Consider the following 144,179-nt stretch of genomic DNA (forward strand, 5'->3'; position numbering starts at 1 on the left):
CTTAACGAACAAAAAAGAATTCGAATATATATAGTAACCAGTACTAGAGAAACGAGTCTTCTTACTGAAAGCGAAAAATGGATTGTCGTATAGTACAATAGGGATGTTGTGTCCAAATAGACCATTTAACCAAGAAGTTTGTTTTTTTTTGGTGTCACACAGAAGTTCAGTGTTTCCTGCTTACTGGGCATCGACATGAGTCTGCGTGAGGTCACCGAAAAAGTGATATCAGCCTTGAAGTTCTTCTTTTGCTGATACTCACTAGCCGCGATGACTCCGACCCAGGGGCGGACTGACCATTTGGAAAGTCGGGCACTGCCCGAGGGCCCGGGGTCAGTAGAGGGCCCCATGAGATGCCCCTGGTACCTTTTTCATAGGCTTTTTTGAGTTTGGGCAAGGACACAGGGGCCCCATGATCCCCTATTGCCCGGGGGCCCCATGAGTTGTAAGTCCACCCCTGCTCCGACCCCTCTCTGATTATTAATGTACCCAAGCATGAGCACCTCTGCCATTCAAGCCTCTGACGGGTTATTATTATTATTATTATTATTATTATTATACAGTATTTATAAAGCGCCAATAGTTCGCTCAGCGCTGTACATTACAGAGGGGGACAGAACATGTGACAGAACAATACCAATACAATGCAAAACATGAGGGGATCGAGGGCCCTGCTCTTTCGAGCTTACAATCTAGGAGGGAGGGGATGGTGGTACAGGAGGAGATAGCTGTGGGGATGGAGTGGTAGGAAGAGTGGAGGAGGTCGGCAGGATAGCAGGGGGTGGGGTAGGCTTCCCTGAAGAGATGGGTTTTCAGGGTGCGCCTAAAGGAGAGGAGAGTAGGTGATAATGTGATGGGTTGGGGCAGGGAGTTCCAGAGGATGGGTGACACCCTGGAGAAGTCCTGGAGGTGGGCATGGGAGGAGGAGACCAGGGAACTAGAGAGAAGGAGGTCTTGTGAGGAGCGGAGTGTTCGTGATGGGCAGTACTTGGATATTAGGTCAGTGATGTAGTTCGGGGCAGTATGGTGGACGGCTTTGTACATCAGTGTTAGGATTTTGAATTTGATCCGTTGCGCAATCGGAAGCCAGTGGAGGGATTGGCAGAGGGGGGTGGCGGAGATGGAGCAGTTGGAAAGGTGAATGAGTCTGGCAGCCGTATTCAGGATGGACGGGTTCTTTGCTACCATTAACATAAACATCCGTCTTTGCATTTGGTTTTCCGTGGACAAAGAACTGGTAATCCTAGGACTGTTAAGCAGTGGCTACTATTCCTTCACCTGGGCTGGTCCAGCCACTGTATATGTGGATGTGCAGGGCAATCCTTCTCATCATGGAGAATGAACTTTGGTCTCTTCACCTTGGACGTCCAAGGATCATGTCTCATCAGCGCTCTTCTGTGACTACTATTCTATCCATAGCAGTTTATTATTATTATTAAATTTATTAATTGCATTTTTTTTTTATTATTAATATTATTATATTAATTAATTAAATAATTTCTTTGCAGACCATCAAGGATTCGAATGCTAAAATTTTGCCCTTTAAGCACGGAAGCACCAGACACGCCTAAGAGTTTCTACTTAATGTCCTCTGATAGATCTGGTTCATTGAACTGCACTGTCCGCGGCACTAAGGCTTTTATCCATGTCATTGCTGTGAGCTGGCTGAATGGAAGCTGACCTTGGTGCCGAAACACTGAAATCTCTGTGATTTGCATTGAAAATGACTAATTTCCAGCAGGGACAGAAGCTACTCACAGTTCTGATTAAAAATAAATAGATAAAAAAAAGTTATGCCAGTTTTCACAAAGTCACTGACTTCTCTCTAAAGCCCGATTGAACTTTCGGGTTGGATCAAATAAATATATTCGAGATGCATCAAAACAAAGGTAAAGCCCTAAGGATTGCTCATACCAGTCCCATTGGGCTATGTTGGGTGGCATTGGACAGCATAGTCCAAAATAGGCAAAGCTCAAAGAGAAGGCAACTTGTCTTATGTCCTATTGCTTTGGTTCCCCCCGCACGCTGTATTGGTGTGGCCTGACAATCATGACAAACTTGGCTGTTTTCTGCAGCTTTAGAGAATGTAGCTTCCCTACATGTTTCGCCCAACCTAGGCTTCCTCAGGGGAAGGAATTACTTATCCACAGTATAGTCTACAGTTATATCAAAAATATAGAGTCAAACATACATCCAACAAATACCAATCATTGTTATACATAAAGCTTTTTTAACTGTTCAGAAAAATGTGTATGGGCCCCCAGCTTACCATCAAAATCATGCTGCCGAAACCATTCAAAAACACCCAGATGCATCTACATTAGCATTATGGCCCAGGCATCTGTGCAGTTGCAGAGGATATAAAGAAGATCAAATGTCCACCTCAGGGGTGGACTGACAACTCATGGGGCCCCCAGGCAATAGGAAATCATGGGGCCCCTGTGTCCTTGCCCACGCTCAAACCACACCCAAAAAGCTTATGAAAGGTACCAGGGGTATCTCATGGGGCCTCCTACTGACCCCGGGCCCTCGGGCCTAAATGCTCAGTCCGCCCCTGGTCCACCTAAACATAAATGTATGTCTACCAACAACAGCACAAAAAAAAAATGTTTGATGGACATACATTTATGTTTAGGTGGACATTTGATCTTCTTTATATCCTCTGCAATTTCACGGACGTCTGGACCATAATGTTAATGTAGATGCATCTGTGTGTTTTTGAATGATTTCGGTAGCATGATTTTGATTTTTCTGAACAGTTAAAAAAGCTTTATGTATAACAATGACTGGTATTTGTTGGATGTATGTTTGACTGATTTTTTATATAACTGTAGACTATACTGTGGATAAGTCATTCCTTCCCCTGAGGAAGCCCAGGTTGGGGCGAAACATGTAGGGAAGGTACTTTGTCTAAAGCCGCAGAAAACAGCCAAGTTTGTCATGATTGTCAAGAACCACTGTACCTACTGTACTTACAATTGTAAAATTTCTTTGTAATAAAATGGAGAAACATTTCTTTGAACAACAATATTATTTGTTCATTCTTTTTGCACCTTTAGAATCCCATAATTCTATAGTTCCAGATTTTATCTATTTAGGGATGTAGTGTATTGTGTTTTTTCTTTTTGTCATTTACTCCTCTTCTTCTCATTCCCTATTTTTATGGGATGACCTGCAGGGGGGCGATAGATCTCAGGAATGTGGTGAGAAAACTTGACCAGCAACATTAACCCCTTTCTCTTAGACTCAGGAAATAGAGCATACATCAACATTGTAACAGTTTCAGTGGAAAGACAGCAGACTGGACCCAGGTAACTGAAGATCATATGTCCGCACCAGGGGTGGACTGACCATTTGAGCATTCTGGCACTGCCCGAGGGCCCGGGGTCAGTAGGGGGCCCCATGAGATGCCCCTGGTACCTTTCTTTGTCTTTTTCATAGGCTTTTTTGGGTGTGGGCGAGGACACAGGGGCCCCATGATCCCCTATTGCCCGGGGCCCCATGAGTTGTCAGTCCGCCCCTGGTCAGCACACCAAAAAAACATTAACCCCTTGGAAGCACCTGCCTACAAGTAGGCATCGGGGTGGCTGGGATTTATCTTACAGAAGGTAAGTGGTCGTAGGGATTGGGGCTGGGAATTTTTAGTTGATGGCACGGTTGTAGTGCCGAACAGTAAAACTCTAGCTCTGGGTTGCATGATGACCAGGGGCAGACTGACAACTCATGGAGCCCCGGGCAATAGGGGATCATGGGGCCCCTGTGTCCTTGCCCAAACTCAGAAAAGCCTATGAAAAAGGTACCAGGGGCATCTCATGGGGCCCTCTACTGACCCCGGGCCCACGGGCAGTGCCCGAGTTTCCAAATGGACAGTCCGCCCCTGATGATGACACACCTCCAGGGGCAGATCCATGCTAGCCTTGGAATGGAGGAAGTGGGCTGAATGAAGGAGGCCATCATTCAACCTGAAAGACCAAGGACATCTAGTGGCAGAACAGAATTGCTGCAGGACACAGATCTACAATAGCAGGTGGGTGCAGTATACTAGTGTAGCACTACCCCCTTAGGAGTTACAGAAGTTTTTGGTTCTCCTATAGTCCTGCACAGTCAGGCAACATGCATTTCCCACAGACTTCTATCCAGGGGGTCAGTAGCCAGTCCTTGAGCTTAGGTTTTTTTGTGGTTTTATTAGGGGAATTTCAACTTGTATGGGGTAGGGGGTGTATGGGATGCCCAATAGAACCAAGAAACTGAGGACAACTTCAAGGAACTATTTACACATCTCTGTAGCAAACAGTCTATTTTGGAAAGCTAGCAAGCCTCTCCTGCAGTACCACCCCAAACCCCAGATAAATCTTCTTCTTCACCCAGCTGTCTGGAGGAATCTCTGAGCAGGGGAACCAGAGCCTGTCAAGAAATAAGACAGTCCCAGTAGGCGGCTTCTTCCACTATCTGGCCTAGGGGGTGAAGGCTTACTCACTCAGTCCTTCTCCTGTGCAGCTGGTGGGTTGGTGGCTCCTACCAGGCCTTCTAGCTGGACCACTCCTTACCTGCTGCACAGGTGGTCCTCACTCTAGGGGCCAGTGAGGGTCTGAGTTTTCTTCCCTGCAAGCTCCACTGCCTGTAGGTGAGACCCTCTCCATCTGGGCCACCTCCTAGGCTCCTGCCTTCAGCCTTACAACCTCTCTATCTTCCACCCGAACTCTCAAGTTGCTGAGCATGCTCGCTCACATTTAAGGCCTATCCTGGCCCCTTGCCATACCTCCTGCTGGGGATTGGCCAGAATCCCTCAAAAGGCCAGTTCAACCACTCCACAAATCCACCTACTGCTTCTAGACCTTTCTCCAAAGTTCTAGAGCAGGGGGAAATTCCAGAGGGCTGGTCTGCAAAGCTCTGACTATAGTTTGACCCCTGATAGCTATCACACCCAGGCTACTACTCAGCCCTCATAGCTAACAATTGAGGTCTAGCTCCCCCTAGGTGACTAGGAGGGTGCTACACTAGGATAGTAGATATTGCAGCCAAAGTTGTTTTTTGAATTATTTTTACTATAACTGGGTTATCATTTTTTTATTTATTTTATTAACTGGAATTCAGCTTTAAGCTTTTTTTTTTTTTTTTTTTCAAACCTGTCAGCAAAACATCAATCAGTATGATTTAATCATCTCCTTGCATTGATCTTACTGTTAATACGACCACCTAAGTGAATAGGGAACCATTTGTGTGATGAGCAGCTCATTAGTCCTGTGCTCAGCTGGATAACACAATGGATTTTCTGTCACTTTTCATCTGCACACAAAACTATATTCTCTATTGGATGCTGAAAGTAAATAAAATGCTAATTTCCAGCAGGACAGAATGAAGTCAAGCATCAAAGGAGGAATAAACCTTGAATGCAATTTTAAAGAATCAAAAAGATACTCATGTAGTGCTACCCCCACAGGTTTTGTTGGTTTCTCCTACCATTCCCAGTGATGACCTGTCCTGGGCCGTGGATAAGGGGGTATCACAAGACCTCCTGTACTGGGCCCAAGCCAGCAGGGGGGGGCCCAGGTAGCTGGGTGAATCGGATGTGGGCAGGGAGGGTGATCGACACAGTGGGGGGTAATTACTGGAACCAATCCCCCGTATGGCTCTCTCTGAAGCAGATGAAAGCTGGCTTTTTCTCCTCTCCTGGGGCGGACTGACAACTCATGGGGCCCCCAGGCAAAAGGGGATCATGGGGCCCCTGTGTCCTTGCCCAAACTCAAAAAAGCCTATGAAAAAGGTACCAGGGGCATCTCATGGGGCCCCCTACTGACCCCGGCCCTCGGGCAATGCCCGAGTTTCCAAATGGTCAGTCCGCCCCTGCTCCTCTCCCTCCGTTTGCAAATGATATACCCAGGGGCGGACTGACAACTCATGGTGCCCCCCGGGCAATAGGGGATCATGGGGCCCCTGTGTCCTCGCCCACACTCAAACCACACCCACAAAAGCCTATGAAAGGTACCAGAGGCATCTCATGGGGCCCCCTACTGACCCCGGGCCCTCGGGCAGTGCCCGAGTGCTCAAATGGTCAGTCCGCCCCTGGGTATACCCTATTTGCTATTGTTTTATATATTTGTTGTTTTATGAATGTTTCCATTTCCCTTTCTCTGGTTGCTGCATTCACTCACCGACCTCTTTATTAGGTCTGCCTGTTCAATTGCTCGGTAACATAAATTGCTAGTCAGCCAATCACATGGCAGCAACTCAATGCATTTAGGCATCTAGACGTGGTGAAGACAACTTGCTGAAGTTCAACCCGAGCATCAGAATGGGGAAGAAAGGGAATTTAAGTGATATTGAACGTGGCATGGTTGTTAGTGCCAGACGGGCTGGTAAATAACTGCTGATCTACTGGAATTTTCACACACAACCATCTCTAGGGTTTACAGAGAATGGCTCTCCCCAGACCCCGCATTCACTATATCCGCTCTCCCCGGACCCTGCATTCACTATATCTGGTCTCCCCAGACCCTGCATTCACTATATCTGGTCTCCCCGGACCCTGCATTCACTATATCCGCTCTCCCCGGACCCTGCATTCACTATATCCGCTCTCCCCGGACCCCGCATTCACTATATCCGCTCTCCCTGGACCCTGCATTCACTATATCCGCTCTCCCTGGACCCTGCATTCACTATATCTGCTCTCCCTGGACCCTGCATTCACTATATCCGCTCACCCCGGACCCTGCATTCACTATGTCCGCTCTCCCCGGACCCCGCATTCACTATATCCGCTCTCCCTGGACCCTGCATTCACTATATCCGCTCTCCCTGGACCCTGCATTCACTATATCTCCTCTCCCCGGACCCGGCATTCACTATATCCGATCTCCCACAGTACACAGAACATGGAAATGCAATTATTTTAGTAAATATAAACTGCTAAATCCCTTTTCTCATCAGCTGTATATAGCAGTCCTGTGACTTCTATCAGCGTCCAGATGGACACTGGTTAAAGCTTGCAGGAGAAATTTTCATTCTCCCATGATTGTCCTATGAGGCTGCATGACCCCTGACCCTGTGTCTGGACAGCTCTGATAGGCCCTGTGCTTATCACATGCACTCTTCCAAAAAAAAAAAAAAATTCTCTAGCAATACACACCAAACTGAGCATGTGCAGATTGCCCCCAAGGCTCTATTCGGGAAATGGATTGGGGACTGTGAAAGAAGGGGAGGATCAGAGAAGACAGGATCAAACATCCTTTTTTACATAACGCAGAGGATTAACCCCTTAGGCTCCACAGTGAGTATAACAAGCATGTTTTACTGCATATGCAGACATATTTTTGTGGGTTTAGTATCACTTTCATTTTTCAGTTCCATGCTTTAGGCTAGGTTCACACCTATGCAGGTTGCATTTAAGCTGTTTCTGCATTGCGTTTTGCGTTTGGCACGTGCGTTTTTTACGTGTTTTTTCCACGTTTTTTATGCGTTTTCATTTTTTTCATTCTCCCATGATTTTCCTATGAGGCTGCATGACCCCTGACCCTATGTCTGGAGAGCTCTGATTGGCCCTGTGCTTATCACATGCTATCACCTACTATCTCTAGCAATACATACCAAACTGAGCATGTTCAGCTTGCCCCCAAGGCTCTGTTTGGGAAATGGATTGGGGACTGTGAAAGAAGGGGAGGATCAGAGAAGACAGGATCAAACAGCCTTTTTCACACACTGCAGAGGATTAACCCCTTAGGCTCCACAGTGAGTACAAGCATGCTTTACTGCATCTACAGACTGATTGTACTGTTGTGGGTTTAGTAACACTTTAATTTTTCAGCTCCATCCAGCTTCCCAGTGGCCTCCAGCCAGAATCCACACAGCTAATGCATTTAAATCCTTTTAATCAATGAACAGTGGGGTATAATGCTCAGTAAACTGGCTCGCCAAAATGCAGAATCTGTTCTCTTTCTAGGCCAGGTTCTGCTGCTCAGTATCAGCCATTGGCTTCCATCCACCAGGAAAATAATGACAGGGCTGCGAGCTTTATGAACGGCATTAAAGTGGAACTATTGGTATTAATTTAAAGTAGGTTGCCATCTGTTTATCTCTGGAAATCCCCTTCAATTTCCATCTCTCCAGCCGCCCAAGGTTCACCGAGCAGCTTCATTCCATCATCTGCATCGCAAACTCCTATTTACCGATGTTCACAGCGAACTTTCAATTCAATGTTTCCACCGAGCAAGTTCCCGACGATTGGAGGGTGATATCTGTGATGGGATCTTAATGGAAAGAAGATTTTTTTTGTGTCCAGATTTCTCTCCACTCAAAACGTAATTCGGCTGTAAAAAAAGAAAAAAGTTATAAAAGGTTATTTATTGGGCACAAATTATCTGGGATCTAAACCGACCCAAATCTGTAGGAAACGTCATTAACATAAGGTGGAGAGTTCTCCAGGCGGCTGCTTGTAACGACGAGGACAATCTCAGATAACAAGCAAAGCCGTTCAATTCCCCCGCGAAGGATTCGAGGATTGCAACAAGAAACAGGAAATGTGCTCTCAATGTATCTATTTTATATAGTCTATAGACAGTATATATATTGAGGATACTCTGTTAGTAATAGCCCTGGTGTCACTGGGACAGGAAGTGAGATCCCCCCCACAGGGACGGAGAACAATACAAAATGCAGCAGAGATTCTAACCAGTTCCCTTCTAAAAGGTTTTGGAAAGAATTCCATTTTCCATTCAAACGTTTCATGTTTTTCTGTACAAGAAAATGTGTACTTTTCTCTATTCCCTATATCCGCTGTCCCTGGACCCTGCATTCACTATATCCGCTGTCCCTGGACCCTGCATTCACTATATCTGCTCTCCCTGGACCCCGCATTCACTATATCTGCTCTCCCTGGACCCTGCATTCACTATATCTGCTCTCTCCGGACCCGGCATTCACTATATCCGCTCTCCCCGGACCCTGCATTCACTATATCTGCTCTCTCCGGACCCGGCATTCACTATATCTGCTCTCCCCGGACCCTGCATTCACTATATCCGCTCTCCCCGGACCCTGCATTCACTATATCCGCTCTCCCCGGACCCTGCATTCACTATATCCGCTCTCTCAGGACCCGGCATTCACTATATCTGCTCTCCCCGGACCCTGCATTCACTATATCCGCTCTCTCCAGACCCTGCATTCACTATATTCGATCTCCCCAGACCCTGCATTCACTATATTCGATCTCCCCAGACCCTGCATTCACTATATCCGCTCTCCCCGGACCCCGCATTCACTATATCTGCTCTCCCCGGACCCCGCATTCACTATATCCGCTCTCCCCAGGCCCTGCATTCACTATATCCGCTCTCCCCGGACCCCGCATTCACTATATCCGCTCTCCCCGGACCCTGAATTCACTATATCCGCTCTCCCGGGACCCCGCATTCACTATATCCGCTCTCCCCGGACCCTGCATTCACTATATCCGCTCTCCCCGGACCCCGCATTCACTATATCTGCTCTCAGATGAAAAGCAAAGCCATTCAATTCCCCTGCAAAGCATTTGAGTATTGCAAAAAAAAACAAAAAATGTGCTCTAAATGTATCTATTTTATATAGTCTATAGACAGTATATATCTTCAGGATACTCTGTTAGTAATAGCCCTGGTGTCACTGGGACAGGAAGTGAGAAACCCCCCACAGGGACGGAGAACAATAAAAAATGCAGCAGAGATTCTAACCAGTCCCCTTCTAAAACGTTTTGGAAAGAATTCCATTTTCCATTCAAACGTTTCATGTTTTTCTGAACAAGAAAATGTGTACTTTTCTCTATTCAGCCCCCAGGAGCCTATTGTAATGACAACCCCCCGAGCCTTCACCATCTGATTGGTTCTCAGCACTGCAGCTCATGTCTCTGTGCTGCACGCCTGCCCTAATCAGGGAGGTTCAAGTAGACTGCTGCATACTCAGGCTGTGTCTGATTGTAAGGTAAGTTGGATGCATAGAGTTAAAAAAAACTGTGGACATAGGGGTTGATTTACTAAAGGCAAATAGACGGCGCACTTTGCCAGTGCAGTTGCTCCAGAGCTTAGTAAATGAGCAGAAGCTCTGCTGACTTCCATCATCTAGTCATTGACAAGCAAAAATGCTGTTTATTTATTTTCCTTGCACGTGATTGGGTATTCTTGGGAAAGTGAAGCTGGACCTTATTTACTAAACTCTGGAGCAACTGCACTTGATGAGTGCAATTGCACTTTGCAAAGTTCACAGTCTACTAAATCAATCCCTTAAACTCATGTGCCTGTGTATAGTAATGCGAGAGGAGACCCCTTCAGTCTCCTCCTCACCTCGCCCCTTCAGTCTCCTCCTCACCTTGCCCCTTCAGTCTCCTCCTCACCTCGCCCCTTCAGTCTCCTCCTCACCTCGCCCCTTCAGTCTCCTCCTCACCTCGCCCCTTCAGTCTCCTCCTCACCTCACCCCTTCAGTCTCCTCCTCAACTCACCCCTTCAGTCTCCTCTCACATTACTAACCTACTAAGTGACATAACGGCATGGATGTCACTCCACTTCCTCAAACTAAATATTTCCAAAACTGAGCTCATAGTTTTCCCCCCAGCCCGTGCCCCCCCCCGACTTCACCATCAAAATCAGTAATACAACCATCATTCCCTCCCCTCATGCCAGGGTACGAGGTGTAATCCTAGACTCCCATCTGTCCTTCCAGCCCCAAATCCAATCGCTGTCCAAATCTTGTAGACTTCACCTCCACAACATCTCCAAGATACGACCGTTCCTGACCTCAGAAACAACTAAGCAACTTATTCACTCCCTGGTTATCTCTCGCCTTGACTATTGTAACTCCCTCCTCATTGGCCGACCTCATCGCAGGCTATCCCCTCTTCAGTCTATCATGAATGCTGCTGCCAGACTCATCCACCTTACTAACTGTTCTGTATCTGCCAATCCCTCCACTGGCCTCCACTCAGTGTCCTCCACCCCTCTCTGCCAATCCCTCCACTGGCCTCCACTTAGTGTCCTCCACCCCTCTCTGCCAATCCTTCCACTGGCCTTCACTCAGTGTCCTCCATCCCTCTCTGCCAATCCCTCCACTGACCTCCACTCAGTGTCCTCCACAGCTCTCTGACAATTCCTCCACTGGCCTCCACTCAGTGTCCTCCACCCCTCTCTGCCAATCCCTCCACTGGCCTCCACTCAGTGTCCTCCATCCCTCTCTGCCAATCCCTCCACTGGCCTTCACTCAGTGTCCTCCATCCCTCTCTGCCAATCCCTCCACTGACCTCCACTCAGTGTCCTCCACACCTCTCTGACAATTCCTCCACTGGCCTCCACTCAGTGTCCTCCACCCCTCTCTGCCAATCCCTCCACTGGCCTCCACTCAGTGTCCTCCATCCCTCTCTGCCAATACCTCCACTGACCTCCATCACTCTCTGCCAATCCCTCCACTAGCCTCCATCCCTCTCTGCCAATCCCTCCACTGGCCTCCATCCCTCTCTGCCACTCCCTCCGCTAGCCTCCATCCCTCTCTGCCAATCCCTCCACTGGCCTCCACTCAGTGTCCTCCATCCCTCTCTGCCAATCCCTCCACTGGCCTCCACTCAGTGTCCTGCATCCCTCTCTACCAATCCCTCCACTGGCCTCCATCCCTCTCTGCCAATCCCTCCACTGGCTTCCCATTGCCCACTTAATAAAATTCAAAACATTAATAATAACATATAAAGCCATTTATAACTCCGTCCCAAATTACATCACCAATCTTGTCTCCAAATATCACCCAAACCATCCTCTCTGCTCCTTACACGACCTCCTGCTCTCTAGCTCTCTTGTCTCCTCCTCCCATTCTCATCTCCAGGACTTCTCCAGAGCCTCCCCCATCCTCTGGAACTCTCTACCCCAATCTATCAGACTATCGCCTACTCTGCCCACTTTTAGGCGATCTCGGAAAACCTATCTCTTCAGGGAAGCCTATCCTGCCCTCAGCTAAAAAGGAATCTTCTACTCCTCCTACCAGTCCATCCCCCACAGTTATTACCTTTTGTACCACTAGCCCCTCCCTCCTAGATTGTAAGCTCCCAGGATCAGGGCCCTCCTATCCCTCTTGTATTGAACTGTATTGTTGCTGTATTGTCTCCCGTTATATTGTAAAGCGCTGAGCAAACTGTTGGCGCCATAAATCCTGTATAATAATAATACCAGCACTGCAGTATCACTTGGTGACGTGGTGAGTCCCATAAGTGCAGTACAAGCTGGTGCGTTGGCGAGCACAAGTATTGTCCCGCAACCACCAAGTATTCGCACACAGGCCCATAGAGCATCCTTCCGGATGTGCTTGCAAATCCCGATTGGTAGCCCACAAATTCGCATATAAATCCTGTATATTAATAGTAAAGGAGCAGAGGCTCTGCTGACTTCCGTCATCCAATCATGTGCAAGCAAAAATGCTTTTTTTTTTTTCATTTTCCCTGCATGTGATTGGGTATTCTTGGCAAAGGGAAGCTTCACGTCATTTACTAAGCTCTGGAGCAAATGCATTTGCAAAGTGCACAGTCTAATTGTCTTTAGTAAATCAACCCCTTGGTGTCAGGTCGCCGTACACGCATGCGCACGTGCACAGAGTTATTGGCATGCACACTTGGTGCTCAGTGCCCTATTGAAACTGATGTGTCACTGAAAGAAGCTGTTAAATGATCTTCAGCTTGTTCCCATGTTCTCTGAGACCTGATCTCTTACATTCATCCGTGTGTGACCTTCACTGAGTATATTTAAGGGTTTACAACCACTTTAAATGATTCCCAGCGTCATTCAACTCTGAAGACTGAGTGCATTCAGAGAGTGTGGGATGTCATGGACCTTCCCCCTGGGCTGCTGTCATGGTGCCCTTCATTCACTGAAATGGTGCAAAGAGAGCTGGCCTTTACATCATCAAGGAGAGCATGCCACCTGAGAAGGTCAGAAGAAGAAGAGGACTGTGACATTCAAGTGACCAGACTAAAGACTTCTGGGAAGCAAGTATAAAAAAAAGCATAATTTAGGGATTAAGGGGGGATATGATCTCCATGTATAATACATAAGGGGGGATATGATCTCCATGTATAATACATAAGGGGGGGATATGATCTCCATGTATAATACATAAGGGGGGATATGATCTCCATGTATAATACATAAGGGGGGATATGATCTCCATGTATAATACATAAGGGGGGATATGATCTCCATGTATAATACATAAGGGGGGATATGATCTCCATGTATAATACACAAGGGGGGATATGATCTCCATGTATAATACATAAGGGAGGATATGATCACCGTGTATAATACATAAGGGGGGATATGATCACCATGTATAATACATAAGGGGGGGATATGATCTCCATGTATAATACATAAGGGGGGATATTATCTCCATGTATAATACATAAGGGGGGATATGATCTCCATGTATAATACATAAGGGGGGATATGATCTCCATGTATAATACATAAGGGGGATATGATCTCCATGTATAATACATAAGGGGGGTATGATCTCCATGTATAATACATAAGGGGGATATGATCTCCATGTATAATACATAAGGGGGGGATATGATCACCATGTATAATACACAAGGGGGGATATGATCTCCATGTATAATACATAAGGGAGGATATGATCACCGTGTATAATACATAAGGGGGGATATGATCACCATGTATAATACATAAGGGGGGATATTATCTCCATGTATAATACATAAGGGGGGATATGATCTCCATGTATAATACATAAGGGGGGATATTATCTCCATGTATAATACATAAGGGGGTATATGATCACCATGTATAATACATAAGGGGGGATATGATCTCCATGTATAATACATAAGGGGGGATATGATCTCCATGTATAATACATAAGGGGGGATATGATCTCCATGTATAATACATAAGGGAGGATATGATCTCCATGTATAATACATAAGGGGGATATGATCTCCATGTATAATACATAAGGGGGGATATGATCTCCATGTATAATACATAAGGGGGATATGATCTCCATGTATAATACATAAGGGGGGGGGATATGATCTCCATGTATAATACATAAGGGGGATATGATCTCCATGTATAATACATAAGGGGGATATGATCTCCATGTATAATACATAAGGGGGGGATATGATCACCATGTATAATACACAAGGGGGGATATGATCTCCATGTATAATACATAAGGGAGGATATGATCACCATGTATAATACATAAGGGGGATATGATCTCCATGTATAATACATAAGGGGGGATATGATCTCCATGTATAATACATAAGGAGGATATGATCTCCATGTATAATACATAAGGGGGGATATGATCTCCATGTATAATACATAAGGGGGGATATTATCTCCATGTATAATACATAAGGGGGGATATGATCACCATGTATAATACATAAGGGGGGATATGATCTCCATGTATAATACATAAGGGGGGATATGATCTCCATGTATAATACATAAGGGGGGATATGATCTCCATGTATAATACATAAGGGGGGATATGATCACCATGTATAATATATAAGGGGGGATATGATCTCCATGTATAATACATAAGGGGGGATATGATCTCCATGTATAATACATAAGGGGGGATATGATCTCCATGTATAATACATAAGGGGGGATATGATCTCCATGTATAATACATAAGGGGGGATATGATCTCCATGTATAATACATAAGGGGGGGTATGATCTCCATGTATAATACATAAGGGGGGATATATGATCTCCATGTATAAATACATCAGTGGTTCATATAGTGAACTCAGTGTAGTTATTCCCCCTTAAGTCATCACAGAGGACAAGGGGGCGCTCTTTACTTCTGGAGGAAAAGAAATGTAATCTCCAAACACGGAAAGGTTTCTTCACAGTAAGAGCTGTGATAATGTGGAATAGACTCCCTCCAGAGTTGGTTGTGGCCAGCTCAGTGGATTGCTGTAGGAAAGTCCTGGATTCTTTCTTGGATACACAGAATATAACTGGATATAACATTTATAGGGAAAGTTGATCCAGGGAATATCCGATCGCCTCTCGGGGGATCAGGAAGCAATTTTTTTCCCAGCAGGAGCAAATTGGATCGTGCTTTGCTGTATTTTTTTGCCTTCCTCTTGATCAACTGTGGGTGTAGGATTATAACTTTTTTTTTCTATGGTTGAACTGGATGGACTTTTGTCTTTCTTCAGCCAGACTAACTATGTAACTATGACTTCATAATATACCGCCTGCTGGGTCTTCAGGCAAGGTGGGAGTACTGAGGGCGATGGAATGGGGATGGGTTAGAGAGTCTGGAGTTGGGATATAATTTCCAATTTTTTTTTTTGTTAATTAGTTTTGTGTTGCAAAACTGGCACCATATTATCATTTTTTCCACTCAACTCACCCTACTTATAATGACTGTAAAGACAGAAGGTTTTCTACCTTCATGCATTCTATGCATGAGAATAAAAATAACCATCTGCATATACATCCCCCCAGAGCCCCCCAATACGTACCTGAGCCCATTCTTGATCCAACTATGTGTGCTAGAGCTGAAGCTCCCTCGGCTCTTTCCTTCCTTATTGGCTCAGACACAGCAGTGGGAGCCATTGGCTCCTACTGTTATAAATTTTAGCCAGTAAGGAGGGAGCAGGGGGTGGGGCCAGACTACACTCTATCTCTCTCATAGACACACAGAGCTAGCTCAGTAGCAAGCACAAACAACTGTCCCCATCAGGGACCATTTGGAAACTCGGGCACTGCCCGAGGGCCCGGGGTCAGTAGGGGGCCCCATGAGATGCCCCTGGTACCTTTTTCATAGGCTTTTTTGAGTTTGGGTAAGGACACAGGGGCCCCATGATCCCCTATTGCCCGGGGGCCCCGTGAGTTGTCAGTCCGCCCCTGGTCCCCATAGCAAGTGGCTTACTATAGTCACTATAGTCACAGGGGTGGCTAACCTGTGGCTCTCCAGCTGTTGTGGAACTACATTTCCCATGAGGCATTGCAAAGATGGGAAGTTACTGACTTGCAGAGGCATGATGGAACTTGTAGTCCTGCAGCAGCTGGAGAGCCGCAGGTTGGCCACCCCTGCTAGTGGCACTCAGCAGGGAGGGAGGAACCAAGATTGTCAGGGGGGGCCCTTGGAAGAAGGGGAGCTGGGCTGCTATGTGCAAAACTTACTACACAGAGCAGGTAAGTATAACATGTTTGTTATTTTTAAAATTTTTTAAAAAAGTGCCTTTACAATCACTTTAATCGACAACTTTCTCCAAAAGAAAGAAAAGAATCCTGTCATTGAGTTGTATCATGAAAACATTGCAGAGAACTTCGATGTCCTTGACTGACTTCCCTTCATTTGCGAGCAGTAATAATTTAGTAAATAATCACACAAAGTACACAGGCCAATTTATCTGATATATATTCAAGACGAATGAATTTACTGCGGGAGAGGCCTCTGGGATTTGCCTTCAGGTGCTTGTTATATCTTGAAGAGCGCCCGTTAAATACAAAGCATAATATTGTTACTAACGGAGTAAGAATGTCGATAATGAGCCTCATTATCTCCTGAAATGAAGATAGTCAGTGAAGAGCTTGATGACCTTTTTATGGCCTTCAGGGATGATCGGAGAAGCTCATATTATGAGTCGATAGTTTATTAATACAGTGGGAGAATTGCGGGCTTCATAAAATTACCAATTCATGGATAAATAATGATACTTGCCTCTGGCAAAGCCATAACTACCTGCAGTGTTCAAACCACTTATTTATCACAGAGTTTAACTCTGGATTTGCAAAACAGAGTTGGAACCAGGGGCGGACTGACAACTCATGGGGCCCCCGGGCAATAGGGGATCATGGGGCCCCTGTGTCCTTGCCCAAACTCAAAAAAGCCTATGAAAAACGTACCAGGGGCATCTCATAGGGCCCCCTACTGACCCCGGGCCCTCGGGCAGTGCCCGAGTTTCCAAATGGTCAGTCCGCCCCTGGTTGGAATTGTTCAGAGCTGACTTCTGAAAGGGATTTAGAGGAAGAGGTAAGAAAAGGAGCACCACACCAGAACGATGAAGTCCAAAAATGTTTATTAGACAAATATTATTAGAAAAGTCCAGTGTGTGCTAGAATGAGAAGACCATTGCATGGTTCTGAGCCTAGGCTCGCTGTAAGATACAGTATGTATTAGTGTAGCTGGCCAGCTAAGACCAGTCCTAGGTTGTTAATATGGTTCACATATATGTGTATACCAAACCTGCCAATAACCTCAGTACAGTGTATATGTGCATATGTTAAAGCCAAAAGCAGAATCATTGCTGTGATTTATGTCTTTGATTGTTATATGACATTTCTATATTCATTGTGTTAGCAGAAGCAGAAAAGGAAAATATGCCTTTAAGAGTTAGTATAAGGTGAGCCAATCACAGACAGCCTCACACTGTACAGAGCCTTAACCAATCCCAGCCAGTTTCAAATTTATGCCTGTGTAAAACTCCCTGCTAGGATTTTCTAGAGACACATGCTCACCAGACAGAAGAGGAAACAGACAAAGTTCCAATCAGAGAAGCTTTATGGAAGCAGAGAAGGCCAAATAGATATTTGGTGCACTTGTGTGTTCCTCTATTGTTTAACAGTGCAGGTAGATCTGTGTCTAAAAACTGTTGTGTGTGTTTACTTGTAGTTCCACCGAACTTACGAATCAAGTCACTGTAGAGTAATCTAACGAATTTATAAATCCAAGTGAATTTATCAATCTATCGAAATATACAGAACGAATTTATCAAATCTATTGAACCTATCGAGATAAGCTATCGAATCAACCCAATGTAATACGAATAAAACCATTGTAATATGAAAGAAATAAGCCATTGTAAGCAGTTATATGAAGAAGATTGAAGTTATTAAAGAAGTTAACTAAAGTATTCGGTGTGCTCTTTAAACCTACTGCATCCATAGAGCGGCATTGGAGGAATTACAGAGTAAAGTCAGTCTAATCAAACAAAGAAACAGCAATTGCATAATTTTTCTAATGCCACAGCGCACCAGGCACCAAAGGGTGCTGCGCCTGCCACAGTTAGCACACTAAGAAATGTAAGTGCACATGCAGGCATGTGGGCTACGTGCACAGTGGTGTGGTGGCAGTAATGACACTGAGTCCCAGATGCAGAAAAGAATGTATTGAAGAACTTGCAAAACGCAAAAACCCAGTGGGGGGAACACCCATCCAGGAACTCACTGTCAGTGCAGTGGAGACTAGTGGTAGTAGGCCGAGGTGAAGACAGCACCTGGCGTAGACAGCCCGAACCAAGTGGGAGCTTGTGGTTGTGTAGACGTAGGCCCTATGCTTTCCCTGCTCCTCTGGAACCTCTCCCCATCACTAGTGCTGTCCCTGACAGATGGGATACCTCTCCCTACACTAGTCACTTTGCACCAAAACCTGGGAGCAGGCACTTAAAAAGGCTCTGCTTGACCCAAGATGGCCACCAGGGTCAACTGAATGCAGCGTTGCCAACTAGAACGGTTCTCTAGGGGACTGAGGAAACCATAGAGAAACCAAGTTTCTCTTGGCTTCCTCTCCAGCTACAGTAACACTGTACCAGTCCTGGAGAAAGCAGACTGCACCGGCCTACATGCTTGGCACTGGTATTTATGCCAAACAGTTTATTTAAGCTAGATTGTGACATGGACAGATTACTGAGTGGTCTAAGCCAGTGTTTTTCAACTTTGTTTCAGTCAAGGCACCCTTTAAAATTATGGACAGTGCCAAGACACCCTTTAAAATTATGGGCAGTGGAGGCACCCCATTCTAAAGTGGGGTGCCTCAAGACTGTCCATAATTTTAAAAGGGAACCCCATTCTAAATTGTGAAAAATGTGATTCTAATAGTTTTATATAATGTAGCAACATCCACACATGTAGGACACCCAACATTAGAGGTGATTTATTCTTCCAAAGCAAATACATTTTTGCACACTGGTACTGAGTAGTATTCCAATGATTCTCTTCTCTGAGCTAATGTGACCCCAGCACTTATGGAGGGGGCAGGGGAGGGTCAAACTAGGATTTTGTGCAGGCAGCTGACATCTTCTTTATCAACTGATGATGTCACTGGTTGTCAGGATGCTGGCAGCTAGAAGGTCATAGTGGTGCACAATGAAAAACTGTGACTTTGTGTAACTAAAAGGCAGACTTGTTCCGCCCACTGGCTTGTATACAAGTTTTGGGCAATTTTTTTAAATTTTGCCAAGGCACCCCTGAAGAAACCTCAAGGCACCCCCGGGGGCCTGGGCACCCTGGTTGAGAAAGGCTGGTCTAACCTACCTGCTAAGTTTGCCTTCCTGTGGATGACTTGGCTTGCCTTTGACCTGACTTTGGATTCTGTTCTATCTCTTTTGACTGCGTTTGGAATCCTTATCCTGCTTCCAGGTTAGGTACCTCACTGCCTGACTGTGAACTGACCTTGGCTCGTATATCGACTCTTATCCTGTCTTGTACCTCGCTATCTGGCTGTTGAAGACCCCTTGGCATGTGTCCTGATTTCACTCCTGTCCTCTACTCAAGTGTCACCATGTTTCTGCCTCAGGTCCTTATCTGGTGGTCAATAATCATCCACGTCTTATGTAGCTCCCTGCCCTAGACTGGATAAACTTAGTTTTTGGCTCTGTTGTACTCAGTTGAGCAGTAATTTATTTGTTCAGGTCTGGTCAGGTCTATCCCTGAGCCTGGTGGTTGATTGTTCCCACCTGCTTCTGGAGCCATTGGCTCCCACTGCTGTCAATCACAGCCAGTGAGCCAATGAGAAGAGAGGGGAAGTGGGGCCGAGCCATGGATCTGTGTGTGAATGGACACACAGAGCAGCAGGTGCCCCCATAGCAAGCTGCTTGCTGTGGGGGCACCCCACAGGAGGGAGCGGCCAGGAGAGCCTGGGGGGGACCTGAGAAGAGGAGGATCCAGGCTGCTCTGTGCAAAACCACCTGCACACAGCAGGTAAGTATAGACATGTTGGTTATTTTTTCTTAAAAAAAATAATGCCTTTAGAATCGCTTTAACCTCCTTGGCGGTATGATTCTTTCCGATTTTTGGTGCTGAAAGCGGTACCATTTTTTTGGCATGGAAATATGTAGTTTTTTTATTGTAGGCTGTAATTTTTAGGAATAACTCACTGAAATCTGTCCGAACAAGAGTCTAGTAAACATCCCGGGGATGATAAAATTTGAAACACGTAATCATAAATTATAATATAATAAATAATCATAAAAAATAATAATATAATAATAATACATTTAATTCAATAATATAATCAAACCAAAAACACTGAAATGTGAGATATAGCGCCAAGTTCGCACATCGCTGAGCAAAGTCGCAGAATCGTTTTCAGTGTCTGATGAGGAATTTCCCCCACGAATCATTATCACTCAATTCTGCAAGTGGTTCTGATTTACTATCGCTGTTCTCTAGCCGCTCTAAAACCGCGTCTGACCTAAAGGGACACTTTTTGGACTCCATGGACATTTCTCAGTTTCCAGGCAGAAAGAACAGTAAAAATGCAGGCAGGGCGCCGGACAAAGCACTCGGGACAAAATGTATGTGAAATGGTTTGATACAGGAATGTTATACTATGTGATTTTAGTGTATTGAGGGAATGTCACAATATGTCATTTTCAAATCTGCCGTTCCATCCCCCGTACTTCCCGGCGCTCGCAGGGGACGGAACCCAGATGACAGATGCCGGCATCCGCCAGAGTACATTACAGGGGACACTGCAGGAGGGACATCGCGGGAGCGCAGGACAAGGTAAGTGACCGAGGGATCCCGGAGCAACGCTGCAGTGTATTCCCGAGTGTAGCTCGGGGGGGTTACCGCTTGTGGTGCTGAAACTTTACCCCGAACTACACTCGGGAATACCGCCAGGGGGGTTAAGGAAGCTTGATGGAGGAAACCTGCCTGTGGAAGCTCAACTAGAGAGGTGGGTACCTTTCGCCTGAAGCTCCAGGTACAGAATTTTGCTTAAAAATCTGTCCTCCTATACTTGCTTATGTTTTGGAGTATCCTGCACCCTCATCCCTCTACCAACCTGTGTCCAAGTACTGCAAAAATTCTTCGAAAGAAACCCCTAGACTAAGCCTGAAGTTTGTTGGTGTGCTCTGGAACTGGTACCTGGTACAGGTAAAGGAGACCTGAGTCATTTCCAGAAACCCTTTAGGGCAGGGGTGTCAAACTGGCGGCCCTCCAGCTGTTGCAAAACTACAAGTCCCATTATGCCTCTGCCTTTGGGAGTCATGCTTGTAACTTGTAACGGTAGGGTAACAGTTATCCAACACACCCAAAAGTGTGTCTGGTGCAAAGATTCTTCCAATGGCTGCAGCTCTTCAAGAGAGTGAAGATTGTGGAACAAGTCAGGAAAAAAACAAATTCTATTTCAGGGAAGGCGACAGACAAGATTCTTAAAGAGGATCTTTACCCTACCTAACCCCAAGGTCTTGCAGAGACATATGTAGCCCTACCTGCTTAGGAGTCGCTAGAGATTTGGGTCCCCCTATAGTTCTGTACAGCCAGGCAACACACATTTCCTTCAGACTTTGCACACAGGAGACAGTAAACAGTCCTTGAACTTGTTTTTTGGATTATATTAGGGGATGATATCTTAGATGGGGATGAGGGGTACATGGGAAGCCCAAGGAACTGTAAAACTGAGAACAACTTCCTTGAACTATGTACAAGTAGTGAGAAAGGGTTTTGTCTCTTCTCTTCTTGGAGAGCTAGCCAGCTTCTCCCTGTGTAGCTCCTCAGATGCCAGATGAAATCACCTCTTCACCCAGCTGCCCGAAGGAATCCCTGGCCAAGAGGGCCCAGAAGCTGCCACTATAAATGAAAGCAGTCCCAGATGGAGGTTAGTCAGGTTTCCCACCCAAATCCCCCCTCCCCTTATCCAGCCCAGGGGGTGTGGGGTTACTCACTCAGTCTCTCCTGCAAGCATGTGGGTTGGTGGTTGCCTTCAGACCTTTTGCTAGGCTGGCTCCTTCCCTGATTACCAGGTTGTCCTCTATCAGGGGACTCTGAGGCTGAGAGATCCTCCCTTCCAGCTCCTCTGCCTGTAGGTAGGCCTCTCCCCTGGACCCCCTCAACACCCCATCCTGCTCACTCCATCATTCACCCAAACTCTCTTGCTACTAAGCAGGCTTGGTCACTCTTAAGTGCTGTCCTGACCCCATGCCAATCCTCCCACTTGGGGTTTGGCCAGGATCCCTTAAGAGTGCAGACTAGCCACTCCTCACCCCCTCCCACTGAATTCTAGTGACTCCTCCAAGTCTCTAGATCAGGAGGGATTTTCAGAGAACTAGTCTGCAGAGCCTCTCAGCCCTGACCCAAATTCGACCGCCTCTGACTATTTCGCCAGGCTGCTATTCAGCCTCTAAAAAACAATCAACTAGCTACCTAGGAGGGTGCTAAACATGTAACAGGTAGACCCCATAGACGTTGCAGGGAATCACATTATGTCTGTTCATGCACCAGATGTCTTTTAAAGATGGCAATGAGATTGAGGCCATAGGCCCCCTCAAATGAACACACCTGCCAAAGGTCTTTGCTAGTCCTCTGGCAGACTACCTGTGGTCTATGTTCGCATACATGAGATCTAACAAACTGCCACCTGAGATGGAAATATAGACATTCCAGAAGGCAGTTTGCTTGATCTCATACATGGACACACAAGCCACACTACCAAGGGAACTTCTGGCAATTTTTTTTTTTGTGGAGTCCCTTAACTACTTGCCGACTGCAGATAGCCGAATGACGGCTACACTGTGGCCGGCCAGTTCTGGGTGGGCGTCATACGACGTCCTCCCAGAACGCGCTCTCCTGCGTGCCCCCCGGTGATCTCCATGATCGTTGTGTCCTACGGACACAGCTGATCACGTGATGTGGTAAACGGCCAATCACAGCGGCCTTTTACCATGTGATCAGCCGTGTCCAATGACACACTGATCACCGGGAAATGCAATTGCCGGTTCTCGGCTGCACTTTCCTCACACTGTCAGATCGTGAGGAAAGTACTGCTGAGAACCTGCAGTTGTTAGTGCGGGGATCGGCACCGATCATCAGGGCACTGCTGATCAGTGCCCTGATGATCGGTGCCCAGCAGTGCCACCCACAAGTTCCACCTACCTGTGCCCAGCAGTGCGCCAACTAGCTCCACCCACCTGCGCCCAGCAGTGCACCCACCTGTGCCCAGTAGTGCCACCTACCTGTGCCCAGCAGTGTCACACACCTGTGCCCAGAAATGCCACCTACCTGTGCCCAGCAGTGCCACCCACCTGTGCCCACCCACCTGTGCCCACCAGTGCCACCCACCTGTGCCCACCAGTGCCACCCACCAGTGCCCATCAGTGCAGCCCAGCAGTGCTGCCAGTCAGTGCCACCAGTCAGTGCCCAGAGGTTGTGCCAGTCAGTGCCCAGCAATGCTGCCAGTCAGTGACCAGCAGTGATGCCAGTCAGTGCCAACTATCAGTGCTATCAGTACCCATCATCAGTGTCGCCTATCAGTACCACCTATCAGTGCCGCCTATCCGTGACACCTCATTAGTGCTGCCTATCAGTGCCGCCTATCCGTGACACCTCATTAGTGCTGCCTATCAGTACCCATCAGTGCTGCCTCATCAACGCACATCAGTGAAGGAGAAAAATTACCTGTTTGAAAAATCTTATAATAGAAACAAAGAAACTTTATTTTTTTTTTATTTTTTTTAATTTTTTTGTTTATAGCGCAAAAAGTAAAGCACCCAGCAGCGACTAAATACCACCAAAAGAAAGCTCTATTTGTGAGAAAAAAATGATAAAAATTTCATATGGGTACAATGTTGCATGACCGCGCAATTGTCAATCAAAGTGCGACAGCGCTGAAAGCTGAAAATTGGCCTGGTAAGGAAGGGGGTATAAGTGCCCGGTAGGCGAGGGGTTAAAATCCCTTCCAGACCTGAGTGGACTAGTATTGGACTTCCTGCTCACAATTTTTTTTTTTTTAGCGTGCTCCATTAGTTTGTACTGAACTGAATTTGTTGTTGGGGAGAAATCAGACATAAAAGGCGCAGATGCTCGGGAAAAAAAAACCTTTTTATTGTATTGGTAGTCAGTTCTTCACTAGGAAATCAGGCATCCAACTGACAGATTGCTGTCCCTTTATCTGCAAGCTGTCACCAGGAGGCAGAATTCTGTCAGCTGTAATCAGTAGGCCTCCTGTCCGCCCACCTTTCTTCTAGCTTGAAGAAGCTTTATTGAGAGTGATGTCACTTTGTGAGTTGACAAATGATTATGAGTGATGTATTCAGTGCTATATAGAGTACAATATAAAATGTGAAGAGCTTCTGTGTTAAAGGAAACATCTTCCTTTACTGAAATTTATTAAAGTGGTTCTAAAGCTAAAACATCATTTACCTTAATGCATTTGCTACATTCAGGTAAAAAAATGCTTTGCCACTTGCTGTGCCTCCCCCAACACTTACCTAAGTCTTCTATAAATTCAGCTCTGTGCTGGTCTGCAGCTCTCACAGGATGATCAGGCAGCAGGGGGAGCCATTGGCTCCTGCTGCTGTCAATCTAATTCTGTGAGCAAAGGGGGGGAAGGCAAAACGAGCTGCATCTCCAGCCTGGGAGTGAGCCTGCATGTGTGACCCCATAGCAAGCAACTTGCTATGGAGGCAGACACAGAAAAGGAGGAGACAAGATTGCCAAAAGAGGGACCCAAAAAAGGAGGTTCAGGGCTGCTCTGTGCAATACCATTGCACAGAGCAAATGAGTGTAACATGTTTATTATTATAATTTTAAAAATGCCTTTAGAAACTCTTTAAGTTTTCCAAGGTACAAATACAATGAGTGTATGTTTAGATTGCATATCTCTTAGATTGTAAGCTCCAAGGATCAGGGCCTTCCTAACCCTCTTGTATTGAACTGTATTGTTGCTGTATTCTCTCCCGTTATATTGTAAAGCGCTGAGCAAACTGTTGGCGCCATAAATCCTGTATAATAATAATAATAATAATAACTAGAAAATCTACAATTTCTGGGGAAATTGTGTAAAGTGTCCTTGCCGCAACCTTTACCAAATGATTGATGAAATGTAAGCAGGGCACATTGCAAGCCTGATAGTGAGAAATGCATTTCAGCTTGTATTTTGAAGCTCACAGTCCAGCCTGGTGAGTCATCTGCCTCTTGAGTGACCTTTGGTTGCTGCACCTGGAGAGGGCGGAGTAGGCTCACTGTGCTGAGACAGCTGGGTTGCTATGACAACTCAATCTGAGAGGAATGTCAACATGTCTGTTCTAAACAGGCTTTTTAAACTTGCCAAGTTCACTGGCGATTGCCATCTTCAAACGCTTGTAGTTTTAAAAGTATAAATGCTACCGTGAAAAGGTGACAATCACAAGAAACAGACCTAAATTTTGATATATAGTATGTCTCTGCAATATTAAAAATGAAGGCATAGTCGCAGTTTAAAAACGTCCCTTAAAATGTCAGGTGTCTAGAGTGGAGTTTCAATGAAAGTCAATGGGAAGGGTTAGGTGCAAACAAATGGTCATATTGTGAAAACTATCAGGAGTATGTCCTAGCCGTGAACATTTTTATAAAAAGTTGGATAGTTACTTGTGAGCCACTAGGAGTTTTCTTTCTATATATAAACTCTATTGTTAATTGATATCACACATAAAAAATTATAAAAAAATATATGTGAAAAATATATAAATAATAAAATATTACAAATTAATTACGAATTAATTAATTAATTGTGTGCTAAAATTAATATTAATTAAATATTAAAGAAAAGAAACATAGTGTCTTATCCGGGATATCAATTATTTATTTTTAATTTTATTTTCATTTTCATTTTTATTTTTATTTTTATTATTTTTATTTTCTTTTCATTTTAATTTTATTTTTATTTTATTTTTATTTTATGTTTATTTTATGTTTATTTTATGTTTATTTTAATTTTAATTTTTATTTTAATTTTAATTTTATTTTTATTTTTATTTAATTTTAATTTTATTTTAATTTTAATTTTAATTTTATTTTTATTTTTATGTTTATGTTTTTTTTTATTTTTATTTTAATTTTAATTTTATTTTAATTTTAATTTTATTTTAATTTTTTTTTAATTTTACTTTTTATTTTTATTTTATTTTTATTTTCTTTTTTATTTTCATTTTAATTTTTTTTTATTTTTATTTTTACTTTTATTTTTATTTTACTTTTATTTTTATGTTTATTTTTATTTTAATTTTATTATTTTTATTTTATTTTTATTTTATTTTTATTTTTATCCAGACTGAATAATAACACCATCTCATTTATACAGAAGGAACTGTCATTCCCACTGCAAATATTTTTTATTTTTTATTTATATTTTTCATTCATAGTTTTTGTTTTTTCACATTGATAAATTAATTTATTTTATATATTTACACAAATCATATATTTAAGTATAATTAATTGATGTAATTATTTGATTATCGGTGGTACACTTATGAATTCATTATATCACATAAGGTAGAATATATTGGAGCGCGGTACACTACTGGCATTCGTGAACATTTTTAGTGACAGCAGGGTTAGCTGAACGTTTTGATATAAGATATGTGTAGGTGGGCTTGAAAATGACATAGTTATGGCAGTTTACAAATCATGTTCTGATTTTTCCTTCCACACTGTAGCTTTCTCACTTCTCACTCTAATGTGACTCAGCTGCCCCCTGAGTGACCTTTGGTTGCACCTGTTACCTCAGTCAGTCACAGGTGTGTGAGAATATATTTGTGAGATAACAATAAGTGTTCCTTGCTATGCAAGAACACTTAATAAATAAATAAATAAGTGATCACTCAACATAAGTGAAAGATAATCTCTCTTCCACCAAATAAATCTTGTAATTCCCCAAGATTGTAATTACAAGATTTGTTTGGTGGAACAGATATTATTTTTCACTTATTAAGTGTTCTTGCATAGCAAGGAACACTTAGGCTGGCCATACATTATACAATTATCTGCAGATTTTTGGTTTAGATTTACCAAAAATCATATAATAGAAGGACAAACCTAAACAACACTTTCAGTTGTATCCAATTAGGCAGGCCCTTGCTCTACATAGTTGAAGGTAAATCTAAAGGAAATTGGGCAGAAAATCTGCAGATAATTAAGTGTTCTTGCATAGCAAGGAACACTTATTGTTATCTCACAAGTATATTCTTATTAAGTGTTCTTGCATAGCAAGGAACACTTATTGTTATCTCACAAATATATTCTTATTCTTATTTTTATTAAGTGTTCTTGCATAGCAAGGAACACTTATTGTTATCTCACATATATATTCTTATTCTTATTCTTATTATAGCCATATTTGCCACGCTAACTCCTCCCACAGTTTTTACACTACAAAGACAAGTAATATATCAAAACGTGCGCATTGATCCCGATCGGATTGCTATTACTTTGTGGAACGTTTCGCCAAATCGTTCAAGAAATATCGCGGTTTTTGCGGCGAAATTTTCCCATAGGAATGCATTGAGCAGCACAGCACAGCTAGAGTGTGCAAAGGAAAAATCAGAAAAATCAGAACATGATTTGTAAACTGCCATCACTCTGCCATTTTCAAGCCCACCTACACATATCTTATATCAAAACGTTCAGCTAACCCTGCTATCACTAAAAATGTTCACGGCTAGGACATACTCCTGATAGTTTTCAGAATATGACCATTTGTTTGCACATCACCCCTCCCATTGACTTTCATTGAAACTCCACTCTAGACACCAGACATTTTAAGGGACGTTTTTAAACTGCGACTGTGCCTTCATTTTTAATATTGCAGAGACATACTATACATCAAAATTTAGGTCTTTTTCTTGTGATTGTCGCAATATAAACCTTTTCACGGTAGCATTTATACTTTTAAAACTACAAGCGTTTGAAGATGGCAATCGCCAGTGAATTTGGCAAGTTTAAATAGCCTGTTTAGAGCACAGCTTCTCAAACACCTGTGACTGACTGAGGTAACAGGTGCAAGCAAAGGTCACTCAGGGGGCAGCTGAGTCACATTAGAGTGAGAAAGCTGCAGTGTGAAAGGAAAAATCAGAACATGATTTGTAAACTGCCATAACTATGTCATTATCAAGCCCACCTACACATATCTTATATCAAAACGTTCAGCTAACCCTGCTGTCACTAAAAATGTTCACGGCTAGGACATACTCCTGATAGTTTTCAGAATATGACCATTTGTTTGCACCTCACTCCTCCCATTGACTTTCATTGAAACTCCACTTTAGACACAAGAAATTTTAAGGGACGTTTTTAAACTGCGACTGTGCCTTCATTTTTAATATTGCAGAGACATACTATATATCAAAATTTAGGTCTGTTTCTTGTGATTGTCACAATATAAGCCTTTTCACGGTACCATTTATACTTTTAAAACTACAACCGTTTGAAGATGGCAATCGCCAGTGATGTCAGCAACTTGGAGCAGTTTGTTTATAACCATGACTCTGCCCTTGGTGTGGAGGGAGTTGCCATAGGAACCCAGCTGTGTGAGCAGGAAGCAGAGAGACAAAAGCTAACCTGCCCACTCCAGTTGTGTGGAGGCCAGAACACCACACAATTTCCACAGAAATTGTGAAGACGCCAGTGAAGTAAGCAATTTGAAGCAGTTTGTTTTTAACCGCTCTTCTCTGCCATATTTGAAATCTAATTCTTTTTCTTATTATAGCCATATTTGCCACGCTAACTCCTCCCACAGTTTTTACACTACAAAGACAAGTAATATATCAAAACGTGCGCATTGATCCCGATCGGATTGCTATTACTTTGTAGAACGTTTCGCCGAATCGTTCAAGAAATATCGCGGTTTTTGCGGCGAAATTTTCCCATAGGAATGCATTGAGCAGCACAGCACAGCTAGAGTGTGCAAAGGAAAAATCAGAAAAATCAGAAAATGATTTGTAAACTGCCATCACTCTGCCATTTTCAAGCCCACCTACACATATCTTATATCAAAACGTTCAGCTAACCCTGCTGTCACTAAAAATGTTCACGAATACCAGTAGTGTACCGCGCTCCAATATATTCTACCTTATGTGATATAATGAATTCATAAGTGTACCACCGATAATCAAATAATTACATCAATTAATTATACTTAAATATATGATTTGTGTAAATATATAAAATAAATTAATTTATCAATGTGAAAAAACAAAAACTATGAATGAAAAATATAAATAAAAATAAAAAATATTTGCAGTGGGAATGACAGTTCCTTCTGTATAAATGAGATGGTGTTATTATTCAGTCTGGATAAAAATAAAATAAAATTAAAATTAAAATAAAAAAATAAAATAAAATTAAAATAAAAATAAAATTAAAAATTAAAATTAAAACAAAAATAAAATGAAAAATAAAATAAAAATTAAATTAAAATTAAAATTAAAATAAATAAAAAATATTTGCAGTGGGAATGACAGTTCCTTCTGTATAAATGAGATGGTATTATTATTCAGTCTGGATAAAAATAAAAATAAAATAAAAATTAAATTAAAATAAAATTAAAATAAAATAAAAATAAAAATTAAAAAATAAAATAAAATTAAAATTAAAAAAAAAATTAAATAAAAATAAAATTAACATAAAATTAAAATAACATAAAATAAAAATAACATAAAATAAAAATAAAATTAAAAATAAAATAAAATTAAAATAAAATAAAAATAAAATTAAAATTAACATAAAATTAAAATTAACATAAAATTAAAATAAAAATAAAATTAAAATAAAAATAAAATTAAAATTAACATAAAATTTAAATTAAATTAAAATAAAAATAAAATTAAAAATAAAATAAAAATTAACATAAAATTAAAATAAAAATAAAATTAAAATAAAAATAAAATTAAAATTAACATAAAATTAAAATTAAATTAAAATAAAAATAAAATTAAAAATAAAATAAAATAAAAATTAAAATTAAAATAAAAAAAAATAAAAATAAAAATAAATAATTGATATCCCGGATAAGACACTATGTTTCTTTTCTTTAATATTTAATTAATACTAATTTTAGCACGCAATTGAACTTGGCAAGTTTAAAAAGCCTGTTTAGAACAGTCATGCTGACATTCCTCTCAGAGTGAGTTGTCATAGCAACCCAGCTGTCTCAGCACAGTGAGCCTACTCCGCCCTCTCCAGGTGCAGCAACCAAAGGTCACTCAAGAGGCAGATGACTCACGAGGCTGGACTGTGAGCTTCAAAATACAAGCTGAAATGCATTTCTCACTATCAGGCTTGCAATGTGCCCTGCTTACATTTCATCAATCATTTGGTAAAGGTTGCGGCAAGAACACTTTACACAATTTCCCCAGAAATTGTAGATTGTCTAGTTCTTATTCTTATTATTATAGCCAAATTTGCCACGCTAACTCCTCCCACAGTTTTTACACTACAAAGACAAGTAATATATCAAAACGTGCGGATTGTTCCCGATCGGATTGCTATTACTTTGTGGAACGTTTCGCCGAATCGTTCAAGAAATATCGCGGTTTTTGCGGCAAAATTTCCCCATAGGAATGAATGGTGCATCTAGAGTGGCAGCAGAGCACAGCTAGAGTGTGCAAAGGAAAAATCAGAACATGATTTGTAAACTGCCATCACTATGTCATTTTCAAGCCCACCTACACATATCTTATATCAAAACGTTCAGCTAACCCTGCTGTCACTAAAAATGTTCACGGCTAGGACATACTCCTGATAGTTTTCACAATATGACCATTTGTTTGGACCTCACCCCTCCCATTGACTTTCATTGAAACTCCACTTTAGACACAAGAGATTTTAAGGGACGTTTTTAAACTGCGACTGTGCCTTCATTTTTAATATTGCAGAGACATACTATATATCAAAATTTAGGTCTTTTTCTTGTGATTGTCACAATATAAACCTTTTCACGGTAGCATGTATACTTTTAAAACTACAAGTGTTTGAAAATGGCAATCGCCAGTGAATTTGGCAAGTTTAAACAGCCTGTTTTCAGCAGAGCTTCTCACACACCTGTGACTGACTGAGGTAACAGGTGCAAGCAAAGGTCACTCAGGGGGCAGCTGAGTCACATTAGAGTGAGAAATCTACAGTGTGAAAGGAAAAATCAGAACATGATTTGTAAACTGCCATAACTATGTCATTTTCAAGCCCACCTACACATATCTTATATCAAAACGTTCAGCTAACCCTGCTGTCACTAAAAATGTTCACGGCTAGGACATACTCCTGATAGTTTTCAGAATATGACCATTTGTTTGCACCTCACTCCTCCCATTGACTTTCATTGAAACTCCACTTTAGACACAAGAAATTTTAAGGGACGTTTTTAAACTGCGACTGTGCCTTCATTTTTAATATTGCAGAGACATACTATACATCAAAATTTAGGTCTGTTTCTTGTGATTGTCACAATATAAGCCTTTTCACGGTAGCATTTATACTTTTAAATCTACAAGCGTTTGAAGATGGCAATCGCCAGTGATGTCAGCAACTTGGAGCAGTTTGTTTATAACCATGACTCTGCCCTTGGTGTGGAGGGAGTTGCCATAGGAACCCAGCTGTGTGAGCAGGAAGCAGAGAGACAAAAGCTAACCTGCCCACTCCAGTTGTGTGGAGGCCAGAACACCACACAATTTCCACAGAAATTGTGAAGACGCCAGTGAAGTGAGCAATTTGAAGCAGTTTGTTTTTAACCGCTCTTCTCTGCCATATTTGAAATCTAATTCTTATTCTTATTATAGCCATATTTGCCACGCTAACTCCTCCCACAGTTTTTACACTACAAAGACAAGTAATATATCAAAACGTGCGCATTGATCCCGATCGGATTGCTATTACTTTGTAGAACGTTTCGCCGAATCGTTCAAGAAATATCGCGGTTTTTGCGGCGAAATTTTCCCATAGGAATGCATTGAGCAGCACAGCACAGCTAGAGTGTGCAAAGGAAAAATCAGAAAAATCAGAACATGATTTGTAAACTGCCATCACTCTTTCATTTTCAAGCCCACCTACACATATCTTATATCAAAACGTTCAGCTAACCCTGCTGTCACTAAAAATGTTCACGAATACCAGTAGTGTACCGCGCTCCAATATATTCTACCTTATGTGATATAATGAATTCATAAGTGTACCACCGATAATCAAATAATTACATCAATTAATTATACTTAAATATATGATTTGTGTAAATATATAAAATAAATTAATTTATCAATGTGAAAAAACAAAAACTATGAATGAAAAATATAAATAAAAAATAAAAAATATTTGCAGTGGGAATGACAGTTCCTTCTGTATAAATGAGATGGTGTTATTATTCAGTCTGGATAAAAATAAAAATAAAATAAAATTAAAATAAAAATAAAATTAAAAATTAAAATTAAAACAAAATAAAAATTAAAAATAAAATAAATATTAAATAAAAATTAAAATAAATAAAAAATATTTGCAGTGGGAATGACAGTTCCTTCTGTATAAATGAGATGGTATTATTATTCAGTCTGGATAAAAATAAAAATAAAATAAAAATTTAATTAAAATAAAAAAAAAATAAAATTTAAATTAAAATAAAATTAAAAATAAAATAAAAATAAAAATTAAAATAAAAATAAAATTAAAATTAAAAAAAAATTAAAATAAATAAAAAATATTTGCAGTGGGAATGACAGTTCCTTCTGTATAAATGAGATGGTATTATTATTCAGTCTGGATAAAAATAAAAATAAAATAAAAATTTAATTAAAATAAAAAAAAATAAAATTAAAATTAAAATAAAATTAAAAATAAAATAAAAATTAAAATTAAAATAAAAATAAAATTAAAATAAAAATTAACATAAAATTAAAATTAACATAAAATTAAAATAAAAATAAAATTAAAATTAAAATAAAAATAAAAATAAAATTAAAAATAAAATAAAATTAAAATAAAATTAAAATTAAAATTAAAATAAAATAAAATAATAAAAATTAAAATTAAAATAAAATTAAAATAAAAAAAAAATTAAAATAAAAATAAAAATAAATAATTGATATCCCGGATAAGACACTATGTTTCTTTTCTTTAATATTTAATTAATACTAATTTTAGCACACAATTGAACTTGGCAAGTTTAAAAAGCCTGTTTAGAACACACATGCTGACATTCCTCTCAGAGTGAGTTGTCATAGCAACCCAGCTGTCTCAGCACAGTGAGCCTACTCCGCCCTCTCCAGGTGCAGCAACCAAAGGTCACTCAAGAGGCAGATGACTCACCAGGCTGGACTGTGAGCTTCAAAATACAAGCTGAAATGCATTTCTCACTATCAGGCTTGCAATGTGCACTGCTTACATTTCATCAATCATTTGGTAAAGGTTGCGGCAAGAACACTTTACACAATTTCCCCAGAAATTGTAGATTGTCTAGTTCTTATTCTTATTCTTATTATTATAGCGAATTTGCCACGCTAACTCCTCCCACAGTTTTTACACTACAAAGACAAGTAATATATCAAAACGTGCGGATTGTTCCCAATCGGATTGCTATTACTTTGTGGAACGTTTCGCCAAATCGTTCACGAAATATCGCGGTTTTTGTGGCGACATTTTCCCATAGGAATGCATTGAGCAACTAGAGTGAGAAGTGACAAATCTAGAGTGTAGAAGGAAAAATCAGAACATGATTTGTAAACTGCCATCACTCTGCCATTTTCAAGCCCACCTACACATATCTTATATCAAAACGTTCAGCTAACCCTGCTGTCACTAAAAATGTTCACGGCTAGGACATACTCCTGATAGTTTTCAGAATATGACCATTTGTTTGGACCTCATCCCTCCCATTGACTTTCATTGAAACTCCACTTTAGACACAAGAAATTTTAAGGGACGTTTTTAAACTGCGACTGTGCCTTCATTTTTTATCTTTCAGAGACATACTATACATCAAAATTTAGGTCTGTTTCTTGTGATTGTCACAATATAAACCTTTTCACGGTAGAATTTATACTTTTAAAACTACAAGCGTTTGAAAATGGCAATCGCCAGTGAACTTGGCAAGTTTAAATAGCCTGTTTAGAGCAGAGCACCTCACACACCTGTGACTGACTGAGGTAACAGGTGCAAGCAAAGGTCACTCAGGGGGCAGCTGAGTCACATTAGAGTGAGAAAGCTGCAGTGTGAAAGGAAAAATCAGAACATGATTTGTAAACTGCCATCACTCTGTCATTTTCAAGCCCACCTTCACATATCTTATATCAAAACGTTCAGCTAACCCTGCTGTCACTAAAAATGTTCACGGCTAGGACATACTCCTGATAGTTTTCAGAATATGACCATTTGTTTGCACCTCATCCCTCCCATTGACTTTCATTGAAACTTCACTCACAGCCACCAGAAATGTTAAGGGACGTTTTTAAACTGCGACTGTGCCTTCAATTTTAATATTGCAGAGACATACTATACATCAAAATTTAGGTCTGTTTCTTGTGATTGTCACAGTATAAACCTTTTCACGGTAGCATTTATACTTTTAAAACTACAAGCGTTTGAAGATGGCAATCGCCAGTGAATTTGGCAAGTTTGAGCACTGTGTTTAGAGCAGAGCTGTCACACACCTGTGACTGACTGAGGTAACAGGTGCAACCAAAGGTCACTCAGGGGGCAGCTGAGTCACATTAGAGTGAGAAGTGAGAAAGCTGCAGTGTGGAAGGAAAAATCAGAACATGATTTGTAAACTGCCATCACTCTTTCATTTTCAAGCCCACCTACACATATCTTATATCAAAACGTTCAGCTAACCCTGCTGTCACTAAAAATGTTCACGAATGCCAGTAGTGTACCGCGCTCCAATATATTCTACCTTATGTGATATAATGAATTCATAAGTGTACCACCGATAATCAAATAATTACATCAATTAATTATACTTAAATATATGATTTGTGTAAATATATAAAATAAATTAATTTATCAATGTGAAAAAACAAAAACTATGAATGAAAAATATAAATAAAAAATAAAAAATATTTGCAGTGGGAATGACAGTTCCTTCTGTATAAATGAGATGGTGTTATTATTCAGTCTGGATAAAAATAAAATAAAATTAAAATTAAAATAAAAAAATAAAATAAAATTAAAATAAAAATAAAATTAAAAATTAAAATTAAAATAAAAATAAAATGAAAAATAAAATAAAAATTAAATTAAAATTAAAATTAAAATATATAAAAAATATTTGCAGTGGGAATGACAGTTCCTTCTGTATAAATGAGATGGTATTGTTATTCAGTCTGGATAAAAATAAAAATAAAATAAAAATTAAATTAAAATAAAAAAAAAATTAAATTAAAATAAAATTAAAAATAAAAATTAAAATTAAAATAAAAATAAAATTAAAATAAAAAAAAAAATAAAATAAAAATAAAATTAACATAAAATTAAAAAAAAAATAAAATTAAAATAACATAAAATAAAAATAAAAATAAAATTAAAATAAAAATAAAATTAAAAATAAAATTAAAAATAAAATAAAATAAAAATAAAATTAAAATTAACATAAAATTAAAATAAAAATAAAATTAAAATAAAAATAAAATTAAAATTAAAATTAACATAAAATTAAAATTAAATTAAAATAAAAATAAAATTAAAAATTAAAATAAAAATAAATAATTGATATCCCGGATAAGACACTATGTTTCTTTTCTTTAATATTTAATTAATACTAATTTTAGCACGCAATTGAACTTGGCAAGTTTAAAAAGCCTGTTTAGAACAGGCATGCTGACATTCCTCTCAGAGTGAGTTGTCATAGCAACCCAGCTGTCTCAGCACAGTGAGCCTACTCCGCCCTCTCCAGGTGCAGCAACCAAAGGTCACTCAAGAGGCAGATGACTCACGAGGCTGGACTGTGAGCTTCAAAATACAAGCTGAAATGCATTTCTCACTATCAGGCTTGCAATGTGCACTGCTTACATTTCATCAATCATTTGGTAAAGGTTGCGGCAAGAACACTTTACACAATTTCCCCAGAAATTGTAGATTGTCTAGTTCTTATTCTTATTTTTATTCTTATTATTATAGCCAAATTTGCCACGCTAACTCCTCCCACAGTTTTTACACTACAAAGACAAGTAATATATCAAAACGTGCGGATTGTTCCCGATCGGATTGCTATTACTTTGTGGAACGTTTCACCGAATCGTTCAAGAAATATCGCGGTTTTTGCGGCGAAATTTTCCCATAGGAATGAATGGTGCATCTAGAGTGGCAGCAGAGCACAGCTAGAGTGTGCAAAGGAAAAATCAGAACATGATTTGTAAACTGCCATCACTCTGCCATTTTCAAGCCCACCTACACATATCTTATATCAAAACGTTCAGCTAACCCTGCTGTCACTAAAAATGTTCACGGCTAGGACATACTCCTGATAGTTTTCAGAATATGACCATTTGTTTGCACATCACCCCTCCCATTGACTTTCATTGAAACTCCACTCTAGACACCAGACATTTTAAGGGACGTTTTTAAACTGCGACTGTGCCTTCATTTGTTATCTTTCAGAGACATACTATACATCAAACTGTAGGTCTTTTTCTTGTGATTGTCACAATATAAACCTTTTCACGGTAGCATTTATACTTTTAAAACTACAAGCGTTTGAAGATGGCAATCGCCAGTGAATTTGGCAAGTTTAAATAGCCTGTTTAGAGCAGAGCTGTCACACACCTGTGACTGACTGAGGTAACAGGTGCAAGCAAAGGTCACTCAGGGGGCAGCTGAGTCACATTAGAGTGAGAAAGCTGCAATGTGGAAGGAAAAATCAGAACATGATTTGTAAACTGCCATCACTCTGCCATTTTCAAGCCCACCTACACATATCTTATATCAAAACGTTCAGCTAACCCTGCTGTCACTAAAAATGTTCACGGCTAGGACATACTCCTGATAGTTTTCAGAATATGACCATTTGTTTGGACCTCATCCCTCCCATTGACTTTCATTGAAACTCCACTTTAGACACAAGAAATTTTAAGGGACGTTTTTAAACTGCGACTGTGCCTTCATTTTTTATCTTTCAGAGACATACTATACATCAAAATTTAGGTCTGTTTCTTGTGATTGTCACAATATAAACCTTTTCACGGTAGAATTTATACTTTTAAAACTACAAGCGTTTGAAAATGGCAATCGCCAGTGAACTTGGCAAGTTTAAATAGCCTGTTTAGAGCAGAGCACCTCACACACCTGTGACTGACTGAGGTAACAGGTGCAAGCAAAGGTCACTCAGGGGGCAGCTGAGTCACATTAGAGTGAGAAAGCTGCAGTGTGAAAGGAAAAATCAGAACATGATTTGTAAACTGCCATCACTCTGTCATTTTCAAGCCCACCTTCACATATCTTATATCAAAACGTTCAGCTAACCCTGCTGTCACTAAAAATGTTCACGGCTAGGACATACTCCTGATAGTTTTCAGAATATGACCATTTGTTTGCACCTCATCCCTCCCATTGACTTTCATTGAAACTTCACTCACAGCCACCAGAAATGTTAAGGGACGTTTTTAAACTGCGACTGTGCCTTCAATTTTAATATTGCAGAGACATACTATACATCAAAATTTAGGTCTGTTTCTTGTGATTGTCACAGTATAAACCTTTTCACGGTAGCATTTATACTTTTAAAACTACAAGCGTTTGAAGATGGCAATCGCCAGTGAATTTGGCAAGTTTGAGCACTGTGTTTAGAGCAGAGCTGTCACACACCTGTGACTGACTGAGGTAACAGGTGCAACCAAAGGTCACTCAGGGGGCAGCTGAGTCACATTAGAGTGAGAAGTGAGAAAGCTGCAGTGTGGAAGGAAAAATCAGAACATGATTTGTAAACTGCCATCACTCTTTCATTTTCAAGCCCACCTACACATATCTTATATCAAAACGTTCAGCTAACCCTGCTGTCACTAAAAATGTTCACGAATGCCAGTAGTGTACCGCGCTCCAATATATTCTACCTTATGTGATATAATGAATTCATAAGTGTACCACCGATAATCAAATAATTACATCAATTAATTATACTTAAATATATGATTTGTGTAAATATATAAAATAAATTAATTTATCAATGTGAAAAAACAAAAACTATGAATGAAAAATATAAATAAAAAATAAAAAATATTTGCAGTGGGAATGACAGTTCCTTCTGTATAAATGAGATGGTGTTATTATTCAGTCTGGATAAAAATAAAATAAAATTAAAATTAAAATAAAAAAATAAAATAAAATTAAAATAAAAATAAAATTAAAAATTAAAATTAAAATAAAAATAAAATGAAAAATAAAATAAAAATTAAATTAAAATTAAAATTAAAATATATAAAAAATATTTGCAGTGGGAATGACAGTTCCTTCTGTATAAATGAGATGGTATTGTTATTCAGTCTGGATAAAAATAAAAATAAAATAAAAATTAAATTAAAATAAAAAAAAAATTAAATTAAAATAAAATTAAAAATAAAAATTAAAATTAAAATAAAAATAAAATTAAAATAAAAAAAAAAATAAAATAAAAATAAAATTAACATAAAATTAAAAAAAAAATAAAATTAAAATAACATAAAATAAAAATAAAAATAAAATTAAAATAAAAATAAAATTAAAAATAAAATTAAAAATAAAATAAAATAAAAATAAAATTAAAATTAACATAAAATTAAAATAAAAATAAAATTAAAATAAAAATAAAATTAAAATAAAAATAAAATTAAAATTAAAATTAACATAAAATTAAAATTAAATTAAAATAAAAATAAAATTAAAAATTAAAATAAAAATAAATAATTGATATCCCGGATAAGACACTATGTTTCTTTTCTTTAATATTTAATTAATACTAATTTTAGCACGCAATTGAACTTGGCAAGTTTAAAAAGCCTGTTTAGAACAGGCATGCTGACATTCCTCTCAGAGTGAGTTGTCATAGCAACCCAGCTGTCTCAGCACAGTGAGCCTACTCCGCCCTCTCCAGGTGCAGCAACCAAAGGTCACTCAAGAGGCAGATGACTCACGAGGCTGGACTGTGAGCTTCAAAATACAAGCTGAAATGCATTTCTCACTATCAGGCTTGCAATGTGCACTGCTTACATTTCATCAATCATTTGGTAAAGGTTGCGGCAAGAACACTTTACACAATTTCCCCAGAAATTGTAGATTGTCTAGTTCTTATTCTTATTAAGTGTTCTTGCATAGCAAGGAACACTTATTGTTATCTCACAAGTATATTCTTATTCTTATTAAGTGTTCTTGCATAGCAAGGAACACTTATTGTTATCTCACATATATATTCTTATTCTTATTCTTATTATAGCCATATTTGCCACGCTAACTCCTCCCACAGTTTTTACACTACAAAGACAAGTAATATATCAAAATGTGCGCATTGATCCCGATCGGATTGCTATTACTTTGTAGAACGTTTCGCCGAATCGTTCAAGAAATATCGCGGTTTTTGCGGCGAAATTTTCCCATAGGAATGCATTGAGCAGCACAGCACAGCTAGAGTGTGCAAAGGAAAAATCAGAAAAATCAGAACATGATTTGTAAACTGCCATCACTCTTTCATTTTCAAGCCCACCTACACATATCTTATATCAAAACGTTCAGCTAACCCTGCTGTCACTAAAAATGTTCACGGCTAGGACATACTCCTGATAGTTTTCACAATATGACCATTTGTTTGGACCTCACACCTCCCATTGACTTTCATTGAAACTCCACTCTAGACACCAGACATTTTAAGGGACGTTTTTAAACTGCGACTGTGCCTTCATTTGTTATCTTTCAGAGACACACTATACATCAAACTGTAGGTCTGTTTCTTGTGATTGTCACAGTATAAACCTTTTCACGGTAGCATTTATACTTTTAAAACTACAAGCGTTTGAAGATGGCAATCGCCAGTGAATTTGGCAAGTTTAAATAGCCTGTTTAGAGCACAGCTTCTCACACACCTGTGACTGACTGAGGTAACAGGTGCAAGCAAAGGTCACTCAGGGGGCAGCTGAGTCACATTAGAGTGAGAAAGCTGCAGTGTGAAAGGAAAAATCAGAACATGATTTGTAAACTGCCATAACTATGTCATTATCAAGCCCACCTACACATATCTTATATCAAAACGTTCAGCTAACCCTGCTGTCACTAAAAATGTTCACGGCTAGGACATACTCCTGATAGTTTTCAGAATATGACCATTTGTTTGCACCTCACTCCTCCCATTGACTTTCATTGAAACTCCACTTTAGACACAAGAAATTTTAAGGGACGTTTTTAAACTGCGACTGTGCCTTCATTTTTAATATTGCAGAGACATACTATATATCAAAATTTAGGTCTGTTTCTTGTGATTGTCACAATATAAGCCTTTTCACGGTACCATTTATACTTTTAAAACTACAACCGTTTGAAGATGGCAATCGCCAGTGATGTCAGCAACTTGGAGCAGTTTGTTTATAACCATGACTCTGCCCTTGGTGTGGAGGGAGTTGCCATAGGAACCCAGCTGTGTGAGCAGGAAGCAGAGAGACAAAAGCTAACCTGCCCACTCCAGTTGTGTGGAGGCCAGAACACCACACAATTTCCACAGAAATTGTGAAGACGCCAGTGAAGTAAGCAATTTGAAGCAGTTTGTTTTTAACCGCTCTTCTCTGCCATATTTGAAATCTAATTCTTTTTCTTATTATAGCCATATTTGCCACGCTAACTCCTCCCACAGTTTTTACACTACAAAGACAAGTAATATATCAAAACGTGCGCATTGATCCCGATCGGATTGCTATTACTTTGTAGAACGTTTCGCCGAATCGTTCAAGAAATATCGCGGTTTTTGCGGCGAAATTTTCCCATAGGAATGCATTGAGCAGCACAGCACAGCTAGAGTGTGCAAAGGAAAAATCAGAAAAATCAGAACATGATTTGTAAACTGCCATCACTCTGCCATTTTCAAGCCCACCTACACATATCTTATATCAAAACGTTCCGCTAACCCTGCTGTCACTAAAAATGTTCACGAATACCAGTAGTGTACCGCGCTCCAATATATTCTACCTTATGTGATATAATGAATTCATAAGTGTACCACCGATAATCAAATAATTACATCAATTAATTATACTTAAATATATGATTTGTGTAAATATATAAAATAAATTAATTTATCAATGTGAAAAAACAAAAACTATGAATGAAAAATATAAATAAAAATAAAAAATATTTGCAGTGGGAATGACAGTTCCTTCTGTATAAATGAGATGGTGTTATTATTCAGTCTGGATAAAAATAAAATAAAATTAAAATTAAAATAAAAAAATAAAATAAAATTAAAATAAAAATAAAATTAAAAATTAAAATTAAAACAAAAATAAAATGAAAAATAAAATAAAAATTAAATTAAAATTAAAATTAAAATAAATAAAAAATATTTGCAGTGGGAATGACAGTTCCTTCTGTATAAATGAGATGGTATTATTATTCAGTCTGGATAAAAATAAAAATAAAATAAAAATTAAATTAAAATAAAATTAAAATAAAATAAAAATAAAAATTAAAAAATAAAATAAAATTAAAATTAAAAAAAAAATTAAATAAAAATAAAATTAACATAAAATAAAAATAACATAAAATAAAAATAACATAAAATAAAAATAAAATTAAAAATAAAATAAAATTAAAATAAAATAAAATAAAAATAAAATTAAAATTATCATAAAATTAAAATTAACATAAAATTAAAATAAAATTAAAATAAAAATAAAATTAAAATTAACATAAAATTTAAATTAAAATAAAAATAAAATTAAAAATAAAATTAAAATTAACATAAAATTAAAATAAAAATAAAATTAAAATAAAATTAAAATTAACATAAAATTAAAATTAAATTAAAATAAAAATAAATTTAAAAATAAAATAAAATAAAAATTAAAATTAAAATAAAAAAAAATAAAAATAAAAATAAATAATTGATATCCCGGATAAGACACTATGTTTCTTTTCTTTAATATTTAATTAATACTAATTTTAGCACGCAATTGAACTTGGCAAGTTTAAAAAGCCTGTTTAGAACAGTCATGCTGACATTCCTCTCAGAGTGAGTTGTCATAGCAACCCAGCTGTCTCAGCACAGTGAGCCTACTCCGCCCTCTCCAGGTGCAGCAACCAAAGGTCACTCAAGAGGCAGATGACTCACGAGGCTGGACTGTGAGCTTCAAAATACAAGCTGAAATGCATTTCTCACTATCAGGCTTGCAATGTGCCCTGCTTACATTTCATCAATCATTTGGTAAAGGTTGCGGCAAGAACACTTTACACAATTTCCCCAGAAATTGTAGATTGTCTAGTTCTTATTCTTATTATTATAGCCAAATTTGCCACGCTAACTCCTCCCACAGTTTTTACACTACAAAGACAAGTAATATATCAAAACGTGCGGATTGTTCCCGATCGGATTGCTATTACTTTGTGGAACGTTTCGCCGAATCGTTCAAGAAATATCGCGGTTTTTGTGGCGAAATTTTCCCATAGGAATGAATGGTGCATCTAGAGTGGCAGCAGAGCACAGCTAGAGTGTGCAAAGGAAAAATCAGAACATGATTTGTAAACTGCCATCACTCTGCCATTTTCAAGCCCACCTACACATATCTTATATCAAAACGTTCAGCTAACCCTGCTGTCACTAAAAATGTTCACGGCTAGGACATACTCCTGATAGTTTTCAGAATATGACCATTTGTTTGCACATCACCCCTCCCATTGACTTTCATTGAAACTCCACTCTAGACACCAGACATTTTAAGGGACGTTTTTAAACTGCGACTGTGCCTTCATTTGTTATCTTTCAGAGACATACTATACATCAAACTGTAGGTCTTTTTCTTGTGATTGTCACAATATAAACCTTTTCACGGTAGCATTTATACTTTTAAAACTACAAGTGTTTGAAGATGGCAATCGCCAGTGAATTTGGCAAGTTTAAACAGCCTGTTTTCAGCAGAGCTTCTCACACACCTGTGACTGATTGAGGTAACAGGTGCAAGCAAAGGTCACTCAGGGGGCAGCTGAGTCACATTAGAGTGAGAAAGCTGCAGTGTGAAAGGAAAAATCAGAACATGATTTGTAAACTGCCATCACTCTGTCATTTTCAAGCCCACCTACACATATCTTATATCAAAACGTTCAGCTAACCCTGCTGTCACTAAAAATGTTCACGGCTAGGACATACTCCTGATAGTTTTCAGAATATGACCATTTGTTTGCACCTCACTCCTCCCATTGACTTTCATTGAAACTCCACTTTAGACACAAGAAATTTTAAGGGACGTTTTTAAACTGCGACTGTGCCTTCATTTTTAATATTGCAGAGACATACTATATATCAAAATTTAGGTCTGTTTCTTGTGATTGTCACAATATAAGCCTTTTCACGGTAGCATTTATACTTTTAAAACTACAACCGTTTGAAGATGGCAATCGCCAGTGATGTCAGCAACTTGGAGCAGTTTGTTTATAACCATGACTCTGCCCTTGGTGTGGAGGGAGTTGCCATAGGAACCCAGCTGTGTGAGCAGGAAGCAGAGAGACAAAAGCTAACCTGCCCACTCCAGTTGTGTGGAGGCCAGAACACCACACAATTTCCACAGAAATTGTGAAGACGCCAGTGAAGTAAGCAATTTGAAGCAGTTTGTTTTTAACCGCTCTTCTCTGCCATATTTGAAATCTAATTCTTATTCTTATTATAGCCATATTTGCCACGCTAACTCCTCCCACAGTTTTTACACTACAAAGACAAGTAATATATCAAAACGTGCGCATTGATCCCGATCGGATTGCTATTACTTTGTAGAACGTTTCGCCAAATCGTTCAAGAAATATCGCGGTTTTTGCGGCGAAATTTTCCCATAGGAACGCATTGAGCAGCACAGCACAGCTAGAGTGTGCAAAGGAAAAATCAGAAAAATCAGAACATGATTTGTAAACTGCCATCACTCTTTCATTTTCAAGCCCACCTACACATATCTTATATCAAAACGTTCAGCTAACCCTGCTGTCACTAAAAATGTTCACGAATACCAGTAGTGTACCGCGCTCCAATATATTCTACCTTATGTGATATAATGAATTCATAAGTGTACCACCGATAATCAAATAATTACATCAATTAATTATACTTAAATATATGATTTGTGTAAATATATAAAATAAATTAATTTATCAATGTGAAAAAACAAAAACTATGAATGAAAAATATAAATAAAAAATAAAAAATATTTGCAGTGGGAATGACAGTTCCTTCTGTATAAATGAGATGGTGTTATTATTCAGTCTGGATAAAAATAAAAATAAAATAAAATTAAAATAAAAATAAAATTAAAAATTAAAATTAAAACAAAATAAAAATTAAAAATAAAATAAAAATAAAATAAAAATTAAAATAAATAAAAAATATTTGCAGTGGGAATGACAGTTCCTTCTGTATAAATGAGATGGTATTATTATTCAGTCTGGATAAAAATAAAAATAAAATAAAAATTTAATTAAAATAAAAAAAATAAAAATTAAAATTAAAATAAAATTAAAAATAAAATAAAAAAAAAAATTAAAATCAAAATAAAATTAACATAAAATTAAAATAAAAATAAAATTAAAATAAAAATTAAAATAAAATTAAATTAACATAAAATTAAAATAAAAATAAAATTAAAATTAAAATAAAAATAAAATTAAAAATAAAATTAAAATTAAAAATAAAATAAAATTAAAATTAAAATAAAATTAAAATTAAAATTAAAATAAACATAAAATTAAAATAAAATAAAAATAAAAATAAAATTAAAAATAAAATAAAATAATAAAAATTAAAATTAAAATAAAATTAAAATAAAAAAAAAATTAAAATAAAAATAAAAATAAATAATTGATATCCCGGATAAGACACTATGTTTCTTTTCTTTAATATTTAATTAATACTAATTTTAGCACGCAATTGAACTTGGCAAGTTTAAAAAGCCTGTTTAGAACACACATGCTGACATTCCTCTCAGAGTGAGTTGTCATAGCAACCCAGCTGTCTCAGCACAGTGAGCCTACTCCGCCCTCTCCAGGTGCAGCAACCAAAGGTCACTCAAGAGGCAGATGACTCACCAGGCTGGACTGTGAGCTTCAAAATACAAGCTGAAATGCATTTCTCACTATCAGGCTTGCAATGTGCACTGCTTACATTTCATCAATCATTTGGTAAAGGTTGCGGCAAGAACACTTTACACAATTTCCCCAGAAATTGTAGATTGTCTAGTTAAGTGTTCTTGCATAGCAAGGAACACTTATTGTTATCTCACAAGTATATTCTTATTCTTATTCTTATTATTATAGCCAAATTTGCCACGCTAACTCCTCCCACAGTTTTTACACTACAAAGACAAGTAATATATCAAAACGTGCGGATTGTTCCCGATCGGATTGCTATTACTTTGTGGAACGTTTCGCCGAATCGTTCAAGAAATATCGCGGTTTTTGTGGCGAAATTTTCCCATAGGAATGAATGGTGCATCTAGAGTGGCAGCAGAGCACAGCTAGAGTGTGCAAAGGAAAAATCAGAACATGATTTGTAAACTGCCATCACTCTGCCATTTTCAAGCCCACCTACACATATCTTATATCAAAACGTTCAGCTAACCCTGCTGTCACTAAAAATGTTCACGGCTAGGACATACTCCTGATAGTTTTCAGAATATGACCATTTGTTTGCACATCACCCCTCCCATTGACTTTCATTGAAACTCCACTCTAGACACCAGACATTTTAAGGGACGTTTTTAAACTGCGACTGTGCCTTCATTTGTTATCTTTCAGAGACATACTATACATCAAACTGTAGGTCTTTTTCTTGTGATTGTCACAATATAAACCTTTTCACGGTAGCATTTATACTTTTAAAACTACAAGCGTTTGAAGATGGCAATCGCCAGTGAATTTGGCAAGTTTAAACAGCCTGTTTAGAGCACAGCTCCTCACACACCTGTGACTGACTGAGGTAACAGGTGCAAGCAAAGGTCACTCAGGGGGCAGCTGAGTCACATTAGAGTGAGAAAGCTGCAGTGTGAAAGGAAAAATCAGAACATGATTTGTAAACTGCCATCACTATGTCATTTTCAAGCCCACCTACACATATCTTATATCAAAACGTTCAGCTAACCCTGCTGTCACTAAAAATGTTCACGGCTAGGACATACTCCTGATAGTTTTCAGAATATGACCATTTGTTTGCACCTCACTCCTCCCATTGACTTTCATTGAAACTCCACTTTAGACACAAGAAATTTTAAGGGACGTTTTTAAACTGCAACTGTGCCTTCATTTTTAATATTGCAGAGACATACTATATATCAAAATTTAGGTCTGTTTCTTGTGATTGTCAAAATATAAGCCTTTTCACGGTAGCATTTATACTTTTAAAACTACAACCGTTGAAGATGGCAATCACCAGTGATGTCAGCAACTTGGAGCAGTTTGTTTATAACCATGACTCTGCCCTTGGTGTGGAGGGAGTTGCCATAGGAACCCAGCTGTGTGAGCAGGAAGCAGAGAGACAAAAGCTAACCTGCCCACTCCAGTTGTGTGGAGGCCAGAACACCACACAATTTCCACAGAAATTGTGAAGACGCCAGTGAAGTAAGCAATTTGAAGCAGTTTGTTTTTAACCGCTCTTCTCTGCCATATTTGAAATCTAATTCTTATTCTTATTATAGCCATATTTGCCACGCTAACTCCTCCCACAGTTTTTACACTACAAAGACAAGTAATATATCAAAACGTGCGCATTGATCCCGATCGGATTGCTATTACTTTGTAGAACGTTTCGCCGAATCGTTCAAGAAATATCGCGGTTTTTGCGGCGAAATTTTCCCATAGGAATGCATTGAGCAGCACAGCACAGCTAGAGTGTGCAAAGGAAAAATCAGAAAAATCAGAACATGATTTGTAAACTGCCATCACTCTGCCATTTTCAAGCCCACCTACACATATCTTATATCAAAACGTTCAGCTAACCCTGCTGTCACTAAAAATGTTCACGAATACCAGTAGTGTACCGCGCTCCAATATATTCTACCTTATGTGATATAATGAATTCATAAGTGTACCACCGATAATCAAATAATTACATCAATTAATTATACTTAAATATATGATTTGTGTAAATATATAAAATAAATAAATTTATCAATGTGAAAAAACAAAAACTATGAATGAAAAATATAAATAAAAAATAAAAAATATTTGCAGTGGGAATGACAGTTCCTTCTGTATAAATGAGATGGTGTTATTATTCAGTCTGGATAAAAATAAAAATAAAATAAAATTAAAATAAAAATAAAATTAAAAATTAAAATTAAAACAAAATAAAAATTAAAAATAAAATAAATATTAAATAAAAATTAAAATAAATAAAAAATATTTGCAGTGGGAATGACAGTTCCTTCTGTATAAATGAGATGGTATTATTATTCAGTCTGGATAAAAATAAAAATAAAATAAAAATTTAATTAAAATAAAAAAAAATAAAATTAAAATTAAAATAAAATTAAAAGTAAAATAAAAATAAAAATTAAAATAAAAATAAAATTAAAATAAAAATTAACATAAAATTAAAATTAACATAAAATTAAAATAAAAATAAAAATAAAATTAAAATTAAAATAAAAATAAAAATAAAATTAAAAATAAAAATAAAAATTAAAATAAAATTAAAAATAAAATAAAATTAAAATAAAAATAAAATTAAAATTAACATAAAATTAAAAATAAAATAAAAATAAAAATTAAAATAAAAATAAAATTAAAATTAAAAAAAAATTAAAATAAATAAAAAATATTTGCAGTGGGAATGACAGTTCCTTCTGTATAAATGAGATGGTATTATTATTCAGTCTGGATAAAAATAAAAATAAAATAAAAATTTAATTAAAATAAAAAAAAATAAAATTAAAATTAAAATAAAATTAAAAATAAAATAAAAATAAAAATTAAAATAAAATTAAAATAAAAATTAAAATAAAATTAAAATTAACATAAAATTAAAATAAAAATAAAATTAAAATTAAAATAAAAATAAAAATAAAATTAAAAATAAAAATAAAAAAAAAAATTAAAATAAAATTAAAAATAAAATAATATTAAAATTAAAATAAAAATAAAATTAAAATTAACATAAAATTAAAATAAAAATAAAATTAAAATAAAATTAAAATTAAAATAAAATAAAAATAAAAATAAAATTTAAAATAAAATAAAATAAAATAAAATAATAAAAATTAAAATTAAAATAAAATTAAAATAAAAAAAAAATAAAAATAAAAATAAATAATTGATATCCCGGATAAGACACTATGTTTCTTTTCTTTAATATTTAATTAATACTAATTTTAGCACACAATTGAACTTGGCAAGTTTAAAAAGCCTGTTTAGAACACACATGCTGACATTCCTCTCAGAGTGAGTTGTCATAGCAACCCAGCTGTCTCAGCACAGTGAGCCTACTCCGCCCTCTCCAGGTGCAGCAACCAAAGGTCACTCAAGAGGCAGATGACTCACCAGGCTGGACTGTGAGCTTCAAAATACAAGCTGAAATGCATTTCTCACTATCAGGCTTGCAATGTGCACTGCTTACATTTCATCAATCATTTGGTAAAGGTTGCGGCAAGAACACTTTACACAATTTCCCCAGAAATTGTAGATTGTCTAGTTTTTATTCTTATTATTATAGCCAAATTTGCCACGCTAACTCCTCCCACAGTTTTTACACTACAAAGACAAGTAATATATCAAAACGTGCGGATTGTTCCCGATCGGATTGCTATTACTTTGTGGAACGTTTCACCGAATCGTTCAAGAAATATCGCGGTTTTTGCGGCGAAATTTTCCCATAGGAATGAATGGTGCATCTAGAGTGGCAGCAGAGCACAGCTAGAGTGTGCAAAGGAAAAATCAGAACATGATTTGTAAACTGCCATCACTCTGCCATTTTCAAGCCCACCTACACATATCTTATATCAAAACGTTCAGCTAACCCTGCTGTCACTAAAAATGTTCACGGCTAGGACATACTCCTGATAGTTTTCAGAATATGACCATTTGTTTGCACATCACCCCTCCCATTGACTTTCATTGAAACTCCACTCTAGACACCAGACATTTTAAGGGACGTTTTTAAACTGCGACTGTGCCTTCATTTGTTATCTTTCAGAGACATACTATACATCAAACTGTAGGTCTTTTTCTTGTGATTGTCACAATATAAACCTTTTCACGGTAGCATTTATACTTTTAAAACTACAAGCGTTTGAAGATGGCAATCGCCAGTGAATTTGGCAAGTTTAAATAGCCTGTTTAGAGCAGAGCTGTCACACACCTGTGACTGACTGAGGTAACAGGTGCAAGCAAAGGTCACTCAGGGGGCAGCTGAGTCACATTAGAGTGAGAAAGCTGCAATGTGGAAGGAAAAATCAGAACATGATTTGTAAACTGCCATCACTCTGCCATTTTCAAGCCCACCTACACATATCTTATATCAAAACGTTCAGCTAACCCTGCTGTCACTAAAAATGTTCACGGCTAGGACATACTCCTGATAGTTTTCAGAATATGACCATTTGTTTGCACCTCACTCCTCCCATTGACTTTCATTGAAACTCCACTTTAGACACAAGAAATTTTAAGGGACGTTTTTAAACTGCGACTGTGCCTTCATTTTTAATATTGCAGAGACATACTATATATCAAAATTTAGGTCTGTTTCTTGTGATTGTCACAATATAAGCCTTTTCACGGTAGCATTTATACTTTTAAAACTACAACCGTTTGAAGATGGCAATCGCCAGTGATGTCAGCAACTTGGAGCAGTTTGTTTATAACCATGACTCTGCCCTTGGTGTGGAGGGAGTTGCCATAGGAACCCAGCTGTGTGAGCAGGAAGCAGAGAGACAAAAGCTAACCTGCCCACTCCAGTTGTGTGGAGGCCAGAACACCACACAATTTCCACAGAAATTGTGAAGACGCCAGTGAAGTGAGCAATTTGAAGCAGTTTGTTTTTAACCGCTCTTCTCTGCCATATTTGAAATCTAATTCTTATTCTTATTATAGCCATATTTGCAGTGGGAATGACAGTTCCTTCTGTATAAATGAGATGGTATTATTATTCAGTCTGGATAAAAATAAAAATAAAATAAAAATTTAATTAAAATAAAAAAAAATAAAATTAAAATTAAAATAAAATTAAAAATAAAATAAAAATTAAAATTAAAATAAAAATAAAATTAAAATTAAAAAAAAATTAAAATAAAAATAAAATTAACATAAAATTAAAATAAAAATAAAATTAAAATAAAAATAAAAAAAAACATAAAATTAAAATTAAAATAAAATAAAAATAAAATTAAAAATAAAATAAAATAAAATAAAATAATAAAAATTAAAATTAAAATAAAATTAAAATAAAAAAAAAATTAAAATAAAAATAAATAATTGATATCCCGGATAAGACACTATGTTTCTTTTCTTTAATATTTAATTAATACTAATTTTAGCACGCAATTGAACTTGGCAAGTTTAAAAAGCCTGTTTAGAACACACATGCTGACATTCCTCTCAGAGTGAGTTGTCATAGCAACCCAGCTGTCTCAGCACAGTGAGCCTACTCCGCCCTCTCCAGGTGCAGCAACCAAAGGTCACTCAAGAGGCAGATGACTCACCAGGCTGGACTGTGAGCTTCAAAATACAAGCTGAAATGCATTTCTCACTATCAGGCTTGCAATGTGCACTGCTTACATTTCATCAATCATTTGGTAAAGGTTGCGGCAAGAACACTTTACACAATTTCCCCAGAAATTGTAGATTGTCTAGTTGTATAATGTATGGCCAGCCTTATTGTTATCTCACATATATATTCTTATTCTTATTATAGCCATATTTGCCACGCTAACTCCTCCCACAGGTTTTACACTACAAATACAAGTAATATATCAAAACGTGCGGATTGTTCCCGATCGGATTGCTATTACTTTGTGGAACGTTTCGCCGAATCGTTCAAGAAATATCGCGGTTTTTGCGGCAAAATTTTCCCATAGGAATGCATTGAGCAGCAGAGCACAGCTAGAGTGTGTAAAGGAAAAATCAGAACATGATTTGTAAACTGCCATCACTCTGCCATTTTCAAGCCCACCTACACATATCTTATATCAAAACGTTCAGCTAACCCTGCTGTCACTAAAAATGTTCACGGCTAGGACATATTCCTGATAGTTTTCAGAATATGACCATTTGTTTGCACCTCACCCCTCCCATTGACTTTCATTGAAACTTCACTCACAGCTACCTGAAATGTTAAGGGACGTTTTTAAACTGCGACTGTGCCTTCATTTTTAATATTGCAGAGACATACTATACATCAAAATTTAGGTCTGTTTCTTGTGATTGTCACAGTATAAACCTTTTCGCAGTAGCATTTATACTTTTAAAACTACAAGCGTTTGAAGATGGCAATCGCCAGTGAATTTGGCAAGTTTGAGCAGGGTGTTTAGAGCAGAGCTTCTCACACACCTGTCACAGGTGCAACCAAAGGTCACTCAGGGGGCAGCTGAGTCACATTAGAGTGAGAAGTGAGAAAGCTACAGTGTGGAAGGAAAAATCAGAACATGATTTGTAAACTGCCATCACTCTGTCATTTTCAAGCCCACCTACACATATCTTATATCAATACGTTCAGCTAACCCTGCTGTCACTAAAAATGTTCACGAATGCCAGTAGTGTACCGCGCTCCAATATATTCTACCTTATGTGATATAATGAATTCATAAGTGTACCACCGATAATCAAATAATTACATCAATTAATTATACTTAAATATATGATTTGTGTAAATATATAAAATAAATTAATTTATCAATGTGAAAAAACAAAAACTATGAATGAAAAATATAAATAAAAAATAAAAAATATTTGCAGTGGGAATGACAGTTCCTTCTGTATAAATGAGATGGTATTATTATTCAGTCTGGATAAAAATAAAAATAAAATTAAAATAAAATTAAAATAAAAAAAAAATAAATAAAATTAAAATAAAAATAAAATTAAAAATTAAAATTAAAATAAAAATAAAATTAAAATTAAAATAAATAAAAAATATTTGCAGTGGGAATGACAGTTCCTTCTGTATAAATGAGATGGTATTATTATTCAGTCTGGATAAAAATAAAAATAAAATAAAAATTAAATTAAAATAAAAATAAAAAAAAATTAAATTAAAATTAAAATAAAATAAAAATAAAATTAAAATAAAAATTAAAATAAAAATAAAATTAAAATAAAAATAAAAATAAAATTAACATAAAATTAAAATAAAAATAAAATTAAAATAACATAAAATAAAAATAAAAATAAAATTAAAATTAAAATTAAAATAAAATTAAAATTAACATAAAATAAAAATAAAATTAAAATAAAAATAAAATTAAAATAAAAATAAAATTAAAATTAACATAAAATTAAAATAAAAATAAAGTAAAAATAAAATTAAAATTAAAATTAAAATAAAAATAAAATTAAAAATAAAATTAAATTAAAATTAAAATAAAAAAAAAATTAAAATAAAAAAAAAATAAAAAAAAAAATAAAAATAAAATTAAAAATAAAATAAAAATAAACATAGACATAAACATAAACATAAACATAAAAATAAAATTAAAATAAAAATAAAAATAAATAATTGATATCCCGGATAAGACTGAATAATAACACCATCTCATTTATACAGAAGGAACTGTCATTCCCACTGCAAATATTTTTTATTTATATTTTTCATTCATAGTTTTTGTTTTTTCACATTGATAAATTAATTTATTTTATATATTTACACAAATCATATATTTAAGTATAATTAATTCATGTAATTATTTGATTATCGGTGGTACACTTATGAATTCATTATATCACATAAGGTAGAATATATTGGAGCGCGGTACACTACTGGCATTTATGATTAATATTTATACACCTAGAGAGGGTGAGATTAGTACCTGGCGATCTAATATTTAATTAATACTAATTTTAGCACGCAATTAATTAATTAATTCGTAATATTTTATTATTTATATATTTTTCACATATATTTTTTTATAATTTTTTATGTATGATATCAATTAACAATAGAGTTTATATATAGAAAGAAAACTCCTAGTGGCTCACAAGTAACTATCCAACTTTTTATAAAAATGTTCGCGGCTAGGACATACTCCTGATAGTTTTCACAATATGACCATTTGTTTGCACCTCACCCCTGCCATTGACTTTCATTGAAACTCCACTCTAGATACCTGACATTTTAAGGGACGTTTTTAAACTGCGACTGTGCCTTCATTTTTAATATTGCAGAGACATAATATATATCAAAATTTAGGTCTGTTTCTTGTGATTGTCACAATATAAACCTTTTCACGGTAGCATTTATACTTTTAAAACTACAAGCGTTTGAAGATGGCAATCGCCAGTGAAGATGGCAAGTTTAAAAAGCCTGTTTAGAACAGACATGCTGACATTCCTCTCAGAGTGAGTTGTCATAGCAACCCAGCTGTCTCAGCACAGTGAGCCTACTCCGCCCACTCCAGGTGCAGCAACCAAAGGTCACTCAAGAGGCAGATGACTCACCAGGCTGGACTGTGAGCTTCAAAATACAAGCTGAAATGCATTTCTCACTATCAGGCTTGCAATGTGCCCTGCTTACATTTCATCAATCATTTGGTAAAGGTTGCGGCAAGAACACTTTACACAATTTCCCCAGAAATTGTAGATTTTCTAGTTATTATTATTATACAAAGTGAAAGTAAGCATTTAAAAGAAGGTAGCCAAGATACAACCTGGCATCCATATAAACGTAGCACCCCTCTAGATCGCCAGGAGGAGTTAATTGCTAATTTTTAGATAGAGAGGCTGAGCAGCAGCCTTAGGAAATAATCAGCAGAGTCAAATTTGGGTCAGGGCTGAGAGGCTCTGCAGATCAGTTCCTTGATACCACCCCAAGCTCTATAATTTTGGAGAAAATTCTAGAAGCAGTAGGCAGGGGTTCGGAGGGGCTGATCTGCATACTTAGTGGATCCTAACCAGTCTCCAGGTAGAAGGCTTGGCATGAGGTCAGGACAGCCCATAAGTATGACTGAGCCTGCTCATCAGCAGGAGAGTTCAGGTGGAAGATGTGAGAGAAGAGGTACAGGAACCTGGGAGGGGGCCCAGTGGGAAGGGGCCTATGTGGGCTGAGACTAGACAGAAGGATCGCTCAGGCTCACCGGTCCCTGGAGAGAGGACTACCTGTGGAGCTAAGAAAGGAGCCAGCCCAGCAGAAGGCCTTAAGGCAGCCACCAACCTAAACCAGCTCACAGAAAAGAGACTGAGTGAGTAATCCTTCACCCCCTGGGCCAGCAAAAGGTGAAAAGAGCACTCTGGTGGGAAACCTGATTAGCTCCTTACCTAGGACTGTTCATCTTAAAAGTGGCAGCCACTTGATCTCCTTGCCTAGGGATTTCTGCAGACAGCTGGGTAAAGAAAAGGATTTATGTGGGGTCTGGGGTGGTACACCAGGGAAGGCTGGAGAGCTCTCCAAGAAGAGTTTTTTTGCTGTATAAAGACTTGTATATAGTTTCCAGGGAGTTGTCCTCAGTTTGCAGTTCCCTTGGGGATCCCATACACCCCTTACCCGATCGAAGTTCAATTCCTCTAACAAAACTAAAAAAACCAAGCTCAAGGACTGTTCACTGTCTCTGATAGATTCAACAAGGTGTTGGAAACATTCTTCAGAGATTTCGGACCATATTGACATGAGTTACTGTTGCCTTTCTATCATCTCAAACCAGTCTGCCCATTCTCCTCTGACCTCTGACATCAACAAGGCATTTTCATCCACACAACTGCCACTCAGTGGATATTTTCTCTTTTTTGGCCCGTTCCAAGCAGTTTTTGAAATACTCAGACCAACCCGTCTGGCACCAACAACCATACCAAGTTCAAAGTTACTTAAATCCCCTTTCTTTCCCATTCTGATACTCTGGGTTGAACCTCAAGTCATCTTCCCCACATCTAGATGCCTAAATGCATTGAGTTGCTGCTATATGATTGACTGATTAGCAATTTGTGTTACCAAGCAATTGAACAGGTGTACCTAATAAAGCGGTCGGTGAGAGTATATACAGATATATATATATATATACACACACACACACTGTATTTGAGGTGTTAGGATGAGCTGTGTTTGTTAATATTTTCAAAACCGTCTTTTACTAAGAAAATACTTTGGAGAAGTACCCGAGATCAATATTTTCATTCTACAACTCCGATAGAAGAGCATTAAAACATTAAAATACCAGCAAGAAGCTGAGTTTTATTTCTGGGCAGGGGCGGACTGACAATTCATGGGGCCCATGGGCAATAGGGTATCATGGGGACCCTGTGTCCTTGCCCAAACTCAAAAAAGCCTATGAAAAAGGTACCAGGGGCATCTCATGGGGCCCCTACTGACCCCAGGCCCTCGGGCATTGCCCGAGTTTCCAAATGGTCAGTCTGCCTCTGTTTTTGGGTACTATGTCTCTGGTCACATAATTTTGAAGTTCCTAAACACTTTCTCAGAATATTCCAGTATTCCGCATTTTCTCTAAAACAAGCAGAACCCAAACAGAAGGTTCACTCCCAATGGCTTGAGGTCACACACAAAGCTAAAATTTGGGATTTTCTTTAGCATTCTCCAGGAATACGGAACATTTCCATACAACTGAGAACCCTCTCTGACTTCCTTTCATATTTATCTACCCATTTCACACGTTGTGGACTCCGTCAAGCAGATCCACCTGCCCAGCAGGGTATCTGCTGATCCTCGCTGAGCAGGTGGATGACAGGTCCATGTCTGATCCGCTTGTGCGGAGTGGACATGGACCCAGCCAGTTCTCTATGGGGCGGTCAGATGTAAACAGATAGGTGTTCCATTTACATCAGACTATCATCGGATTCGATCCGCTAGATGGGGAACATATCAGGGGAGCAGCATCTCCACCAGAAAAAGGGATGAAAGGAAGGACCCGCGCACCATGGGAGCCAAGTGGGACCTGAGAGAGGCTGTGGGCTGCTTGATGGTGTATGTAGAGCCTGGCTCTCGTTTCCGAGGATGTCCGAAGCTGTAAAGATGAGTGTGGGGGTGGGGGGTAGTGGAAGGCTCTCCCGGGTGGGGGGCAGGGGTGTTGTTGGTCAATGTCAGGCTCTTTCCACAGAAGGGGGAAGGGGGGTCATGTTTGTCGGTATCAGTGGGTGCAGATAATGTTTGTGTTGCCTAGGGCAGCACAAAACCTAAATACACCACTGCATCCATCTGTTTTTGGTGGACCGGATTGATCAGATGCAGGCGTGTGTAAACAGATATATGTCCATCTACATCCGCCTCCTCATAGAGAACATAGGGTGGTCCGAACGGGAGTTTGCCTGAAAAACAGACAGGTGGACCCATTCGGAACATCTGTGTGAAAGGTACCTAACACTAAGAGTTCCATATTTTCTGCAGCCATAGGAAAAGTTAGGACTTTTGCAGGTAATACCCAATATACAATCTATGTATACAGTAGGTTTGTAAGACTGGGAAGAAGTCAGAAAATCAAGACTTCCACATCGATTGAATTGCTTGGATCAGTGTATCGGTAAAGGGATCTTTCAACATTAAAAATGTGTCTCCTTATCACCCCAACTTCTAACCGTAACGCTGAACATCAGAAAAAAAAACATATACCAATGGAAGGGGCATCAGATCACATGATAAAAGGGTCTGTTACCTATCGGATGTGACCTCCTACCACCCAAGGGTCACCAAAACCTTTCAATATTCTATACTGGGACATGGCACTCTGTTACCTATCGGATGTGACCTCCTACCACCCGAGGGTCACCCCAGCCTTTCAATATTCTATACTGGGACATGGCACTCTGTTACCTATCGGATGTGACCTCCTACCACCCGAGGGTCACCCCAGCCTTTCAATATTCTATACTGGGACATGGCACTCTGTTACCTATCGGATGTGACCTCCTACCACCCGAGGGTCACCCCAGCCTTTCAATATTCTATACTGGGACATGGCACTCTGTTACCTATCGGATGTGACCTCCTACCACCCGAGGGTCACCCCAGCCTTTCAATATTCTATACTGGGACATGGCACTCTGTTACCTATCGGATGTGACCTCCTACCACCCGAGGGTCACCCCAGCCTTTCAAAATACTATACTGGGACATGGCACTCTGTTACCTATCGGATGAGACCTCCTACCACCCGAGGGTCACCCCAACCTTTCAATATTCTATACTGGGACATGGCACTCTGTTACCTATCGGATGTGACCTCCTACCACCCGCGGGTCACCCCAACCTTTCAATATTCTGTACTGGGACATGGCACTCTGTTACCTATCGGATGTGACCTCCTACCACCCGAGGGTCACCCCAACCTTTCAATATTCTATACTGGGACATGGCACTCTGTTACCTATCGGATGTGACCTCCTACCACCCGCGGGTCACCCCAACCTTTCAATATTCTGTACTGGGACATGGCACTCTGTTACCTATTGGATGTGACCTCCTACCACCCGAGGGTCACCCCAGCCTTTCAGTATTCTATACTGGGACATGGCACTCTGTAACCTATGGGATGTGACCTCCTACCACCCGAGGGTCACCCCAGCCTTTCAATATTCTATACTGGGACATGGCACTCTGTTACCTATCGGATGTGACCTCCTACCACCCGAGGGTCACCCCAGCCTTTCAATATATTATAGTCTCTGTTTCTGGACCAAAGGTAAACATTTTATCTTCGAACGGGCATTTTTAAAATTTTGTTATTTTGCCTTGAGTTGCTTTAACCACTTCCCGTCTGGCCCATGTATATGAACGGCGGGATGGTGGCAGTGCAGGAGCGGGTGGCCGTTTATAAACAGCCTCCCCTCCCCCTGCTTGTGCGTGCTCCTTGGGAGCGCACAGCACCGCGATACGGATTCCACTTTGTCTTGCTTAGTAGTAAGCAAGATGTCACTTCCTGACATCATTGCTTACTACGTGTGAAATCTGTGAATGATCACAGAGGTCACATGGTACAGGGCTATTCACAACAGCCTTGTACCATGTGACAAGCTATGAACCAATCACAGCTCACACAGTATTTCTCAATGGCTGCAAGAATGCAGCCAGAGAGAAGGAGAAATGATTGCTTTTACAGCCTTTATGGGTGTAAAAGCAATCAGTGTAAAAAAAAAAAATGTTCATTACCCCTCATAAGTGGTACAGTGTCACTATGGTGACACTGTACTGCTAGGGTGACAGTATGTAAAAAAACAAACAAAACATAAATAAATAATAATATAAAAAAATAAAATAAAATGTAATTTTTTTTTTAAATTATAATTTTTAGGAAACTAATTTGGATTATTTTTTTTTCTAAAAAGATAACTGAATAAATTTTGACCAAGATTTATGAAGAAAGATTATTTATTTGCAAATTTCTTTCAAATTTTTTGGACTTTTTCATTTATAAAGCAAAAAAAAAAAAAAATCCCAGTGGTGAGTAAATACCACCAAAATAAAGCTTTATCTGTCTCGAAAAAATGCTAAAAAATTCATATGGGTACAGTGTTGCATGACCGCGCAATTGTCATTCAAAGCGTGACAGCGCTGAAAGCTGAAAATAGGCTTGGACAGGAAGGGGGTGAAAGTGTCCGGACTGGAAGGGGGGTGAAAGTGTCCGGACTGGAAGGGGGTGAAAGTGTACGGACTGAAAGGGGGTGAATGAGTCCGGACTGGAAGGGGGTGAAAGCGCCCGGACTGGAAGGGGGTGAAAGTGTCCGGACTGGAAGGAGGTGAAAGCCTCCGGACTGGAAGGGCGGTGAAAGCGTCCGGACTGGAAGGGCGGTGAAAGCGTCCGGACTGGAAGGGGGTGAAAGCGTCCGGACTGGAAGGGGGGGAAAGCGTCCGGACTGGAAGGGGGGGAAAGTGTCCGGACTGGAAGGGGGTGAAAGCGTCTGGACTGGAAGGGGGTGAAAGCGTCTGGACTGGAAGGGGGTGAAAGCGTCCGGACTGAAAGGGGTGAAAGCGTCCGGACTGGAAGGGGGTTAAAGCGTCCGGACTGGAAGGGGGTGAAAGCGTCCGGGCTGGAAGGGGGGTGAAAGCGTCCGGGCTGGAAGGGGGGTGAAAGCGTCCGGACTGGAAGGGGGGTGAAAGCGTCCGGACTGGAAGGGGGTGAAAGCGTCCGTATTGGAAGGGGGGGAAAGCGTCCGGACTGGAAGGGGGGGAAAGCGTCCGGACTGGAAGGGGGTGAAAGTGTCCGGACCGGAAGGGGGGGAAAGTGTCCGGACTGGAAGGGGGTGAAAGCGTCCGGACTGGAAGGGGGGGAAAGCGTCCGGACTGGAAGGGGGTGAAAGTGTCCGGACTGGAAGGGGGTGAAAGTGTCCGGACTGGAAGGGGGTGAAAGTGTCTGGACTGGAAGGGCGGGAAAGCGTCCGGACTGGAAGGGGGTGAAAGCGTCCAGACTGGAAGGGGGTGAAAGCGTCCGGACTGGAAGGGGGTGAAAGCGTCTGGGCTGAAAGGGGGGGAAAGCGTCCGGACTGGAAGGGGGGGAAAGCGTCCAGACTGGAAGGGGGGGAAAGCGTCCGGACTGGAAGGGGGGGAAAGCGTCCGGGCTGGAAGGGGGGGAAAGCATCCGGACTGGAAGGGGGTGAAAGCGTCCGGACTGGAAGGGGATGAAAGTGTCCGGACTGGAAGGGGGGGGAAAGTGTCTGGACTGGAAGGGGGGGGAAGTGTCCGGACTGGAAGGGGGTGAAAGTGTCCGGACTGGAAGGGGGGGGAAGTGTCCGGACTGGAAGGGGTTAAAAAAATTGTAAAAGGTAACCTACACCTACAGCAATAAAAGGAGTTTATTTTATCTAAAAAAAAATCTGACATTTATTTTTCTCATGTCCATCTCTATTTTACGTTACATAATGCTTAGTGTAGAAATTATTTATCTTTAACGGATTTTTAACAAAAGCATTTTTTTTTCTTTTTTTCAGTAAGCGAAAGAGAGCAAATCACATCCCGCTGCGGGAAGACGTGTGGATTTGCTGTGTATGTTGGCATTGTGATTATCAGTCTGGTTGGATGTACACAGAGTACAGGAAACATATGCTTTGTGTCACCAGAGGCTTCAGTTCTGTCTGCAGCAGATGTGCCGGGCGGCGGATATGAAAGAGGTTATGCGAGGATCCATGAACGGAGACAATGACTATTGGGAAGTATGTGGAGATCATGGTGTTCCTTGCAATTGTTCGCAGTGAGCTCACACCTGACCCCCCAAAAATGAACTCAGCATTCAAGGTAATAGTATGGGGGGGCTGTATAATTTTTGGGGAGCTTTTAAAATTGAGACAAAATAACAAGGCTTTCTTATGAAATAGCAGGCCAAGCCCGTACCTTCTAATGACCAGCCATTGGCCAGTGGCCCTCTGGTTCTCCTGCAGACAGTTGTCTTGCCTATGTTCTTGCTTGAGCTGATAATGGAGCAACATTGTTTATACTGAGTTCCAGTAATTAAACGTCTTCTTCTACAGTCATGACCAGGGGCGGACTGACAAACTCATGGGGCCCCCGGGCAATAGGGGATCATGGGGCCCCTGTGTCCTTGCCCAAACTCAAAAAATCCTATGAAAAAGGTACCAGGGGCATCTCATGGGGCCCCCTACTGACCTGGGGCCCTCAGGCAGTGCCTGAGTTTCCAAATGGTCAGTCCACTCCTTATCATGAACAAAAATATTGTCCCCCCTGCCAGGGGCAGACTGACCATTCGAGAACTCGGGAAATGCCCCTGGTACCTTTTATAGGCTTTTTTGAGTGTGGGCAAGGACACAGGGGCCCCATGATCCCCTATTGCCTGGGGGCCCCATGAGTTGTCAGTCCGCCCCTGCCCCCTGCATTTCTGTCAGAAAAATGGACAGGCGGACCCATTTGGAGCATCTGTGTGAAAGGTGCCTAACACTAAGAGTTCCATATTCTATCTGTTCCATCCAGTTCTCTATGGGGTGGTCGAATGTAAACGGACCGCCTGTCCATTTACATCAGACTGTCATCGGATCCGACTCGCTAGACGGATGGGGAATGTATCCTCATCCATCTGTTTTTGGTGGACTGGACTGATCAGATGCAGGCATGTGTAAATAGACACATGTCCATCTACATCCGCCTCCTCATAGAGAACATAGGGTGGTCCGATCGGGTTTGCCTGAAAAAAGGACAGGTGACCCATTTGGAGCATCTGTGTGAAAGGCGTCTAACACTAAGAGTTCCATATTCCATCTGTTCGCTGATTCTCGTTGAGCAGGTGGATCACAGGTCCATGTCCGCTCCGCTTGTGCAGAGTGGACATGGACCCATCCAGTTCTCTATGGGATGGTCAAATGTAAATGGACCGCCTGTCCATTTACATCAGACTGTCATCGGATCCGATTCGCTGGACGGATGGGGAATGTATCCCCATCCATCTGTTTTTGGTGGACCGGATTGATCAGATGCAGTTTGACACCCGTGAATCTTGCAATGCCTCGTGGGACTTGTCGTTTGGCAACAGCTGGAGTGCTGCCAGTTTGACACCCGTGAATCTTGCAATGCCTCACCGGACTTGTCTTTTGGCAACAGCTGGAGGGCCGCCAGTTTGGCACCCATGAATCTTGCAATGCCTCATGGGACTTGTCGTTTGGCAACAGCTGGAGGGCCGCCAGTTTGACACCCATGAATCTTGCAATGCCTCATGGGACTTGTCGTTTGGCAACAGCTGGAGGGCCGCCAGTTTGACACCCATGAATCTTGCAATGCCTCATGGGACTTGTCGTTTGGCAACAGCTGGAAGGCCGCCAGTTTGACACCCATGAATCCTGCAATGCCTCACGGGACTTGTCGTTTGGCAACAGCTGGAGGGCCTCCAGTTTGACACCCATGAATCTTGCAATGCCTCACGGGACTTGTCATTTGGCAACAGCTGGAGGGCCGCCAGTTCGACACCCATAAATCTTGCAATGCCTCATGGGACTTGTAGTTTGGCAACAGCTGGAGGGCCGCCAGTTTGACACCCGTGGCCTAGGCCTACGGTCATGTGTAGAATCCCGGAGAAATGCGCTTTGCAGTGTAAGTATTAAAGTGTTTTTTTTTTTTAATCTTTTATTGTACGAATGTAGCAGGGTGGTCGGGACGGGACGGATATGTTTTCTCTGTATGTAGTGTTTGTTATCTGTGATGTGAATTGTAATGTCTTTTTATGGCACTTTTCACATGCATCATATAGAATGTTTTGTGCCAAACCAGCGGTCATCACAGAATGCTGTAAATGGCGCATTGTCGCGCATCCCGCGGTGTTTTGATCATTGCAGTCATAGTGTGAACATTTCCGACTCTTGAAACCGCTTTGTAGTTTCTGTACCTTTGATGTGCCGCACAGCATTGTTATTCCAACCCTCCCAGCGCCACGAGCGGATGCCGTTTTATCCCTGATATGGGTACAAGCTGCGATCGGTCCTGTGTTGTTGTTGATTCACCAGCCTAGTTCTGTCCATTTTATATATATATATCATGTTAATTGGCTTTCGCGTGTATAAATATCACCTCTCCCGACCTCGTCTTCTCCTCTCTGTGGTTATAATGTAGGTCAGAGCAGGTGCGCAGTCATCGAAAGCCGGGACGCGGCGTAATTGGCGAATCTTAGAGGATTGCCTCGTCTTTCTCCCTCCAATAACTCCGTGGATGGAAAAATTAATTTAGTGAGATGGGCACAAGGTGTCACAGGAAATAAAAGATATTGATTATTGCCCATGACAAGTGTTACAACTTAAACTCTGCTTTCATGTAAAAAAAATTAAAATAAAACAAAAATAATAGTCTAGCACAGTGGTCTCCAAAGTACGGGTGTGGCCCTTTATCCAGCCCCCTGCGGCACTGTTTCTCTCTTTGATACAAGTCAGTATTCCTCCTTCTGACACAAACAATGGGGCACTATTCTATTGACACCAACAACTAGGCACTATTCCTTCCACTGACACCAATGGGGCTTTATTACTTCTACAGACACCAACAATGGGGCTTTATTCCTTCCACTGACACCAACAATGGGGTTTTATTCCTTCCACTGACATCAACAATGGGGTTTTATTCCTTCCACTGACATCAACAATGGGGCTTTATTCCTTCTACTGACACAAACAATGGGGTTTTATTCCTTCCACTGACACCAAGGATGGGGTTTTATTCCTTCCACTGGCACCAGGCATAAGTCACAGCTCCGGTCGCCTTCGCATTCCCGCTTGCTCCCGCCCGCAAACTCGGGAGCAGCGGGCTCACGGCAGCCGCCAGTGGTCCCCCCTACCCTCCCCTTACCTGGAGGGGAGAGCGGTGCCGGTCCTCCATCCTGCGGCGTCCATCCACGTGGTGCGGGTCCCTCCTCGCCACGGTGCCCATCCACGCAAGGCCCGCCGAGCCGTGACCCGCCTCCACCAAGCCTGCCCACTGAGCTCCAGCTGCACGCCGCATGCTGAGAAGGAGGAACGGCCGCCCGAGCCTCCCCACCGCTCCACCGCTGACTCCCCGCTCTGCCCCATCGCAGTGGCGCCCGTCCATCCAGGGCCGCCGAGCCGCAGATCCCCACAGTAAGTGGCATCCAGGCTCCAGAACACCCACAGAGAAGGGAGTGCCTCTCCACCGCCTCTCACCGCCCACAACTCAGGCACCTATTCTACAGAGTCCACCCGACTCCCGCATCTAGGCCGCACGCTATCCCAGCAGGGCCCACAGCTACATAGGCCACCAGGCCAACCACACCACTCAGCCCCCACCATACAGCACTACCACGTGGGTCGTTAAGGGCAGGGGGGGGACACCTTTGGTCTCCCCAACCCTATCTGAAGCTGTGAAGGAGCACGTGACCAGCGTGAAGGAGCAAGGGACCAGCACCACCTAGGTCGAGGCCTACCTCACTACCACAACACCTGGCCTGACAGGGCCTGCTACGGCCTACCACGGCAGCCCCCCCCCCCCCCGACACCCAAAGGGAGCCTGCAGCTGGCCTAAGAAGCTCCACCTGCACATCCCCATCCACACCCAAAAGAGTGACTCGAAGCGGGCCTAGTTCCATGCTGCTTAGCCCAACAGATGATCTTGGCCTGGTGAGGCCTACCATCGCCTACCACGACGCGACCCTTCCCGGACCTGAAGCCCATCTGTCTACCCCTGTGAGTACAGCCAGCGCGGGAGAAGGCCTGACTGCTGATCCTGTGGTCCTCCAGCCCCTACTACACCCAACTCCCACAACTGATGCCCACCCCTCACAACCTTTTCTAAATCTTATCTCCACCACCTGGGAAACACTTCCACTGCCGACGTCCACCCATGGATCCCCTGGGGCCAGTATTACCCTTGGCCACAACTTATCCAACTGAACTCTACCCACAACTTGGCCACAACTCATCCAACTGAACTCTACCCATCCTGGACCTAAGCACGAGAACTCTAGCTGCAGGAAGATACAACAACGAGATACGCTACTGTACGCTAGACTATCTGCAACCAGGCACTCTGAGAAACCTTCCACCACACTTGTCTGCCACTCCGTTTACCTCCTTAAAATGTCTCCTTTACTCCTCCTCCTCATACTCATCTCCTCCGTTCCCAAAATCTCTTCTCTTTATCCCTCTGCTCCTCCGAAAACAACTGCATATCGCACCCTCACTGCTTCCATCTCCCTACTATGGCTCTCACCACCTCTTCTTGATACTCCACTCTCCCATTGACCCGAACACTATCACTGGTAGACTTACGTGCTCCTGTACATCCCGCTCCCATGCCACCTTTCTCACCCTTCTTCTTCTCCTAACCGCTGGGGACATCTCCCCGAACCCTGGTCCTCCAGCACCTTGCCCACACACAAGGCACCCTCTTACTTTCACGAACTGCCGCAACCCCCTCAATCTAATACCTGTCCCTCTGCTCCCCAAAACCACCTCCCCGTTTTCATGTGCACTCTTGAATGCCCGATCGGTTTGCAACAAACTCACCACCATCCATGACCTCTCTGTCTCCCGCTCCCTTAACCTCCTAGTGATCACCGAAACCTGGATTTAAGCCACTGACTCTACCTCCCCTGCGGCACTCTCCTACGGAGGTCTCATCTGGACCCACTCACCCAGGCCCAGCGGTCGAAAAGGTGGTGAGGTTGGTATGTTCCTGTCACCGCACAGCACCTTCCAAGTCCTCCCAAACTCTCCCTCTCTATCCTTCTCCTTCTTCGAGGCCCACTGCATCTGACTATTCTCTCCTATCCCTCTGAGGATTGCGGTAATCTATCGGCCTCCCGGACCCGTGTCCCGCTTTCTCGACGACTTCTCCGCCTGGATACCCTTCTTTCTCTCCTCCGGGCTGCCCACCATCATCCTTGGAGACTTCAACATCCCTATCAACATCAATAACCCGGCTACATCCCAACTCCTCCACCTAACCTCTTCTTTTGCATTCACACAGTGTATACAGTCCACCACCCACTCCGATGGGAACACCTTGGACCTTGTTTTCTTTCATCTCTGCACTCCCCTTGACCTCACAAACACCCCCTTTCCTCTCTCCGATCACAACCTCATTACCTTCTCCGTCTCCTCATCCTCAAACACCTATCCCTCCAAACGTCAAACTATCACCAGCAGGAACCTCCGCAACTTGAACCCTGCCCCACTCCACTCTGCAGCTGACCAACTTTATGACAGTATCCTTCCCCTGTCCTGCCCTGACCTGGCCACTACTGTTTCTAACAACTCGCTGTCAGCTGCCCTAGACTCGCTAGCACCCCCAACAACACGAAGCATTAGACCCCAACCACTACAACCCTGGCAGACTGACCATACCAAAAATCTCAAACGGCGCAGTCGAGCGCTGGAGCGACTATGGCACAAAACCAGATCCCAACAAGCGTTCACCCGATATAAATCTGCCTTCCTCACCTACACTTCCTCCCTTCACGCTGCCAAGCAAGCCTACTTTGTCACCCTCATTAATACCTTCTCCTCCAGCCCTCGCCGGCTCTTCTCTACTTTTAACTCTCTACTCTCTCTGCCCCCCCCCCCCAGTACCTCATTCACCACCCCTGAGATTGCTAACCACTTCAAAAACAAAATCGACACAATTCATAGGGACATCGCCACTGCTCAGACTTCCACCCCACCTAGCATCCCTCACACAAAATCCCCTACAACACCCCTCACCTTTGACCTTGCCACTGTCCCGACCTCCACCCCACCTAACATCCCTCACAAGAAAACCCCCCAACACTCTTCTCCTTTGACCTCGCCACTGCCCAGACGTCCACCCCACCTAGCATCCCTCACAGTAAAACCCCCTCAAGACTCCACTCCTTCGACCTTGCTACCACTGAAGAGGTCACTAAGGTCTTCTCTGACGCCCGCCTCAACACCTGCCCCCTTGACCCTGTCCCTTCACAATTCCTACTATCACCCTCCTCCTCCATCCTACGCTCCCTCACTCACATCTTTAATCTTTCCCTCTCTACTGGCACATTCCCCTCCCCTGTAAAACACACGCACATCACTCCCATACTTAAAAAACCCTCCCTGGATCCCACCGACCTGAACAACCTTAGACCCATCTCCCTGCTGCCATTTACATCCAAACTCTTAGAGCGCTTAGTCTATAATCGCCTGAGTTCCCACCTCACCGACAACAACCTCCTTGATTCCCTACAGTCTGGCTTCCGTCCCCTACATTTCACCGAAACCACCTTACTCAAACTCAACAACGACCTGCTAACCGCCAAAGCTAATGGCCACTATTCAGTGCTCCTACTCCTCGACCTCTCTGCGGCTTTCGACATGGTTGACCACCCCCTCCTCCTCAAAAAACTACACTTTCTTGGCCTCTCTTGGCCTCTCTTGGCCTCAGAGACTCTGCTCTCTCCTGGCTCTCTTCCTATCTATCACAGCGCTCCTTCAGTGTTACCTATAACGCTGACTCCTCCTCGTCACTCCCCCTCTCTGTTGGGGTCCCTCAAGGTTCTGTCCTCGGGCCCCTTCTCCATTTACTTCTCCTCCCTTGGCCAGCTGATACACTCTCACGGCTTCAACTACCATCTCTATGCTGATGACACTCAAATCTATCTCTCTACCCCTCACCTCACCCCTTCAGTCTCCGCCCGAATCACAAGCCTACTGAACGACATATTGGATTGGATGTTACTCCACTTCCTCAAACTAAATCTTTCCAAAACCGAGCTCCTAGTTTTCCCCTCAGCCCGCGCCCCCCCCTGACGTCTCCATCAAGACCAACAACACCACCATCAGTCCCACCCCACAAGCGGAGTACTAGGTGTCATCCTAGACTCCAATCTGTCCTTCCAGACCCAGGTCCAATCGCTGACAAACTCATGTAGACTTCACCTCCGCAACATCTCCAAAATACGTCCGTTCCTAACCCCGGAAACCACTAAGCAACTCATTCACTCCCTTAATATATCACGACTTGACTACTGTAACTCCCTCCTCATTGGCCGACCTCATCGCAGGCTATCCCCGCTTCAGTCTATCTTGAATGCTGCGGCCAGACTCATCCACCTTACTAACCGCTCCGTATCCACCACCCCCCTCTGCCAATCCTTCCACTGGCCTCCACTCAGTGTCCTCCACCCCTCTATGCCAATCCCTCCACTGGAGTCAATTCAGTGTCCTCCACCCCTCTCTGCCAATCCCTCCACTGGCCTCCACTCAGTGTCCTCCATCCCTCTCTGCCAATCCCTCCACTGACCTCCACTCAGTGTCCCCCACCCCTCTCTGCCAATCCCTCCACCGGCCTCCACTCAGTGTCCCCCACCCCTCTCTGCCAATCCCTCCACTGGCTTCCGATTGCCCAACGGATAAAATTCAAAATACTAACATTGACGTACAAAGCTGTTCATAACACTGTCCCAAACTACATCACTGATCTGGTATCCAAATACCACCCAAAACGTATTCTCCGCTCCTCTCAAGACCTCCTACTCCCTAGTTCCCTGGTCTCCTCCTCCCATGCCTGTCTCCAGGACTTCTCCAGGGCTTTGCCCATCCTCTGGAACTCCCTACCCCAATCCATCAGACTATCACCTACTCTCCTCACCTTTAGGCGTGCTGTGAAAACCTACCTCTTCATGGAAGCCTACCCCGCCATCAGCTAACTACCTATCTCCTCCACTCTTCCTACCACTCCATCCCCCACAGCTATTTCCTCCTGTCTCACTATCCCCTCCCTCCTAGATTGTAAGCTCCAAGGAGCAGGGTCCTCGAACCCCTCATGTATTGCATTGTATTGTTATTGTACTGTCTCGTGTACTGTCTCCCATTATAACGTACAGCGCTGAGCAAACTATTGGTGCTTTATAAATCCTGTATAATAATAATAATAACTAGAAAAGCTCCAATTTCTGGGGAAATTGTGTGAAGTGTTCTTACCTCCACCAGTAGTCTACATCTGGAGTGGGCAGAGTAACTGGGTGGAGTGGCTTGTCACTCTGCTGCCTGCTCACACACCTGGGTTCCTATGGCAACTCACTCTACAGCAAGGGCAGAGAAGAGCGGTTAAAAACAAACTGCTCCAACTTTCTCACTTCACTGGCGGTTGCCATCTTCAAACGGTTGTAGTTTTAAAATTATAAATCCTACACTGAAGAACTTTATATTGTGAGAATCACAAGACCCAGACCTACATTTTGATGCATAGTATGTCTCTGAAATATTTAAAATGAAGGCACAGTCGCAGTTTAGAAACTGCCCTTCAAATTTGAGGTGGCTAGAGTGGAGTTTCAATGAATGCGTGAGTTGCAAACAATGGGCATTGTGTGAAAACTATCAGGACTATGGCTTAGCCGTGAACATTTTTTAGTGGCAGCAGGGATAGCTGAACGTTTTGATATAAGATTTGTATAGGTGGGCTTGAAAATGAGGGAGTGATGGCAGTTTAGTAATCATGTCCTGATTTTTCAGCTCACACTCTAGCTTTTGTCAGCTCCCACACTAGTTTTGAACATTCCGCCATTCATTCCTATGTGAAAATTTCACCACAAAAACGCCGATATTTCATGAACCATACGGCGAAATGTTCCACAAAGTAATATCACACCAATCGGGAACAATCCGCACGTTTCCGTATATTACTGTCTATGTAGTGTAAAAACTGTGGGAGGAGTTAGGGTGGTAAATTTGGCTATAATAATAATAAGAATATATATGTGAGAGAACAGGAAGTGGTCGCCATGCAACAACATTTAATAATTTCTTCCACTGACACCAACGATGGGGCTTTATTATTTATTATAAGGGATACAGACCCTGCAACTTTCCTCATTAGAACACTGAAAGTGCACCAGGTGATTGTAATGAACCAGACCTCCCCATTCAGCAATAGGTGTTTCAATCAGATCCTCTGCAATAGGTATTTCAGTTTTGGTGAGCTCCCCCCCCCCCCCCAAAGCGTTAATTACTTTTAAAGGGTTGCAAACCCTGCAACTTTCCTCGTTGGAACACTGAGAGTGCACCAGGTGATTGCAATGAACTAGACCTCCCCATTAAGCAATAGGTATTTGAACCAGACCCTCTGCAAAAGGTATTTCCGTTTTGGTAAGATACCCCCCCAAAGATTAATTACTTCTTAACCGCTTCCCATCCGCCCTATGGCAGAAATACTGCTACAGGGTGGCATGGGTGCTCAAAATTACAAATATATACGTAATTTTGCATTTCCGGGTAGGGGGCCACCAGATCCCTGGTAATTTACGACGATCACCGACAGGGAGGAGGACTGTTTTGTTTACTAACAGTCCTCCTCCCTGTCAGCTCGGGCACACTGCTTTGTATGGCCTTACACAGCCATCCAGAGCAGTGTGATTACAGTGAAGCACCAAACACCACCCCCTAGTAAAACACTCCCAGCACACAGTTTGATCGCCCCTCATTGTTAACCCCTTCCTGCCCAGTGTAATTAGTACAGTGTCAGTGCTTTTTTTAGCACTGATCACTGTATTGGTGTCACTAGGGATGTCAGTGACACCAAGTCAGTTCCCCCCCAGTGTCAGAATGCCTGCCGCAGTCCCGCAGTCCCGCCATAAGTCGCTGATCACCGCCATTACTAGTAAAAATTAAAAAAAACATTTCAGTATCTATACCGCCATTTGTAAACGCTATAACTTTCATGTAAACCAATTAATTTACTGGACATGTTTAACCCCTCGCCTACCGGGCCCTTCCCCCCCCCCCCCCACCTTCGTGCCCAGGCCAATTTTCAGCTTACAGCACTGTTGCACTTTGAATGACAATTGCGCAGTCATGCAACACTGTACCCATATGACATTTTTATCATTTTTTTCACACAGATAGAGCTGTCTTTTGGTGGTATTTACTCACCGTTGGGTGTTTTATTTTTTGTGATTAAAAAAAAAAAAAAAAAAGAGCAAAAAATGTGAAAAAAAAAGTTTTTCTTTCTTTCTATTATAAAATGTTGCAAACCGGTAATTTTTCTCCTTCACTGATGTGCGTTGATGAGGCTGCACTGATAGCCAGCACTAATGGACAATGATAGGCAGCACTGATGGACAATGATAGGCAGCACTGATGGACAATGATAGGCAGCACTGATGGGCCCGGATAGGAGGCACTGATAGGAGGCATTGATAGGCAACACTGATGAGCTGGCACTTATGATGCTGCACTGATAGGCAACACTGATGGGCAGCACTGATGGGTGGCACTGCTGGGCACCACTGATGGGTGGCACTGCTGGGCACAGGTGGGTGGCACTTCTAGGTACAGGTGGGTGGCACTGCTGGGCACAGATGGGTGGTACTGCTGGACACAGGTGGGTGGCACTGCTAGGTTCAGATGGGTGGCACTTCTGGGTACAGGTGGGTGGCACTGCTGGGCACAGGTGGATGGTACTGCTAGGTACAGGTGGGTGGCACTGCTGGGCAGAGGTGGGTGGTACTGCTGGGCACAGGTAGGTGGCACTACTGGGTCCAGCTGGGTGGCACTGCTGGGCACAGGTGGGTGGTACTGCTAGGTACAGGTAGGTGGCATTGCTGGGCACAGGTGGGTGGTACTGCTGGGCACAGATGGGTGGCACTGCTGGGCACAGGTGGGTGGCACTTCTAGGTACAGGTTGGTGGCACTGCTGGGCACAGGTGGGTGGCACTGCTGGGCACAGGTGGGTGGCACTTCTAGGTACATGTGGGTGGTACTGCTGGGCACAGGTGGGTGACACTGCTGGGCACAGGTGGGTGGTACTGCTGGGCACAGGTGGATGGCACTGCTAGGTACAGGTGAGTGGTACTGCTAGGTACAGGTAGGTGACACTGCTGGGCACAGGTGGGTGACACTGCTAGGTACAGGTGGGTGGTACTGCTAGGTACAGGTGGGTGACACTGCTGGGCACAGGTGGGTGGCACTTCTAGGTACAGGTGGGTGGCACTGCTAGGTACAGGGGGGTGGTACTGCTAGGTACAGGTAGGTGACACTGCTGGGCACAGGTGGGTGGCGCTTCTAGGTACAGGTGGGTGGCACTGCTGGGCACAGGTGGGTGGCACTTCTAGGTACAGGTGGGTGGCACTGCTGGGCACAGGTGGGTGGCACTTCTAGGTACAGGTGGGTGGCACTGCTAGGTACAGGGGGGTGGTACTGCTAGGTACAGGTAGGTGACACTGCTGGGCACAGGTGGGTGGCGCTTCTAGGTACAGGTGGGTGGCACTGCTGGGCACAGGTGGGTGGCACTTCTAGGTACAGGTGGGTGGCACTGCTGGGCACAGGTGGGTGGCACTTCTAGGTACAGGTGGGTGGTACTGCTGGGCACAGGTGGGTGGCACTGCTAGGTTCAGATGGGTGGCACTTCTGGGTACAGGTGGTTGGCACTGCTGGGCACAGGTGGATGGTACTGCTAGGTACAGGTGGGTGGCACTGCTGGGCACAGGTGGGTGGTACTGCTGGGCACAGGTAGGTGGCACTACTGGGTCCAGCTGGGTGGCACTGCTGGGCACAGGTGGGTGGTACTGCTAGGTACAGGTGGGTGGCACTGCTGGGCACAGGTGGGTGGTACTGCTGGGCACAGGTAGGTGGCACTACTGGGTCCAGCTGGGTGGCACTGCTGGGCACAGGTGGGTGGTACTGCTAGGTACAGGTAGGTGGCATTGCTGGGCACAGGTGGGTGGTACTGCTGGGCACAGATGGGTGGCACTGCTGGGCACAGGTGGGTGGCACTTCTAGGTACAGGTTGGTGGCACTGCTGGGCACAGGTGAGTGGCACTGCTGGGCACAGGTGGGTGGCACTTCTAGGTACATGTGGGTGGTACTGCTGGGCACAGGTGGGTGACACTGCTGGGCACAGGTGGGTGGTACTGCTGGGCACAGGTGGATGGCACTGCTAGGTACAGGTGAGTGGTACTGCTAGGTACAGGTAGGTGACACTGCTGGGCACAGGTGGGTGACACTACTAGGTACAGGTGGGTGGTACTGCTAGGTACAGGTGGGTGACACTGCTGGGCACAGGTGGGTGGCACTTCTAGGTACAGGTGGGTGGCACTGCTAGGTACAGGGGGGTGGTACTGCTAGGTACAGGTAGGTGACACTGTTGGGCACAGGTGGGTGGCGCTTCTAGGTACAGGTGGGTGGCACTGCTGGGCACAGGTGGGTGGCACTTCTAGGTACAAGTGGGTGACACTGCAGGGCACAGGTGGGTGGCACTGATGGGTACAGGTGGGTGGCACTGATGGGTACAGGTAGGTGGCACAGATGGGCAGCACTGCTGGGCACTGATCATCAGTGCCCTGATGATCAGTTCCGATTCACTTCTCGCACAATTGCCGGTTATCGGCAGTACGTTCCTCAAGCTGTGACAGTGTGAGGAAAGTGCAGCCGATAACCAGCAACTGTATTTACTGGTGATTGCTGTGTCATTGGACGCAGCTGATCACGTGGTAAAAGGCTGCCATGATTGGCCGTTTACCATATCACGTAGTCAGCTGTGTCTGTATGACACAGCGATTACCGGCGGTGTGGGGTGCGTGCTGCTGGGGGTGCCCAGGGGGCGTGTTCTGGAATGAAGTCCATAGATGTCATCCCACAATCAGACAACCGCACTGTATTCATCCTTCAGCTATAGCGCGGTAGGAACTGGTTAATAGCAAAAAGTAAAAAAAATATTGTTTTTTTTTCTCAAAATTGTCGAACTTTTTCTTTTTATAGCGCAAAAAAATAAAAATGCACAGGCAATCAAATACCACCGAAGGAAGTTCTATTCGTGGGGGAAAAAGGACATCAATTTCATTTGGGTGCAGCGTTGCATGACGGTGCAATTGTCAGTGCCATAATGCAAAAAATGGCCTGGTCAGGAAGGGAAGGGGGGGGGGGGGAATCTTCAGGAGGGTGAGGGGTTAAAGTGTACCTAAAGGCATAACTTTTTTTTATTTTTGTAGTTTTGGATGGAGTGGAGCGGGATTAGAACCCCTGTCAGGTTTTTATTGATGTCTGTGCCCCCATCAGGGAGATTCACCCTCTCTATTTGTCCTGTTTACCATTAGCATAGAAAGTGAAAGTATATGAAAATCACATATTTTGCGTTGTCTCCAGAACAGTAATAGAGGGGAAATCTTCCAATGGGGACATGGTGGGTCCCTAATGGATTCCCTTAATTTTCAAGCATTTCCTCTCACTTCCTGTTTTAGCTTCGGGACAGGAAGTGAAGGAAAATCTCCCCAATGGGATACAGATGGCAAAAAATAAACCAACAGGTGTTATAACCCTCCATTAGGCTCCATTTACACTTGTTTGACTCCAAAGTCATGCGATTTCCATTGTGACTTTGATGCAACTTTGGATGAGATCAACTTGGGTGCGACTTTGGCTGTTGACTTTGTCTTTAACCGTTGCACAACTGTCCCACTGACAACATTAACCTCTTCACACAAATGTGCGGCCTCCCGGTGTCTGGGCCTAGACGTCGAGCAGCCGCACATTTGCGTTTTATTAAAAAAGAACATATGTGCTGAGAGCTCCGAGCACACATGTCCGGTACTCACAGAAAGGTCCCGATCTCCTCTTTCAATCGAGACCTTTCCAGATCATGTGGTCACCGCGTGGCGCGTCTGGCGGTCACATGACTCTAAACCCCGCCTCACGCCTTCTGGAACCCTTAAAGGGCCGGGAGGTGCCGGCATGAAGGGGTTAAGATCCGACTTTCATGCCACTTTTGAGAGGTTACATTGCAGTCTATGGCACTCAAGTCACATGAAAGTCACATCAAAGTAGTGAGGGAACATTTTTATAGTTGCTGCGACTTAACCACTTCCAGTCCGGACACTTTCACCCCCTTCCAGTCCGGACACTTTCACCCCCTTACAGTCCGGACACTTTCCCCCCCTTCCAGTCCGGACACTTTCCCCCCCTTCCAGTCCGGACACTTTCACCCCCTTACAGTCCGGACACTTTCCCCCCCTTCCAGTCCGGACACTTTCCCCCCCTTCCAGTCCGGACACTTTCACCCCCTTCCAGTCCGGACACTTTCCCCCCCTTCCAGTCCGGAGACTTTCACCCCCATCCAGTCCGGACACTTTCACCCCCTTCCAGTCCGGACACTTTCACCCTCATCCAGTCCGGAGACTTTCACCACTTCCAGTCTTGACACTTTCACCCTCTTCTAGTCCGGTCACTTTCACCCCCTTCCAGTCCGGACACTTCCCCCCCCCCCTTCCAGTCCAGACACTTTCACCCCCTTCCAGTCTAGGCCAGTTTTCAGCTTTCAGCGCTATCACATTTTGAATGACAATTGCGCGGTCATGCAACACTGTACCCATATGAAATTTGTAGCATTTTTTTTACACAGATAGAGATTTCTTTTGGTGGTATTTATTCACCATGGGGATTTTTATTTTTTTGCTATATAAATGGAAAAGACCAAAAGTTTTGAGAAAAAAATGTTTTTCTTATAAAATTTTGCAAATAAATAATCTTTCTTCATAAATCTTGGCCAAAATGTTTTCACCTTTTTATTAAAAAAGAAAAAAAAACAAAATTAGTTTATAACCAAAAATTATAATTTTTCAAGAACATTTTTTAAATTTTTATTTTATTTTTTTATATTATTATTTGTTTTTTTTTAACATACTGTCACCATAGTGACACTGTACTATTTGTGGGGGGCGATGGAGATTTTTTTTTCTTTTTTTACACTTATTGCTTTTACACCCATAAAGGCTGTAAAAGCAATCATTTCTCCTTCTCTCTGGCTGCATTCCTGCAGCCATTCAGAAATACTGTGAGAGCTGTGATTGGTCACAGCTTGTCACATGGTACAATGGCCCTGTACCATGTGATCTCTGTGATCATTCACAGATTTCACACAAAATAAGCAATGTCAGAAGTGACATCTTGCTTACAACTATTCATGTGATCTCTGATTGGCCAATCAGTGATCACATGATTGGGACCTCACACAGAGGTCCCGTACAGCGATCGGCATTCCACTGTGTCCAGAGGAGCGCGCACAGGCAATGGATGCTTAGCAACGTCCACCCGCATCGGCAGCGCTCCCGTCCAGCCGTTTATCGACATGGGCTGGACTGGAAGTGGTTAAAGACACATAGGGGTTGATTTACTAAAGGCAAATAAACTGTGCACTTTGCAGGTGCAGTTGCTCCAGAGCTTAGTAAATGGGCAGAAGCTCTGCTGACTTCCATCATCCAATCAGGTGCCAGCAAAAATACTGTTTTTTAAAAATTTCCCTGCATGTGATTGGGTATTCTTGGCAAAGGGAAGCTTCGTCTCATTTACTAAGCTCTGCGGCAATTACACTTGTATAGTACAGTTGCACTTTGCAAAGTGCACAGTCTTTTTGCCTTTAGTAAATCAACCCCATAGATTTGAAAGCCTTCCATTGAAATACATGGGCTGCGACTTGTCATGTGAATAGAGCCTTTTGCAGGCCATAGACGGGTCGATATTATGCTGGGGGGATTACTGGCTGTAGAAAAAAACATCAAAAGCCAAAAACAGCTGCTGTAAAAACGTCCCGTGTGCATGAGGACTTAGGCAGGGCTCTGCAGCTTTGCCATGAAAGATCACATGACCTATTGCCTAGGCCACGTTAAAAAACTGAGTTTTTCAGCTTTTTTTAGCGTTTTCGCATTACCAATTAGCAGTATTTTTCCACATTTTTCCGCATCTGATTTTTTAATGTCTTTTTTCCCCCTCAAAAAAAAATGTATGGCCAAAAAAAGTCCAAAAACGGCGGTTTGCAGCGTTTTTTAGCGTTAGAGCATTTTGACAGCTAAAAACCTGCTTTAGAAACCCACTAGTTCTGGGGTGTTTTTTTTTCCAGCCAAAAAACGTTGATTCCAGACTATGTTTTTATGGACACTGAGGATAACATGCTGGAGGGATTTACTGGCTGCAGAGAAAAAAAAAAACGCCAAAAACAGCCGCAGTAAAAAACGTCCCTTGTGTATGAGGCCTTATGCAGGCCATAGACGGGTCGAAAATCAGTCGTTTTCGGCCTAAAAAAAAATCAGCCGATTTTTGCACCATTAGTGGGTTAATTGGTCGGTCATTCTTTGGGGTTTTGGCACATTTTTTTTATCGGTAAAGTTGGAAAAAATTTCAGCCGAATTTGCCAATCAGCCAATTTTCCCAGCAATGATGGGCAAATCGGCCGATCGTTTTACCGATAAAAAATCTGTGCATGAGCCGTGACCTGCAAGAAGTAGAAAAAGAAGAAGAAAAAGAAGTAAAAAAAAGAAAAAAAAGAAGAAGAGAAAGAAGAATTCCAGTCCGCTATTATATTTGACATTAAAAAGTATTGCGGTTGCAACAATGTATCTATTTGTATCCGAATAAAAACATCTGTATCCGAAATGGATACAAATGGATACATTGTTGCAACCGCAATACTTTTTCATGTCAAATATAATAGCGGAGCTCTCTGCAGGGACAGAAGTAATTAAATGCCGGCTGTATACCGTTGCTGGTAACGTCGGCCTATTGAACGACCGATTTTTCGTTTTTGTTTTTTTTTAAACGGCCAGTTTTCAACCCGTCTATGGCTTGCATTACTCTAGCCAAAAGGAAAAAAAAAAGTTTTGCCTGTAGTTCTACTTTAACCCCCCTGACGGTATTCCCGAGTGTAGCTCGGGGTAAAGTTTCAGCACCACAAGCGGTAACCCCCCCCCCCCCCCCGAGCTACACTCGGGAATACACTGCAGCGTTGCTCCGGGATCTCTTCTTCACTTACCTTGTCCTGCGCTCCCGCGATGTCCCCCCTGCAGTGTCCCCTGTAATGTCCTCCGGCCGACGCTGGCATCTGTCTTCCGGGTTCTGGTCCCCGCGACGTCGGGACATACGGGGGACGAAACGGCGGGAAATTCAAAAATGTAAAAATATGACATTCACTAAATACACTAAAATCACATAGTATAACATTCCTGTATCAAACCATTTCACATACATTTTGTCCCGAGTGCTTGTCCGGCGCCCTGCCTGCATTTTTACTGTTCTTTCTGCCTGGAAACTGAGAAACGTCCATGGCGTCCAAAAAGCGTCCGTTTAGGTCAGACGCGGTTTTAGACCGGCTAGAGAACAGCGATAGTAAATCAGAAACACTTGCAGAATTGAGTGATAATGATTCGTGGGGGAAATTCCTCATCAGACACTGAAAACGATTCTGTGACTTTGCTCAGCGATGTGCGAACTTGGCGCTCTATTTCACATTTCAGTGTTTTTGGTTTGCTTATATTATTGAATTAAATTTATTATTATTATATTATTATTTTTATGATTATTTATTATATTATAATTTATGATTTCGTGTTTAAACCGTTATCATCCCCGGGATGTTTACTAGACTCTTGTTCGGACAGATTTCAGTGAGTTATTCCTAAGAATTACAGGCCTACAATAAAAAACCAACATATTTCCATGCAAAAAAATGTACCGCTTTGAGCACAGAAATACTGACATAATCAGACCGAAAGGGAGGTTAAGGGAGGCAGACCCTGCAACTTTCCTCATTAGAACACTGAGAGTGCACCAGGTGATTATAATGAACCCAGGGGCGGATTGACAACTCATGGGGCCCCTGGGCAATAGGGGATCATGGTGCCCCTGTGTCCTTGCCCACACTCAAAGCACACCCAAAAAAGCCTATAAAAAAGGTATCAGGGGCATTTCATGGGGCCCCCTACCGACCCTGAGCCCTCGGGCAGTGCCCAAGTGCACGAATGGTCAGTCCACCCCTTAATCAACCAGATCCTCCCATTCAGAATCAGTCCGTAAAGGCCATGCTAAAAAATCTGCTGCAAAGTTTGTTATATTATTATTATTATACAGTATTTATAAAGCGCCAATAGTTCGCTCAGCGCTGTACATTACAAAGGGGGACAGAACATGTGACAGAACAATACCAATACAATGCAAAACATGAGGGGATCGAGGGCCCTGCTCTTTGGAGTTTACAATCTAGGAGGGAGGGGGTGGTGGCACAGGAGGAGATAGCTGTGGGGGATGGAGTGGTAGGAAGAGTGGAGGAGGTCAGCAAGTTAGCAGGGGGTGGGGTAGGCTTCCCTGAAGAGATGGGTTTTCACGGTGCGCCTAAAGGAGAGGAGAGTAGGTGATAATCTGATGGGTTATAAAATCCCTGTAATGTACATTGATCGCCCAGAGGGGAGTGTTTTTTCCTCAACAAAAGTAGAGTTACTCTTTAGTATATCATTCAAGAAAACAAAGTTTTTTTGACTATGCAGGGACTCTGAAGGATCCTTGGGCAGTCCTGAAATATTGCTTTTCTATGTGATCACAGAAGAATAAAGAGCTTTGCACTTTGAAACAAGCTTGTCGGGGGGCTGGCAACTTATTTTACCCATTTTCTGGGTCAGTGACTCGAAATACTGAAGCATACTCTGCTATGCAAATCATTTCTGAAGAGGTTGTCCTCACTTCTTGTCTCATCAACCATCATCATGGGGACAGGAGTGAAGGCAAATCCTTCCCGATGGTAACAATTAAAATGACAGAGGTCCCAACTCTTCCGCTTCCTATCCAAACCAAACAAGAAAACTAGAACTATATACACCCAATAATGACATTTCAATCTTGATTGGATGTTGAAAGACTGACTCAGCCGTTACCCTCATTGGAGGAATCCACCCCTAGGCGTTGGAGGCTCTTCCCCCTGCTCCTGCTGTTGCACTCTTCCATATAAAATAATAATCATGGGATGTTGAGCTGAATTGCGATGAGAGTGACTTGGAGAGATATAAGGGACCAAATGTTTTTACCATCCGCCCCCATCTTTTTACTGGTGGATTGGCCTTTGTATGTTTAATTTGAAAACAAACAAAAAAAAAAACTGCCACCTCTATGGCCTGTGCGTTTTTCTAGTATATTGGTATATTTTATAGGGTTGTATCAGCTTATGAGCTGGAGACATTCGTACATTGAATTCAAATCTGTGGTGTTTGCTAATATTTTATTTTGCCATTCAAACTGTTGTGACATTATTAATGATTCACTGTTTGCTCCCTGGTTACCTGATTACGGAATTAATTTCAAAGTTGTTCTTACGGCAAATGTATCTTGTCCTAAATAGAGTTGTCATGGAGACTAGTTAATTTACAAGCTGAATAACTGGGTGACACAATCTTTATGCTGAGACTCATCACTATGCACAAAAGAATGCTGATAGGGACTTTTAAAGGTTTCAGGTTTATTGGAAATAAAAGCCTATCTCTAATCAAAATCTGAAAACTCAACTCATCCCTCCCACCCGGTGTCCCCCATCTGCTCCCACCCAATGTGCCCCATCTGCTCCCACCCAATGTGCCCAATCTACTCCCACCCAATGCCCCCCATCTGCTCCCACCCAATGTGCCCAATCTGCTCCCACCCAATGCCCCCCATCTGCTCCCACCCAATGTGCCCAATCTGCTCCCACCCAATGCCCCCCATCTGCTCCCACCCAATGTGCCCAATCTGCTCCCACCCAATGCCCCCCATCTGCTCCCACCCAATGTGCCCAATCTGCTCCCACCCAATGCCCCCCATCTGCTCCCACCCAATGTGCCCAATCTGCTCCCACCCAATGTCCCCCATCTGCTCCCACCCAATGTGCCCAATCTGCTCCCACCCAATGTGCCCAATCTGCTCCCACCCAATGTGCCCAATCTGCTCCCACCCAATGTGCCCAATCTGCTCCCACCCAATGTGCCCAATCTGCTCCCACCCAATGCCCCCCATCCGCTCATGCCTAATGTCCACAATACACTCCCACCGCAATGTCCACAATCCACTCCAATACATATGCTTTAACTCAATGTTCCCAATCTGATCACTTCTACCCAATGTTCCCTATCCACTCTCACCCAGTTTCCCACATTTGATTCCACCCCTTGTCTCTCATTTGCTCCCACTTAATGTCCACAATCCACTCCCACCACAATGTCCACAGTCCACTCCACTACATATGCTTTAACCCAATGTTCCCAATCTGATCACTTCTACCCAATGTTACCAATCCACTCCCACTCAATGTCCCACTTCTGCTTTCACCCTTCAGCCCTCATTCGCTCCCACCCAAAGTCCCAAGTCCACTCCAACCCAATATTCCCCATCCTCTCCCATCCAATGTCCCCCATCCACTCACGTCCTCAATCCACTCCCACCCAATGTACTACATATGCTTTAACCCAATGTTCCCAATTCACTCTCTCCCAATGTCCCACTTTTTCTTCCACCCCTTGCCTCTCATTTGCTCCCACTTAATGTCCCCAGTATACTACCACCCAATGCCGCACATCTGCTCCTCCCCAATATTCCACATCCACTCATAGTTACATAGTTCTCCTCCAATTTCATTGTGTGGTCATGTGTCTTCCTACACTCCCCAAGACTGAATGGTTTATTCCCTATGCTAGAATCTTCATTGAGGTGTTTGTATATCACTATCATTTCCTCTCTCAAGTGTCTCTTTTCCAGGGAGTATAGGATAGGGAGAATAGGTTTAATAAACTCCCATCCACTATTCCCCATCTGTTCTCACCCAATGGCCCCATCTGTTCCCACCCAATGGACCCAGTCCACTCCCACCCAATGGCCCACATCTGCTCCTCCCCAATTCAGTATTCCTCATCCACTCATAGTTACATAGTTGGTAAGGTTGAATAAAGACACCAGTCCATCCAGTAAACCTGTGTGTTTGTTTGTTCATTTAAAAAAATAATTGCCTGTACCCCTGTATACTGTGTTTGTTAAGATACCTGTCCTAGAGTTTTTTGTAAACTATCAATACTTCCCACTGACACTACCAATTGTGGAAGTGAGTTCTACATCCTTACCACCCTGACAGTGAAAACCCCCCTACCCACTTTAAGGTTAAACCGCTTCTCCACCAATTTTAATTGAGTGGCCATGTGTCTTCTTACACTTCCCAAGACTGAATAATTTATTCCCTATGCTAGAATCTTCATTGAGGTATTTGTATTTTGCTATCATATCCCCTCTCAAATGTCTCTTCTCCATGGAGAATACATTTAGTAAACTATTACCCAATGTTCCCCATCCATTCCCACTCAATGTCCTCATCTGCTCCCACCCAATGTTCCCCATCTGCTCCCACCCAATGTCCCACTTCTGCTTACACCCAATGTCCCACTTCTGCTTACACCCAATGTCCCACTTCTGCTCCCACCCAATGTCCCACTTCTGCTTACACCCAATGTCCCACTTCTGCTTACACCCAATGTCCCACTTCTGCTTACACCAAATGTCTCCCATTCACTTCCTTCCAATGTCTCCAATCCACTCCAACACAATATCCCACGCCTGCTTCCATCCAATGTCCCCCATCCTCTCCCACTCTATGTCCCCAATCCACTCACACCCAATGTCCCCCATCCACTCCCACACAATGTCCCACTTCTGCTCCCACCCTATGTTTTCCATTTGCTCCCACCCAATTTCTCCAATCCACTCTAACCCAATGTCCCACACCTGCTTTCACCCAATGTCCCCCATCCTCTCCCATCCAATGTCCCACATCTGCTTCCACCCAATGTCTCCCATTTGCTCCCAACCAATGTCTCCAATCCACTCCCATCCAATGTCTCCAATCCACTCCCATCCAATGTCTCCAATCCACTTCCACCTAACGTCCCACATCTGCTCCCACCCAATGTCCCCCATCCACTCCCACACAATTTCCCACATCTGCTCCCACCCAATGTCCCACATCTGCTCCCACCCAAAGTCCCTCATCCACTCTCACCCAGTCTTATCCATCCTCTCTCACCCAATGTCTCACATTTGCTACCATCCAATGTCCCCCATCATCTCCCGCTGAGTGTCCTCAATCTGCTACCATCCAATTTCCCCCATACACGTCCACCATTCCTTTTCTTTTCTAAAGATGCCTCTAAAGCAATTATGTGATCCACCATAGCACCTCTTCTGTATATGATAACCGGTGATCCGCCATGCCTTCAATTGTTTTTTTTTTTGTCACCCTTCTTTATGACATCATAACAGCTCTGCTGGAGACTTCCGGACCACATGAGGATTTCACCAAAGGACAGCCAATGGAAAAGTTTCACCAGACAGCAGTGTGAACACCCAAACAAGGACCTTCTACTGTGAAAGCCAGCAGAAAGAAGGTCACATGACCATGGATTCAAAAAGGTTTTTAGGTTAGTGCTTTTACTTTCAATAATTCTTTTAATTTTTATTTTTTTTTATTTTAAACAAGAATTGTAACATTCCAGAAATATAACCTGAAGAATTGTAAAAAATACTGTCATTGTAGTGCATTCAAATGCCGTGTGATCACTAGTGAATCCTCTGTCTGGAAGTGCAAGGAAAATACTAAATATTTTCCTTTATCCTATGGGTAGGGCTCAGAATATCCATCAAATCTCTTGGGAGGCACAAAGAACAGCCCACCAAGTCTCAACGGTGGCTGGTTGTCAGCACCCCTAAGAGGAAAAACAGACATCATAATAATTTAATGTTACCATTGAGCTGGTAGTTTTGTACTGGAGCCACGCAGTGGTGTATTTAGGTTTCATGCTGCCCTAGGCAACACAAAATTTGCCCCCCCCCATAGTAAGACCCTAACACTGACAAGCACCTCCCTCCCCCATGATAAGAGCCTGACACTGACCAACAACACCCCCCCAGCCCCCCCCGCCCGAGAGAGCCTTCCACTTTCACCACCCCATACACACTGGCAACCCCCCCACCCTGGCGAGAGAGAAGACACTCACCTTCAAAGCTCCGGACATCCCCGGGAACAAGAGTCAGGCTTTGCATACACCATCAAGCAGCCTGCAGCCTCTCTCAGATCCCACCTGGTCCCTGTGCTGCGTTTGTCCTTTCTTCAATCCCTTCTTTCGGGGGGCGGCGCTGCCTCCCTGAAAAATGCTGCTGACCCCCTGAAAAATGCTGCTGCCCCCATGAAAAAATGCCGCCCTAGGCAAATGCCTTGTTTGCCTTGTGGTAAATACGCCCCTGGAGCCACGGTCACCATGTTAAGTCAGATTCATTTTGTACATTGTGTAATACGCTCAACATCTGAATATTGATCATAATCCAATTCGATTTGTGTTTTACTGAATCCAAGGGGATCATAGACACTCCCGCATCGAGCTATAACTATTCCAGCTATTATATAGGCAGTCATCAGTAGTACTAGTCCCCTTTGGAATACCTGGGAAAAAATGAGGTTAATGTCTTTACTAATGTGATTGAGAGATTAGCTGGAAAGGGGGGTCAACTACATTGAGGTGGTTTCCTTGAGTTCTCCTCTAAAGTGGCTGTAGAGGCTCAAGGTTTTTTACCTTCGTGCATTCTATGTATGAAGATAAAAACCCTTCAGCAGTGCCCCCAGCCCCCCTAATACCTGAGCCCCATTGAGATCCAGCAGTGCGCATGAGAGCCTCGGCTCTCCCAAGTCTCTAGTCATTGGCTGAGACAGCAGCTGGAGCCATTGGCTTCCGCTACTGTCAATCACAGACAGTGAGCCAATGAGGAGAGAGCAGGGGGCGGGGCGAGCCTTCTCGGATGCCCCCATAGCAAGCTCCGTGTTCTGGGGGCACTTGGCAGGGGGGAGGGGCCACCAGTGCCGGTGCGGTAACTGAGAAGAGGAGGATCAGGGTTGCTCTGTGGAAAACTATTATACAGAGTAGGTAAGTATAACATGTTTGTTATTAAAAATAAAATCTGCCTTTAATAACACTTTAAAGTGTTACTAAACCCCCCACAGTACAATCAGTCTGTATATGCAGTAAAGCATGCTTGTTATACTCACTGTGGAACCTAAGGGGTTAATCCTCTGCATTGCGTAAAAAGGCTGTTTGATACTGTCTTCTGTGCCCCTCCCCTTGTTGAAATGACCAACTGATACAGACTGAATCCTTAGTCACATGCTCACTTTGGTGTGTATTGCTAGAGAGTTTTTTTTTTTTTTCTTGGGAGAGTGCATGTGATCAGCACAGGGCCAATCAGCAATGTCCAGACAGAGGGTCAGGACTTTCACATCCTCCTAGAGCAGAAAGAAAACTCCTCCCACAATCTTTAACCAGTGCTCATATTGCCATATAGACTGCTATATACTGCTGATATGAAAAGGTATTTAGCAGTTTATATTTATTAAAATAATTGCATTTCCATGTTGTGTGTACTGTGGGAGACCAGATATAGTGAATGCAGGGTCCGGGGAGAGCGGATATAGTGAATGCAGGGTCCGGGGAGAGCGGATATAGTGAATGCGGGGTCCGGGGAGAGCGGATATAGTGAATGCAGGGTCCGGGGAGACCAGATATAGTGTATGCAGGGTCCGGGGAGACCAGATATAGTGAATGCAGGGTCCGGGGAGACCAGATATAGTGTATGCAGGGTCCGGGGAGACCGGATATAGTGAATGCGGGGTCCAGGGAGACCAGATATAGTGTATGCAGGGTCCGGGGAGACCAGATATAGTGAATGCAGGGTCCGGGGAGACCAGATATAGTGAATGCAGGGTCCGGGGAGACCGGATATAGTGAATGCAGTGTCCGGGGAGACTGGATATAGTGAATGCAGAGTCCGGGGAGATCGGATATAGTGAATGCAGGGTCCGGGGAGAGCAGATATAGTGAATGCAGGGTCCAGGGAGAGCGGATATAGCAAATGCAGGGTCCGGAGAGAGCGGATATAGAGAATGCAGGGTCCGGGGAGACCAGATATAGTGAATGCAGGGTCCAGGGAAGACCAGATATAGTGAATGCAGTGTCTGGGGAGACCAGATATAGTGAATGCAGGGTCCGGGGAGACCAGATATAGTGAATGCAGGGTCTGGGGAGACCAGATATAGTGAATGCGGGGTCCGGGGAGAGCGGATATAGTGAATGCAGAGTCCGGGGAGACCGGATATAGTGAATGCGGGGTCCGGGGAGACCGGATATAGTGAATGCAGGGTTCGGGGAGAGCGGATATAGTGAATGCAGGGTCCGGGGAGAGCGGATATAGTGAATGCAGGGTTCGGGGAGAGCGGATATAGTGAATGCAGGGTCCGGGGAGACCGGATATAGTGAATGCAGGTTCCTGGAGACCAGATATAGTGAATGCAGGGTCCGGGGAGACCAGATATAGTGAATGCAGGGTCCGGGGAGACCAGATATAGTGAATGCAGGGTCCGGGAAGACCGGATATAGTGAATACAGGGTTCGGGGAGACCAGATATAGTGAATGCAGGGTTCGGGGAGACCAGATATAGTGAATGCAGGGTCCAGGGTTTAGTAACACTTTAAGGTTTGCCAGGCAACAGGAATATGTAACATGTCATAAGTCCTGTGAGATCCATACAAATCTCAGTTCATTCTAGTAAAACCAGTAGAGAGATCAGTGGTATGGAATTCTACAGTTTGTACGTTTTTGCCTTAGAAACAAAAAAATATTATTTATAAACAATTCTAATAAATATTAATATTTATCTGACTGGTATTAAAAATGTGGCTAACATTCATTTCTATGAATACAGAAGTGCAACAAGGACTAATAATGTGCAATATGCCTCAATCCATTGGCAGCCATCAGAAGTTATCCTGCATTCATTTAGATCGGTGTGAAGGAATAATACGTAATTAGTCATTGCGGGTTACTGCGCGGTGTGCATGGCTCTTCATCTTATTAAATAGGCCCAAGAGATCCCTCTTCCTTCATTGTATAACCTGTAACAGATGTATTGGATGGAGAACGGACAAGACTCAACTACAAGCAGCAGATGAATTGTACATCCCGTGTGTGTCTTCTGTCACCCGTCTCTTCTGACCCTCACGGGTTGCTCGCCCTTGGCAAGACTCCTTCTACCCACCGCCATTCCCTCCGGACAGGCCCGCTGCTCCCCGCTCCTCCATCTTAAGTTGCCCTCCTAGTTGACCTTGTCACAGCAGATCAATGAGGCCTTACGAAACACCTTAAACATGGAGCTACTATTCCTGTCCAGTCTTAATCAATACTGGGAATGAATACTCCCCAGCCGATATGTAAGGTGGAAGTGGCGTGATAGAACATGTAATCAGTGAGCACATATGTGAATTCGTTATTGTGACATTAATAAAATAATATTTGATTTCATTTTACATTTCTGGTCCCGTATTTCCATGACTATTATACAGTGCGTTCATAAAGCATTCACAACCCCTTCACAATGCACAATTGCTACAATATGGTACCACGCTCCAATTAATCATACAACATTAATATATATCCTTAATCCTGTGAAGAAAATTAATATATATATATACCGTATTTTTCGCCATATAAGACGCTCCGGAATATAAGACGCACACAATTTTAAAGGAGGAAAATCTAGAAAAAAAAGATTCTGAACCCAATACTGTAGTAAAATATTTTATATCAACTGTATAAAGTTAACAGCAGTTTAAGAACAATTTTATGCCAACCATGTAACATATTAAGAACTATCTTTACTCTCATTAACAGAGTCTTTTTGTTTAATACATCATCCACCATTGCCCCCACTCATCACGTAATGTCCACCATTGCCCCCACTCATCACGTAATGTCCACCATTGCCCCCACTCATCACGTAATGTCCACCATTGCCCCCACTCATCACGTAATGTCCACCATTGCCCCCACTCATCACGTAATGTCCACCATTGCCCCCACTCATCACGTAATGTCCACCATTGCCCCCTACTCATCACGTAATGTCCACCATTGCCCCCTACTCGTCATCACCATCACTGTTCCCGTGCAACATTGCCCCCACATTAGTAATAATAGCCAGTAACATTGCCCCCACATTAGTAATAATAGCCAGTAACATTGCCCCCACATTAGTAATAATAGCCAGTAACATTGCCCCCCACATTAGTAATAATAGCCAGTAACATTGCCCCCACATTAGTAATAATAGCCAGTAACATTGCCCCCACATTAGTAATAATAGCCAGTAACATTGCCCCCACATTAGTAATAATAGCCAGTAACATTGCCCCCAACATAGTAATAATAGCCAGTAACATTGCCCCCAACATAGTAATAATAGCCAGTAACATTGCCCCCACATTAGTAATAATAGCCAGTAACATTGCCCCCACATTAGTAATAATAGCCAGTAACATTGCCCCCACATTAGTAATAATAGCCAGTAACATTGCATTGCCCCGCTCCTCACCTGTTGTTGTAGATCCGCGCTAAGGTAGGATCCACGAGCAGAGGGGGTGATGACGTCAGCGCGCACCGCCGGGTGTACTAAGATGGCCGACCGCTCCAGAGATAGGCCAAAGCCGCGGCCTCTCCTATGGCCGTGGCCGCGCCTCCCGGATTCTCTCTCTATTCGTCGTATAAGACGCACCAACTTTTCCCCCCCAGTTTTGGGGAAGAAAAAGTGCGTCTTATACGGCGAAAAATACGTTACATCATAAATCAAAATTCATTCATTTTTAAATCCAATAGTAATCTTAAATGATATGTGAAGTCAAGGAATTCTTTTCTGAAGTGTAGTGTCAATCTCCCAATAGGTGCTATATACAATATACTGTGAGGTGTTCTTCCTCTATAATAAGTTGGATAACAATGAACAGTCAAAACTGCACCATGGATCTGTATAAGCAGCGTAATCCTTTGCCTCCTCAGCTCAGCTGTGTGGTTGAATCCTCCTCAGCTAGCTGCCTGGTCTTTTCCTCCACAAATGAAACATGTAAAGAAGGAGAGATACATAGTGTCTTATCTGGGATACAAGGTATTTAATATGCGCTGATGTTACACTCACATATGAGAAGATAATAATGCGCTTAATATATGCAAACAATCTCGGACCGCGATAGGGTCAGCCTTGCAGGTGTGTCTGCCCACTCTGACTATACTCGCCGTTCCTCTGTGCGGATGCGTGATGACGTCACTGCCCCTCCCCTACGCGTTGCGCTACAGGGACTCGTAGCTTCCTCTGGGGGATGTAGATGAGGAGGATTCAACCACACAGCTGAGCTGAGGAGGCAAAGGATTACGCTGCTTATACAGATCCATGGTGCAGTTTCTTTTATCGTCCTCCAGTGATATTTTCCACATTTTGTCATGTTACAACCAAAAACGTAAATGTATTTTATTTGGATTTTATGCGATAGACCAACACAAAGTGGCACATAATTGTGAAGTGGAAGGAAAATGAGAAGTGGATTTCAAAATTTGTTATAAATAAATATCTGAAAAGTGTGGCGTGCATTTGTATTTAGCCCCCTTTAATCTGATACTGCCAACTAGTGGAACCAATTGCCTTCAGAAGTCACCTAATTAGTAAATAGAGTCCCCCTGTGTGTAATTTAATGTCAGTATAAATAAAGCTGTTCTGTGAAGCCCTCAGAGGTTTGTTAGAGAACAGTAGTGAACAAACAGAATCATGAAGGCCAAGGAACACAACATATGGGTCAGGGATAAAGTTGTGGAAAATTTTAAAGCAGGCAGGGTTAGGTTATAAAAAATATGCCAAGGTTTGAACATCTTATAGAGCACTGTTCAATCCATCATCTGAAAATGGAAAGAGTACGGCACAACTGCAAACCTACCAAGACATGGCCGTCCACCTAAACTGACAGGCTGGACAACGAGAGAGATAATCGGAGAAGCAGCCAAGAGGCCCATGGAAACTCTGGAGGAGCTGCAGAGATCCACAGCTCAGGTGGGAGAATCTGTCCACAGGACAACTATTAGTCGTGCACTCCACAAATCTGCCCTTTATGGAAGAGTGGCAAGAAGAAAGCCATTGTTGAAAGAAAGCCATAAGAAGTCCCGTTTGCAGTTTGCGAGAAGCCATGTGGAGGACACAGCAAACATGTGGAAGAAGGGGCTCTGGTCAGAGGAGACCAAACTTGAACTTTTTGGTCTAAAAGTAAAACACTATGTGCGGCCAAAAACTAACACTGCACATCCCCCTGAACACATCATCCCCACCATGAAACATGGTGGTGGCAGCATCATGTGGTGGGGATGCTTTTCTTCAGCAGGGACAGGGAAGCTGATCAGAGTTGATGGGAAGATGGATGGAATCAAATACAGGGCAATCTTAGAAGAAAACCTGTTAGAGTCTGCAAAAGACTTAAGACTGGAGAAGAGGGTTCACTTTCCAGCAGGACAACAACCCGAAACATCCAGCCAGAGCTACAATGGAATGGCTTAGATCAAAGCATCTTCATGTGTTAGAATGGCCCAGTCACAGTCCTGACCTAAATCCAATGTAGAATCTGTGGCATGACCTGAAAATTGCTGTTCCCAGACACTCTCCATAATTATTATTATTATAGAGTATTTATATAGCTCCAAAGGGTTTGCTCAGCGCTGTACATTAGAATGGGGGACAAGATATGAGACAATACAGTAGCAAAACAATACACGATACACGAGGGTTAGAGGGCCCTGCCCTTTCGAGCTTACAGTCTAGGACAGTGGTCGGCAAGCCGCGGCTCGCGAGCCACATGCGGCTCTTTACACACTTTAATGCGGCTCTTCTGTGTGCCGGGCGCCCGCTCCCCTCCCTCCTCTCGGGCGGCCGCCCCAAAAGTCAGGACTCTGCAGCTAGCCCAGCAATGGGCAAACTACGGCCCGGCGGACCTTTTAATCCGTCCCGCGGAGCGTGATCCAAAAAAAAAACAGCCAGGGCAGCGCGCTCAAATGCAATGATTGGCCAGTCTCGCTGCCACTCACATCCTGATAGCCAGTGATTGGCTGTCAGGATGTGTGTAGGCGGGGCAGCGTGACGAACGTGAGAGGAGCTAGGCTCCTCTCACAGTCCGCCCTGAAGACCGGAACGGCGCGGGAACACGGCGAGAGGAACGCGCGGAGCAAAGGTAAGTGAATTGACACAGGGGGGACTTGGCTTACTACTTGCTACTTACTTACTACTACTATATGAGGGATGAATTAATATGGGGGATGAATTACTATATGTGGGATGAATTACTATGAGGGATGAATTACTATATGGGGGATGAATTACTATGGGGGATGAATTACTATATGGGGGATGAATTACTATATGGGGGATGAATTACTATGGGGGGTGAATTACTATGGGGGATGAATTACTATATGGGGGATGAATTACTATGGGGGATGAATTACTATGGGGGATGAATTACTATATGGGGGATGAATTACTATGGGGGTGAATTACTATGGGGGATGAATTACTATATGGGGGATGAATTACTATGGGGGATGAATTACTATGGGGGATGAATTACTATAGGGGGGATGAATTACTATATGGGGGATTAATTACTATGGGGGATGAATTACTATGGGGGATGAATTGCTATGGGGGATGAATTACTATATGGGGGATGAATTACTATAGGGGGGATGAATTACTATGGGGGATGAATTACTATATGGGGGATTAATTACTATAGGGGGGATGAATTACTATGGGGGATGAATTACTATATGGGGGATTAATTACTATATGGGAGATGAATTACTATATAGGGGGTGAATTACTATATGGGGGATGAATTACTATGGGGGATGAATTACTATATGGGGGATGAATTACTATGGGGGATGAATTACTATGGGGGATGAATTACTATATGGGGGATGAATTACTATATGGGAGATGAATTACTATGGGGGATGAATTACTATGGGGGATGAATTACTATAAAAACTTATTGAAACTAAAAACAGTGTACCATCCTATGTATTTTCAGTTTTAAAAATGTGGCTCTCAAAATAAATTTCAATCGTGGTTTTGGCGAGATTTGGCTCAGTTGAAAAAAAAGGTTGCCCACCACTGGTCTAGGAGGTTGACAGAGCTTGAGCGATTCTGCAAAGAAGAATGGGCAGAAATGTCCATCTCTAGATGTGCAAAGCTGGAAGAGACATTCCCAAAAAGACTTGCAGCTGTTATAAAATCCTGATGTTTTGGTATAAGACTCCTGAGGTTTTCCATGCTCGCAATCCAAGTGCTTCTTATGTCTGCTGACGATGCGGTGAGGAATCTGGCACTCTCTTCCACATTTTCTGGACTTGCCAGCACATTGCACCTTTTTGGAGAGAGGTCCTTAGCCTTTTGCAACTACTCATACAGCCTTGTATCTCATTTGAACCCATCCACTTTTTGTTGGACCTACCTTTTCCAGACCTCTCCAAATTTGCCAGGAAACTATCCTCCCACGATTTTACAGCGACCAGAAGAACCATTCCCATGCACTGGCTTTCTACTACACCTCCTACACGACTGAAATTGGTGAAGGTTATAGCAGAGATTAGAAGAATGGAGCACCTCACTGCTTACATGCTAATACTATCCCCATCTTTGAGGCAGTTTGGGGAACCGTGGGATCTTTTCATTTCTGATTTGCCTACTCAATTGTCTGAAAATGATGGCTAATTCACTGTTATGTACTCACATTGTATGTACCTATATACCTGTCATCAATGAGCCTTTTCTTTTTGTTCTTTATTATTTATTTCGTGATTTTATGCAACTCTGTTTGTTGTAAACATTTTGAAAATCAATAAAAAAAAAAAAAAGCCTTTCAGCTGTAATTGCAGCGAAAGGGGGTCCTACAAAGTATTGACTCCAGGGGGGCTGAATACAAACGCACACCACACTTTCAGATATTTATTTGTAAAAAATGTTGACTCCCTCTGTGTGACTGTAGTATCCCCCCCCTCCCCCCTCGCTTTGGCTGTATCCTATCTCTAGCCAGGGGCGGACTGACCATTTGGAAACTCGGGCACTGCCCGAGGGCCCGGGGTCAGTAGGGGGCCCCATGAGATGCCCCTGGTACCTTTTTCATAGGCTTTTTTGAGTTTGAGCAAGGAGACAGGGGCCCCATGATCCCCTATTGCCCGGGGGCCTCATGAGTTGTCAGTCCGCCCCTGTCTCTAGCCTCTCTCTTTTTTTTTTTCTTCATCTCCTCTAACATTCTGCTGAAACTTTGTGATTTGTACAGTACTGCTTGGACCTTGAAGAAGGGGACATACCCTGAAAGCTTGTCCTCAAAATTGTATGTTAGTGCAAATAAAAAATGTATCACGGACAGTACTCAATTGTTTCTGTCGCAAGTGCACTAATACGGCTACAATCACCTCAAACATAAAAAATGTTGAAAACCATTTCTCATTTTCCTTCCACTTCACAATGATGTGCCACTTTGTGTCGGTCTATCACATCCAATCCCAATAAAATACATTGACGGTTCTGGTTGTAACATGACAACATGGGGAACATTTCATGGGGGAGGGAGACTTTTTCAAGGCGCTGTATGTAGACGGTCATGGAAATCTAGTAAGCATGGTGGAGAGATGGAAACTTTCTACATTGGAGCACTACTTCAATAGCAGTTCACCACTGTTATGCTGGATTGTTCACAGTTGTGTTTTCCACACTAAGTTGGACTTTATAACAACAAGGGTGTTTTAACCGCCTCCCGCCCGCCATATAAGACAATGACGGGCGCAAGGCGGTTCTCTCATTCTGGGAGGATGTCATATGATGTCCTCCCACTCTATCCGCACATGCGTGGCTCTGGGAGCGCGCAGCGCAGCAATCGGTAGTGCGCTCTGTCCGTCAAACACAGCGGATCACAGATCATCAGAAAAAGTTGAAGATGTTGGCTCGGTCATGTGATCAGCTGTGTCCAATCACAGCTGATCGTATGTAATTAAGGAAATGCCGGTTATCTGCATTTCTCTCCACTCGAGCTGTCACTCTGACAGAGGAGAGGAGAGCCGGTGATCGGCATTCCGCGGAGGGGACATGTACACTGATCATTAGGGCACTGATGATCAGTGTGCCCTGATGATTAGTGAAGCCCCAGCAGTGCCACCTGTCAGTGTCCATCAGTGCCAGCTGCCAGTGCCCATCAGTGCCACATCAATGCCACATATCAGTGCCAACCAGTGCACATCAATGCCACATATCAGTGCCCATCTGAGCTGATTTTCAGTGCCACCTATCAGTGCCAGTCAGTTCCATATATGAGTGCTGCCTTTCAGTGCCCATCAGTGATGCCTGACAATGCCCATCAGTGCCACCTACCAGTGCCTTCTCATCAGTGCCCATCAGTGCCGCCTATCAGTGCCCATCAGTGCAGCCTCATTATCGCACATCAGTGAAGGAGAAAAATCACTTATTTACAAAATTATAAAACAAAATCTAAGAAAAAACTTTTTTTTTTTCAAAATTTTCAGTTGTTTATGGTTTGTTTAGCAAAGAATTAAAAACCCAGAGGTGATTAAATACCACCAAAAGAAAGCTCTATCTGTCTCTCAAAAAAATGATAAAAATTTCACATGGGTACAGTGTTGCATGACCGCGCAATTGTCATCCAAAGTGTGACAGCGCTGAAAGCTGAAAATTGGCCTGGACAGGAAGGGGGTATAAGTGCCCTGCAGGCAAGGGGTTAAAGCATTACTAGACCTAGAACCCTGCATTCACTATATCCGCTCTCCCCGGACCCCGCATTCACTATATCCGCTCTCCCAGGACCCTGCATTCACTATATCCGCTCTCCCAGGACCCTGCATTCACTATATCCGCTCTCCCCGGACCCCGCATTCACTATATCCGCTCTCCCCGGACCCCGCATTCACTATATCCGTTCTCCCCGGACCCCGCATTCACTATATCCGCTCTCCCCGGACCCTGCATTCACTATATCCGCTCTCCCCGGACCCTGCATTCACTATATCCGCTCTCCCCGGACCCTGCATTCACTATATCCGCTCTCCCCGGACCCTGCATTCACTATATCCGCTCTCCCCGGACCCTGCATTCACTATATCCGCTCTCCACGGACCCCGCATTCACTATATCCGCTCTCCCCGGACCCCGCATTCACTATATCCGCTCTCCCTGGACCCCGCATTCACTATATCCGCTCTCCCCGGACCCCGCATTCACTATATCCGCTCTCCCCGGACCCCGCATTCACTATATCCGCTCTCCCCGGACCCTGCATTCACTATATCCGGTCTCCCTGGACCCCGCATTCACTATATCCGCTCTCCCCGGACCCTGCATTCACTATATCCGCTCTCCCTGGAACTTGCATTCACTTTATCCGCTCTCCCCGGACCCTGCATTCACTATATCCGGTCTCCCTGGACCCCGCATTCACTATATCCGCTCTCCCCGGACCCTGCATTCACTATATCCGCTCTCCCCAGACCCTGCATTCACTTTATCTGCTCTCCCCGGACCCCGCATTCACTATATCCGCTCTCCCCAGACCCCGCATTCACTATATCCGCTCTCCCCAGACCCTGCATTCACTATATCCGCTCTCCCCGGACCCTGCATTCACTATATCCGCTCTCCCCGGACCCCGCATTCACTATATCCGCTCTCCCCGGACCCCGCATTCACTATATCTGCTCAGATTCTAGCCCGGATTTTGTAAACTAACCATAGTTCAGCTGTAATGTTCATATACTGGAGATTGGTCACCAGGAAGTTACATTTTCCATTTGACACTAAATAAGATATAAAAGTCCCTGCAGTGTTTTGGCCTAATACATTAGGTGAAGCAGAATGTTAATGAGAGGATCTCAGAAGTCTTTTCGGCCATCTTTACTCTCCTCTCACCCACAAACTGCTGAACAAACAGTTCCGGACATTTTCATTTTCTTCAAACAGATGAACGTAGATGAGACCTATAGAGGAGAAATCTTACTGACCTTCTCCCGCTGACCGCCTCATTACCAGCAGTAGAAATCATAATATCACGGGGCTTTTCAGTACCCGGGGAGCTCTGCAATTACCGTGCTGTATATAGTGTCATTACCCAGTGGAGTGCGGGAAGGCCCGTTGTCACACTGTGCCGCCATTGCCGGACTGGAGGTTGAGTCTAAGCCAGGTCTTTACATCTGAAGGTTCTTCTTGCCATAGGGCAGAATCTTTTTTTTCTGTCATTAAACATTGAAAATATAGCTAATATTCCAAGACTTGTATATACAGAGGGAATGATTCCTGACCTTGTAAGGGGTATTGTGGAGGGGCAAAGTCAAGATTGGATAAAGCCATGCAGGCCTGGGGATGGTTTCGGCTAGGTTCATATCTCTCCATTTTTATGCATTTTATATTTATTCTTTGATGCTATTTGATGATGTTTGATGTGTTTTCGATGCATTTTTCATGTGCTCCCATTCTAGTTTAAAATTCAAGTAGTATCCTCCTTGTAGGCAAAATGTAGCTAATGTAGGCAAATTTAGTTTCCACCCCCCCCTCCCCCCCGTAGGCAAAGGAGCAGGGGTTAATTGGTTAGGAGGCTGTGCAGAGCTTCACAGGTTGCTGGCCTGTTACTTCCTCCTATCTTCTAGAGCAGGGGTGTCAAACTGGCAGCCCTCCAGCTGTTGCCAAACTACAAGTGCCAACCAGGGGTGGACTGACCATTTGGAAACTCGGGCACCCCACTGTCCTCTCTTTCCCTTAGAGGTGATGGCTGGTTTGCTACTTACTTATTCCCACTGAAAGCTTCCAGACTCCAGAATGGCTGCTGTATTGGCTTCTTCATGACAGGCTGGCTTCTGGCTTAGCTGTTGGTCTGCAGCTAGGTTCAGCTAGGACCTAGATTGGGTTGACTCCTGGAGCTCTCCTCTTCCTCTATCTCTCTCCTCTTCTCCTCTCTGCCCCAGGGGCAGAGCCCCCAGCACAGGGATCCCTTCCAGATGACTGGACCCTGGACTCTGCTTCCAGGTTTGTAAATATTTATGGGTTGCTTCCCCACTTTCTGGGCACTCCTCCTGGGACTGGTGGAAGTTCCATAAATATTCAGGCTGCTAGCCCTGTTCTCCCTCCCCCTATGTTCTGGAACACTCTAGAACACGGGTGTCAAACTGGCGGCCCTCCAGCTGTTGCCAAACTACAAGTTCCATGAAGCATTGTAAGATTGACAGTTACAAGCATGTCTCCCAAAGACAGAGCCATGTTGGCACCAGGGGTGGACTGACAACTCATGGGGCCCCCAGGCAATAGAGGATAATGGGGCCCCTGTGTTCTTGCCCAAACTCCAAAAAGCCTATGAAAAAGGTACCAGGGGCATCTCATGGGGCCCTCTACTGACCCTGGGCCCTCGGGCAGTGCCTGAGTTTCCAAATGGTCAGTCCGCCCCTGGTGTGGAAGATTTGCCCGGTTTTACACAGAATTTCACGTTTACTCTTTGTTCTATCAGGAACAGTCCCTTTAGGATCTCTCTTTCTCAGGACTCTACTCACCGTGTCCCTGTGTACATGGATGCCTCCTTCCAGTACCAGCCAGATCCTGTACCATGAGCCTCCAGGCCAGATCCTCAACAGACTTTCTCTCAGCTGTTCTCAGCAGCTTTAGAAGTACGCTCCCCAGCTATCCCTGGGCTGGGACCTTGGTGAAACTCCTGCAGTCTTCAGCTAATCTGCCCTTAATGGTAACAGCTCTTCAGACTGAGTCTTCTCCACCAGGACAAGGACCTGCAGGCCCCAGACTATTTATACACACCTCAACTCCCTGCTGGTCATAACCTTGGTCAGGGATTGGCTAAGGCTGTATGAATATTCAGCCCAGGGTCAGCCTCTTCCAACTATATCCTCTTCAGCTCCAGAAGGTTTTACCCCCTTCATAACCAGGCAATTTTTTCCTATTCAGCACTGCGCTCATTTAACTGGTAATTGCTCAGTCATGCAACACTGTACCCAAATTAAATTTATATCATTTAGTTCACACAAATAGAACTTTCTTTTGGTGATATATAAACACCACTTGGTTTTTTACTTTTTATTGTATAAACAAAAAGAGACCAACATTTTTTTTTAAATTCTATATTTTTTACTTTCTGCTCTAAAATATATCCAATTATAAAAAATGTATTCATACTTTTAGGCCGAAATGTATTCTTCTATATGTCTTTGATTATAGAGTCTACAAACTATGGGATATATACTGGAATGTTTTCTTAATACTAATAATGGCAGTGATCAGCGACTTATAGTGGAACTGTGATAGTGTGACGGGCAATCTGAAACTAACTGTCACTGGGTGGTAACTGACTAATTGTCACTGACATTGCCAATGACACTTATACAGTGCTCAGTGCTAATAGTATAAACTGTCCCTGTATTAATGACACTGACTGGGAAGAGAGATTAACATCTTGGATAATCAAGGGGTTAAATGTGTGCCTAAAAATGTGTTAATTTGTGTAATGTGTGCTGTTTTTTTTACTAAATATCTTTTTTTCTTCTCCCTTCTTTGCAGGGAGAAGAAACAGAGAGCATGTTCCCTCTGTACAGAAGGAACAATCAACACAGTGACAATTAACACAGGGATCTGGGCTGTTATTGGATACAGCCGATCAACAGGTCCAGGGCCATGAATCATTGGCCAGGACCTACTGACAAACTCTCACTGGGTACAATCAAAGTGGAAGTCCCGGGGGGGGGGGGGGGCTGCTGTGGCTGTACAGGCCGCTGTTTGCAGTATATTGTGGGCTACAAGTGAATATTCTAGAACCTTCTTGAGCCTGCAACCAGCAGGACCTAGAACAGTCAAAAGTAATCACACTCTGCTCCACTGGCTACATTACCAAAAGTATTGAGCCGCCAGCCTTTACACGCGCATGAACTTTAATGACATCCCAGTCAGGGGAGGAATGACCATTTGGAAACTCAGACACTGCCCGAGGGCCCAGGGTCAGTAGGGGGACCCATGAGATTCCCCTGGTACCTTTTTATAGGCTTTTTTGAGTTTGGGCAAGAACACAGGGGCCCCATGATCCCCTATTGCCTGGGGGCCCCATGAGTTGTCAGTCCGCCCCTGATCCCAGTCTTAGTCCGTAGGGTTCATTATTGAGTTGGCCCCGCCCTTTGCAGCTATAACAGCTTCAACTCTTCTGGGAAGGCCGTCCACCAGGTTTAGGAGGGTGTCTATGGGAAGGTTGGACCATTCTTCCAGAAGCACATTTGTGAGGTCAGGCACTGATGTCAGATGAGTCCTGGCTCGCAGTTTCCAATTTAATTAATCTCAAAGGCCTTCTAGGTTGAGGTCAGCACTCTGTGCAGGCCAGTCAATTTCCTGCACCCCAAACTCGCTCATCCATGTCTTTATGGACCTTGCTTTGTACACTGGTGCGCAGTCATGTTGGAACAGGAAGGGGCCATCCCCAAACTCTTTACAGAAAGTTGGGAGCATGAAATTGTCCAAAATGTCTTGGCATGTTGACGCCTTAAGAGTTCCCTTCACTGTAACTAAGGGGCCAAGCCCAACCCCTGAAAATAAACTCCACACCATAATCCCCCCTCCACCAAATTTTACACATGGCACAATTAATTCAGTCAAGTACCATTTTCCTGGCAACCGCCAAACCCAGACACGTTCATTGGATTGTCAGACAGAGAAGCGTGATTGGTCACTCCGGAGAACAGGGCTCCACTGCTTTAGAGTCCAGTGGCGGTATGCTTTACACCATGGCATCCGACGCTTTGCATTGCACTTGGTGATGGAAGGCTTGGATGCAGCTGCTCGGCCATGGAAACCCATTCCATGAAGCTCTCTACGCACTGTTGTTGGGCTCATCTGAAGGCCACACCAAGTTTGGAGGTCTTTAGCTATTGACTCTGCAGACAGTTGGCGACTTCTGCGCACTGTGCATGTGACGTGGCCTACCACTTGGTGGCTGAGTTGCTGTTGTTCCCAGAGGCTTCCACTTTGTTATAATCCCACTAACAGTTGAGCGTGGAATATTTAGTAGCCAGGAAATGTCACGGATGGACTTATTGCACAGGTGGCCACCTATCACGGGACCACGCTTGGAGTCACTGAGCTCCTGAGAGCGACCCATTCTTTCACCAATGTTTGTAGAAGCAGTCTGCATGCCTAGGGGCTTGATTGTATACACCTGTGTCCATGGAGGGGATTGGAACACCTGAATCCAATCATTTGGAGGGCGGGCCCAATACTTTTGGCAATATAGTGTACATAAAACTTCTGCTATAGCATAAAAACATTAGTTTTACATACAGTTTCTCCATTTTTACATGTTCTGTATAAAAAAAAATATAAGTAAATAAAAAAGAAAAGAAGAGATGTAAAGCAACTTTTGAAATTGCAATAAAATATTAACATTTGTTTACATTTTGGTTGTTGAGTTATATTTACTTTAGTCCACCTTAATGCATGTTAAAAAAAAAAATCAGCCATACGTGTAGGAATATGGGGTGATTTGACAGAATTTCAGAACAATTGCTATTAAGAAACAGCTGTTCCGCTGTGTATTGTGCACAGGAAGGAGTAATTAGCCCGACTCCGGGCCTTCATAGGTGTGTGATGACCTGTCACTCCTCTTGATGTCTGACTGACAGATCTGCTATATCTCAGCAACAAAAGGACTTGCAAGTCATTTATAATAATCCCGAGCAAAGGGCTTCTGGAGGCGCAAAGAGACCTAAAGACCTAGATTTATTTTTAAAAAAATGTTCTCTCTCTCCTTTTCCTATTCCCCTGAAGACTCTCTTTTTTCTTTTTTTTTTCTATGCTAAAAATGTGTTTTACTGATGTTAAAGGGTAACTGTATTTTTAGTACGTATGCATTTTGTTAAACGTATTATTTAAATTGGAACATAAAGTATAACTTAAGACAAAATGTTTTTTTTTCGCTTTGGATAGAGTGGAGATGCATTAGTGCACCTATTAGGTTTTTTATTGCTGTCTGTTCCCCCATTAGGGAGATTCACCCTCTCTATTTGTCCTGTTCACCATGGTATACCAGGACGTGGTAAGCTGAACTACACATCCTAAATGCCCACCACCCTCTGCTTCTAATTAATGATCTATCTCCTATCAGCCAAATGCATTCTTAAAGGGACAGTGCGCCACCTAAGGTAGGGCCCCACTGAAAGCCAGCCAGCATTAATTACTAGGCAACAGGTACTCTCTACCACTTCCCATACTAGGAATGCCTACCCCCTCCCAATTTGGGGGCTGTGTGTGCACAAGGTGTACACTAGGACCCTTTTTTCTTCTTCTGAACTGGTTGAGGTTGCTTGGAGACTCTAGTTACCGGAGACTTTGGTTTGGCTGGGTTTGTGATCATGGGATCTCGTGATTGCCTGTCACAGTGGTCACATGATTAGAAAGCTCCCAATCGCAAGTACAGACCTGGAGCTTTAGTAACTGTGCTGGGAGTGTGTGTGGTGCACGCTTTCAGAGCAGTTCTGTTTTTCTTTGGGTACTCATATATGAGGCCTCTTGGTGGGTGAGCCTTAACGCCGAGAGGCCACATATGTGTGTACAGCTGATAGGAAGGAGTTACCGTATTTTTCGCTCCATAAGACGCACTTTTTTCCCCCCAAAAAAGGGGGGAAAATGTCAGTGCGTCTTATGGAGCGAATATAAAGCGGACGGTCCGGTATTTCTGCCGCCACCATGTCAGAATACCGGGCCGGCCGCTCAGCTGTTCTCTCCTGCAGGACCTTACCTGTTCCTCGCTCCAGCGCTGCAGTCTTCCCGCGCCGGCTTCTGTGACAGCCGGGTGCCCACTGCACATGCGCTGCGCTTTGTGAATGGTCCGGTGTCTTCTGGGACACATGACAGGTCCCAGAAGGCGCCAGGCCATTCTTGCGCATGTGCAGTGGGCACCCAGCTGTCACAGAAGCCGGCGCGGGAAGAAGAGGGAAGGACAACTCCACGAAAGTGGGAGCGGGTACCTGTCAAATTCAGGTATCCGTTCCCCCTCCCTCCCCAAAGGTCCGCAGTCTCTGGTCATCTGTACTGTGTCCCTGGTATTTTCCCTGTACTGTGTCCGCAGTCTCTGGTCAACTCCTGTTCTGTCCGCAGTCTCTGGTCATCTCCTGTACTGTGTCCGCAGTCTCTGGTCATCTCCTGTACTGTGTCCGCAGTCTCTGGTCCATCTCCTGTACTGTGTCCGCAGTCTCTGGTCATCTCCTGTACTGTGTCCGCAGTCTCTGGTCCATCACCTGTACTGTGTCCGCAGTCTCTGGTCCATCTCCTGTACTGTGTCCGCAGTCTCTGGTCATCTCCTGCACTATGTCCGCAGTCTCTGGTCATCTCCTGTACTGTGTCCGCAGTCTCTGGTCATCTCCTGTACTGTGTCCGCAGTCTCTGGTCATCTCCTGTACTGTGTCCGCAGTCTCTGGTCATCTCCTGTACTGTGTCCGCAGTCTCTGGTCATCTCCTGTACTGTGTCCGCAGTCTCTGGTCATCTCCTGTACTGTCCGCAGTCTCTGGTCATCTCCTGTACTGTGTCTGCAGTCTCTGGTCATCTCCTGTACTATGTCCGCAGTCTCTGGTCATTTCCTGTACTGTGTCCGCAGTCTCTGGTCATCTCCTGTAGTATGTCCGCAGTCTCTGGTCATCTTCTGTACTATGTCCGCAGTCTCTGGTCATCTCCTGTACTATGTCCGCAGTCTCTGGTCATCTCCTGTGCTATGTCCGCAGTCTCTGGTCATCTCCTGTACTGTGTCCGCAGTCTCTGGTCATCTCCTGTACTGTGTCCGCAGTCTCTGGTCATCTCCTGTACTGTGTCCACAGTCTCTGGTCATCTCCTGTACTGTGTCCGCAGTCTCTGGTCATCTCCTGTACTGTGTCCGCAGTCTCTGGTCATCTCCTGTACTGTGTCCGCAGTCTCTGGTCATCTCCTGTACTGTGTCCGCAGTCTCTTGGTTCAGAATATTTTTCGCCTCTAAAACCTAGGTGTGTCTTATGGAGCGAAAAATACGGTATTTTAGTCTTGCTATTACCTTCCAGTGCCAGCTAATGAGTAATTAACCTTCGCCCTTCAGACCACCCTTAAGTCTTTGCAATGACATGTTTATTGATTTACTCTTTTTGTTTGTTTTCTTTGTCATAATGCATTTAGTTACTTATCTCCAAACTGTTTGTAGCCTTATTCCTGTGCATTCTTAGAGTTGTAGCCTACTAACCCTTAATTCCACAAGTGTAAACGGCTCTGAGTCGAAGACCGAGTGTGTCTGTGGGCAACAAGCATTTATGAGAGTCGTGGCAGAGAAGAGGACCCATTATCAGGATCGGCTACTGCAGAGAGAGCGCTACAAATGTAAAAGAAAATCCCACATTTCGGCTTGTCACCAGAAAAGTAATAGAGGGGAAATCGTCCAAAAAGGACTTTAGTTCTGGTAACTTTGTGGGGCCCCAAGGGATTCCCTTAATTTTCAAGGGTTTTCTTTCACTTCCTGTTTTGGGTATGGACAGGAAGAGAAGGGAAATCTCCCCAATGTTACACCAAAAAAAACTCTGACAGAGGTTATAACCCTCCCTTACTCCATCCAAATTTTTTTTAAAAAGTTTTCATTATAGTTCTTTGTTGGTTCCCTTTTAACACTTCCACCCCAAGCAGAATTGTTAGTATTGTTTTAAAATGTGTTATTGAGTTTCACCCTCAATTTAATATTTGGTAGCACACCCCTTGGACAAAGATAACTGAAATCAATGGCTTCCTGTAACCATCAATGAGTTTCCTCCACCTCTCTGCTGGAATTTTGGAGCGCTCTTCTTCCACCAACTGCTCCAGGTCTCTCAGATTGGAAGGGTTCCTTTCCCCAACTGCTGGTCTGAGATCTCTCCACAGGAGCTCTATGGGATTGAGATCTGGACTCATTGCTGGCCAGTTCAGTCCTCTCCAGCACTTTAACAATTTTTGGGTGCTTTTTGACATGTGCTTTGAGTCATTGTCCTGCTGTAAGACCCATGACCTCTTACGGAGACCCAACTTTCTGGCACTGGGCCCTACATTGCACCCCAGAATTCTTTGGTAGTCTTCAGATTTCATAATGCCATGCACATGGTCAAGACATCCAGTTCCTGAAGCAGCAAAGCAACCCCAAAACATCAGTGACCCCCCAACCATGTGTGACTGGAGGGACCGTATTTTCTTCTCTAAAGGCCTCATTGTTTTTTCTGAAAACAGTAGAATGATGGGCTAAAGCAAAAAGCTGTAATTTTGTTTCGTCTGTCCACAGCACATTCTCACAAAAGGATTTTGACTTCCTCAGGTAAGTTTTGGCAAACTCCAATCTGGCTTTTGTATGTTTCTGTGTCAGCAGTGGGGTCTTCTACCATAGCGTCCCTTTTCATTCAGATGATGACGTATAGTCCAAGCTGTACCTTGTGCCTGAAGATCAGCTTGGATTGGTCTGAAAGTTGATCAAGGTTCTTTATCCACCATTCCAACAATCCTTCCTTGCAATCTTCTTCTTCACAATGTTGCACCCAGTGGACACAGGAATATTAAGATCTCTTAATTGATGCAATTGAGTTGTATGTCAACTTACAGGACCATCACAAACTTGGAATGCAACTATTTCTTACAATTTTGAGAAGATGCCAATAATTTTGTCCAGTCCATTTTTGAGGTTTTTCATTGAAGGTGTCAGATTTGGTGTTTCGTTTCTCCACTTTTTTTGTGTCATACCAATACAAACAATAGAAATAAACATGAGAATGACAAAACATTTGCATTTGCACAATTTTCTGGGGGCGAAGTGATGCATTATCTGACAGAAATGCTAGGGAGCCAATATTGTTGGCCATGACTGTATGTAATATTTGGGGGTTCTAAGTAGTTTTCAAGAGAAAAATGTAGATATATACATTTATATCATAAGTGTCACAATTGGCTTGGGAAGCAAGTGGGTTAAATTTTCTTAGGGATGTTGGCATGCGATTGGTGGAAACACTTGGGATTTATTTTTGTAGTCTGATATTTGTAAATGATATCAGCAGCTCTTTGATGGTGGGTGACAAAGCAGACAAGTGAATTTGCCATAGCCTGTTGACGCTTCCTCATTTTTTGATAAACCCCCTGATTAGTGTCTTGTATGTCCTGCCAGGGATAATAGATGAGCAGATCATCCAATCTGCTCATCACTACTCTTTCAGATAAAGACAATTTATTTTCGGTCTATCAGCGACTCCTTTAAAGCAAAGACATTTCCCGGTCTGGCCATCATTTTGTCCACTGTAATAAAGGCAAAGCACGCGGTTGGCACTGCGAGGCGAAAGGCTGAAATTGCTCCCGACGGGAGCTATGCGATGGCAATTCATTTGGCAATATCAGTGTTTTTAATTGACAGTCATGCAGAATGGCAAGTGGCCCCAATTAGGGCAGAAAAGTGAAGTCTTAATGAGAGTAAAATGCTGATTATTTCATTTTGAAATGCTGAGCGGACACACCGGACACAACGCGGACGTCAAAAGTAAAAATTCCCAGGATGCAATGAAATTACGAGGTTTATATCAACGTGGAGCTGAGTTATTATTATGTTATAAGTTCGAGGAAAAATTAGGTGAGGGTCACATAACCAATTAAAAAAGCTGGTTTGTTTCGTCAGAGCTCCTTGAAAAGATGTATGGGCAAAGTGGGAAGACAAATGGCCCATTTTTCAGACCATGAGCGTTCTTATTGAACACAATGTAGCAAAATACTGGACATTAATTCTTTTGTCAACTATAATGTTAACCACTTGCCCTCCAGAGGAATTACCCCCCCCCCCCCTTCCTGACCAGGCTATATTCTGCGTTACAGCCAGGGGCGGACTGACAACTCATGGGCCCCCAGGCAATAGGGGATCATGGGGCCCCTGTGTCCTCGCCCACACTCAAACCACACCCAAAAAAGCCTATGAAAGGTACCAGGGACATCTCATGAGGCCCCCTACATGAGGACATTTGAGGAGTAGAGGATTTGAGTTTTCACCTTGGATTGCGGCACACTTATAAATTCTAGTTTTCCCCTTTAAGATAATATGTCCCCCCCCCCACATTCTATTCCAGTGTAACTATAAATACATTTAATCATTCTATTAGAGATTAATGAGCGTACACGGACTGCAGAGGGAGGTGCATTGTAGCACTTCATATTATTTGGTATTTAGTTTTATACACGGGCAGACTGACCATTTGGAAACTCAGGCACTGCCCGAGGGCCCGGGGTCAGTAGGGGGCCCCATGAGATGCCCCTGGTACTTTTTTCATAGGCTTTTTTGAGCTTGGGCAAGGACACAGGGGCCCCATGATCCCCTATTGCCCGGGGGCCCCATGAGTTGTCAGTCCGCCCCTGGCATCAGGTGATTATAGTGAAGCAGACTCTTCCATTCAGAATCAGTCTGCAAAGCATACGGTGAAGTAAACAACTATTTCATCACAGGAACAAAATGTAAGGATCTGCTGAAGGTTCAGCCCAAGCAGTTTGTGTTTGACCCGTTTCTGCATTCGGTTTTGCGTTTTTTTTTTTTTGCACCTGGGCTTTTAAAAAAATGTTTCTTGTTGCTAGGCAAATTTAACCTCCCTAGCGGTCTGATTATGTCCATATTTCTGTGCTCAAAGCGGTACATTTTTTTGCATGGAAATATGTAAAGGCATCAATACTGTACAGGGACATGATCAATCAAGCAATAACTTGATGTAAAAACCATTCAGACTCAATCATGCACGGGGGCAGCGCTATACACCTCCCAGGTGCAATGCATCTTAGGGAAATTTACCTTGTATTGCAAAAAAAATTTTGTAAACCAAATCATTATTTTTATTTCTGGATTTTCATTCGTAAATCGAAAATTACATTAATCGAGGAGTTTGTAAACCGAGGTACGCCTGTAGTTTCCTTTCTTTTACTTCCCTGCTGTTCCATTCATTATCAGGAGCTAAGAAATACTCAGTACTTTCAGGTATGGAAGAGCATGTGACGGTGCTGGGCCAATCAGTGAGTAAAGGCATCTCTGGAAGAATTCATTAGAGGAAAACTGTACTTGCTTGGCCAGGCATTAGCAAAGCATGGACTCCACCTCTAGCTGACTGGTTAGCACTTCCACCTGGCAATACAAGAGTCATTGGTTCAAATCCCAACCACAGCACCACCTGCCTGGAGTTTGCATTTTTTCCCTGTTCTTGTGTGGGTTTCCTCCAGGTATGCCAGTTTCCTCCTACACTCCAAAGACATGCTGGTTAGTAAATCAGACCCTGTCTAAATTGGCCCTAGTATGTGTACCCTGTAGTTCCTCCCTCCTTGCTGAGTGCCACTATAGTAAGCCACTTGCTATGGGGACCAGGGGCGGACTGACAACTCATGGGGCCCCCGGGCAATAGGGGATCATGGGGCCCCTGTGTCCTTGCCCAAACTCAAAAAAGCCTATGAAAAAGGTAGCGGGGAATCTCATGGGGCCCCCCACTGACCCCAGGCTCTCGGGCAGTGCTCGAGTTTCCAAATGGTCAGTTTGCCCCTGCATGTAACTCACCAATTTGGCTACATATGGGGTTACTGGTGGGTTATGTGCATTCACAGTGACTAAATGGTTAGCACTTCCACCTGGCAGTACTAGGGTCATTGGTTCAAATCCCAACCATGGCACCACCTGCCTGGAGTTTGTATGTTCTCCCTGTGCGTGCGTGGGTTTCCTCTGAAAACTCTGGTTTCCTCCCATGCTCCAAAGGCATGCTGGTTGGTAATTTGGATCCTGTCTAAATTGGCCCTAGTATGTGTATTTATGAATGGAAGTTAGGGACCTTAGATTGTACGCCCCTTGAGGGTTAGGGACCTTAGATTGTATGCCCCTTGAGGGTTAGGGACTGATGTGAAAGTACAATATATGTAAAGTGCTGCATAAACTGATTGCACTATATATGTACCTGAAATAAATAAACTGAATAAACTTCCAAAAAACCAGACCTTAAAGGGACCTCCAGGTTTCTGAGAGTGATATCTCTAAATGCGCATCTGGTGAGTGCGCAGTCTTTACAATTTGGGCTACATCACCACCTTACTGGATAAGACCACCAGATATTGAAGATCATCACGATCTCCTATGCACCCTATTTTGGACTATATGTTGATTATCATTTTCAGCACTTCACACACCATTGGTCACTACATAGCGACAAAGTGAATCACTATTCAGTCACTTTATTAATTTGCCAGCAACTTATCACTGGTGTCACTTACATATCGGTTTGATGTATTTTATGTTTTATATATGCAAGTATTTTGATGAGAGTAACACTTTGTTATGGTACCACTAAGTCACTTTATTATCATTAGCACCTTGTCATTTTATGGTTTTATGATCTCATTTATCCTGGATTACATATTTATATGGTTTTTTTTAGCGCTACACCCTATTTTATATCTACTTCCAAAAAAGTGATGACAAAAGTATAAGCAGGCGTTTTTCACTTTGGATTGCTTCACACTTCTTATAAATTCTAGTATTCCCCTTTAAGATAAGACGTTCTCTATTTTTCCCCTCTGGTTTGTGGAACTCACAAAAAAAAAAAAGAACACAGAAATCCCCCCCCCCCCACATTCTAGTCCAGTGTAACTATAAATACATGTAATAATTCTTATCAGAGATTAATGAGCGTACGCCGATTGTCCTTGATAATCCATACGGGTGTAAAATGATCCTTCTTCAGGAATAGGGGGCACTCTCTAATTAGGTCTTCATTAATCTAATGAAGTAATATTTGGGTTGAGCGCCGGCTCTCAAGGACAAGAAGGTTACTTTCTACGCTATTTATCTTTAATTTTCATGAAAGTGATTTGCATAGAAGCTACTAAGCTTAATAATAGTTTTAAGTAAGCCAAGGATAAAAAAAAACTGAAAAGGAAAAAAAATGTAACTGTGTGATGACAAAATAATACACGGCACCTGATATTTATTTATTTCAGGTACTTATATAGCGCCATCCATGTACACAGCACTTTACATATATATTGTACATTCACATCAGTCCCTAACCCTCAAGGGGTGTACAATCTAAGGTCCCTAACTCACATTCATACATACACATATTAGGGACAATTTAGACAGGAGCCAATTCACCTACCAGCATGTCTTTGGAGTGTGGGAAGAAACTGGAGTACCCGGAGGAAACCCGGAGGCACAGGGAGAACATGCAAACTCCAGGCAGGAGGTGCCATGGCTGGGATTCGCACCAATGTCCCTAGTACTGCCAGGCGGAAGTGGTGACCATTTAGCCACTGTGCTGCCCCATGCTGGGACCAGGGGAGGCAGAGATGAGGGGGTGCTGCAGCTGCACTGAGAGGTGCAGAATTTGGCAGAGTTCTATTCTCAGTGGTATAGAGCACAGGTGTCAAACACAAGGCCCGCAGGGCGAATCAGGCCCTTTAGGTCATTTCACATAACCCTTGCACCTCTCCTGCAGGTACCCCCTTGTCTCCACCCCCACCTTGTCTCAGCAGTCGGAAGCAGAGAGAATAGAACTCTTCTGCCAAATTCTGCACCTCTCAGTGCAGTTGCAGCACCCCCTCATCTCTGCCTCCCCTGGTCTCAGCAGACTCTAGTAACTGACGCCACTCCTCCTCTGGTCCTCCTCCAGACGCTGCACTTTCTGCTTTCCAGCTCTGTCCCCAAAGGGGGTGCACGGTGATATTAGGGAGGGTGCGGGATTCTTGACATCCGATGTAATTGGGGGGGGGGGGTGCTCTGGACATCTAGTCTTACATATACAACCGGCCCTTTGAGGGCAACCATAATGCTGATACGGCCCGCGATGAAATGGTGTTTGACACCCCTGGTTTCATTCGTAAGCATTGAGCATTTAGTCAATGTCATTCATTCCTATTACATTAATAGACTTAAAGTGGTTGTAAATCTCTGAAATGAAAAAGGAACAAAGCTGACTGTTATTTACATCAATTATTTAGGGAGATGAGAAAAATATCATTTGCATAATAATTTGGAACAGGGTATAGAAAATCAGCCATAAATACAAAATGCAGCGCTGAGAAAAAACCAAGATAAACCTACTGTGGGCGCTTAATAGCGCTAAAAGTGATTATTATGCATAGTGAACCGTCAAGTAATGACAAATGTGAACGTGATATTAAATAAATAAATAAATATAAACATAATGTGACTTTAAATGTATAATGAATATTGACATAAAATCAGCAAGATAAAAAAAGTCCAAAATTCCAAGTGATCCGTGCTGGTGATATCTGTGATGGAAACCAATAATGTGATTGCACTCACCAGAAGCGCAAATTTATTGCGCATATGTATATATTATCCCATTGTGGTCATCAGGGTACAGGCAAGAATGGTGGAATCATCTGGCACACCGTCAGCATACAAGGCAACTCCAATCTCACTCACAGGAGCCTCTCAGCATCCAGGGACAGCTCCAAGTAAACCTCAGAGCACCGGATAAACTCCTCAAAGAAGTAAGGATCTCTCCACCTCGGAGGCTCTTTGATAGCAAGCCAAAGACAAGGAGGTACTAATAGTGTAGTATTTTTATTGAATCGAAGAAAATAACATTTGCAGAGTAAAATTTGTAAGCAGAACTCACGTTAGGGAAAAGTTAAAATGGTCACCGGCCTTCCATGTAGCCATCTGCGGCGTGACGTCACTATGGCAGGCTCCTCTTGCCATCACTTGGCTTTGCTAGATGGAACACTCCTTCACTGATGTCTTCCAGTGGCTTCTCAATGCTTGATCCTCTTTTTTCTGTCCCAACCTCTAGTTCCATCTAGATCTTGGTCTGTGTCTTCTGTATCCCCTGACCCACACACTCTTCCTTTCCTTCAACAAAACTCAGTTGACACAAGGATTTCGGCAGTTCTTCACCCACCTGGTGTATTCTCAATCTCCCTCCCAGCCACCCTTCCCTCACACCCTTTGTTGGTTTCCCTATCCTTCCCTAGTACCTATTGTAGATCTTGGTCTGTATCTTCTGTATCCCCTGACCCACACACTCTTCCTTTCCTTCAACAAAACTCAGTTGACACAAGGATTTCGGCAGTTCTTCACCCACCTGGTGTATTCTAAATCTCCCTCCCAGCCACCCTTCCCTCACACCCTTTGTTGGTTTCCCTATCCTTCCCTAGCACCTACTGTAGATCTTGGTCTGTATCTTCTGTATCCCCTGACCCACACACTCTTCATTTCCTTCAACAAAACTCAGTTGACACAAGGATGTCGGCAGTTCTTCACCCACCTGGTGTATCCTCAATCTCTTTCCCAGCCACCCTTCCCTCATACCCTTTGTTGGTTTCCCTCCCTTCCCTAGCGCCTACATGGTCTATTCAACAAACCAAAAGGGAGCTGGTGAGATAAGGCCTTTGAGTCAACCACAGGTTTAGGGTTTTGAAGATGTAAGTCCACAAAACCCTAAATCTGTGGTTGACACTGATCAAGACAACAAACCCTATACCATTGTAAGGTGTTTTGTTTTGTTAATTTATTTTAGTCTTTTGGTTGAACTCTCCATTTATCTCTTTATCAATCTGAGTAATTACTGTATGTAACAAGCAGCCACCTAGATGTAGCATTGTCAAGGTGCTACCTTTTCCCAGAGGTTATGTTACTCCATGTGCTGGCATCCATCTTGGATTTCTGCAGAGCATGGTGGGAATCTTTTATGCCTTCAGGTCTCTGAGGTCCATCCCCCAGAGGGGTGTGGCTGATTACATATAAGCCTGTGGTCCGCACATGCTCTTTGCACTTGTGTCTTGTGTCTTTGTGTTGCTACAGCTCTGTTCTGAGTCTCGTGACTCTCCTGGAATCTTACTCGGCTTGTGACTCGACCATTCTTTGTGTTCTCCTTTGATCTGACCCTCCATTGCTGAACCCGGCCCGTGACCTGTGATTCTCGTCTGCTGTCCTGTACCGTTTTGTCCCGTACCGTTTTGTCCCGTTGTTGTCGACTCGGCCTGCCTGACTACTCTATTGTCCTTTCCACCAGCTACACGCCATTGGCGGTGGCCATTACCGCAACTGGGGTGTCTCGGGGGCCGCGACCTGGTTCCTCGCTGCGTCAAGTCCATCCCCACCATCAGGGTCCCTGGTGAAGGGCAGCCTGGGACTTAGACTCCGCGCCCTGAGGGACTTCGGTCTGTGGGTGGTGGTTGTCATCAGCCAGTGTGTTACATTGTTATTAGGCCTGCCTGTTCATTCCTCAGCTCCTGCCCTGACAAGCATTCACCCATAAAAGAGCTCACTGTTCTGCCCCAGGTTTTTTCCATAAACTAGTGCAGCAGCAGTCGGGCACGGCCGACAGTAATAGTCATTCTTCTGGCTCAATGAACAGCCTAGGGGTGTCTATTGGAAGCTTTATTGGAAGTTGAACTTTGATAGGGTGCAGGGAAGCTGTGGGATACTCCAGCACCAAGATGTAGTAACAGAAGGATACTCATTAGTCTGTCAAAGCTTCTTAGTACAGTTCTGCTAGCAACAACTAAGGGATTGAGCAACACTGAGAAACCATAGGAGATGTCCTAATTCAAGCAAGCTTTACTACTGATACACAAGGGATAGTAGCAGCACACAGTCATTAGTATCTCACCTCCAGATCTTTACTCACAATGTCCCTGGATACATGGATGCCTCCTCCCAATATCAGCCAGACATTCACCCGTGAAATATCCTGACAAGACCCTCATTGAAATCTCCTAATCAGCTTCAGCAAGATTCACCAGAACAGACCCCCCTTCCAGCTCTTAGCATATCTGGGACCTTGATGAGCACATGTAGACCTACCAGGGCTGCTGTTAGAAGTCATGGAGCCCCATACAGTCTAACTGATGGGGTCCCTTTCACCCCATCCTTGACTCCACCATTGGCCATGCCCGACCTCATCTCGAAACAAAATAAAAGTTTTATGTTGTTTACATATGCGTGCAGGACCAACGTGAGCACAGAGGAGCGGGGATGGTTTAAAATGAATTTAAATGTTATTTTATTATCTATTTTAATTTAAAAAATTATACACTCTATATTTTATTGTCATCTCTTTTATTGCTATAAGAAGGGATGAACAACATCCCTTGTGATAGCATGGGTCATGATAGGTCCTCTTTATGGAAAGATCTGGTGTCTATGAGACCCCATACCTCTCCTCTGGCCTCCAAAGCATCTGATCAAACCAGGATCGGTTTGATCAGATGCTTTCACAAATGGTTTGTTTATCTTGGGCCAAAACCGTAAGTGAAAAAATTTGCATCACTTCTGCTTTACGACATCACACAGTGAAAAGAAGAACATCAGTTCCTCTCACTGTGTGCCTGAAACCCGATGCTGCTGGTCGCATCCTTACCAGGATCCCCAATCACATGGGAGATCCCTGTAAGGGGGGTGATTCCCCCTTCTGCTGTCTGTAAAAGTAATGCAGTGGCTTCTTAGCCAGTAGGATTACTTTTACTTTGTGTAGAATCACTGGGGCTAAAAAAAAAAAGGCAGTGGGCAGTGGCAGCTGGCCTGCTGGGTCTGATTGACTAGCAGGGCTACATGCGGGGTGGAAAGGTGTACATGCATTTGCCTAGGGCGGCAATTTTCAGGGGGGCCTGGAAGAAGGGACACACGTGGCAGGGATGGGAACCTGGTGAGGCTCTGCCATGGAATTTGAGGTGGCTGCACGCTGCTTGTGAGTTTAAGCTTCCCACATAAGGAAGACACAAGGAGGGAAGAGACTGGGCTTGGCTCCGGGGATGGCTGGCTGCTTGCCTCTGAGTTTAAGGTTAGTGCTTGACTAACTCTCTTTCTCTGTGGGTGGCACAGGCGGTGAGGGGGTTTGGGTGGCAGAGAGTGGTGGCGGTGGGGGTTGGGGGGGGTTTGGTTGGTGGAGAGTTGTGGGGCGGGGTGCCTAATTTTGTGACCTAAATACCTCACTGCATGCACCCTGAAAAAAAGAAAAAGCTCCTCCACTGCACTCACCTCCTAGGCCCCTCTGTTGACCTGATGAGGCCCAAGAAAATGTCATGACACCCCCATAAGCAAGTAGGAGCGCGGGGGGGGGGGGTGCAGTTAACAAGCCCTATTTTTTTTATTATGTAGTACTGAACTGTAATGCTGCCTGAGCCCATCTGTGGTTGTACTGCATTATCAGTGGCCCTGAGAACTACAGCTGAACTGCCCAGCCCTTCAGGCTGAAAACGTCTACTCCTGGACAAGAACGGGGCTCCATGCTATTTATGTACTCCCCAGCCACCTACTGGGCACCCTCCTCCCAGGGACTGGCTGAGACCACATACATATTCAGGCCGTTTATTTGCTTCTTCAGCCGACTACATTCTAAAATCCTCCAGAAGGTGGGGGCAGCAGTCCTACCTGCAGCAAGTGAAGCCTAGAACAGCCCAAAGCAATCACACACTGCTCCACTGATTACAGGAGAGAAAAAAAATAACTAAGTTGACCTAACCTATCCAGGCCTATCTTGGATGGCGCTACATCGAGTATTACAAATATTAAAAAACAAAACTCATACTGAGCTCTTCATTTAAAATTGGCTTCACCTGGCTGTTATGCCGTTCCAAAGACTTCAGTATTGCTTGAAACAATGACTTGGAGCAAACATACAAATGAAATACAGTGACAGTACTAGCCGCATGCTTGTTCCAGTTCAGTGACAGTAGTCAGGCTAGGGACGGTCAGACATGTTCAGATTCAGGTCAGCCATGGAATATGGTACAGGGTGAGGCAACATAGCTTCCTTTTTTCAAAACGCAATAAAACCCATTTTATGAATCACAATTGTTTTTATTGTCTTTAAAAACGTAGTGTGACAGTGTGACGATCTGTCACCCAGGATTCTCAACTAGGCAGGTTGAGGGGCTCCAGGGTAAGTGTTTGATACGGAGGAAAGTGGCTTTTCACTTTCCTCCTTTGTTTGTAAGGTCTGTTTTGGGATCTGGAGCCTGGAGATTTCAAAGAGATCTGGGAGGGATGAAATCTCCAATCCTGGGACCAGGTTTTGGGAATGGCCAGGAGACTGATTGCACAGGTGTGTGCAGGCCTTTTCAGAGAGTCAGGACCAGGGTTCTGGGCTCCACCCCGGCAGATAGGAGTCAGGAGGGCTCCACCCCGGCAGACAGGAGTCAGGAGGGCTCCACCCCGGCAGATAGGAGTCAGGTGGGCTTCACCTAGGAGAGGTGGAAGCCAAAAGCAGCAAGGGGCTGCTAGAGACTAGCTGTGTGCTAGTGGCCAGCTGTGTGCAAGAGCCATAATTCTTGAAGAAGTCTGCAGGAGACAGACATCAAGCTGAGTGTAAGCCAGGAGGCTGAACCGTTGTTTTGTGGATGATCGATACCCGTGTGGGAAACTTCTGTTTTGAACTTTCATTTAAATAAAATTGGGCAAAAAGGCCCTTAAAGAAGCGAGTCGCTGTGTGCTTTAAATGAAAAGCTCTACCACTTTGAAGCGAGTTCCCACATTAGGTACATATCTAAAGTTCTCTTTTACACAGTTTTGAAAATCATATCAGGTAGGTGACACCCCCCATTGTCCATACACTGAATAAGCCGATTTCTGACATTTTTCATGACCCTTACCAGCATAGCAGCGGGTATGTTGGAAATTTCTGCGCGGATGTTGGCCTTCAGGTCTTGTAGGGTGCTTGGACGGTTTACATAAATGTTTGGATTTCAAAAAACCCCACAAAAAAAAGTCGCAAGGGGCCAAATTGGGGGAGCGGGCTGGCCACTCCAAATCGCCCCTTATTGAGATGAGGCGCTCCGGGAAGTGTTCCCTTAAAACAGCCATTGATGCTCTTGAAGTGTGAGCCGTTGCTCCATCCTGTTGGAACCAAATGTCCCCTAAGTCCAATTCATCAAGTCGTGGAAAAACAAATTCCTCCAACATGTTCACATACCGGTCTGAATTCACTGTCACTGTGACCTCATTTTCTTCAAAGAACCAGGGACCGTTAATCCCAGCTGAGGCAATTGCACACCACACTGTGACCTTAGATGAATGCAAAGGCCTTTGATGCAATTCTCGAGGATTGGTGTCGGCCCAGTAGTGCATGTTCTGTTTGTTGACGCATCCAGTCAAGTGAAAATGGGCTTCATCACTGTAAAAAACAATTGCGTCCTCAGGGACGTTTTCGAGTAGTGCCTCACATGCGTTCCTCCGAGAATTGAAGTCGCGTTCGGAGAGTTCCTGCACAATCGCCAACTTGTACGGATGGTAATGAAGGTCATCGTGAAGAATTCGCCTCACTGAACGATCCAAAAGTCCAAGGGCAGAACACTGCGGGGATCGCAAGATTGAAGCTCTCACTGCTTTGATGTTCTCAGGTGATCTGATGGGTCGAGGGACTCCAGCTCTTCGTCTTGTCGTACTCGCGGTTCCAACGCATGATGATGACTGACCTGGAAGAGAACAAAAACTTTAGAACTACGCCTGTCGCCTGAGACCACTCCCGCCCCACTATGGCCGCTACAGCTTTAAAGGCACGCATTTCAAAAAAGGAAGTTATGTTGCTGCACCCTGTATATTCCTTTCCACATGGCTCTCCATCAGACTGTAATCCATGCCTATTTGTGCATAAGAGGAAGGGAGATGTTTCCAATTATTGGCGGGCACCAGCTGCCGCGAGCCAAACGATTAGAAGCATTTCGTGAACATCTGCGGTTATTTTCTGGCTCTGGGGAGCGTTTCAGCTCCTGTTCTGTGTCAAAAGGAAACAGTTTGTTTGCTGAACTTATTAGTTATGAAATTAATCATTTGCTTATGGTTGCTTGCCAGCTCTAGGGGTCAGAAGGAGAGGATTTGGGTAACACTCTGTTCTAGAGCACTGATACTGTTATTATGTCAGGTATCTCCTTCTCTGCAGAGATTACAGGTTGCTTTTAAGAATTTACAATCTATTAGGCCCCATGTACACGGGACACTTCTGAATGATGGAAAGTGACTGCTGGAAAACGTAGTTTAAAAATAGTCTGTTTAGCCGCGTTTGCATAATGCATTTGAGTGTTTATGTGCATTTGCGTTTAGAAACGTTTTTTTAAAGATAAGCACAGGAGAACTTCCCGAATGCCCAGAATGCACTGAAAAGTGGTAAATTATTAACTATTTCAGACTGTTTCAGAGAAATACAGAGAGTAGAAGCAGAGACAGAAGTATGTGTTGAAATTAGGTGTGAGTTGCTCATTAATATTTCTTTTGCTTCCAAGGGTGGGAAAGGTGTCTGGTGGAGGAGTCATTAAGGCCACCTGGCAGGGGGTCTTCATGAGGAATTTGAGGTGTGAATGGTCATTAACATATATTTTGTTTCCAAGGGTGGGAGAGGTCTGAGGTGTGAATGGTCATGAACATATATTTTGTTTCCAAGGGTGGGAGAAGTCTGAGGTGTGAATGGTCATGAACATATCATTTGTTTCCAAGGGTGGGAGAGGTCTGAATGGTCATTAACATATCATTTGTTTCTAAGGGTGGGAGAGGTCTGAATAGTCATTAACATATCATTTGTTTCCAAGGGTGGGAGAGGTCTGAGGTGTGAATTGGTCATTAACATATCATTTGTTTCCAAGGGTGGGAGAGGTCTGAGGTGTGAATGGTCATTAACATATCATTTGTTTCCAAGGGTGGGAGAGGTTTGAGGTGTGAATGGTCATGAACATATCATTTGTTTCTAAGGGTGGGAGAGGTCTGAATGGTCATTAACATATCATTTGTTTCCAAGGATGGGAGAGGTCTGAGGTGTGAATGGTCATTAACATATCTTTTATTTTCAAGGGTGGGAGAGGTCTGAGGTGTGAATTGGTCATTAACATATCTTTTGTTTCCAAGGGCGGGGGAGGTCTGAGGTGTGAATTAGTCATTAGCATATCTTTTGTTTCCAAGGGTGGGAGAGGTCTGAGGTGTGAATTGGTCAATACAATACAAGCTTGGTAGGAACATCCTGTGTTCAGTGTTTTGTCCATCTGAGTACCTTGAAAACACTTTGCATGCATTTTTCATGATGAAAAAAGGCTCTGGGCAGCATCGGGAACTGGAAGAGTTAAAAAAAAATTTCAGACGCAAACGCTTATAAATGCGATTTGCCGCGTTTAGCCGCATTTACAAGCATTTTGCATTTTAAAAGCTGATAAGACTGCTGAATGCAAGTTTTCTGCGTTCAAAAAACGATTGTACACTCAAATGCCTGTAAACGACTGTAAATGACGATGTGTACATGGACACATAGGAGAACATTAGGGAGAGTTTAGGGGCTGCTGAAAAAAATGCTGAACAGCTCCTAAACGTGAGTTTATCAGCTGCAGTGTACATGAGCCTTTAATGCATAAAGGAAGATGCAGAAGATAGAGGAGCTTACAATCAATGAAGATGTAGGGAAGGACAGAGAAGGTGGAAGAACATACAATCTACTAGGGTGGTGGTTCTTAACCTTACTGGGACCAGACCTGCTAAATTCTTACAAAACCTTCCATGCTCCAACATAAAGAAAGCTTCTACTCACAAAAGTATGGGGATGCAAAACATGTATTGATATGCTGGAAGGTTCTGTATAGGACTGGGTGTCGCTATGAAGGGATGGAGGTGTAGGCAAGTGCAGCCTACTTTCTCCACTACAGTTGGCACTCAACTACAGTGGCATGGCAGAGGGAGAGGATGTCAAGAGGAACATACTCCTCTCTTGGGTCACTGGGGGAACTATCTGGTTGGCTGTTGCCTCCCCCATGTGATGGTGGTCATCTTGAGTCAGGCAGAGTCTATTAAAGATTTGGCATCTGGGTTTGGCATGCATTTTGTGAGGGGGTAGCATGAAGACAGGTCACATGTCTGTCAAGAAAAAGTGAATAGCAGTAGGGAAAGGTTCCAGATGAGTAGGGACATTCCGTCCTTCCTGGAATCCTCTCACTTGGGTGCAAACCAGCTAGGCTGAGACAGACATTGTTGGCGTGCTCCAAACCTGTTCCATTCTGCATTGCCTGTGAGTATTCCTAGTCAGCTGCCTTCCTACTGGGCTGTATGTAAGTTGAACTTAATACAGGTTCTGCTCTCGAAACTGGACTGCAGCCGCACCACACTGCACTTCTCCACAGGGGTTCTGGAGGGGGTTAAGAGACTCTGCAGTGGATATGGTGGACCTATAGGGGATGGGGTTTCTGGAAGGGGCTGTTTGCAACTGTGAGGGTGGGGTCTCTGGAAGGGGACCGTAAAAGAGGCCGGTGCATATCAGAACAAGAAGACTCTTGGATATTCGTCTGCATATGCATGCTTATGCTCATAATGCTGACCAAAGGCTCACTGCAAGATGTGTATTATCACACTTGGTGCTGGTGTTGGTGCCAGATGGTCTATATAAGCTGGATTGTGATGTGAACAGATTGTTGAGAGCTGTTCAGCTAGTTCCTGCTTTACCTGTGCCTTGACCTGCTATATTTGTCTTTTTGTGCTTGCCTTTGACCTGTCTTTGGATTCCTGCAAACCTGCTGTGACCTCAGCTCATACCCCGACTCTGCTTCTGCTTTACATTCCTGCACCTTTCAGCTTGGCTGACCACAGCTTGTATCCTGACTCTGCCTCTGCCTGATATTTCTGTGCTTCACTGCCCAGCTGTTGACCTGTTGGCTTGTGTCCTGGTTGTGTTCCTATCTGTGGTCAAGTGCCACCTTGTACTGGTCTCTGGTTATCCACAGTCATCTGTATCTTGCAAACAACAGCTGGTGCTCCCTGCCACTTTGGCCCTCATGCTACTCTGTGTCCTCATACCTCCTGTCACCATTACCAGGGATGTTGGACAAAAGGTGCAAGAAAAGCTTCCTCTCCAGCTTGATCTCCACCAAGTATGTGACAGGGATGGGGGTCTCTCCTGGAGGCTGTGCAGGGGCACTATGGGAGAATAGAGGGCACTGATGAGGGTTGGGTGCACCATATGAGGTTGGGGAACACTGCTGGAGATTGGTGACATTAGGGGAAGCTGAAGGATCTGTGGCAGGCTAGGGGTGAGGGGGCAATGCACTGGGTTGTAGGGAACTGTGGGAGGTTGGGGACACTGTGGGGGCTGAGGTAGTATGAGGGGCAATATAGGAGGTTTGGAGGTGCTATTGGAGCTTGGAAGCTCTGTGGAAGGTTAGGGAATCTGGAGCTGTCTGGAGACCCAGGAGGAAGGAAGCCACAGCTCTGCCACGGGCCACAGCCCGGTGGATGATAATCTCTGTACTAGGGTGAAGGGGGGTTACAGAAAGCTGAAGAGCTTAGGTTGGCCATAGATGAAGTGATTTTCTTTCCTGTGACCTATGGTCACCCAAGAAAATCGCTGGATTCCCCCTTCAACACTGTCAGGAATCCCTGCCATGGAGCTGTTGTGTTCTGACAGCAAGGTGCGGGGGGGGGGGACGGGGGGACTGTCCCTGCCAGAAGAACACAGTGATTATTGCTTGCAGCTATAGCCACTGGCAATAATTGCATGAAAAATACGCTAGATTGGTTGTACCCAAGTCAAACAACAGTCAAATTGGATACAATCAACCTGCCCATAGATAGTTCGAATCTCTGCCAGTCCCTGCTGGATAGTCTGGAACCATCTATGGCCAACTTTACATTCTATTAGATATAAGGGAGAAAAATGGACAATCTATTAAATGAAGGAGACAGAAAGAGCAAGTGAAAGAGCAAGAGATTGCAAACTGCGAGGGTATAAAGGAGAATACAGAGGGTGGAAGAGCTTTCAATCTGCTAGGGTATAAAGGAGGATACAGAGGGTAGAAGAGCTTGCAATCTGCTAGGGTATAAGGGAGGACATCGAAGATGGGAATTCCTCTCATTTTGGGGAGATTTTTTCTCACTTCCTGTTGTATCACCAAGACATGACGTGAAATGACAAGTTGCCAGTAGAACACAGACAGTAAAAGAATAGCACGATAGTGGTTTTACGTTGCCTACCCTATCCACAGCTACAAAAAAAATATTTTTGGCTGCATGTACACTTAACAGTACCCTTCATTGGAACCACCGGAATATTTAAATGTAGAGGGCTTCCATATTGTTTTGGTCACACTTGTATATTCATTACCTTTGAGGAATGTAAATTAGCTGATTAACCCTGAGACAGGTCGCTTGCACCCAATTAGAAGTCCTCCAGTTGCAGAATATCAGCTCCTCTTGTTGAATGGACATGTCATTTTTTCGACTCACAATGTGTGTATATTTAATTAAAGATGTAACAGATAGCTGAATGCTGAATAGTCCTGGGGGAGAAATAGAAATGTGTTTAGGAAGCTTATCGGCTAACAGGGACAATATCAGAAGACCTCAAATAATGCAGAATCTTCAATGTGGGAAAACAGCCAAAGTCTATTTGTCACCATCATTGGCTAAATTCTTGACTTCAAGTCCAGAAGCTTTAACGTGGTAGTAAAATCTTAGCTGAAAAATAAAAAATCTGGTCCCCCTGTAGGTTTAAAGTGATTCTAAAGGTTTGGTTTTTTTTTTTTAAATAACAGTGTCATACTTACCTGCTCTGTGCAGTTGTTTTGCACAGAGCAGTCCCAATCCTCTTCTCAGGTCCCCTTCTGGCACTCCTGGCTCCTACCTTGACCAGTGCCCCCAATAGCAAGCTGTTTGCTATAGGAACATTGGTACTTGCTCGCTCTCTAACCCCACTCTTATACATCCATAAGACACATACAGCTGTGGCTCAGCTCCGCCCCCCTGCTTTCTCCTCATTGGCTCATTTTCTGTGATTGACAGCAATGGGGGGCCAATGGCTTTCACTGCTGTGTCTTAGCCACTGAGGAGAGACCCAGGACAGTGCACATCACTGGATCAAGAGAGGGCTCAGGTAAGTATTAGGGAGTCTGTAGGGGAGCAGCACAGAGAAGATTTTTTACCTTCATGCATAGAATGCATGAACAACCTAAACGGGGTAACACCGGACCAGCTCCACGAAAAGGTAAGTTGTAAAGAAAGCCTTTTTCGTGGAGCGGGTCTGGTGTCACCCTGTATAGGTTGCATGCCAACAATCCCCGCAGAATGGATCGGATCTGTGGATTGAGCATAATGGATCGGAGTCCGATCCATTATGCTCAATCCGCAGATCCAATCCATTTTGTGGGGATCGTCGGAGGGGGTGTCACCAAGTGTTACCACACTGGGTGACACCAACCCTATGGAGGCCTCTGCCATAAATGTTCAATCTGCTTGCTCTGCCCTTACTCCCAATATACTTCTAGAATCCTCTAAAAGACAGGAGGGAGCAATCAAAGCAGCAACCTGTGAGACACTGAGCAGCCCTAAATAATCAACCCCTGCTCCTCTGATTACAGTAGAGCCAACTAAATTTATCTACTACCCTACACTACACTAGGAGGGTGCTACACCCACCCCCCACTAAAAAAGAGGCCCTGTCCTCACAGGTTGAGGCACAAATACAGCTCCTGTAACAGGAACATGGGTATCCCATGTTAAAAAAAAAGGAGGGGACAAGAGAATTTTAACAGTAACAACACCATGCAGCCTTCCAAATGGAAACAAAAACACACTTCAGCATAACAGTCAAAAAGTAAAAAAAAGACAATTTTTGAATATAAACTTTTTCTGCTCAGCAGAAATGGATGACTAGCTCCAAATCATGTCAAAGCCGGCCCAGAAATCTGCATCTTATATACATATATACACCAGCATATATACAGCCTATCTTGGTAGAGCCCCACCATATCGTCAGTGCAAAGAAATTTCACAGTAGCGCATATCTTTTAGGTTGTTTAACTCCAAGAAAAAAAAAAATTATGCAAATGCTACACATGCATTCAATGACTTATTCAAAGTGGAATTTCCCTTTGAATTGTTAGAGAAATACAAAGAAATATATAATTAAATCTTCTTCTTTCATCAGTTAAATTTTCTGTGATTATAAAAGGAAACTAAAAATAAACAATACAAAAGAGACTCCGCAGGAAAAGCCATCTTCCCAGCTTGCAGTGCCCTTAGGCAGCAGCCTACTGTGGGTATATGTGTAGAGATGAAGATGAGATCAGAGGCTGGCTTCTATTAATGTGTGATGATGAACAGACAAGAATCCAGCTGTTTGTTCTCCCATTCCATCACCGCCGGCTAATATCTTTTTAATTCCAGCAGAAGAAAGCTTTCTGTATCATTAAATGATCTTTAATAACAATATTTTACTGTACTTGCTTACCATTCCTTTGATTTCCATTGGTCTGATACAGGCAGTATTCCATCTGAATTTGCAGATAAAGGATAGCCGATCATATTTCTGTCCTCAAAGACAACACGTTGACCTAATCCTTTCTTTTTTTACAGTTATAATACAGTGGGGCAAAAAAGTATTTAGTCAGCCACCAATTGTACAAGTTCTCCCACTTACAAAGATGAGAGAGGCCTGTAATTGGCATCATAGGGAGACCTCAACTATGAGAGACAAAATTAGAAAACAAATCCAGACAATCACATTGGCTGATCTGGAAAGAATTTATTTGCAAATTATGGTGGAAAATAAGTATTTGGTCAATATCAAAAGTTCATCTCAATACTTTGTCATATCTCATCATTTTAAGTGGGAGAACTTGCACAATTGGTGGCTGACTAAATACTTTTTTGCCCCAATGTATTAACGTTGCTTTATTTCCACAATGTGAAAGTGTCCTTTGAACCCAGATCAAAACTATGGTTTAATGGTCTCCCGATTCTTCAAAACATTCAGAGCCTACTGTGCTGAGGGGTCACTTGTGGCTGTGTGCTCCCAAGCTGGGTTGTGTGCATTCATAGACAAGCACAGAGCTGCTCAGCCTTGTCCCTTGCTTCCTAATTCATAGGATTTGATTGACAGCAGCAGGAGCTAATGGCTCCCACTGCTGCCTTTGTGTCCTGTGAGAAGAGGGAGGGAGACCAGCTTCGGGCACAGTGCTGGATCGAAAGAGGAGCCAGGTAATTGTTTGATGGGGGAGGCTGATATTGGAAGGTTTTTTTTTTACCTTAATGCAAAGAATGCAAAAAACCCAATGCCCATAGAACAACTATAAGTTGGAAAAAGCAAAGGCCTGTTTTAGAGACTACAACGGACCATATTGACTATACCAATGGGTCCTAAAATAAATCATAAGGTCATTACATCAGGTGTCCCTATCAGAGTGCCCCTTTATATTGAATGTTGCTATTAGAGTGCCCCTTTTCATCAGATGCCCCTATCAGAGTGCCCCCTTGCATCTGATGTCCCCATTAGAGTGTCCCCTTAAATAAGTGTCCCAGCCATAATTCCCCTTCACATCAGGTGTCTCTATAAGAGTGCTGGAATTCATGAATAGTTTGTTCATCTTTTGTCAAAGAATTGACATGGGGCGAGTCTGGCTTGAGATAAACAGGCACAGAGGCACTTTATTTATACAGTAAGGGTTAGAGAGTTAAGGGTAGAGTTAGGGAGTTAGGGTTTAGAAATTTAGGGCTAGGGTTACAGAGTTGGGGGTTAGGTATTTTGGGCTAGATTTAGAGAATCAGGACTAGGAATAGGGGGTTAAGGTTAGGGAGTTATGGCTAGGGCTAGGGAGCTGGGGTTAGGGAGTGAGGGGTTAGAGAGTTAGAGCTAGAGTTAGACTACTAGGGATAGAATTAGAGAGTTAGGGTTAGGGAGTTAGGGCTAGGATTAGGAATTTAGGGTAGGGTGAGAGGATTAGAGTTAGGAATTTAGGCATTAGAAAATTTGAGGTAGGGTTATGGAGTTAGGTCTACAGTTAGGGAGTTAGGGTTAGGGAGTTACAGGTTAGATATTTAGGGCTAGGTCTGAAGAATAAGTGCTATGGTTGGGGAGTTAGTGTTAGGGAGTTAGGGGTTAAAGAGTTAGGGCTAGGTTTAGGCAGTTAGGGATTGGGAGTTAGGGATAAGGTTAGACAGTTAGGGCTAGGGTTAGAGAGCTAGGGCTAGGCCTAGAGAGTTAGGGTCAGGGAGTTAGGGCTAGGATTAGGAATTTAGGGTAGGGTGAGAGAATAAGGGTTAGGAATTTAGGAATTAGAAAGTTAGAGGTAGGGTTAGGGAGTTAAGGGTTAGAGAGATAGGTCTAGGGTTAGGGAGTTATGGCTAGGGTTAGGGAGTTACAGGTTAGATAGTTAGGGCTAGGTTTGTAGAATAAGTACTATGATTGGGGAGTTAGTGTTAGGGAGTTAGGGGTTAGAGAGTTAGGGCTAGGTTTAGGCAGTTAGGGATTGGGAGTTAGGGGATAGCAAGTTAGGGCTAATATTAGACAGTTAGGGCTAGGGTTAGAGAGCTAGGGCTAGAAAGTTAGGGTTAGTGGGTTAGGAAGTTAGGGCTATGGTTAGAAAATTAGGGCAGGGTGAGAGAATTAAGGTTAGGGTTATGGAATTAGGCGTTAGAAAATTAGGGCTAGGGTTAGGGAGTTAGGAGTTAGATAGTTAGGTCTAGTGTTAGGGAGTTAAGGTTAGTAAATTACGGTAGGGTTAGGAGTTAGGACTAGGGAGTTAGGGGTTAGAGAGCTAGGGCTAGGGTCAGGGAATTAAGGTTAGGCAGTTAGGTGTTTCAGAGTTAAGGCTAGGGTAGGGAGTTAGGGGTTAAAAGGATAGGGCTAGGGTTAGACAGTTACAGCTAGGATTAGAGAGCTAGAGCTAGGATTAGGGAGTTAGGGCTAGGTTTAGGGAGTTAGCATAAGGTGAGAAAATTAGGGTCAGGAAGTTAGGGGTTAGATATTTAGGGCTAGGGTTAGAGAGTTAGGTCTCTAGTTAGAGAGTTAGGGTTTGGATTAGGGAGTTATGGTAGGGTTAGACAGTTAGGACCAGGAGTGGACTGACCATTTTCAAACTCAGGCACTGCCCAAGGGCCTGGGGTCAGTAGGGGGCCCCATGAGATGACCCTGGTATCTTTTTCATAGGCTTTTTTTTTAGCTTGGGCAAGGATACAGGGGCCCCATGATCCCCTGGGGTCAGTAGGGGGCTCCATGAGATGTCCCTGGTACCTTTTTCATAGGCTTTTTTGAGTTTGGGCAAGAACACAGGGGCCCCATGATCCCCTATTCCCCGGGGGCCCCATGAGTTGTCCCCTGGTTAGGACTAGAGTTAAAGAGCTATGGAGTTAGGGGTTACAGAGCTAGCAATAGAGTTAGGGAGTTAGAGAGTTAGGTCTAGAATGAGAGAATTAGCATTAGAGAGTTAGGGTTAGAAAAATAAACTGAACTTGTGGATTGTGAGAAAATCTGACGTGAACACTTCAGAACAAATTATTTATTTCTCCCAACTTTGGTAACAGATCATCTCTCGTATAAAGACTGTTTATTCCAACAAATGCTGTGCTCCATGAGAACTGATTCCACCCTAAAAGAAAAAAAAAGACATGATGAAAACACGTATTCAGTGCTAGGACAAGGTCCTCTGGCACAAAAGGTGAAGAAGTCAAAATGCCCAACACCTTTCTGCAGCTGAGACAGAGGAAGTTTGTACATCCATGCATATGTTTTCTGGGCCAGCGCAGCAATGTTAGCCCTAAGAATAACATGTTTTGGTCCATTGGAATCCAAATGGAATAGGGGGAGGTGTTGCATCCTGTTTAAATTATTGGGATTTGGTCATAATCAGCATGGGGAAACAGAAACAGACCTTCACTTCCTTACAGGCAACCAAAATGTGTTCTTCGATTTGAGAAATGAGGAATCTTCTAACTTATCCAAAGTGGAATTTTATTTTGTGATCTGTCCTTTAGATAAAGGCACTAAAATTATGTTTCTGGCACAAAGCATTTTTAATGCAACACTGTAAAATAAACAAATGCTTTTTTTTTTTTCAAGTTTACATATGAACAGTTAAAAAATAAATAAATAAAATAAATATAAAGGAAGAAGGTGATGAAGAGATTAATAAAACATAATTTGTTTTTGCAATTCACACAAAACAAATAATGGCTACAAGTGTACCTTTGGCTCCTAAATGAATGAAGAGCAGACCAAGTTATCATATTGACATCTCAGTGCTGCTACTTACACTAGAAGGTTGGCTCTCCCAGTGCAATCGGGGCTCTACTATCCATGTGATGGTTGTCCTCTGCACTCTGTTTATCAGGAACGTCTGATGAAGTGCAGAGACAGCCATTACACCAGCAGTGCAGCCTCATGGGTTGCACTGGGAGATCCTACACTGGGAGAGCCTACAGAGAGAGATCCTACACTGGGAGATCCTAAACTGGGAGATCCTACACTGCGAGAGCCTACAGTGGGAGATCCTACACTGGGAAATCCTTCACTGGGAGTTCCTACACTGAGAAATCCTACATTGGGAGAGCCTACATTGGGAGATCCTAAAGTGGAAGATCCTACTGTCAGGCATGCGGGTGTGACCAGAAGTGTGTGGACTGACACAGGGAAATGCAGGCCTCAGATATGGTATAAATAAGACAATTTATTAAGACTAACAATACAAATATAAACGCAATGCACCAAACCCCAAGCTAACACAAATACATACAACAAGGTGAAACAAACCCAAACCTAAACTGGTATAGATACACAGGTACATACACATATAGAGCACAACGTAGTCAGGCAGGCCGGGTCGATAACTATCAGGCAGGTAGGTACAGAAGGAGCAGGCGGAGAGAATGGTCAGGGTCACAAGCCAGGGATCAAACAGGAGAAGTCAGCAGAGGTCAGGATCAGGCAGGGTCGGCAACAAGTCAGGCAGAGGCAGAAACAGGAACAGGAATGCAGGTTACAAGGTACAGGGGCCCATGGAAAAACACACACCAAGGCCCAGACTACAGGTCTGGCCATCCCTTAAATAAACCACCTGCAATCAGCCCCAGGTGATGGCTAATTGCCGAAGTGAACCTATGGTTGTTGAGAGCACCCGCTGGCCAGCCCTGGTACTGCAGCCCACAAGGCAGGTGAGTCCCACCACTATAGGCGAGTCCATTCCTGACACCTACACTGGGAGAGCCTACATTGGAAGATCCTACACTGGGAGAGCCTACACTGGGAAATACTACACTGGGAGAGCTTACATTGGGAGATCCTAAACTGGGAGATCCTACACTGGGAAATACTACACTAGGAGAGCCTACATTGGGAGATCCTACACTGGGAGAGCCTACAATGGGAGATCTTAAACTGGGAGCTCCTACACTGGGAGCTCCTACACTGGGAGAGTTGATCTACCAGTGTAATACCAGCTGATCTGTATTCTGACAAATGGGTTTTGCAGTGCACAAGACAGTCAAAGAGCAGAGGCAGTAGATGCTGCTCCCTTTCCACCATTACACCCAGGTCAGGTGCCTCTCCAGCCTCTGGGTTGACCGGGCCCTGCATCATGTATCTGTATGGGCCCTAAGAGGGGAAAATAAGACTAAATTCACCAGTGGTTCTTTAGTAATAGCAAAGCTGGAGTAAAGATTTAATCTTCAGCCTGACTATGCTTATGTAGTTCCATCACCAACATCATTTGGCAGTGCCAAAGACTTGGGACCAATAATTACCAATATAAGAGGGCAATTCACTGGCTTGCATTCTTTCCACTAATGTAAGTGGATCCTTCTCCCACTGACCACCAATATAAGGAAGGGGGGTTCACTCATTGACCCCCAGTGTAAAGGGTCAATTTTCAACTGACCACCAATGTTTTTCTGGCCGATTTTATTTCATTATTGTTACAAAAAAAAGAAACACCAGATTTCTTATTCTATCATTTGTGCCTATATTAAATATCAGTTACTAATCAAGTACATTGAGTTATAGATATAATTATTTTTAGGGGTTCTTTGAAACTTGATTGCTTTTTCAAGGGTTCTTCAAGTCAAAAAAGTAGAAAAAGGCTGGTATGGACAAATACTAATAACACTCAGTGATGGATCCTCAATATTATGCATAAGCTCATTTCTGGCTGAATTTGTCTTCCATAACAGGACTGATTATATGTTAAGTTATTTAGTATGCAAAAAACAAAATGTCGGTCTCCAGTTCCCTTATCTCTTCCAATTTGGCTCTCAGTGTTGTACGGATAACATTGTTCTCAGATCCGGGAGAGGCTCCATCAGAAGACGGTTCAGAGGGATTATATTTATCAGGAATCAATGACGGAGGAGGTGGATGATGGAAGCCTCATATTCCTGCCCAGTCTCACATAATCTGCCATTTGGACAAAAGACAGCCCTGCTGGCTGCTGGTAATCAGATACAGACAGGGAGATGGAGAATCCAGATGTATTATTTCTGCTGGAAGATCTCAGTCACACCACAGACACAAATCCATCTTCCAGGATGGTAATAATATTGACGTTTCTGGAAACATCGAATTGGGAATCATTCATAAAACCAGGTGTAATCCTTATCTTTAGTTTTTCTTATATCAGTTATTAGAAACCTGTACCAAGTACATAACGAGGCTGCAATGGCTTTCCTTGCCTTCTCAGAACTCTAGTTCCCTGGTTGCCTTGTTCATCCAGTGGCTTTAATACTTTCCAAGTCACTCTGCTGGAGCATATAGAGTAGTTGATGCTTGGAGTAAACTTCCAGCAGAGTTGGAGAGCCAGTCAACAGTAAAAAGCTTCAAACATGCCTGGGACAAGCATAGATCTATACTCAGACAAAAAAGTCAACTTAACCACTTGAGCTCCAGAGGATTTACCCCCCTTAATGACCACGCCTCTTTTTGCTACTCGGCGCTGCACTAATTCAACTGATAATTGCGCGGTCATGCAATGCTGCACCCAAACAAAATTTACGTCCTTTTTTTCACACAAATAGAGATTTCTTTCGGTGTAATTTGATCACCTGTGCGCTTTTTATTTTTCACGCTATGAACAAAAAAAGGCCAAAAATTTTGAAGAAAAACAATATTTTTTACTTTCAGCTATAAAAAATATATAGTAAACTCAAAGTTGGTTATAAATTTAGGCTAAAATGTATTCTGCTCCATGTTTTTGGTAAAAAAAATCCCAATAAGTGTATATTGATTGCTTTGTGTGAAAGTTATAGCGTCTACAAACTATGGTATAGATACTGCAATTTACGCCATTTTTCTGCTATACAGCGCTGCGCTAGTTTAACGGACAATTGCGCGGTCATGCAATACGATACATAAATGGAATTTACATCTTTTTTTCCCACAAATTGAGCTTTCTTTCGGTGGTATTTGATCGCCTGTGCGGTTTTTATTTTTTGCGCTATAAAAAAAAGGCTGACAATTTTGAGCGAAAAAAAAACAATATTTTGGACTTTTTGCTATAAAACATGTCCAGTAAAAGAAAAATGCAAAAATCAAATTTAGTCATAAATTTCTGCCAAAATGCATTCTGCGACATGTCTTTGCTAAAAAAAAAACAATACGTGTAAATTAATTGGTTTACGTGAAAGTTATAGTGTTTACAAATGGCGGGAAAGATACTGGGATTTTTAGTTTTTTTTTATACTAATAATGGCGGCGATCAGCAAATTATGGCGGCGATCAGGGACTTATGGCAGTGACCAGTGACTTATGGCGGGACTGCGGCGGACATTCTAACATTGGGGGGTACTGACTTGGGGTCACTGACATCCTCAGTGACACTAATACAGTGATCAGTGCAAAAAAAAAACACTAACACTGTACTAATGGCACTGGGGAGGAAGGGGTTAACTTTATTTTGCAGGGAAGGGTTATAGGAGTGAGGGGAGTGTTTTACTAGGGGGCGGGGGTGTGTACTGGGCGGGACAAGGCTGATCGAGAAAGAGAAACTGTTCTTTCTCGATCAGCTCATCCTCAAGCTGACAGGGAAGTGACAGACAGCACAGCTACTGCAGCTGTGCTGTCTGTCACTGTTTGCCACCGATCGCCGGGACATAGCCTCTAAGGACCGGCTGTGTCCCAGAGACTCACATCTGCGGTGGTGATTGGCGGGACAGATAGGGCGGCGACGCGCCTCGCGAGCGCGCCCCCTATTTGTTTACAAAACACACGTTTTAAAACCTGGTTTTGCCTGCGAGTGCCGCCCTGCCGCCGTATATGTACAGTGGCTGGGCGGCAAGTGGTTAACGAAAAAAAACCCCAAAAACAAACAAAAAAATTGGCAGCCTCAGTGGATCACAACATCATATTTATCTAGGTCAAATATTGACCTTCAAAACACAAACTGCGCTATGAAAAGTATCAATAAAATAAACAAAACAAATAATCTGCTGCCACATTCCATAACATAAAATAAACAAATCATATTCTGTGATTCCAAAATATTAGTGCAGCGCTCTGTAAATAATTGAGGGATAAATAGAAAAAAAAGTCCATAAATGAAAGTGTTTTTCTAATCACCATGTGGATTAAATCAATATTTCCAAAATCACCACGTGAATCTTCAAATAAATGTTTAAATGTGCCGTGCTCCCCTTTCAGGTGTGCTCTCGCAAGAATTGTTTGTCTTCCATTCTCATGGTTGGCAAATACGCTTTTATATATATATATTCCTCCGGAGGAAAGGTAATCTCTCAGGTCACAACACGATTCCTCCCAGAAATGATTCAAATTCTCCAATATGTTATTGGAAAACAACAGCTACTTCTTCATACCAGATAAAGTTAATCACATTCCACGTCCATGTTCGGCTCTGGGTGTAACCATTAGAGATGAGCGAATTTCTCAAAAATTCGATTCGGCTGATTCGGCGAATTCCAGTGTGAAATTCGATTCGATGCGAATTTCTTCGCTACGAAGATGACTTATAAAAAGGGTTTCTAGGCTTCAGAGAGCCTTTAAATTAGTGCAGAACACTGTACCTTTAATTTAAATGCCCTTGGAGATGAGGAAAGAGAAGGAGAAGGAGAAGGAGAAGGATGAGAAGAAGGAGAAGGATGAGAAGAAGGAGAAGGATGAGAAGAAGGAGAAGGAGAAGGATGAGAAGAAGGAGAAGGAGAAGGATGAGAAGAAGGAGAAGGAGAAGGATGAGAAGAAGGAGAAGGATGAGAAGGAGAAGGATGAGAAGAAAGAGAAGGATGAGAAGGAGAAGGATGAGAAGAAGGAGAAGGAGAAGGATGAGAAGAAGGAGAAGGATGAGAAGGAGAAGGATGAGAAGAAAGAGAAGGATGAGAAGGAGAAGGATGAGAAGAAAGAGAAGGATGAGAAGGAGAAGGATGAGAAGAAGGAGAAGGAGAAGGATGAGAAGAAGGAGAAGGAGAAGGAGAAGGATGAGAAGAAGGAGAAGGATGAGAAGAAGGATGAGAAGAAGGAGAAGGATGAGAAGAAGGAGAAGGATGAGAAGAAGGATGAGAAGAAGGAGAAGGATGAGAAGAAGGAGAAGGAGAAGGATGAGAAGAAGGAGAAGGATGAGAAGAAGGAGAAGGAGAAGGATGAGAAGAAGGAGAAGGAGAAGGATGAGAAGAAGGAGAAGGATGAGAAGAAGGATGAGAAGAAGGAGAAGGATGAGAAGAAGGAGAAGGAGAAGGATGAGAAGAAGGAGAAGGATGAGAAGAAGGAGAAGGATGAGAAGAAGGAGAAAGATGAGAAGAAGGATGAGAAGAAGGAGAAGGATGAGAAGAAGGAGAAGGATGAGAAGGAGAAGGATGAGAAGACGGAGAAGGAGAAGCAGAAGGAGAAGGATGAGAAGAAGGAAAAGGAGAAGGATGAGAAGATGGAGAAGGAGAAGGATGAGAAGAAGGAGAAGGAGAAGGATGAGAAGAAGGAGAAGGATGAGAAGAAGGATGAGAAGAAGGAGAAGGAGAAGGATGAGAAGAAGGAGAAGGAGAAGGATGAGAAGAAGGAGAAGGAGAAGGATGAGGAGAAGGAGAAGGATGAGAAGAAGGAGAAGGATGAGAAGAAGGAGAAGGATGAGAAGAAGGAGAAGGAGAAGGATGAGGAGAAGGAGAAGGATGAGAAGAAGGAGAAGGATGAGAAGAAGGAGAAGGATGAGAAGAAGGAGAAGGAGAAGGATGAGAAGGAGAAGGATGAGAAGAAGGAGAAGGAGAAGGATGAGAAGATGGAGAAGGAGAAGGATGAGAAGAAGGAGAAGGAGAAGGATGAGAAGAAGGAGAAGGAGAAGGATGAGAAGAAGGAGAAGGATGAGGAGAAGGAGAAGGATGAGAAGAAGGAGAAGGATGAGAAGAAGGAGAAGGATGAGAAGAAGGAGAAGGATGAGAAGAAGGAGAAGGAGAAGGATGAGAAGAAGGAGAAGGATGAGAAGAAGGAGAAGGAGAAGGAGAAGCAGAAGGAGAAGGATGAGAAGAAGGAAAAGGAGAAGGATGAGAAGATGGAGAAGGAGAAGGATGAGAAGAAGGAGAAGGATGAGAAGAAGGAGAAGGAGAAGGATGAGAAGATGGAGAAGGAGAAGGATGAGAAGAAGGAGAAGGAGAAGGATGAGAAGAAGGAGAAGGAGAAGGATGAGAAGAAGGAGAAGGAGAAGGATGAGAAGAAGGAGAAGGAGAAGGATGAGAAGAAGGAGAAGGATGAGAAGAAGGAGAAGGAGAAGGATGAGAAGAAGGAGAAGGATGAGAAGAAGGAGAAGGAGAAGGATGAGAAGAAGGAGAAGGAGAAGGATGAGAAGAAGGAGAAGGATGAGAAGAAGGAGAAGGATGAGAAGAAGGATGAGAAGAAGGATGAGAAGAAGGAGAAGGATGAGAAGAAGGACAGTTCTGTGACAGTTTCTCTCTATTTATGACAGTTCTGGGACATTCACTCCATACAGCTGTTTCAACCGCTGTATGGAGGGAATGTCATGGAACTGTCAGAAATAGACTATTAATGACAGTTCTGGGACTGTCCTTCCATGCAGCGGTTGAAACATTGTATGTATTTGTTTCCATAAATGGATCCATTTATGGAAACAAATACATACAATGTTTCAACCGCTGTATGGAAGGACAGTCCCAGAACTGTCATTAATAGTCTATTTCTGACAGTTCTATGACATTCCCTCCATACAGCGGTTGAAACAGCTGTATGGAGTGAATGTCCCAGAACTGTCAGAAATAGACTATTTATGACAGTTCTGGGACTGTCCTTCCATACAGCGGTTGAAACATTGTATGTATTTGTTTCCATAAATGGATCCATTTATGGAAACAAATACATACAATGTTTCAACCGCTGTATGGAAGGACAGTCCCAGAACTGTCATTAATAGTCTATTTCTGACAGTTCCATGACATTCCCTCCATACAGCGGTTGAAACAGCTGTATGGAGTGAATGTCCCAGAACTGTCAGAAATAGACTATTTATGACAGTTCTGGGACATTCCCTCCATACAGCGGTTTCCGGCAAAAAGTGTATGTGCAGAGTTCCTCTATTCTGCAGATACACTTAGAGGAGCTCTGCAGATACACTTAGAGGAGCTCTGCACATACACTTTTTGCCGGCTTGGAATTATTCTTATTTTCATCCTACTTCTTCTTCTTCTTCTTCTTCATCCTCATCCTCATCCTCTTCTTCTTCTTCTGAGGATGAGGATGAGGATGAAGAAGAAGAAGAAGAAGAAGAAGTAGGATGAAAATAAGATTAATTCCAAACAGGCAAAAAGTGTATGTGCAGAGCTCCTCTAAGTGTATCTGCAGAATAGAGGAACTCTGCACATACACTTTTTGCCGGCTTGGAATTATTCTTATTTTCATCCTACTGCTTCTTCTTCTTCTTCATCCTCATCCTCATCCTCAGAAGAAGAGGATGAGGATGAGGATGAAGAAGAAGAAGAAGAAGAAGAAGAAGTAGGATGAAAAGAAGAATAATTCCAAGCCGGCAAAAAGTGTATGTGCAGAGTTCCTCTATTTCTGACAGTTCTCTCACAGCTTCTTCACATGTACAGCGGTTGAAACATCTGTATCCTAAATGGAAACTAATAGATACAATGTTTCAACCGCTAAACATGTGTTCCTTCTGTCAGAGAACTGTCAGAAATAGCGGAGCTCACTGCAGGGACACTTTTGCCGGCTGATCGGGAAATGTGCGATTCGCGCACCCGAAGTAGGCAAAATTTCGGTTTCGCCGCGAATCGAATATTTCCTGAAATTCGACTCGAATTCCGGTTCGCCTGGTTCGATTCGCTCATCTCTAGTAACCATCAGAGGCAATAACATATTGGAGAATTTGAATCATTTCTGTGAGGAATCATATTGTGACCTGAGAGATTACCTTTCCTCCGGAGGAATATATATATATAAAAGCGTATTTGCCAACCATGAGAATGGAAGACAAATAATTCTGGCGAGTGCACACCTGAAAGGGGAGCACGGCACATTGGAAGATTTATTTGAATATTTACACGGTGATTTTTGGAAATATTGATTTAATCCACATGGTGATTACAAAAGGACTTTAATTTATGAACTTTTTTTGCTGTTTTGTAAGCCATGTACCGGGGTGGGCTCCCCCAGGATACAGTGAAGTCACGAACAAGGAAAGCAACCCCAACACCAGCTTTTGCCACAACAGAATTTTACTTAGAGGTGGCAAATAAACACAACCACAAATGCTGGGAACATACAATAAATTTACATACACCCATCCCAAAGGCTGAGACCCTTGTGCTGCACAGCACGGCGCCTCCTGATGGATGAAGGTAGAAGGTGTAGTAATTTACCTACTGGGGGGCACAACTAAGCTGCCACACCTTACCCGTTATTACCCTAATAGAGCAGGAATCAGTGTATGGGGGTACGGTATGGGCTAGCCTGCGTGCAGCACAACAGCTTACAATCTTACACAAATCTACAGTATTAACCCTCCCATAACTGGTCCTGTAGCACGTGTAGCACTAACTAACTAAAGGCCTGGACTCAGTCTCTAGGCGCCAACACTGAAATGAGGTGTGTGCACGATCTTACCGACCCGAGTCTGCTTTTGCATCCGCTGGTGACTCTGAACAGAACAAAATGTCTCTCCAACTAACTAACTAACTAACTATAGGACTGGACTTAGTCTCTAGGCGCCAACACTGAAATGAGGTGCTTGCACGATCTTACCGACCCGAGTCTGCTTTGCATCCGCTGGTGACTCTGAACAGAACAAAATGTCTCTCCAACAAGCATGCGGTCTTGCTGTATATGTTGCTTAGTTCCTCTGCTCTCATCAGCATTCCTGGCAGCAATTTCATCAGCATTCCTGGCAGCAATCTCATCAGCTTCCTGGCAGCAACTCTGGTTACGGAGGGATGCTCTCACACCTGGATGTCATCAGATTCTCAGCTCACACGGCCCCCCTCATTCACCATTCTCCAGAACATGGCTGATGTCTTTTCTTCCTGTTTCCTCTCAACTCTGTGTGTAAACTCCACCTCTTCATGAATATAGAAATATCTATGCAGTCTGAGGGTGCGTTAGAAAAACAGTGACATCTTGTGGCTAAACTGCAGAATGTCAGTCAAAACATTTAATTTACTCCACACAAGCAGTATTCAAACAATGAGAGCTGTTTCCCCATCTCACAGTTTATCATTCAATTATTTACAGAGCGCCGCACTAATATTTTGAGACTTAGTGGACCGCTCAGTCTTTTTCTGCCATCACTTTTCTATATTTCTACGTCTCTGTATGCAGATGTATTCAACTTTTTTGCTTGCTCCAGGACAATGGGGTTGATTTATTAACCACCTCCTGTCCGGCCTTTGTATAGAAACAGCCGGACGGTGGCAGTGCAGGGGCGGGTGGCCGTTTATAAATGGCCACCCAGCCCCTTGCTTGTGCGCCCCGCCCTGGGACCACGCAGCACCGCGATCCGGTGCCCGCTGTATCCTCCGGACACAGTGGAACACCGATCGTCGTACGGGACCTCTCTGCTAGGTCCCGATCATGTGATCACTGATTGGCCAATCAGTGATTACATGCAGAGTAGTAAGCAAGATGTCACTTCTGACATTATTGCTTACTACATGTGAAATCTATTTACAACAGCCCATTGTACCATGTGACAATCTGTGACCAATCACAGCTCACACAGTATTTCTCAATGACTGCAAGAATGCAGCCAGAAAGAAGGAGAAGTGATTGCTTTTACAGCCTCTATGGGTGTAAAATCAATCAGTGTAAAAAAAAAAAAAAATTCATCACCCCCCACAAGTAGTACAGTGTCACTATGCTGACACTGTACTGCTAGGGTGACAGTACGTAAACCCCCCCCCCCCCGCATAAATAATAATATAAAAAAAAAATAAAAATGTAAAAAAAATGGTTATAAACTAATTTGGGTTATTTATTTTTTTTACTAAAAAGATAGCAGAATACATTTTGGCCAAGATGTATGATGAAATATTATTTATTTGCAAAATTTTATAAGAAAAACACATTTTTTTTTAAATTTTAGGACATTTTCGTTTACATAGCAAAAAAATAAAAATCCCAGTGGTGAATAAATACCACCAAAATAAAGCTTTATCTGTCTCAAAAAAATGCTAAAAAATTAATATGTGTACAGTGTTGCATGACCGCGCAATTGTCATTCAAAGTGTGATAGCACTGAAAGCTGAAATTGGCCTGGACTGGAAGGGGGTGAAAGTGTCCGGACTGGAAGGGGGTGAAAGTGTCTGGACTGGAAGGGGGTGAAAGTGTCCAGACTGGAAGGGGGTGAAAGTGTCCGGACTTGAAGTGGTTAATAGCAAATAGACTGTTCACTATGCAAAAGAGATTTCAGTATGCAAGGGAACGTACCCCAAAGCTTAGTAAATAGGCTGAAGCTCTGCTAAATTCTTTTAACCAATCATATGCAAGTATAGCACCCTCCTAGTTAGCTAAGGGGAGCTAGGTGATTATTTTTAGTAAGAAAGGCTGAGTAGCAGCCTGGGCAATAGTCAGCCGGGTCACATTTGTGTCAGGGCGGAGAGGCTCTGCAGATCAATTCCCTGACACCTCCCCCTGCTCTATAATCTTGAAGAAGATTCTAGAAGCAGTGGCTGGGGGTGAGGAGGGGCTGGTCTGCACTCTCAAAGGATTCTGGCCAATCCCCAAGCAGGAGGCTTGACTTGGGGTCAGGACAGCCCTTAAGCATGACTGAGCCTGCTCAGCAGCAGGAAAGTTCGGGTGGAAAATGTGAGGAGGCTGAGATGAAGGAGCCTGGGAGGGGGCCCAGTGGGAAGAGGCCTACCTACAGGCAGGGAGCTGGAAAGGAGGATCTCTCAGCCCCCAGAGCGAGGACCACCTGTAGAGCCAGGAAAGGAGCCAGCCCAGTAGAAGGCCTTAAGGCAGCCACCTACCTAAATCTGCTCACAGGCCTGAGGCTGAGTGAGTAGTCCTACAACTCCCTGGGCTAGTTAAAGGAAAAAGAGCACTCTGGTGGGAAACTTGATTAGCTACTTACCTGTTTAATTTAAAGGGGCAGGCACTTGATTATTTTGCCCAGGGATTCCCTCAGGCAGCTGGATAAGAAGAGGACTATCTGGGTCTGGGGTAGTACACCAGGCGGAGCTGGAGAGCTGTCCAAGAAGAGTTTCTGTTGTGTAAAGACTTCTACATAGTTGATAAGGAGTTTGTCTTCTGTTTGCAGTTCCATTGACCATCCCATATACCCCTTACCCCATCCAAGTTCAGCACCCCTTAATAAAACATAAAACCAAACTCAAGGACTGTTTACTGACTCTGTGGAAAATGTGTGTTACCTGACTGTACAGGACTATAGTCAGAGCCACATTTTCAGCAACTGCTACGGGGGTAGTGCTACACATGCAAAAATAATTTTTTGTATGTTATCCTGCATGTGATTGGGTATATTTTTGCAAACATCACATTCACTGAGCTCTGGGGAGAATTCCACTGCAAAGTTCAACTTGCCTTGCAAAGTGAACAGCCAATTTTTCTGTAGTAAATCAATCTCATGACCTCAAAGTATTGACGCCAGAGGCAGCCTGGTGGCGAGGATTTATGAAGGATCGGATCAATGACACCTTGTTTTCTGCCGGTAGAGCTTTCCTTTATGGGTTTTACCACTTTTTTCAGCCTATAAAAGGTCATCATGGAGAGTCAAGATGTTAAATTGCAAAAAAATGGTAAACAGCAGATGGATTGACAGAAAACTCTGATGGCATATGTTCAAAATAGACTCAGGCGCCAGCAATGTGGAGGTGGGGTTTTGGTATCGGTTGGCATTATTATAGTAATAATTCCAGCCCATATCAGAACCCCACCTCCACCTTGCTGGCATCAGAGTTGAAGTGGAGCTCTGTGCCCGTTACTGATCCAGCCACAGGCCCATCCTTCTGGTCCATCAAGAGTCACTCTCATCTCATCAGTCCATAAAACCTTTGAAAAATCTGTCTTCAGATATTTCTTGGCCCAGTCTTGAAGTTTCAACTGATTGTTCAGTGGTGGTCGAGTTTCACCCTCCCTTACCTTGGCCATGTATCTGAGCACTGAACACCTTGTACTTCTGGGCATTCCAGGTAGGTCTCAGTTCTGGAATATGACAGCTCTGGACAGGGGCGGACTGACCATTTGGAAACTCAGGCACTGCCCGAGGGCCCGGGCTCAGTAGGGGGCCCCATGAGATGCCCCTGGTACCTTTTTCATAGGCTTTTTTGAGTTTGGGCAAGGACACAGGGGCCCCATGATCCCCTACTGCCCGGGGGACCCATGAGTTGTCAGTCCGCCCCTGGCTCTGGAAGATAATGAGTTCCCGGTAGCTTCAAGTTTGATTCTTCTCAAATCTTTGGCAATTAATTTGCATCTTTTTCTTTGTTAGCTTCTTGTGACTCTGTTAACTATTTGCAACAAAATGTTCGATGGTTCTGTGATCACGCCCTAATATCTTAGCAATTTCAAGAGTGATGTATTCCTCTGAGAGACTTTTTACAATTTTTAACTTTTCAGTCAGTTAAATCTCTTTTTTTTGGCCCATTTTGCCTGAGGTAAAGAAGCTGCCTAATAATTATGCACACCTTGATATAGGGTGTAGATCCCCTTAGGCCACACCCTCCCTCATTACACAAATACACATCACAAAAACAAGGAAACAGAGGGTGCCCCGGCCTAGTGCATTACCTGAGAGCTGACTTTGTTGAGTTAAAAGGAGATATATACTCACAAACGACTGTGTTGATGTGTCGGCCATTTGAGGGTCTTCTCGAGGTTTGGGAGCTGACCTGGTGACATGATTGCTTTGGATACTGATATGCCTTTGTCAGCACAGTCGTTTGTGAGTATATATCTCCTTTTAACTCAATAAAGTTAACTCAGGTAATGCCCAAGGCCGGTGCACCCTCTGTTTCCTTGTCTTTGCAGTGAGTTCTTTGGGTTTTCTCCTACCCTTAGAGGGCAGCAAGGCGTGTGCTGAGGTTTTTAAGGACTGGAAATACTTCCATCTTTTCACCATTCTTGAGGAGGTTCTCTTGTTCTTTGGTTGTAACAAATACACATCACCTGATATGCTTAAATCCAATAAGCATTCAAGTTCATATAGCTTGGAGTTGGACAATATGCATAAAAATGATGATTTGGTCAAAATACTCACTTGCCTAATAAATGTGCACACACTGTATATACAGTATATATATATATATATATATATATATATATATATTCATTATTATTTTTTTTTTGTTAACCTTGCTTTAGTGAAATATATATATATTGAAATATATATATTAATCTACATTTTTGGAATGCATTTTACAGATATATGTAAAATTATATATTAAAATGACTTTTATATGTTAAAAAAATCTGAAGAATATATTTAAAAAATATTTTTCATATATCTTGTAATATATAAAAACGTATTATATGTATATCCATACATATATATATATATATACATATACACATATACATATACACACATATACATATAAATACACATATATATATACAGTTGCAAGAAAAAGTATGTGAACCCCTTGGGATTACGTGGAGTTTTGCATGAATTGGGCATAAAATGTGCTCTGAACATCATCTAAGTCACAACAATTTAAGAACATAGTCTGCTGAACATAATACTACAGAAACATTAGATGTTGCCATGGTTTAATTGCACATAACATGTAAACATTCACAGTGCAGGGAGGAAAAAGTATGTGAGGCCCTTGCTTAATGACTTTTCCCAGAGCTAATTGGAGCCAGGAGTGAACCAACCTTGACTCCAATCAGTGTGATGATATTGGATGTGTTTCTGACAGCTGTCCTGCCCTTAAAAAACACACACCTGTTTTGGGTTTACTGGTTTCAAGAAGTACTGTCTGATGTGAACCATGCCTCACAGAAAAGAGCTCTCAGAAGACCTACGATCAAGAATTGTTGACTTGCATGAAGCTGGAAAGGGTTACAAAAGTATCTCCAAAAGCCTTGATGTTCATGTGTCCACGGTAAGACAGACTGTCTACAAATGGAGAAAGTTTAGCACTGTTGCTACTCTCCCTAGGCGTGGTCGTCCTGTAAAAATGACTGCAAGAGCACAGCGCAGAATGCTGCATGAGGTAAAGAAGAATCCCAGAGTGTCAGCTAAAGACCTACAGAAATCTCTGGCACATGCTAACATTTTTGTTGACACATCTACAATAAGGAAAACATTAAACAAGAATGGAGTACATGGGAGGACACCACGGAGGAAGCCATTGCTGTCCAAAAAGAATATTGCAGCACGTTTGAAGTTTGTAAAAGAGCACCTGGATGTTCCACAGCACTACTGGCAAAATATACTGTGGACAGATGAAACCAAGATTGAGTTGTTTGGGAAGAACACACAACACTATGTGTGGAGAAAAAAAGGCCCAGCACACCAACATCAAAACCTCATCCCCACTGTAAAACATGGCGGAGGGAGCATCATGGTTTGGGGCTGCTTTGCTGCCTCGGGGCCTGGACGGATTGTTGTCATTGATGGGAAAATGAATTCCAGAGTTTATCAAGACATTTTGCAGGAAAACGTACGACCATCTGTCCGCCAACTGAAGCTCCGCAGAGGATGGGTGATGCAACAGGACAATGACCCAAAGCATACAAGTAATTCAACAAAAAAATGGCTGCAACAGCACAGAATACGCCTTCTGGAGTGGCCCAGTCAGAGTCCTGACCTCAACCCAATTGAAATGCTGTGGCATGACCTTAAGAGAGCGATTCGCACCAGACATCCCAAGAATATTGCTACACTGAAACAGTTTTGTGAAGAGGAGTGGTCCAAAATGACTCCAGATCGTTGTGCAGGTCTGATCTGCAACTACAGGAAACGTTTGGTTGAGGTTATTGCTGCCAAAGGAGGGTCAACCAGTTATTAAGTCCAAAGGTTCACATACTTTTTCCTCCCTGCACTGTGAATGTTTACATGTTATGTGCAATTAAATTATGGCAACATCTAATGTTTGTGTAGTATTATGTTCAGCAGACTGTGTTCTTCTATTGTTGTGACTTAGATGACGTTCAGAGCACATTTTATGCCCAATTCATGCAAAACTCCACGTAATCCCAAGGGGTTCACATACTTTTTCTTGCAACTGTATATATATATATATATATATACACATATATACACACACACACACACATATATATATATACACACATATATATAAATATATATAAAAACACATTGTATGTATATATATATATATATATATATATATACACACACATATACATATATATGTATATATATATAATATATACACACACATATATATACATATATATATATATATATATATATACATACATATGTACATATATATATATATATATATATATATATACAGCACAGTGGCTAAATGGCTAGCACTTTCGCCTGGCAGTACTCGGGTCATTGGTTTGAATCCCAGCCACGGCACCTCCTGCCTGGAGTTTGCATGTTCTCCCTGTGCGGGTTTTCTCAGGGTACTCCAGTTTCCTCCCACACACCAAAGACATGCTGGTAGGTGAATTGTCCCCTGTCTAAATTGTCCCTAGTATGTGTATGTATGAATGTGAGTTAGGTACCTTAGATTGTACGCGCTTGAGGGTTAGGGACTGAATGTACAATATATATGTAAAGCACTGTGTAAAGTGACGGTGCTATATAAGTACCTGAAATAAATAATAAATATATATATATATATATATATATATATATATATATATATATGCATGAGGGCAGGCATGTTTTCTCATTATTATTATTATTATACAGTATTTATAAAGCGCCAATAGTTCGCTCAGCGCTGTACATTACAAAGGGGGACAGAACATGTGACAGAACAATACCAATACAATACAAAACATGAGGGGATCGAGGGCCCTGCTCTTTTGAGCTTACAATCTAGGAGGGAGGGGATGGTGGCACAGGAGGAGATAGCTGTGGGGGATGGGGTGGTAGGAAGAGTGGAGGAGGTCGGCAAGTTAGCAGGGGGTGGTGTAGGCTTCCCTGAAGAGATGGGTTTTCAGGGTGCGCCTAAAGGAGAGGAGAGTAGGTGATAGTCTGATGGGTTGGGGCAGGGAGTTCCAGAGGATGGGTGACACCCTGGAGAAGTCCTGGAGGTGGGCATGGGAGGAGGAGACCAGGGAACTAGAGAGAAGGAGGTCTTGTGAGGAGCGGAGTGTGCGTGTTGGGTGGTACTTGGATATTAGGTCAGTGATGTAGTTCGGGGCAGTATGGTGGACAGCTTTGTACGTCAGCGTTAGGATTTTGAATTTGATCCGTTGGGCAATCGGAAGCCAGTGGAGGGATTGGCAGAGGGGGGTGGCGGAGATGGAGCGGTTGGAAAGGTGAATGAGTCTGGCAGCCGTATTCAGGATGGACTGAAGCGGGGATAGCCAGCGGCGAGGCAGGCCAGTGAGGAGGGAGTTGCAGTAATCGAGTCGTGATATGATGAGGGAGTGGATGAGCTGTTTAGTGGTTTCTGGGGTTAGGAACGTGCGGATTTTGGCGATGTTGCGGAGGTGGAGTCTGCACGAGTTTGTTAAAGAGTGGACTTGGGGCTGGAAGGATAGGTTGGAGTCCAGAATGACACCAAGTACTCTGGCCTGCGGGGCGGGTTTGATGGTGGCGTTGTTGGACATGATGGAGAAGTCAATGGGGGGTGGGGTCCGGGCTGGGGGGAAGACAAGAAACTCGGTTTTGGAGAGGTTCAGTTTAAGGAAGTGGAGCGACATCCAGTCTGATATGTCGCTCAGTAGGTGTGTGATTCGGGCGGAGACCGAGGGGGTGAGGTGGGGGGTTGAGAGATAGATTTGCGTGTCGTCGGCATAGAGGTGGTAGTTGAAGCCGTGAGAGTGTATGAGTTGGCCAAGGGAGGAGGTGTAGATGGAGAAGAGAAGGGGCCCGAGGACAGAGCCTTGAGGGACCCCAACAGAGAGGGGGAGTGAGGGGGAGGTGGTTGCATTATAGGTAACACTGAAAGAGTGTTGTGACAGGTAGGATGAGAGCCAGGAGAGAGCAGAATCTCTGAGGCCGAGGGAGTGTAGTTTTTTGAGGAGGAGGGGGTGGTCGACTGTGTGGAAGGCCGCAGAGAGGTCAAGGAGTAGGAGCACTGAATAGTGGCCATTAGCTTTGGCGGTTAGCAGGTCGTTGGAGAGTTTGAGTAAGGCAGTTTCAGTGGAGTGTAGGGGACGGAAGCCGTACTGTAGGGGATCGAGGAGGTTGTTGTCGTTGAGGTGAGAGCATAGGCGGGTGTAGACGAGGCGCTCGAGGAGTTTAGATGTAAATGGGAGCAGGGAGATGGGTCTGAGGTTGTTCGGGTCATTGGGGTCCAGGGAGGGCTTTTTAAGTATGGGGGTGATGTGTGCATGTTTCAGAGGGGAAGGGAAAGTGCCGGAGGAGAGGGAGAGATTGAAGATGTGGGTGAGGGAGCGTAGGATGGAGGGGGAGGGAGGTCGTAGGAGTTGTGAGGG

The 144,179-nt window shown here is 43.0% G+C and overlaps 2 long non-coding RNA genes across 2 annotated transcripts; one reads left to right on the plus strand and one right to left on the minus strand.

The window, feature by feature from the left end:
- Positions 1–7,851: 7,851 nt before the first annotated feature.
- Positions 7,852–15,605, minus strand: LOC149462250 (uncharacterized). Its single transcript, XR_016312689.1, has 2 exons — positions 15,529–15,605; positions 7,852–8,306 (listed from the first exon to the last, which is right to left on the minus strand). It is a non-coding gene; the product is annotated as an uncharacterized LOC149462250 (long non-coding RNA).
- On the plus strand, positions 12,798–86,862 carry LOC149462251 (uncharacterized). The gene is made up of 4 exons (XR_016312688.1): positions 12,798–12,992; positions 60,230–60,533; positions 82,775–82,932; positions 86,262–86,862. It is a non-coding gene; the product is annotated as an uncharacterized LOC149462251 (long non-coding RNA).
- The last annotated feature ends 57,317 nt before the right edge of the window (positions 86,863–144,179 follow it).

This window comes from Staurois parvus, unplaced genomic scaffold (assembly GCF_062004578.1).
Source record: "Staurois parvus isolate SC_StPar_1 unplaced genomic scaffold, SC_StPar_1.0 ptg000179l, whole genome shotgun sequence".
Lineage (NCBI taxonomy): Eukaryota > Metazoa > Chordata > Amphibia > Anura > Ranidae > Staurois > Staurois parvus.